Source organism: Diabrotica virgifera, chromosome 8 (assembly GCF_917563875.1).
Source record: "Diabrotica virgifera virgifera chromosome 8, PGI_DIABVI_V3a".
NCBI classification, from domain to species: Eukaryota; Metazoa; Arthropoda; class Insecta; order Coleoptera; family Chrysomelidae; genus Diabrotica; species Diabrotica virgifera.
In genome coordinates, this window is record NC_065450.1 from 159,898,181 (window position 1) to 160,042,359 (window position 144,179).

The 144,179-nt window shown below is 32.6% G+C and overlaps 2 protein-coding genes across 2 annotated transcripts; both read left to right on the forward strand.

The window, feature by feature from the left end:
• Positions 1 to 27,094: 27,094 nt before the first annotated feature.
• On the forward strand, positions 27,095 to 70,146 carry LOC114340388 (D-aspartate oxidase). Its single transcript, XM_028291128.2, has 4 exons — positions 27,095 to 27,369; positions 63,818 to 63,941; positions 64,030 to 64,335; positions 67,608 to 70,146. The coding sequence occupies exons 1-4, from the start codon at positions 27,173 to 27,175 to the stop codon at positions 67,998 to 68,000; spliced, it is 1,020 nt and encodes a 339-aa protein (XP_028146929.1). The 5' UTR covers positions 27,095 to 27,172; the 3' UTR covers positions 68,001 to 70,146.
• Positions 70,147 to 103,059: 32,913 nt separating this feature from the next.
• LOC126890300 (activity-regulated cytoskeleton associated protein 2-like) lies at positions 103,060 to 103,560 on the forward strand. The gene has a single exon (XM_050659158.1). It carries the CDS (start codon positions 103,060 to 103,062, stop codon positions 103,558 to 103,560), a length of 501 nt encoding a protein of 166 aa, XP_050515115.1.
• Positions 103,561 to 144,179: the final 40,619 nt, after the last annotated feature.

The following is a 144,179-nucleotide window of genomic DNA, read 5'->3' on the forward strand; positions in this document are numbered from 1 at the left end:
TTGGTAGGCTGGATCCAAGCCTATAGTTTACATAAATATTGTATAACAAGATGCCAGCCATATCGATTTACTATTTACATAGTTTAAGGGAAGAATTTTACAGTGAGCTTTAAAGTATTCGTGGACCTTTTCAATTCGCATTCAATAAATAACGTGTGGGAAGTGTGAAAAATCTCCAAGGTTTTCTAACACTCCTCTAAGTTTATTCTAGCTTATATTTCTTTAACAAGTGAACTTGTTCTTGTAAAAATACGAGTAGTATAAAGAAATACAACAAGAAAATACCCAAAACTGTTGTTTTCAATACTTTCACAAAGTTTTCAGTGATTTATTTTTATAGAACATTTTATATACGCCAGTCAATGGGAGCAAGAATAGGATATTACCTCCGAATTCTATCGTACTCCATGGATTTTAATGAAATTTTGGGCCTAGCTTCTACTTATCTCCTAATTCAAAGTCTACCCTATGCCGATGTGTATGATTTTTGTAGCATATAAACAAACAAAGAGACACTTGCCTTCATAAATCTTCTAGTTATAATACAAAAAGAGATATGGTAGGTGAAAATAGTTTGTTTTTTGGTACATTATCAAATTGGTGTATATAATTTGAAATAACAGAGAAATGGTCAACTTTAGGTGTATAATGTAGTGCTTAAAATGACCTTTAAAATGGGCTATACTAGAGGTCCATTACGTTAAAACTAAGCGAGATATGATGCAACCAAAATTGATAACTAATGTATTTTAAGAAAAAACGAGAACTAATTTTAACCCCCATCCACCAAAATGTAAATTCATCGTTTTTCTTCTAAAATACCTTTTACTATAGTGTTATTTCTATGTTCAAAAAGTTGGACGGGTTTAAAATGAATGGTTTTTGAAAAAATAAAGATTTAATTATAGAGCGCATTTATAAATTTTCTTAAAAATTTTTTCCTCCATATAATTTGAAAATGATGAGAGATACAGTAATGAAAAATAAATAGGAAATTTATATCTGAAAAAGCTCTAAATTTTTGTGTGAAATCTTTTTTCGTATCTCTTTTCTTTTTCGAGTTACATGGACGAAAAGAAAATTTTTAAGAAAATTCCACACCTGTAATTTTGAACCAATCAAAATACGTTATTTTGACAGATCACCATGGCAACGGAGGTATTTTATCGGAAATTTTTTGCTCGTGGGGTACCCAACAGCGAATTATAGTGGAAATTTTTTGATGTTTACAATAACAGGACATTTTTGACAGACTGGTTTTTATTTGTTTACATAATTTAGTTTTGATTCATTTTCTATCACTTGTAGTTACTCAAAACTTATGTAAAATTGAAGAATATACTATTTTCTATCTTGAAATGGTATTCCCATGCAATTACAATGAGTAGAAATTACGAATTTGAAAGCGTAAATAATTGCTGACAAAACTATGGCGCGCTATTAATCTGTTCATGCAGCTTTGGATTTTCAAATGCAAATTTGGTGTGGAATTTTCTTACCGAATACCACGCGAAGTCAAATTAATATCCGGAAATTTTTTTTTGATCATGAATATTTTTAGAAAATTTCCCTCGTCTGCGACTCGGGAAATTTTCAAAATATTCATGATCTCAAAAAAATTTCCGGAAATAATTTGACCTCTAGTGGTATTACTAGCGAAAATTTAAAAATGCGCTCTATAATTTAATCTTATTTTTTTCAAAAACCGTTCATTTTAATCCAGTCCAACTTCTTAACATAGAAATAACATTATAGTAAAAAGCAATGTAGAAGGAAAACGATGTATTTAGGTTCCGATTGATGAGGGGTTAAATATACTTCTTATTTCTTCTTAAAATACATTAGTCATCAATTTTTTGCAGAATATCTCGCTTAGTTTGAATGTGATCGACATTTAGTATTGCTTATTTTAAAGTGTTTTTTAAGCTCTAGAAAAGTTATTAGTATCATTATACACCTAAAATCCACAGTTTCTTTGTTATTTCAAGTTGAATAAACCGAATTGAGCATGCAGCAAAAAAACAAACTTTTCGTACCTACCATACCCCTCTTTATGTTTTAACTAGAAGATTTATGAAGGAACAAATCTCTTTGTTTTTTTATAACCTACAAAAATATTTTAGATAATTTTTCCTTAGATGCATTTTTTTAAGGTATTCGCAAAAACCGTTTGAAAAGGTGTAATTTTTCAATGAAAATGGCCGAAAATTTCTAACCACGAATAACTCAAAAAGTATTGAGTTTTTAAAAAATAATTATAGAACAGTTTTTGCTTAAAATTAGGTTCTCTAGCCTCTTCCGTGGCTATTTTAACCAATATATTTTTCACCCCTAAAAATGGGTGGGAACCACCCCCAAGATAAAAGCGCACATCAGCATAGGATAGACTTTGTTTCTTGAGCTAGTCCCTACTTACTGTGAAAATATGGAGTAAATCTATGTAGTAGGATGGAGTTCGGAGCCCAATACCCTCATTGACGGCCCTAATATTTAAATATAGTGAACTTGCATCAAGCAACGGTCGAATCAATTGCTTATAAAGAAATACAGTGGAACTGCGATAAGTCGGCCTCCGATAACCTGTAAGTCAGGCTCCGGACCGATTTTCATCAGACAAAACAAACATTTTTTCACTTTGATCAAGTTTTTTACCAAGAAATAAACAATGCTGTATACAACTGTACGTAATTTAGATGTACTGTTCATGTATAATGTTTCATGTTTTTGTAATTATAATGGAGTTTATATGACTAAAACTGCTGGTCCGTTGGAAACAATATTCCCATGAGATTTTTTTGCATAATCACATTCGTGAGACATACCAGAATAAGGTTCAAGAAGTCGCCAACGTGAAAAGTGGTTGATTTTTTTTTAATTTTTTTAAATTAAATTGCAAAAATCAATATTTTTGGCTCGGACAATCCTTTTCTAGGTTAATTGGACCATTCTGGACAAAAAAGGTCTCTTATAATTTTTCTATAAAGTTGATATTTTTCGAATTATATGCCATTTAATATTTGAAAAACGCGAAAATGACCCTTTTTAAGACTTAATAACTCAGTTAAAAATTATTATTATGAAAGTTAGAAACTGACTAAATCAAAACTTAAAGCCTCCACTACATGATCCTGAAGAAATCTGTGTTATAAATTTATTACTAAGCTGTTATTTTTAATTAATAACAATGGGCGGTTAGATCGTATTGACGCGGCTGTAAATGTGAGTGCAAGTAAGATGCACAATTGGACTGCCACAATGGCATATCTCTCTCGCACTCAACATTTACGGCCGCCTAACACGTGCATGGCGCTCATTATTATCACTTAAAAATAACAGCTTAGTAATAAAATAATGACAAAAATTTCTTCACAATCTTCCCCCACGTCGGGGGTATTAAACTTTGATTTAGTCATTTTCTGACTTTGATAATAATAGCTTTTAACCGAGTTATTAAGCCTTGAAAATGCCATTTTTCGTTTTTTCAATTTTAAATTGCTTATAACTCGAAAACGATCAACTTTAGAGAAAAATTATAGGAGAACTTTTTTATCCAGAATGCTCCAAAAAACCTACAAAAAAATTGTTCGTGCCAAAAATACTGATTTTTGCAATATGATTAAAAAAAATTTTTAAAAAAAATTTGGACCACTTTTCACGTGGGCGACTTCTTGAACCGTATTCTGGGATGTCTCCCGAATATGAATATGCAAAAAAATCCCATGGGAATATTTTTCCCAACGAACCCGCCGTTTTCGTCTTGTCTATTAAGTCTACCGTGTTTTATAAATTTTTACCATATTTAATGAATTGAAAATATTTTACCAATTGAAGCGTTTATTTGAAAAAAACACATGCTAATTTTTCGCAAATTCGACTTTATGTATTCTTCTCATAGAATAGTGGTTTTTTTTATCCATCTGACACATCCAGTTGTGTAAAAACCTCAGATGTCCGGAGTAAACTACATAGAACATTTGGATAGTTTTAGAAAAACAACAGATATCTGGGAAGTTTTTCTTGATTTTCCAAAATTTTAATTTTTGGACAAGTGTTGTTTTTCAAATAAACCCTTCAATTGACAACTTTGCTAACAGTTGCCGCTAGGGCATCCCTGCCATGTCGTTGCAATCCGTAACTGCACGCCGGGGTTTGTCCTGGTTGGGTCAGAGAGAGAGCAGCATATATGTGCCTCCTGATGAGAGACTAATAAGTTTCGAAACCGGTAGGGGTGCTTGCTGCACTCTCTGATTGAACTGGAATATAATGCGGCTGTAGTGTCGTGTTGCAACGAAATTGAAAATGGTTATTTATTTTTGATTTTACCATATTTTTCGGATAACCCCGATTTTCGATAACCCGGATCGGCCGCGGTCCCGATTAATCTGACTTATCCAAGTTCAACTGCACCATAATTTTATCATTCATTTAGAATATTTCTACAGTGATTTCCTATCATCGTTACTCCGTTTTAAGATGATATAGATAGATTTTTAGAACCAGCAGCAGTGTAGAAACAGAAAGGGATACTCTTAAAAGTTAAAGGTACTGAGTTCATTTGCAGTTTTTTTCTTCCAATATATTTATATCCTGATATACCAACGACTAAAATTTAAAAAATCATATACTGGTCATTTCTCCCTGGACTTTCTAACTAGAAAGAAAGCATCGATTATTAGAAGATTCTTCTTCTTGATGTGCCTATCCGTGACGAATGTTGGCGATCATTATGGCAATCTTCACTTTATCTGCAGCAATGCGGAAACGCTGCACAGATGTTGTGTTGAACCAAGTTCTGAGGTTCTTTAACCAGGATAGTTCTTCTCCTTCCTGGACCTAGCTTTCCAAATATTTTTTCTTGCAGGACGCCTTGTTGGAGAGCATATCTGGATTTACTTCGCATAATGTGTCCAATGTCCAAAGTATTCCAAATTTGGAGATTTGATGGTGGTTACTACCTCTCGGTAGAGCGAATTTTACCCCTGGGAGATCACACCTATTTCCTTTTAAATAAACCGCACACATGGTTATCAGATACCTAATGATTTTTTGTGAAGAAATAAAAAAGTAAATATTTTATGGTTTGCAGAGACTCTCTAATCACTACTGAATACATAAAAATAATTAAATCAATCATTTTATTTTCTGTCTCTCAATTGTAGTAACACAAAAAAATATTAAAAGTACCTAAAAATAATTAACAATAATAATTCAGAAATAATAATATAACTCAAAATAATTTAATTTAATTTAACAACAAAATGGTCTTTCTAACTAAAATATAACACCTTTTGATTATAAAACTCATATTCGTTCTTAGCCAGATATTTCAGTTTCACTCATTTTAGTGACTAGATTCATAATACGGGTCTAGGACGTTTCATCGCCGCCGTTTCGATGCCGCCAGTTCGATGCCGATGCCGGCCGATTCATCGCCAGTCAATTAATCGCTATCTGATATATTTCCGAATTTTTGACACTTACAATTATTATTTATTTTTAGTATTAATTAGGAATTCTAGGAAATGCGAGATATGACGGCGATGAAATGGAATGGCGATGAACCGGCGGCATCGAAACGGCGGCATCGAAATGGCGGCGATGAAACGTCCCATTCCGCATAATACAGTGTGGCTCTGTGCTCCATGCATTATGCTTTATAGCAAGCCGAGCATGCACGCTTTGCTTTTCCATCTTTGCCTTTGCACTAATAACACTTAGTTTGCTTTACTAAATTTGTGGGATGTTGTGTTATTAAATCTTGAACTTGAACACACACTTGATCTCAAATCTCATACATGGGTGCTAAATACCCTAGCCTGTATTCAATAAATTTCCTTGTTTGGAAATATTGCTCAAATGAGACCGCAACTACACACCCGTCCTTGGCAGACTAGATAATGAATTTACATAAAGCAGCATTACCATTGAAATGCAGCTGCGCAAGCTACATAAAGTTAAGTGTCGCGATGGGTATCTCACACACAAGTGTGAGATTCCAGGGTTAACAAGATGAGAAAAGTGCTCTGCATAAGGGATCTAAAGATAGGGCTAATAGTAAGGTTGGCTAGGTGCTACGTTTTCTCGACTCTGTTTTACGGAATGGAAGCTTGGACCTTGCATTCGGCATCAATGAAAAACTGGAATCATTTGAGTTGTGGGTATATAGAAGAATTTTGAAAATATCATGGACAGAACACGTCACCAACAAAGAGGTTCTGAGAAAGATGAATAAAGAAATGGAAGTCTTAAATACAATCAAAACCAGAAAATTGGAATATCTCGGACATATTACACTTGAAGAGAGATACAACTTGCTCCAATTGATTATACAGGGAAAGATTCAAGGAAAGAGAAGCATAGGAAGACGCAGAATATCGTGGCTGCAAAACCTGAGAGAATGGTACGGATGTACATCAAATGAAGTTTTCAGAGTAGCCGTCCCCAAAGTCCGAATAGCTGTGGTGATTGCCGACATCCGTCGCGGATATGGCACTTGCAAAAGAAGTATCTCTCGGTTCTTCCCCATTTTTCTAAGGACCTCCTCATTTGTAACCCGATCAGTCCATGGAATTTTTCTGAAATCTCCGATATAGCCACATCTGAAATGCTTAATTTATCAATACTTATCAATACTTTCACAAAATTTTCAGTGATTTGTTGTTATATAAATATAATGAACTAGCATCAAGTAACGGTCGAATCCATTCTTCTTCTTCAAATGCAAATCCACTAATGGATGTTGGCGATTACATTTTCCATTAACTCTCTGTTTTTTGCAATGTGTATCAGAGATGGTATGTCGTTAATCCCTGTCCATTGCCTTATGTTTCGGAGCCAGGACATTTTCTTGCGTCCTATTCCTCTCTTGCCTTCAATTTTTCGTTTCGCTGGTACAAGGAACTGGTATTTTTCGTTTCGCATGATGTGACCCAAATACGCCGTTCTTCTTTTCTTGATGTTTTCGAAAAGCTGACGTTCTTGGTTGATTCTTTTAAGGACATCCACATTTGTGACTTTCGCCGTCCATGGTATCTGTAGGACACGGCGATAAAGCCACATTTCGAAGGCTTCTAATCTTTTTATATCCTTCGTTTTGAGTGTCCATCCCTCTATGCCATATAGCAGCACCGACCACACGTAGCATTTAGTAAACCTTAGTCTCAGTGTAAGGTCGAACTCTGAGCAGTCGACTTCATTGCGCTTATAAAAAATATCATTTTATCATTCATTTAGAATATTTCAACAGTGATTTCCTATCGGCTTTATTCCGTTTTAGATGTTATAGACAGATTTTTAGAACCAGCAGCAGTGTAGAAACAGAAAATGATACTCTAAAAGCTTAAAACTACTGAGTTCAATTACAGTTTTTTTTCTTGAAATATATTTATTTCCTAAAATTTCAACGACTAAAATCTAAAAAATTCATGTATCGGTCATTTCTCCCTAGACTTTCTAACTAGAAAGAAAGAATCGAAGTTTAGAAGACTCCGAATTTTTCTTCTTGATGTGCCTATCCGTGACGAATGTTGGCGATCATCATGGCAATCTTCACTTTATCTGCAGCAACGAGGAAAAGCTGTACAGGTGTTGTGTTGAACCGGGTTCTGAGATTCTTTAACCAGGATGTTCTTCTTCTTCCTGGACCTCGCTTTCCAAATATTTTTTCCTGCGCGATGGCTTGTGGGAGGGCATATCTGGATTCACTTTGCATAATGTGTCCAAAGGATTCCAGATTTCGAGATTTGATGGTGGTTAGTACCTCTCGGTTCTTCTCCATTCTTCTAAGATCTTCCACATTTGTGACCCGATCAGTCCACGGGATTTTAAGAATTCTCCGATATAGCCACATATCAAATGCTTAATTATTTTAAAACAGCAACAAATAGGCACCTACGTATATAATTTTACCCTTAACCACTGACATGCGGTATACAATACCGCGAAGAAAATATATTTTGTTGTAAAACCTGTTTTATAAAAGATTCCTAGGACACCAGCTGTGTACCCTCAAATGGTGTGCAAAACATATTTATCATAAAACTTTCTGAACATATTGTATATGTCCAAAAATTATGAACTTAATTAACGTATTTGGTTGTTAATTATAGCAGTCCAATTCTATCCAGATTCTATTCTATTCTATTCCAGATCCAATTCTATAGTAGTCCAATCACTACCCCTTAAACCTGTTTTATAAAAGATTCCTAGGACACCAGCTGTGTACCCTCAAATGGTGTGCAAAACATATTTATCATAAAACTTTCTGAACATATTGTATATGTCCAAAAATTATGAACTTAATTAACGTATTTGGTTGTTAATTATTGTAGTCCAATTCTATCCAGATTGTATTCTATTCTATTCCAGATCCAATTCTATAGTAGTCCAATCACTACCCCTTAAAACCCTCGAAAATTAATTTGAATATCTGAACCGGTTTCAGAGCAATAAATTAATCGTCAGTTTGTAAGAAAAACTTATCTCCCCCTACCTCGGAAACAAAGCAACTGCGGACATACGTTTATAAAGCAAACCGTTATTATTTTTTCAAGCAGAATTAGTTCTTAAAGCTTTCCATATTTTTTTAGAAACATTCTGTATTGATGAAAAACAAGGCTGGTTATTAAAATACCTACCTTTTTTTTTATCTAACAAAGGCGAATGAATCAAAAACAAAATGTTAGGGAACCATGAGGCTATAGTTGAGTTTTAATTTCAGTATTTTATAAATGCTAGAATATTCCACATGGTGACGCGAACTTTGAGAACAAATTACACTTTGATTGGTACACCCAGTATACAATGACAATTTACCTGTCTAGCAACAATATTATTACAGCGATATTGTTAAAGAATAAGGCTATAACAATTTTAAAAAGCACATAAATCGGACAACAGATTTAGGAATAGGTGGTGCATTAATTTCTTTGAGAGGTGTAGTACATAATATTCTATAAAAATATCGTCATTTTTCAAATTTTTATCAAACTATCGCTAATGAAGGAAAAACCCTTCAAAAGCAACAATTTGCTTTGAAGTCGAAAGTACAGGAGGACATTAAAGCGTTTTGCCCATTATTCTAAATGAAAGGCTATTCAAGGATCCAGAAGAATTAACTTTACTACTTAAGGGGCATTTTAAGTTACGAGCATTCTGCTGTGTACGAGCATTCTACTTATCAGACAACTACATGTGCTTGATAAAACAATATTCTACAATAATTTTGGCTATTATTATATTATGCAACGTTATTAGATTTATACAGTATGATGTAAAATGTGGAATAAATTCATTGTTTCAGAATCAGGCGACTTTAAAAAAACGCGTCAATTGTACTTTTTGAATGAACCTCAATAATTGCTATACAGGTTGTTTTTACAAAGAGGTAACACCGTCTCTAAAACTGGTAAAAACTAAAAAATAATTGGGTTTTGTTTAGGAAAAAAAATTGGTTACGCCACCCATTTGCAAAATACACATAATTTTATCTTTATAATAAGTGTATATATATTTATATCATGTATATTACTATAACATCGCAAGGTTAAAGCAATCCTCTCGATATTTAGCGTTACGCTAAATATTAATTTGGACTCGTACAAAAACATCATACAGAGTAATAAGAAACATTCATGTAAAAAACTGATGTTGTTTATTACCTTTCTTGTAAGTGTTTCATTCCATCAACAATATTAGGTAGTTGTATCGAATTGCAAACTAAATATAATGAACCTCGTATGTAATTGTCGCTTTATTTATATTCATACTCAACTAACAACAAACGCTGAGTATGATCTCGATCAAACATAGACCTCTGATATACACAAAGTATCAACGACACACTTATTACTTTACTTTATTTCGTAGGATTTCTGTTCAATAGTTAGGATTGAAGGAACTATGTTACATCTTATAGCATCCCCTTTTAGGAGAAAGATCTTATATATCCCCAGAAACAAACTCTCCCCTTAACCGAAACAAAAATGCTAATATACATAAAATATTTACATTTTCTTCTAATCTAACCGAATATTTTCTAAAACTAAATCTAATTTATGAATTAGGTACCTTTTAATATATTTTTGCCACTAACTAATATTCACTGCTCGTATGAATATAACCTATTCTTATAAGCTTCGTTTACTTTTCCTGATTTTAGGTAAACTTTGCAGTTGACCTCACCTATCTCTTTTATTATTTAATTGACCGTTGTATAAGGAATCTAATATGTAGTTTTCTTCATTTTTAATGAAGGCTAAATCTGCTACTATGAATTTCTGAGGTGCCGCTACGAGTTGACTATCCCCTTGTCTGTTTCTTTTTTGTTGTATTAAAATTTTGCGGACTCTGGTATGCGCAAACTAAAGTTTATATTTAAGCTCGTTATAGTATGCGTCAATATTGTAGCAGGGTTGGATGTTAGTGTGGAACAATTGGGATATTTACCCTGAAGGGGGTTGGAGGCTAATTGATACTAAGAGATAAAGGAAGTCGATATGGGGCTTTATGGAAGGTGAAGCAAGCACCTAATATTACTTTGTGCGAGACGGACACCAGGCGGAGTCTTAACTACTGACACCAAAGAAATACAAGAGTACTTACAAAGATGTTCTTATTGAAAATAAAGAGAAATATCCTAACCTATTTAACATTGGACGCCGGATATTGCAAATTGCAACTGACGTCTGTCATCATATTGAAATATAATGTCGAAATATTATTTTCAAATTATAATCTGGGAAGATGAACTACAGATATATTATTTTTTTTATACAATTCAATTAAAATATCCAACAATTTAAATTCAAATTATATCGAGAAACTAAGGTAACAGAATTTATTTTGCAAGTTTTATAGGACACTTTATATTTTAACCAACTTCATGCCTATAAACAAAAATCTTTCATAACCTTCTATAGGAAACCATGAGTTTGGAACCTATAGTACAGATCACAAACCATACATACTCATAGACGTTTCACGTAAATTGTCAAGGTCAAGACAGCAAATTAGTTACCATTCCAATCCAGAGATGTCGCTGTCAGTCAATTCTCTTGTCATATTTAACAACTGACAGTTGACAATTAAATTAATTTGTTATTTACTTTTTATTTTACAGTTTGTGGCTTAATTATTCTATTATAGTGGTGTTACGTTTTTAATTAGATCTAATCACAATTTTAATCAATTGTATTAACCTCCTCTCCCTTTTTATGAGTAGAATTTTTAGTTTACATTGATCATCCCGTGTTGTGTTTCTCCACATTTAAAAAAACAATATAATAGATCCTGAAACAGTTTATTCCAATAGACAAGTGTGTTTCAACATTTCGGGCCTATATATTTTTGGAAGTTTGTAAAAGATTATAAGGTAATATTTATCTAAACAATCATCCTACAAGATTCTTTCAAAAATTTTCATTCAACTCAATATTACACATCAGTGCTTGTCAGTGCTTTCACGTGACACATGGCAGTAGTGTTTAGTATTTTAAAAACAAATGTGAATATTTGAAGTTTTCAGTAAAATATTGAAGAAAACATTGAATTTTCTTTCTGTTGTTTTAATTTCCTGCAAAATTTCATCAAAAATGCCGCAAAATTTATAATTTGAAATTCCCACGTAACTAAAATTTGTCAATTTAGTTCCCATTCCAATCAAGAGATGGCGTTAATTCGATCCGAAAAATTAACATGGTCGTGAAACGTCTATGAGTATGTATGGTTTGTGGTACAGATAGTTATCCCTGTTTCACTCGTAACTAAAGAAAAGCGTTTCTTAAAAAAATTTTTATATTATTTTATTAAATAATATTACCATAGTTGCGTGTTAAGATGGATGTTACTAACATGGCGATAATTTATAACGAGTAACGAGTAATGTCACAGGAAAAGAAAATATGTGTTGGAGGTACTCCAACAATATAATATTATTATTAGAAATATTTTTCCAATTTTTATTTGTATCTTTTTATTTTTCTTTCGACAAATAAAAAAATAATTATATTATGTAGATATTTTCGTGTCATGACTTCTGAAAACATATTATATTAGACCAGGGCACACCGGTAAAAATATTAGTACATTTGGATGTTGAGGGGTGACCCACATTTTTTGGCAAAAATTGCTTAAAAATAACTCAATTAATAATATTTGAGTTATTCTCCCACACAAAATGGTTCGGAACATTGTTTAAATAATCAAAATGTCAAAAAATTAAGGAAAAATTCGATTTTTTTCTTCGTGCTTTGATTATAACTTAAAAAGTTTTCATTTTCGAGTAAAGTTGCAAGGACATAAAAATTGCGTAATTCAATTTTCTACAATATAATATTGGTTAAAAAATTTAAAAATTGTCACCGTTGTTGCAAAATAGCAATAATCGCAAAAAAAAACATAAAAAACAAGTATTTGCATTTTATGTTTTTCAACCATTTATGCTACCCTAGAACCTTCATATTTTACCCAAATAAGCAACATAACATATTAAAACAATACTGTAAATTTCGTTAAGATCGGTTCAATAGATATTGCAAAATAAATTTTGCAATCCAGCTTTCGCAAAAAAAATTCATTTTTTCAAAATTTTGCAGGACTGACAATAAAGCAGGCAGTAAGTTGATTTTTTTTTATATAGAATATTACGGTACCTTTTATTCAATTTGCAAAATTAAAATCTGTTTACTACTACGGCGTCAGAATTTTTTTTAAGTTAACATTAATTTTTGATACTACGCGCAGGACAGCGGATATGTTTGCTCTGATTGGGCATTTCAATGACCTTTGATGTTGATTGATAAATTTTAATTTTTAGTAAATTTCGATACAAATAAATAAATTTGTTCATTGCAAAATAAAAACACATACTCTGTCCTTTGAAATAACACCTTTTTAGCAAAAATTTTCTTTGTTCATATATTTCAACTTACACAAAAAAAGTTTTTATTTTTTGTTAAGAAAAAGTCGCATCCACCTAATGGTTATTAGCAACGGAACAATACATACTAGGTTAAACAAAAATGTGGTACAATATAAGTACAGTAAAAAGGTAAGGTTACATGCATTATCTACAAAAACTTGTTAGATTTTATTCAATACACCAATTGTTTTTAAAAAGTCAATAAAATTTTTTGGTTCTTCATTATTGGCATCCAGAACTGACATATTTGACACGATATTAAAATCAATTCGTTCTTGTGTGTGTTTTGGCATTCAATGTTTGATAGTTAGTTGTGTGTTACACGATTCACAAATAGGTGGTTCAGATCTTGAGAACAAATATGAGTGAGTAAGCGTGGTAAGACCTAGTTGTAGGCGGTTGAAACTGCTTGCTCATAACAACTTTTATAAACTGTTTTGACTTTTTTTACTGTGTCTTTAATTTGCCTGAGATTTGAATATAAATTTTGCATTCATCGAGCCAGTCATTTAACACAGATTGTTTTATCAACACTTTCAAGTCATTATGGGCACATTTTAATATCGTTTCTGAATCCGCACTAGTCACTGCACTACACGCACCTGAGTCTGCATCTTCATTTCCACTAATGCCCACGTGGGAAGGAATCCGAATGAAGTTGACTATTCTACTATTTTTGAGATAAGTGAAACTCCAACTTGATCATTTCTTCAATTGGATGATTTGGATATATCTTTTGTACCGATTTTATCGCACTAGCGAATCAGAAAGAATCACTACTCTAGTTATGTTATTGCCGTTAGAAAATTCAAGCGCTCTGTAGAGAGCGAATAATTCCGCTGTGTGTATACTGCAATGCGGGAAAGTCGAAATAAGTGGTACTAAAATGGTACTAGTAAAAGTTTATGTTCTATGGATCTCTTTTGGCATGTAAAATGTTTTGGCGAATATGGGTTAGAAGATACAAGATTATTTTCCTGTAGACATATAATTTCGGGACAGTGTTCTGATTGAATGATATTGAGCATTGGTAAACGATGGAAAAGTCCATCAATATTCCACTGTAAAATTGAGTTGAATGTTATGTTTCAGTTGAAGAGAGATCACTCTCAGCAGTAGCTTCTTCACCGAGAAAACGTATCAGTAGGGTTTTTAGCCTTGTAAAACGATGTTTTGTGGCTCTGTCTGGAATATATTGATAAGAGACGGTAAGCAAATTTATGAGGCCAAAGAAATCAGATGTGAATTCTTTAACAATTTCGATAGGAGATTGCCTGCCTTGAATATTTTCAATAAGCATCATTAATTGATCATTAAAATGGACGGTGTTGATTGTTTACTTAGATATGATTCAAGCGATTATGGGATAAGTAAGGAGCGTTTGGGTTTTTTATTCTTTTGAGTTTTGGTTTTATGAGGCTCAGCAGGAAGAAAAAATGTTTGATTATCAACAATATTTTCGACAGGTGGAGATAATGTTTCCTCTATGGTTCGTTTGGTGGAGGGACAGGGTGATTCTTTCGTGATCGCTAGTGAAGTCTGTGAAATTATCTCTATATTTTCGGCTGTAGCAGAAGATTCCAGTGGAGTATTTTCGTTAGTTTTTAGATCTTGGGTTGCTCCAGAAACGGACTGTATAATTTCCACTGATGTAGAGTTAGAGGTGTTTGGTGTAGATACATGTGGAATTATTTCGGTATTTTTATTTTGATCATTATTAGAAGTTTGGTCTACTTGATTACCAGCATTGGTAGGAGAGTCAGAAGATTGAACAGTATGGGGGGCTAAGGGTCCTGAAGTCTGAGAAGAAGAATTTTTATTGCTTGAGCAGTTACTAGCAATGTGACCGATTTGTTTACAGATGTAGTATGTCATACTATCCTGGGAAATGAATATTCTATTATTAGTATTATCATAATTTAGAAGAACTGAATCTGGGATCGTCGTGTTATGCGGACTAATAAACACTTGCCTTCTAAAACTTTTTATATGGCTATATTCTGGAAAAGAGGCACTGATCTCTAAGAAAGTGATTGGAGAAACTAAGTTTAGGCCGAGATGTTTTAATTCTTGGACGATTACTTCGTGTGGGATACTTGGACAAACATTTGATAGCACTATTCTTTCTGCAGGCGTTATGAGCCTTCTGGCCCTGACTGTTTTCCATTTACCTCTATAGAACCATAGTTTGTCATAAAATCCTCAACAGCTTGCTTGCTACTTAAATACATGCATATTCGACTATTAGACAGGCGAGACGAGAATATGATATTTTTGGGATTTATTAAATTACCTAAAGAAATAAAGTAATCTTGCAGTGGTGTATTATTAATAGCACTAAAAAGTATTGCGTTTTCTTTTCCTGGGAAGAAATTTTGCTGTGAAGCTGCGGTAGAATAAGATTTATTCGCTTGGACATTCTGTATAGTAACATCTGATGCCATATTGATAATTTATTTACGGCATTACCGAAACTAATTACTTTCGTTTCCCGCAAAAAACAAACTGGTAAATTGTTTATAATCCAAAAACCTGTATCTATTTACAATAACTGCTCTAGTAGATAGGAATATAAGCTAACAAAACTGGTTCAAATACGCAAATATACGGTTAAATAATATATGTGGTATAAAACTTACAGTTTAAAGTTAGTTTGATCACTTTAACTATAATTAAAAACTAGTAGTTTCACTGGTAATAGACAAAATATCAAGAGCCGAGACACTACGTGTTTACAGCTCATTAACTTTTTCGGTACTCCAATAAAAGTTTATTATTTTAAACATATGAAATTGTTTAAACAATATTTCACAAACAATAATCAAATTAGTTTGATTGTTTTGGAACTAAAATATTAAAATACAACAAAATATAGAGTAAGAAAATAATATTTTAGATAAATGTTGGAAGAAATTTTGGTGGAAATCAACTTAAGTGAATCGAACATCGCTGCTCTCCTGCACGTAGCACAAAAAATTAATGTTTATTTAAAACAATTCCTGACGCCGTGATAGTTCATAGATCTTAATTTTGCAAATTGCAAATAAAAAGCACAGTATTCTTCTGTACGCAAAAAAATTTTAAACTTGCTACTTGCTTTGTTTTCAGTCCTGCAACATTTTGAAAAAATGAATTTTTTTGCGACAGCTGGAATGCAAATTTTATTTTGTAAAATCTATTACACCGATCTTAATGAAATTTACATTATTGGTTTAATATATCATAAATTTTTTGTGCCTAAAATATTATGAAGGTCCTAAGTTTAGCATAAATGGCTGAAAAACGTAAAATGCGAATACTTTGTTTTTATGGTTTATTCGCAATTATTACTATTTTGCAACAAGGATGACAATTTTTAAAAATTTTAACCAATCCTTTATTGTAGGAAATTTAATTACACAACTTTTATGTTAGCGTAACTTTTCTCGGAAGTAAACACTTTTAGTTATAATTAGAAGTTATAATCAAAAGCGAAGAAAGAAATCGAATTTTTCCTTCATTTTTTGACATTTTGATTATTTAAACAATTATTATTATGTGAGTTAATTCCAAGCAATTTCTGCAAAAAAATATGACACACCTCTCAACGGCCATCTCAAAACAGATGCGCCCTGGACTAATATGTATTTCTTTTAGAAAAGTAAACTACTAAGAAGCTCTATAAATATACCCCTGGAAAATATCGATACATTTTACCGCATTTCTACGAATTCTCCTCTCGCAGTATGCTACCTATGATCATCGTGCTGTACAAAATGATTTGCAATTTTCCGATAACGTCACTTGACGCGTCGAGACGCTGTCTACGATGCAAACCTGTGTAAAGTAAAATGTTGGAAGAGTAAGATGTATGAAAGTGTCAAGTAAGAAATTCTTCAACAAGCATCGAAGAGCTTTTATTTCCTTAACGTTTTTAAGCAGGCGAATGAAAAGAAAGGTTTTTTACAAAACTGTTTTTATTATCAAAAGCAGACTGGAAAATATTTACGGACAATTTGGTTTTATACTCTTTACCAAATATAGTTTTATTTTTATTTTTGGGTTTAAATTAAAGTATGTAAAATTGAAAAATTTGGCTGTATGTGGCAATACCTGTATATATTTAAGCAGTGCCGGTTTAACCTAACTTCGGGCCCTGGGCACTGGAGATTTAGGTTCCCCCTTTATTGCTATTCGTTGTCAATTTGTTTTAACAAAAAAAACACATGCATCAACCTACATTAACTCTATAAACGTTTATTGTAAAACCCATACATTTTTAAAAAAATTTAAAAAGATTTTTAAAACAAACGAGAAAAAGAGCAAACGTAAAAATATCCCAAAAAATACAGATATAAAAAATATAGAAAGTTCTACAGAACAACACATGACAAACAAAAAAACATATTCTAAAAAATATATAAGACAAAAATTAGCCCACTTTTTTTCTTGACTAGGCATTTTAGTAAACTGCCATATTAATACTATCAAAATTCAGTTGCTCCACTTCTTCATTGTTTATAATATCATAGTGATAATGCGTCTAGGTTTTCTTGACCCTTTGATCTTCAATATATGTATATTTATTTTTTTAAAGCCAAAAGCTACCTTTAAATTCTGGATACACCAAATTTTCAAATGTTTATTCAAATTTTGGCATAACGTTATAAAATGAATAATTTCATTATTCAAGTTTTCTTTGGTTTCATCAACATCGTTTTTATATTCCTCGCATAAAATATTAATTCGCTTTTTGATTTCTTCTTTATTTATGTAGCTTAAAAAACATCTAACAGCTGATGTAACATCTTTGTAGTATTATATTCTTCTCTTTAAAAGATCTTGGGAAATATTGTGGCATATAACATTAAATAAGTATTTCAATTCTGAATATCTCTTGCCCCTTTAAAATTGTTTCACTTTCAACTGCTTCATCGAAAAATGTTTTTTATTTGTTTTTTGAAGGTTAATTTTAAAGAATATGTTTGAGATTATGGCCTTCACAAAAAAATATTTTTGTCTTATAGTTCAATTTCGTTTAATTTATTTCTTACGTCTGCAACAAAGTTCAAATATCATTAATTCTACTCCAACTGACACGTTCAAGTCCACAGTTTCTAACGTGTTGTTTGTTGCATTCACTCGTTTTAAAATCCTTGCCCAAATCAGTGTCAATAGAGTATCCAAGTTAACCTGTCTCAAAGGTATCCATTTTATTATGCAGTGCCTTGGCTTCACTTCTAACTGCTGAATTTTTGTCTCTATTATTGCTTAACTGGAAAAATATGTTTGATGGATCCGTAGTTTTTAAGTAAAGCATTTACAGTGTCAAAAGTTTCTACATGTTTTGTTTTCATCGCTTCCAGGAATTCATTGCAACTTTGGTCAGAGAGGTAGCTAACTGAACCTTTTTCTTTATTCGCATTCCGCTGTAAATGCTGAGCTTAGAAGTTGTCAAAAGCAAAGTATACAAGACAACTTAAATAATTTCCCTTATGACGACTCGTTAAATTCTCATGGTATTAACGAAAAGCTAGTGCTTGAGAAGCAAGTAATTTAATGGTGACAACAACTCTTCTTAGGACCTTTACTCAATAGTCAGCTTCGCGTTCTACTTGCTCTTTCAAGCCAGCGTCTATAACTCCAATTTAACTGATGATCCATCTAACTCCAACTGATGATCTTGTTATTAATGTAACCATAGACTTCAGATGAAATTTACGTTCTTCGTGAGATTTGAGTAAACTATTCAAATATTTCCAGTGGGTAAAATATATCCAAACTCAGTTACAATATTTTTTTTTTTCAAAATATCACAAGGAAAATTTCTGTACTAGCTGTATACCATAAATCACAAAAAATAAAAAGCTTATTTTGTAAAAGGTATATGTATTTAAAATCCCTAAAAAGGGCTGTACTTATCACAAAACGTTTTCGGAATCAATATTCCATGATCAGTTTTATCACAGGTTTACATTCTTTAAGCCACCAAAATGTACGGGTAAAAACCCTTAAATTTATTTTAAACAGTTGGGTTTATATTATGTTATCTGATTTTGGAGGATGTTAAAATATTTCCATATTAACCCCTGGCATCACATGACATCAACCATATTGGTTAGAAAATTGTAGGTAGAACTTTACATGGCAGAGTTTAGGTGACAACTCAATTGAAAATAATTTTCACGGGTAAAAATAAACAGCTTTTAACACTTCTCTTTGCCTCCATTTGGTTTTACCCTATAAGAGTTGCTTTCGTTTTATCTTCTATAATAAGCTTTGTCTCCAGCTTCATACATTATTTACAATTTTCTAAGGAATCGCTCTTTGGTTTAAAAGTTTAAACATCTTTGTCACAGTTATTATTTATCAGTCTTAAAATCAGACCATATCGAAATCGCAGGTATTTCGTAGTCTTTTTCTCAATTTAAAAAAATATGGTCCTCGATTATTTAGCGGACTTTAATTTGTTACTAATAAAAGGAAGGGTCCTTACGGGCCTCTCCGGGGCGCGGGACCCTGGGCGCCCGCCCCAAGCGCCCAATGGATAAAACGGCACTGTATTTAAGGGCAATATATGTAAGCACGGAGACAATATATTTCCCACAGAAAGTGGGGTTGGATCGGTCACGTACTCCGAAGAAATAGTTCCAGTATTGCAAAGACTGCCCTAGAGTGGAATCTCCAAGGAAAAAGAAAAAGAGATCGCCCAGCACAAACTTGGAGAAAATCTATCATGGACGAGATAAGAGATCAAGGGAAGTCTTGGAATGAGGTGAAGGCCTTAGCACAAAATAGAACCTGATGGCGCGTTTTTACTGAAGCTCTATGTTCCACTTAAGAGTTCAAGAACGTTATAAATATATATTATGTGTTGACAGTTTTTTTAAATTACTAAAATTAATATTTGTACTTACTTTACTTAGTTCTAAGCATTTCTAGGAGTCAGGCCATGTAATTGGGATGTCTACATTGTAAAATGGCGTGCACCCTATTGGGACCGTGCAAGTTCGGCAAAGCGACCTCTATTTCTACGCTCTGTACTTTTATTCGCACTTTTAATTATATTGGCCAATTATATTAGTCCTGGTTGCTGGATAATTGTCAATGCCATAGTCCAAAAAAATAATAAGAAGAAAAAATAAGATGCAGGTTATGTTATGCAAACGTAAACAATTGTATGTAGTAAATAAAATAAGTTATTAAAATGCAGTACTGCAAGCAAAATACAATTAATTAAATTTACCTTTATATAATAATTGCATATTATAACAATATTGTGGAGCAATATATAATTTTTCTGCTTCAATGACAGAAGGTATGAAATATACGTCAATTTGACAATATGAATTATTTAAGATAGTTGCAATATTTCTCCGCGACTCGCGCACGGTCGTTTCTCGTTTCCCTTCCAAGTACTTGCACACCGCGAATATAGGCGAGAAATATACAGTATACAAATTCCAGAAAAAAATATTAAAATAGAATAGAGTTGTAGCGAGTTAAACGCAAAAACTGTGATATCATTTTTTTTTTCATTTTTAGGATATAATTCCGATTTTGACAAAGTTCCCCCACGTAAAATTTAAAATAAACCTCATTTTCGTTTTCAGCACCATCGAAAACATCCAGTATGACCAAAATTACCAATTCACCACACTGTGGTCAGTATCTCTAAAAAAAAAAAAGCATTTTTTGGAGTGTGCCGCTCGTTTATTTATTTATTAAGCGCAACAGGCCTTGTAGGCTTAGGGATAAAATGTTTACATTTCTGATTACATAAATAATAAATAACTTAATATAACTTATAAATTTTATTCAATTACACTTTAGTTTTTTATACACAACTTCACCACCTCCCTCCATCTCTTTTTGTCGAATGCTACTTCTTTACATCTCTCAATTTTACTTTTCTTCGGGTCTTCGTTCACACTGTCCTTCCATCTTTTCCTTGGCCTGCCTTTTCTTCTTTTTTGTATTGGTCTTCGTGAGAGTACCATTTTTGGCATTCTTCTACTTCCCATTCTCTCGATGTGCCCGAAATATCGTATTCGCTGTACTTTGATCGTCGTCGTGAGCGTTGGCTCTTTATATAGTTCTTCCAATTCTTTATTGATTCTTCTTCTCCACTGACTTTCTATTTTCACACCTTTATATATATTGCTCTTTGCACTTCTCTCCCATCTTTCTAACAGGTCTGTTTCTGACTTTTTGAGCACCCATGATTCGCATGCGTATGTTACTCTAGGTCTGAAAACAGTCTTAGAAATTCTTATGTTGTTTTTCCTGATACGTATTTGGATTTCATTAATGTACGCAATGCTCCATATTTTTTATTTCCTTTAGCTATTCTTGCTTTTCTCTCCCCTTTCTCATGACCATTTTCATCTATTTTGGTTCACAGGTAAATAATTTCTTTGGCTCTTTTGAACAAGTATGTTTTTTTTTCCATCTATTTGTACTAAGATGTTATTTTCTTTTTCTTTTTGGATCTCTCCCATTATCATATTATACTTTGTCTTTTCTTCATTTATTTTAAGTCTAAATTTTTTGGCTTCTGTTATTGTCTTTCAGTAGGTTTTCTAGTTATTTCTTGCTTGTTGCTAATAGTGTCATATCATCTGAAAATGCTATGCATTAGTGGCCAGTTTTAATTAAGTTTCTTGCATGTTTATTCTGCTTTTCCTGATTCTTCCTTCCAGTATTAGATCGAATGGAGTTGTTAATAGTGGACTTTAGTTTTGCGTTTTCTTTTCTTGATGTTATATTCTTCTGTCTTAGCTCTTTTATTTGTTCTCTATATTGTTTCTACGAATCTCGCTGAGTACTCTTGACTGTTCTTCGATCTTTAAACTTACTCCTGCCATCATTTCCATATTTTTTTAGATTCTCCTCCATTTTATCTTTTCTATAGGAGGAAAATCTACCTATTTTTTGACTTTTTTTAAAAACCCGTTGCAATTCTTCCTCTTCTTCTCTCTTCTTGTCGTTTTCTTCTGTCGCAGTACCGTCACTTTCTATTTCATGCCTTCACGTGCCACAGATTCGTGCAAATAATAGGTTTGTTCTAGCATCAGTTTCAAACGGTTTGAAACCATCAGCGAATAGTGGACCAGCGCGAGTAGAGGGGATAGCACTAGTGACTGTATTATGTGTTCTCACTGACCAACTGTTTGCTGACGGTTTTTGACTAGTTTGACTGTTTGCTAGAAAAAACCTAGTATAATAACTATGGTGCGTTTAACTATAGAAGCATATAATTTGGACCACATATACTACACATACACAGGTTTAAATTTAGATATGAAGCCGTCTCAGATTACGTCTATTACAAAAATGGCGGGCATTCAAAATGGCGACTATAGATATGTGACTAATATAGGCACGATAACTTTTGAACGAAAAGTCCGACTTCAACCAAATTTGGTATGCAGGTTATTTTTTTATGTATAAGACAGAGCTCTTGAACCGGAAAAATCAGCTGCACTATTTATGTTCTTTCGTATTTCGTCCGTCCACCATTCAGGTCTGTACTACGCATGTTGGTATTTGCTATTTTTGCCTACCCGTAAGTTTTCTTAGCTGCAACGATTATGCTGGATTTAAGATATTCCCATGTTTCTTCCATATTTGCCATATTTTTCTGCTCTACGTTTTAAAATATTATCTATCTTTTCTTGGAATTTCTTCTTATAAATATAGTCGGTTCGCTAAATTCAGACACAACAACTGGTTAGTGATTTTAGTACGTAATTTTGCCAATTTGGTAAAATTGGCAAAAACATAGTTACTGAATAGTTAATAATTACTAAATAGTTACTAATTTTGCCAATTTTGGTAAAATTGGCCAAAAACAAAAAATTACGTACTAAAATCACTAGCCAGTTGTGTCTGAGTTTAGCGAACAGACTATACAGGGTGTCCAGAAACTCTACCGACAAACGAAGACAGGAGATTCTTCAGATAATTTTAAGATTATTTAACCCAATTTATTTAGTCCGAAAATGCTTCCCAAGGGAGCTAGAGCTCTTTGAAAATGGCGTCTTGTAATTAGTTTTTCTTAAATACCTCCAGAACCCTTCTATTTAGAAAAACAAAAATTGGTACTCGTATTTATTTTCAAGATATAAATATAATCCACCCATTGCAAATTTCTAGTACCGATCATAGGTGTCCGTTTTGGGTAGGGTAACAGTTATTTTATCGCATAACTTTTTTATCTTTAACTTTTATCCATTTCTGACACTGGATTATTAAATTGTGAAGTATTCCAGTACTAAAAGGTACTCTTCTTTTAAATCGGTGGGACACACCGTTTTCTAGAAAAATCGATTTAAATATATTTTTCGCTTTTTGAATTAAAAAAAAAAAATAAAAAAAACTGTTTAGAAAGAAGAAAACTGGTACATTTATTTACATTCCAGAGATAAATCGATTTCATTAATTGCGAATTTCTAGTACTGGTCATAGGTGCCCGTTTTGGGTAGGTCAACAGTTATTTTATAACATAACTTTTTTGTCTTGAATTTTTGAGCATTTTTGACACTAGATTATTAAATTATGAGGTATTCGAGTATTAAAAGTTACTCTTACTTTATGTTGGTAAAATACTTCGTTTTTTGTTGAAAAGTTCTTTCAATTTTTTTTCAAATTCCAAAGACGAAAAACTTTCAAATCGATTTTTCTAGAAAACGGTGTATTCTACCGACTTAAAGCAAGAGTACCTTTTAGTACTAGAATACCTCACAATTTAATAATCCGGTGTCAAAAATGCATAAAAGTTAAGTACAAAAAAGTAATGCGATAAAATACCCGTTGCTCTACCCAAAACGGACGCCTATGACCGGTGCTAGAAATTTGCAATGAATGGAATCGATTCATCTCTGAAAGTAAATATACATACTAATTTTCGTTTTTCTAAATAGAAGCGTTCTGGAGGTATTTAAGAAAAACTAATTTCATGTCGCCATCTTCAAAGAGCTCTAGCTACCCTAAGAAGCATGTTCGGACTAGGTGAATTGGGTTAAATTGTCTTAAAATTATCTAAGGAATCTCCTGTCTTCATTTGTCGGTAGAGTTTCTGGACACCCTGTATTTATCTTTTCTCTTGTGATTTTATAACTTTTTATTTTTTCGTTTACCATCCTTTTGTTCTTTTCTTCTTTTTCCTATGTTGTTCTTATTCTCAGTATTACTAGATGATGGTCACTGCCAAACTCTGAGCCTCTTTTCACTTCCTTGTCTTGTACTCGTTTCCATTTGTTGCTGCTAACCAAAAAGTAATCTATATTAATTTTTCGTTTCGGCTGTGTTGTACTCTCTTGTATTTGTGTACATCTTTATGTTTAAATTTTGTATTTTGAATAACCAGTTTGTTCTTCATAAATATTTCCATTTTTTTTCACCACTTCTGTTGAGTATTTCGTCCCCTTCTTTTTCTATGACTACCCATTTTCATGTATAGATAGGTCAGGTTAAATAGCCCATACCCAAAAATCGAACACAATAAAAATAACTCAGACTAAAACTATTATAATGGATAGAAATAGAAATATAAATTTCTGAAAAAATCTATGCTCCCAACTATAAAATTTAAACAATTAACAGTGTGCAAAAGTGTATGAATAATAATTGGCTCGTATAATTTGAAACAGGTCTAGTTAGACTCAAAAATACGAGTGAGGCTACATTAATTATCATCAAGCTGAAAATTGGCAGGATTGTTCAAAATACCATCATAAATGAAATCTAAAAAGTCCTCATAAATCCGACCCGAGCTAAAAAATTTACGCGGGGTCAAAGGTCAGGAAATTGGTTTTTAGCAATCTTCAGCGAAACGGTAAGTTTCATCGTAAAATTAGTTCCTAAAAAAATGTAGACTAGATAATTATCTATAAAAAATGTCTTAATGCTTTTTTTCCTAAGAGCCACCGTTTTTGAGATACAACGATTCAAAGAGTTGATAAACTTCTAATCGTCATAATATAATATGTATTAGTACACCAGGTATATACATCACTGAAGCTGTAATACAAGTAAACATAATATTCTATCGGTCAACTTAACTTATTTACACATAATAACAAAAATTATAAATATGATAATGTTTCTACTATACAGCTTGCGGTCTACCGAGGTATGCAATGTATAAACTGTATTATATTCGAGTGCCAACAAAAAATTTTTACAAAGTGAATGTAACGTGACTATTTCACTAGACTGTTTTTAACTGATAAAACGTCATAGCAACGCATCGTTTCCTGCTGACAAAACTCCTTATCGACGTGATTTCTCAGCGACAAAATTATGACAGTTCCGTCACGAAAGTGTCTGGTAATAACAAATAAATTTATTTATTTATTTTTTTTATTTATTTATTTAATCAGCTAAGCCCATTCGTACCTTTCGGTGTTGGGCTGAACAAATAAATAAAGATTATATTTCGTTGATATGGTGCATTAATTTGTCTCGTGAAATAGTCTTGTCGAATATCATTCGAGAGAAAATTATTTACCGGCAAAATTTTCTCCTGGTTTCATTCAAGTTCGTTGCCTTTTGGTAATTTTCGCTTATGCAATTTTCACAAAATCACTCGACTGACGTCTCGTGATTTAAGTCAAAATTTAATTCGCGAAAATTGCCAGGCAACAAACTTTCATACCAGTCGAAAATATTGCCGGCAAAATTTTCTCTCTTGTGATATTATATACGAAAATAATAATAATTATTTGGATTTTACGGCTTAATCCCAACAAAAATAGTAACTTGATATGACAAAGTATTAACTTATAATAATTCTTTTTATTTATGATCCTTAATTCAATTTGTAAAGATGGGTTTTGTCGGAATAAACACGTTCGTTGGCTAATCTAATCACTCTACCTATTCTTTTCTCAGAAGGGTTTGAACATATTAATGAAAGACAACTTTCTAGGCAAAATGTTTATTGCTAAGTACTAATAAATATTTCAATATACAATAAACTTTATGCAAGTTTAGTTTGTTTACTATTATGCAAATTACACCATCATGTGTCATCAGGTAGGGTGTCATCAGGTAGATGACACCCTCGAGGTATTAATTAGTCTTGAGTACTACTCAGGAGTGAAAATACGTGTTAAACCTATATTTTTTAATCTATTTCGTGTTATTTTCATTGTTACAACAAAAATGTCAGAATATAGCTTTATTTGCGCTAAAACTTTAACTGAAGGTGAAATTGTTACCGTTGAACGTGGTATAAAAACATTAATCAATGCAAGTACTGAAAGAGCTGATGAATTTTTAGAATTTCTTAAAGAGCAGAAATCTGTGACCATACATGTGGAGTGTCGTAAAAGGTATACTTGAAAGTGTTCTATTTCTGCAGCTAATAAAAGACAATATGAAAAACAAGAAGCCAGTACATCGACCAAATATCCTCCTCTTACTAGAGCACGTGTAAGTGAACCAGCGTTTTTTTTTAAACAACAATGCTTAAGGCTTATTTTGCGGTCAGGAATGTAATGAAGAGCGTGAAAAAAGAAAGCTATTGTTAAAAAACCACGTTAAAAAAACGCGCTAAGTACACTACCTCAAAGGTGGTGTGGAAACCTGCGCGCATATTATGACGATTACCACTTTTTGAATCGTTATATCTCAAAAACGGTGGCTCTCAGGAAAAAAAGTAATAAGGCATTTTTTATAGACAATTATCTAATCTTAATATACTAATTATATATCTTAATAGACAATTCTTGACACTAATATATCTTAATAGACAATTATCTAATTTTTTGTTAGAACTAATTTTATGATAAAACTTACAGTTTCGCTGAAAATCGCTAAAAACTATATTTGTTGATCTTTGACCCCGCGTACATTTTTTAGCTCGGGTCGGATTTATGAGGACTTTTTAGATTTCATTTATGATGGTATTTTGAACAATCCTGCCAATTTTCAGCTTGATGGTAATTTTTGTAGCCTCGGATGTGTAAGTTGACCGGAGTATGTACTTTATTCGAAGCACCTATTATGTTATTTTTAGTGGATCTCTGTAATTACTTAATTGAAAAATATATTTTATTTTATTTAATAACTGATAAATAAATCCATATCTCACCGCACCGGTACAAATAAAATCGATTTGAACTTAATAACCTTCTCATGATTATTCAGCTTATCTATAATTTAAAACAATAACGGAATACCGACTGAGTTTTTAGTTTGTCAGTTTATTGCTGCAGCAGTGAGTGTTGAGTTGTGAAAGTGTGTTCGTGTGTTGGCATTAGCACGATGAGCGATTTAAAAATAGCTGTTGTCGGTTCTGGTATAATAGGCCTGACGACCGGAATTGAGTTATTGAAGAGTGTCAATAATGCAGAAATTACGATTGTAGCAGAGGGCTTCAATACTGATACATGCAGTTGGGCAGCGGCAGGAATATTTCGACCGGGTCACGGTTTCACAGGGCCCAATAGGGAAATTACTCAGTAAGTAAAAACTACAATTAGTACGTTCTCTGACGGTAACATAATATTGCAAAACCTATGAATTTTAAAGAACCGCTTAGATTAACATGAAATTTGGCATACACATAGGTAACATGTCAAAGCAAAAAAGTTATATTGTGCCGATGTGTGCTTTTACCATGGGAGTAAGTTTCGCCTCTTCTCGGGGGTGAAAAATATACGTTTAAAATGAGTCCGGAATTTGATAAACTTACTAATTCTAAGCAACTTTTATTTTAAAGAGTTTTTTTGCTTAGTTATTATTTTTCGAGTTATTTGCGAGTAGATATGTTCATTTTTCAACAAAAAACAAAATGTAGCTCATAAATTAGTGAAAAAAATGGTGTATGCATGGGATCCCTACACCTTATTTTTTTCTTTTTAGACCGAGGTGGAACGCTCTTAGCTGACTAGGGAAGATGTCCCTAGTACTGTTGGACTAGGACAGGAGAGGAGAACACGCGAGGGCACACAGACCAGAGTATGGTCCATGTGACCCGCGTGCCCTCATAACCAGCCTCCAACCAACTAAAACCACCCCCTCGTCCGACCTGGATTATCCCTGAACATGTTCAGGGAATGAAGGAAACATGGGGATATTCCGCGCAGTCTAAAAAGGATGTCTGAAGATATCTTCTTCGTCTTCTTCTTCTTCTTCTTCTTCTTCTTCTTCTTCAGCCTTCAGTAATCCAACTTTGGACGTAGGCCTCCCCCAATTCAATCCAGTGTTGTCTATTTTGCGCCAACTGTTTCCAGTTGTGTCCTCCAAACTTCTTTATGTCATCGGCCCATCTCATTTGTGGCCTTCCTTTACTTCTTCTTCCTAACCACGGTCTCCATTGTTGTATTTCGTGATTCCATCTTTTATCCTTCAGTCGAGCATTGTGTCTTGCGAAGCTCCATTTTAATTTGGAAGCATATTCTCTTGAATCTTTTACTTTGGTTTTGCTTCTAATCCGTGTATTTGTTTTTTGTCTATGTGCCTCACCCCGAGCATTGATCTCTCCATCGCTCTCTCTGCCTTTACTATTTTATCTATATTGGCCTTGGTGAGTGTCCACGTCTGTGAACCATACGTAAGTATAGGGAGGATACACTGATCGTAAACTCTGGTTCTCAAATATTGTTCTATTTTAGTGTTTTCAAGATCCAGCTCAGTTTTCCAAATCCTGCCCACGCTAACCTTATTCTTCTAGTAATTTCGGCAGTTTTATTTTCTTTGTTAACTTTCATTGTCTGTTCCAGGTAGATGTATTCGCTTACTATTTCTAACTCTTTGTCATTCAACGTTATTTTTGTAATGTTCGGTGTATTCGTCATTACTTTTGTTTTTTCCAAGTTCATCTTAAGACCTACTTTTTCCGAAGCTTAAAATAGTTGCATCATCATGGCCTGTAATTCTTCGAAATTTGTAGCGAATATTACAATGTCGTCAGCATATCTCAAATGACTAAGTTTCCTTAAATTAACATTTATTCCTTTATCTACTCAGCTAATGTCTTTGAACACGTCTTCAAGTACCAGTGTGAACAGCTTTGGTGAAATAACGTCTCCCTGGCGAACTTCTCTGTTGATTGGTATAGCTTTGGTTTTATCATCTATTTGTATTTTCATTGTAGCTTTCTTATAAATATTATATATGAGCATTCTGTATCCAGAATCTATCCTGCAGTTGTTCATAGCTCTCTCTATTGCCCAAAGTTCTATGGAGTCGAATGCCTTTTCATAATCAACGAAGCCAATGTCTAAGTTCAAGTGATATTTATTGGCTTTCTCTATTAGGGTTCTGACTGTAAGAAGATGATCCGCTGTACTGTAACCTTTTCGAAATCCTGCCTGCTCTACCGGTTGATAGCTATCAAGCTTCGACGATAGCCTATTGTTATTACTCTCATAAACAGTTTGTACATTTGGGACAACAGGGAAATTGGCCTATAGTTCTTCAGATCTCCCCTGTCTCCTTTTTTGAAGAGAATTATTGTCAAGCTTTCTTTCCAATCATCTGGGACTTCTCCTTTGTGAAGGCATTGGTTGAAAAGATTGTTCAATTCTTCGAGAATAATTTCACTCCCCTCCTTTAACATTTCGGCAAGTATTCCATCTGGGCTTGGAGCCTTATTATTCTTTAGTTGTGCCATAGCTTGTTTTATTTCGAAGAATTCTATATTAGGGAGTACTTCTGAGTTGACATTTATTAACTTTTTCTTAAAATTTTCCTTTGCAGTGTTATCTGGGTCTTTGTTTGAGGAATATAAATCACGGAAAAATGTTTGTGTAACTTTTAGGATTTTGTTCTTTTTTCTTGTTTCTTTTCCATCTTTACCTTTTAATGAGATTATTAGAGGCTTTCCTAGAAGATATTTTACGTGTTAAAAATCCTATTATGCTTGCCTAGAAGCGGCAGGCATAGAGCAGGAAGTCTCTATCTGAAGTTTGAATAACTGAACCCAAAGCACCTGCCTAAAAGTGGCAAACGCTTGTGGAATAGGTCCTGGCTCAAAAGGTACACCCGAGCAGCGGATAAACGTAGCTAGAAGTGTTAGGATCGTATCTATGGTCCTGGATCAGGGATTAGTCTCAAGAGGGAGAAAAAATTGTCTTTAGAAAAGAGAATTAAGGTGTTGGAAATCTGTATTGGACCACCAAAATAATTTTTTTTTTTTATATATATTTTTCTTTTTTTTTATATATTTTTACATTTTTATATTATGCCCTTTTGTAATGGCCTAGAGTGACCCACCTCAGCCATTTTGCTCCAGCCTTTCCATTAGAGACTTACGCTTTATTATTTTTGGTATAATATCAATAATGGTTTCGAAGTTTCTATTACTGCTAGTCGCTATTCGCAGAAAATTGTCAGGTCCAATGTCTCCTAGCCTATTTCACAGGATACCCTGCTCACGGGTGAAAATATTGCATCTAAAGATACAATGTTCCGCATCCTCTCTCACGTGGCAGGTTTGACACGTGTCATCGTTTGATTTCCCGATTGCGAAAGCGAATGATCTGAAGGACCCACGTCCTGTTAGAAATTGGATAAAATAATAATTGACACGCTTGAACTTGCATTCGTACCAAGTACCACATCTGGAATCAGTCTCTTAGTCCACTGGGCTTTCGTGTTCTCTGCCTCCCATTCCTTTTGCCAATCTTCTATGATCCGCTCGCGTGCGGTCGACCTTACTTCCGGTACGTGACCATTGCCGTTTTCGTATAATGATTGGCGTTCCTTGTCTAATAGGTGAATGGGGGGCGCGCCCGCTATCATCTGCAGGGCCTTGGTAGAAGTAATTTTATATACACTAGTGACTTTCAACAGAGGTTTACGCTGCGCTCTTGTTAACATATCCCTGTACTTTTGGTATCTTAGTACCCCGAATCAGACTGGGATTCCGTAGAGAAGGGTAGACTGAACGATATGTAGGTAGAGCCTTCTCCTGGAACTGCTCGGGCTTCCAATATTAGGTGTAATTTTTTGGAGGACCGTCGTCTGCACTTCCGCCTTCTTCACCACTGTTTCTAGGCGTTTAGTGAATCTCAGTCCTTTGTCGAGGTCTATACCCAGATATTTGTTGATGTTGACGTTGTTATTTCCTAAGCGGAACAACAATTCTGGCCCATTTCTCGGGGTTTTTAGGATGGCGACCTGTGTCTTGCCATCTGCAAGATCAAGGTCGTTATCGGTCATCCAACCATTCACTTTCTTGTAGCAATCCTCTACGGTCTCAACTAGCACCCAAAACATGTCACTAGTCGTGATAATGGCCAAGTCATCGGCGTAGGTCACGGCTACACTATCTCTGCCATATGGGATCTCTAGCACTCCATTATATAGAATATTCCATAAAGTTGGGCCGAGTCCCGAGCCTTAAACCTAGTAAAAAAAGGAGTAGTAACGAATGAAAAACAGTTTCGTACTCGCCAAATTCCAAATCGAATATTTTAATGTGAAATAACCAAAAAATTAAGCACTTTTTGGGGAAAACTCATGACAACTTTTTAAAGTGTTTAGAAAAAGCTTTATTCTTGTTTTTCAAAAAAAAGTTTCTAGAATTAAAAGTAAGGAAGTTACGCTGACAATAAAGTTGATGCCTTTTTTTGATAAAAAATCGTGAAAATCATCCCCTAATTAGCACCCAAATTAACTTAATCGTTACCACTTCACAAGTTGGTTTACACTTGTATGCCTTGTTTATATGATCTGTAAGATTCATCGTACTCACAATTAAAATCACGTTCCACAATAATATTGTGGAACGTGATTTTAATTGTGGAAGTTGTCATCTTACAAGTTTATGATTGTGAAAACTAGCAGGTCATTTCTAAGTTTATTCAATAGGAAACTTTATATAATACATTAAAAGAAGGTTTGTTCAATAAATAAATCGAAATTTCTGTCCGACAAAATACATGGGACGTTTTCATAGTCTGACGTTCGAAATCTGTAACCTGTTTCACAATTAAAACTTCCCCTGTTCCAGTGTTCCCGTACATCAAAGTTTGTCCGACTAGACGCCGTTAAGATATTGACAAATTTTCAGCTTGTTATTAATAAACTTTTTTTGGTACGCGGTATCCAGGCCTATAATAGTTATTTATACAGGGTGTCCCGAAAAGATTGGTCATAAATTATACCACACATTCTGGGGTCAAAAATAGTTCGATTGAACCTAACACACCTTAGTACAAATGTGCTCATAAAAAAAGTTACAGCCCTTTGGATTTACAAAATGAAAATCGATTTTTTTCAATATATCGAAAACTGTTAGAGATTTTCTATTGAAAATGGACATGTATCATTCTTATGGCAGCAACATCTTAAAACAAAATTATAGTGAAATTTGTCCACCCCATAAAAATTTATGGGGATTTTGTTCCATTAAACCCCCCCAAACTTTTGTGTACGTTCCAAGTAATTCATTATTGTGGTATCATTAGTTAAACACAACGTTTTTAAAACTTTTTTGCCTCTTATTATTTTTTCGATAAACCAGTTTTTTATTGAGATGTGGCTTCTTTTCAATATATTTACGTAAAAATTTTATGGGGGTTTTGTTCCTTTAAACCCCCTAAATATTTGTGTACGTTCCAATTAAACCATTCTTGTGGTACCATTAGTTAAACACAGTGTTTTTAAAACTTTGACTCTTAGTATTTTTTTCATAAGTCACCTTTTATTCAGATGTAGCTTCTCTTTAAAAATATACCATAAAATGTAAATTATAAATAAATTTTCAGATTATTAACAGGTCTCTATAATAGTACTTAACCACATGCAAACATGTGGTGGATTCGACAAATATTCAAAATATCTCGATAAAACTGGCTTATCGAAAAAGTACTGAGAGGCAAAAAAGTTTTAAAAGCAATGTGTTTAACTAATGGTGCCACAATAATAATTTAATTGGAACGTACACAAAAGTTTGGGGGGGTTTAAGGGAACAAAACCCCCATAAAATTTTTATAGGGTGCACAAATTTTACTTAAATTTTTTTTAAGATGTTGGTGCCATAAAAATGCCACATGTCCATTTTCAATAAAATATCTCTGAGAGTTTTCGATATATGAAAAAAAAATCGATTTTCATTTTGTAATTTCAAAGGGCTGTAACTTTTTTTCTGTGCACTATCGTATATAGGTAAGTGAGGTTCAATCAACTTATTTTTGATCCCAGAATCTGTGGTATAATTTATGACCAATCTTTTCGGAACACCCTGTATAATTTAGAGCAACAAGTGAAATATTATTGATCGGAAAGTGCAGGTAGATTATTTATAAATTTCACACCTCACCTCAGGTTTTGGGAAAATTAATCACAACTGTATAATTCGCAAACAAAGACAGATACACAAGGGATTCGTCATGAGCGTGCAAAAATATGTCTAGAAACATGTTTTGGTTAATTTCTGGTGAATATTTTTTATTTCGTTAATCTTTTCAGATGTAGATTTATAGTACAGTCGGTGAGAGTACTAGGCTCCAAATTCCATCCTACTGCATTTTCACTGTAAGTGGGGAATAGCTTAAGAAACAAAGTCTACCTACGTAGGTATATCCTATGGCGCTTTTATCATGGGGTTGGTCCACAATTTTTTTTAAATAACCACGGAAGTAGCTAGAAAACCTAATTCTAAGGAAAAAATCTTCCAACTTTTTTTTGAAAACTCAATATTTTTGAGTTATTCCTTGTTGAAATTGTTGTTTGCCATTTCATTTAGGTCTGAATCCTGCATAAGGAAGAAAAGTTGATTAATAGCAAACTGAAAATTGGTTAATAGCTTAACGGTGTCGGATCAAAAAAAACTTTATATATATTGGAACACTGGAACAGGGGAAGTTGAAATGGTGGAATAGATTAAAAATTTGGTATGTCAGAGTACGAAAACGTCAGATGTATTTTGTCGGACAGAATTTCCAATTGATTTGTTGCCCTTTTATTAAACTCTCCTGCATAAATCAGACTGGTGTTTATCACCAACTGGGCATTTTAATGAGTGGAACACGAAGAAAATGTCAAATGACAGGAATCATGTAGGTTAGTAATAGCAGTCTGATTTTTGCATGAGAGTTTAATGAAAGGGTAACAAATCAATTGGAAATTCTGTCCGACGAAATAACTCTGACGTTTTCGTAGTCTGACGTTCAAAATTTTTAACCTGTTCCACAATTAAAACTTCCCCTTTTCCAGTGTTCCCATATATCGAAGTTTGTCCGACTAAACACCCTTAAGCTATTAACAAATATTCAGCTTGCTATTAATCAACTTTTTTGGGTACCTAATTGAAAAATGACACCTTTCGGACGGTTTTTCGAATAACTTAAACATTATGCATCTAACAAAAAAACATATAATACATTTTTGTAGCTTATTAAAAATCAAAGAGATTAATTTCTTCATAATTCTTCTAATTATAATACAAAATAAAACTAGCATATCGATGGTTTACATGTAAAACCACCCGTGTTGAGCTGGCCCCCCCCACTTGCAAAAATTAAAAAACAAATAACCCTGATTTATGAGCTATTTATGAGCTCTCATATTCCGCAAACTAAAAATTTTGAGCTCGTTCCACTGAGCAGGAATTTAATACCCTAGTGGGGGGGGGGGGGGCTGTGTTTAAAAATAGGAATATTGAATCGGTTTTTGCGGCAGAATTACGAGCTATTTATGAGCTCTTGAAATTATATAGTTTAGATTTTTGAGCTCATCCCCTTCACCCCCAAACCACCCTTTAATTGATTTAACTTAAGAAAAAGATGCTGAGAAAACTTAAAATATATCGTATTGCGGATATAATTCATATAGCTTATATACTCTAAGAATAAACTATTAAATCAAGAGCATTTCGATTATTGAGCTACAACCCGTTCGCAAGAAAACCACCCTATCTTCCCGGCTTAAGAGAAAGTTGTACTTAAAATGCATTAAACTAATTATTTGGCGACTACATATCATTTAATAATTTATAAGCTTCCAAGTTACGCGCATTTAGATCAGTAGATTGCAATTTATTTTGTATAGTGCAGTCACTGAAGGTAAAAATCAACGATTACCTTCAATTTCGGTGAACCTTCATCGATTTTCACGAAAATTGGTCAGTAGTTAGAGGATACGTCAGGAAACAAAGGTGACATGGTACCACCTTGCGCCTTTACCCTGAGGGTGGATACCGCCCCTTCTCGGGGGTGAAAATTATTTTATAAAAAATAAATGCACAAATCAATAAAAGAACAAATTAAAAGCAAAATTTATTATATAAAGTTAATAAAATAAGTCAATACTTTTTAAGTTATTAAAGATCAAAGATTTTAATTATTTGTGAAAAAAATGCATGTTTTGAAAAGGTTTTTTGTAAATCACTGAAAAACTTTAAGTTTTTACAAAAAAGTTAATAGTAGTTTAATTCGTATAGCTTATATTCTAAGAATAAACTCTTAAATCACGCGTCTTTCGATTATAGAGCTACAACTCCTTCGCAAGAAAATGACCCCATATTCCCGGCTTAAGAGAGAGTTGTTCTTAAAATAATTTAAATTAATTATTTGGCGACTACATATCGTTTAATAATTTATGAGCTTGCAAAATATACGCATCTCAATTATTGAATTGCCATTTTCTTTCTATAGTGCAGTCACTGAAGGTAAAAATCAACTAGTACCTTCGATTTCGGTAAATCTCCATGTATTTTCACGAATTGACAATAACAACTTGGGGTTTTAGCCTGGGGTATATGTCACCCCTTCTCGGGAGTGAAAATTACTTTATTAAAAATAACCCCATAAATCGAGAGAGGGACAAATTGTAAGCAAAATTTGTTGTATAATGTGATTAAAATAAATCAATACTTTTTGAGTTATTAAAGATCAAATATTTTAATTTTTGGAAAGAAAATGCATGCTTTAGAGCGATTTTTCATAAATGACTCAAAAACTGTAAGTTTTTACAAAAAAGTTTTCATCACTAAAATTGAAGCTAATAAACAATATAATAAATTGCTTACTTGAAAAACCCTTTAATGTTAATTTAAAGTAAGTTATTGGTAATTAAATATATATTTTTTTCCGCGACTGTTAAAATCTAAGGGTTCAAGCTTAAATAACGGGAAAGAGATGCATTTTATAACACTTAGGTACTAAATACTTGTCAAGGTACTTAGAAATACCTATGAAAATAAGATGCAGAAAAAGTTGATAGTATCAAAATCCGCTCAACAATTTTCGTGAAAATGAATGGAGATTTACCGAAATCGAAGGTACTAGTTGATTTTTACCTTCAGTGACTGCACTATAGAAAGAAAATGGCAATTCAATAATTGAGATGCGTATATTTTGCAAGCTCATAAATTATTAAACGATATGTAGTCGCCAAATAATTAATTTAAATTATTTTAAGAACAACTCTCTCTTAAGCCGGGAATATGGGGTCGTTTTCTTGCGAAGGGGTTGTAGCTCTATAATCGAAAGACGCGTGATTTAAGAGTTTATTCTTAGAATATAAGCTATACGAATTAAAATACTATTAACTTTTTTGTAAAAACTTAAAGTTTTTCAGTGATTTACAAAAAACCTTTTCAAAACATGAATTTTTTTCACAAATAATTAAAATCTTTGATCTTTAATAACTTAAAAAGTATTGACTTATTTTATTAACTTTATGTAATAAATTTTGCTTTTAATTTGTTCTTTTATTGATTTGTGCATTTATTTTTTATAAAATAATTTTCACCCCCAAGAAGGGGCGGTATCCACCCTCAGGGTAAAGGCGCAAGGTGGTACCATGTCACCTTTGTTTCTTGACGTATCCTCTAACCACTGACCAATTTTCGTGAAAATCGATGAAGGTTCACCGAAATTGAAGGTAATCGTTGATTTTTACCTTCAGTGACTGCACAATACAAAATAAATTGCAATTTACTGATCTAAATGCGCGTAATTTGGAAGCTTATAAATTATTAAATGATATGTAGTCGCCAAATAATTAGTTTAACGCATTTTAAATACAACTTCCTCTTAAGCCGGGAAGATAGGGTGGTTTTCTGGCGAAGGGGTTGTAGCTCAATAATCGAAATGCTCTTGATTTAATAGTATATTCTTAGAATATATAAGCTATAGGAATTATATTCGCAATACGATATATTTTAAGTTTTCTCAGCATCTTTCTCTTAAGTTAAATCAATTAAAGGGTTGTTTGGGGGTGAAGGGGATGAGCTCAAAAATCGAAACTATATAATTTCAAGAGCTCATAAATAGCTCGTAATTCTGCCGCAAAAACCGATTCAATATTCCTATTTTTAAGTATTCCACTACGGTATTAAATTCCTGCTCTTTAGTCCTGCTTTAGTTTGCGGAATATGAGAGCTCATAAATAGCTCATAAATCAGGGCTATTTGTTTTTTAATTTTTGCAAGTGGGGGGGGGGGCAGCTCAACACGGGTTGTAAAACCTGGTATGTCTGATTAAGTAGATTTTTCAGGAGGCGATAAACTGTATTTAATTTAAAAAATTGCACTTTTTATAAACATGAATTGTTTTTTAAATACTTTAAGAGTATATTCAATAATACAAAAAGAATAAAAACATATTATCTCGTAAATTATTCAATTTAATTTAGTTTAATTTATTCAATAAACGGCAGAGCCAATTTACAAAAAATGTATAAAAAAAATGAAATATTATGGTAAACAGTAATGATAACCAATTTTAACCTAAAATAACAAATAACAAAAGATAATAAAAATGACAACAATGACAACAATAAAAACCAACAAAATTAAATTAGTAACAATAGTAAATAATTAATAAATTATAGGAACTTACTACTTTACTTCAGTTACTGAATTATGTATGCTTCTTTTAAATACACGAAGACTGTCCACAAATGGATCAAGACTGTTTTGATTATGATTAATTAGACGCAAGGTGCGTGACAATGGGGAGTAAAAGCAATAGTTCGTATTATGATAAGGTATGCGAAAAATTGGGGAAACCCGTCTTTGGACAGTATTGAGGCTTATAGCTTGTAAGATAGTTGGGCAATGATATAGACCATTTAATATTTTATAAATGATTGTTAAATCTGATTTAGCCCTTCTTACTTTCAAGCTATCCAATTTAAATGTTTGATTAACCAGATCATAATTAATGTTAAAACCCTGACAAATATTGGTATGAGCTCGAAATGCCAAAGAACGAAGAAATGTTTTCTGGACGGACTCAATATTTCTAATGTGACAATCATAGTAAGGTGACCATATAATTGACGCATATTCCAGCAATGAGCGCACAAAAGAAACATATAAACTTAAAAAACAATTCGGGGATAGTTGAGAACTATTACGTATTATAAATCCAAGATTTCGCATACTCCTATTAATCATGTCTGTAATATGTGGTATAAAAGTTAATTTTCTGTCAAACAAAACACCTAAGTCTTTAATACAGTCCACAGATTCAATAACAGTATTGTTCAATATATACGTTTTTACAATGGTATTGTTAGAGCGACTGAAGGTAATACTAAAGCATTTTTTAACATTTAATTCTAGACCATTATCAGTACACCATACACATAAGTTATTTAGATCCTTTTGTAGCAGTACATTGTCTAGTTAGGACTCAATAACCTTATAAAATTTGAAATCGTCCGCAAAGGCCAGAAGTGCAGAATGTAATATTATAGTACTCAGGTCTCTAATAAACAAGTTCAACAAGACAGGGCCTCAGTGAGACCCCTGTGGAACACCTGAAAGCACCTGAATCTCGCTAGATAAGTAATTGTTAATCCAAACGAACTGAGTACGCCCAGTTAACAAACTATAAGAAAATCTTACAAGGTTCTCACCCAAACCCATTGCACTTAGTTTGGCAACAATATGTTTATGACTAACTCTATCGAATGCCCTTGAGAAGTCCGTGTAAACACTGTCTACCTGTTTGGAGCTCTCAAAGGCATTCAACAGGTCAAACTGATACGTTAAAAGGTGGATCTACCTTGAGAAAATCCATGCTGCTCGTCATTTAATATTTTGCGACAGTGCCAGGATAGATGGGTGGAAAATAATTTATCAAGAAGCTTAGGAATAGCTGATAGTATGCTAATCCCTCGATAGTTACGAACGTCACTCTTATTTCCACTTTTATGGATAGGTGTAAGAAAGCTGACTTTCCAAAAGTCGGGAAAAATACCAGTGGAAATGGACAAGTTAAACACATGCAGCAAGGTTTGGCTCAACGTACAAACACATTTCTTCAGCAGCACAGAGGGAATACCATCTGGGCCATGTGAATACCTATTCCGCAAACTATTTATACCATCAAAGACCTCTGTTAAAGAAAATTGCACTGTATTAAGATCCAAACTATAATTAAAGTTATAGTCAGGAATCTCCCCATCATTGTTTTTATATGATAAAGCAAAATGTTTTGAGAATAAATTTACAATTTCTTGACCACTGTCGGCAGTCTCATTATCAAGAAACGTACTATTAGGGTATGCACTTGCTCTCCGTAAATTATTCACATGTTTATAGAACAGACTAGGGTTAACCGACAATTCTGTATTTATTCTCATTATGTAGTTGTTGTGATATTCATTGCGTAAAATTTTACATCTATCTCTACTTTGTGAAAATAATTGATAGTCCTCATAATTCCCAGTCTGCTTAAATTTACAATGTGCTTTTTTCTTATCAATGATTAGCCTCTGTAATTCCCTGCTAAACGAAGATGGAAAGTTAGATGACTTAAAATGTTTAATCGGGACAAAATAATCAATAGCAGAGTACAAAACATTATAAAAATATTCCACACATTTGTTAATGTCACCATGATCAAGTGCATGATCCCAGGATATGCTAGCTAAATAGTTGTTAATAGCATTAAAATCACAGTTCTTAAAGACGTAGTAAAAAACGTCATAATTTAAATCTAAATCACTTTTAAGAGGGATGATAAACTCATATGCTGGGTGATGCTCTGTTATGGTGGACAGGTTTTCAGAAGCATAATTAACTACAACACTACACATATTTGAAAAAATAAGATCTAGAAACACACCAAAACTATTTGATAAGGAATTCACCTGCTTAAGGTTAAGATAGTTGCAACAGGCACACAAAATATTAGCGGATGTTTTATTCTTCATATACATTCTGAAAATTCTTCATATACAGTCACCGGTGACCCTGGAGGGATATAAACTGCACCGAGAACAATATTTTTCCTGCCAGTTGAAATGTGAACAAAAATATTCTCTAGATTTGAGTTACTGGTATTATATGTACTAATTTTGATTTAATATTTCTCCTGACTGCAATTAATGTGCCACCACCTCTGCCCTTTCCCGTATTTAATTGGTTTCTATCCTGCCTAAATACATTAAAATTAACAAAGTCTAATTCTGCTAATAAGTAATTCTCGTTAAGCCAAGACTCCACAAAAATTATGACATCATACACACAGGCATTGACAGCGTTACGAAGTTCTGTTAATTTGGTTCTCAACCCCCCCGCATTATGATAGTAGACATTTAGTTTTTTGAGGTATTTCTGTTGTTTTCTTTAGTTTTTTGTTGAACAACACTAGGAATGCCTTTTATATACTGAATGTGAAGATCCTGCTCAACTTGAGAACGCTGAGCTAGTTCCTCGTGAGCTTTTTTTAGTTGATTATGCTGTAAAACTGTAAAGTCAGCTCTTTACGATAAAATTTACGATTTTTTAAGCAAATATGTGCCAAACCGCTATCCGAAAAACAATCTTTAGAGGTCTCACATTGTTTTGTCTCAGTTTACCAAGTCGGAAAGCTTTAAACTCAGAACAAGTGACCTTTAAAGTAGGAAGTAAATCTGAGACAAATTTTTTTGTCATGCTCAACCCGATTTTTGGAATTTTCATCTCTGCTTTCAGGAACAATGTAAAAAATAACGTTCTTTGATCGAATTGCCCTGTCATGCATTTCACCGTATATCTCGGTAGGAGTTTGATCCTGTATGGGGTTTGATTGATCGCTACTTACCCCCTGTGATTTGAGAGTATTGAGCTCATTTTTGAGCTCCTGCATTTCAGTTTTAAGCTCAGATAATTCATTACTCAGTTCTCCAGAGCGCAGGGTTTTTATTTCCTCCAAAACACATGTTAACTTCGTATTCTGATCGTTAATCGCATTAAAGATGTTTAAAATTATTAATACGATATCCGACATTTCAATGTTTTGTTTGTTGACAAGACGATCTTGAATTATTTCCCCTAACCTCGAAAAATCATCTGTCGGTAGTATTATTGTTACCATAAGACATACAAGTTTTAACACTTAAGCATAGGAGACATACAAGGATTTGCAATATTAAGAATAGTTATTTATGTATTAAGAGCGAAAAGTGATACATTATTGCTTTAGAGTAAGAGTCACTTTGCGCTTGTAATACATACAACATATTTTCTACAATCACTTAATATCATGAAACTACATATTTTTAAGTAATTAACTTTATTTAAACTATTTTATATCTGTCATTATAATGTCATAACATTAACTTTTATATCTTTCAGTTAGTCCAGAAAGCCACTGCGCATCCGCTAGGAAAAATATTCTAATTCGGATTTTTTGCACAATCTTACTCAAAAAGGATTCCTTTTAACAAATTTGCATGTTGCCAGGACCAAAAGGTGGTCAAAAATTTTTTAAACGTTTTTTTTTTGTTTTTTTCCTAAAATTATTTTTTTTGCATGGAAAACAGTTTTTTGGGTTTTTTTGGATCATTCCAAACAGAAAAGGTATTTAGTTACTTTTCTCTAAAAATTATAGTTTTTGACATATAAGCGATTAAAAATTGAAAAATTGCGAAATCGGCCATTTTTAACTCTCAAAAACTATGTGAAAAACTGAAGATTTTAATGTTGCCAAGGTAGGTAGATATTCTTTAAACATCGATTGATGAAATCTCGAAAAGTTTTTTGCAATACAATATTCAAAACTCCTTTGTTTTTTAGTTGCTAATCAAGCGTGCGCGACACTATTTTCCACCGAGAGTATGGTGCAAATGAAAGGAATAAATTCGTTATTTCGTAAACCGGCGACTTTAAGGAAAAATCCAGAAACAGGTCGATTTTTATTTTTAAGTTATGATATTGTGGCATATATGGTATACTAGTGACGTTATCCGTTTGGGCGTGATGACGTAATCGTTGTTTTTTTTTAATGAGAATAGGGGTCGTGTGGTAGCTCATTTGAAAGGTTCTTCAATTCTCTATTTAGTAATGTAAACATTTAGATAATTATTTATACAGGGTGTCGTTCTACTTCTTTTTTTGTAAAATAATTTAATTTAATAAAATTATTTTGGACATCCTGTATAAATAAGTATATAAATGTTTATATTACTGAATAGAGAATTGAAGAACCTTTCAAATGAGCTAGCACACGACCCCTATTCTCGTTTAAAAAATTCATCGATTACGTCATCACGTCCAGATGGATGACGTCATTAGTATACCATATATGCCACAATATCATAACTTAAAAATAAAAATCGACCTGTTTCGGGATTTTTCCTTAACGTCGCCGGTTTACGAAATATCGAATTTATTCCTTTCATTTGCACCATACTGTCGGTGGAAAATAGTGTCGCGCACGCTTGATTAGCAATTAAAAAACAAAGGAGTTTTGAATACTGTATTGCAAAAAACTCTTCGGGATTTCATCAATCGATGTTTAAAGAATATCTGCCTACCTCGGCAACATTAAAATTTTTAGTTTTTCACATAGTTTTTGAGGGTTAAAAATGGCCGATTTCGCAATTTTTCAATTTTTAATCGCTTATATGTCAAAAACTATCATTTTTAGAGAAAAGTTACTAAAGACCTTTTCTGTTTGGAATGATCCAAAAAACCTATAAAAACTTTTTTCCATGCAAAAAAAATAATTTTAGGAAAAGATAAAAAAAAAAAACGTTTAAAAAATTTTTGACCACCTTTTGGTCCTGGCAACATGCAAATTTGTTAAAAGGAGTCCTTTTCGAGTAAGATTGCGCAAAAAATCGGAATTAGAATATTTTTCCTAGCGGATGCGCAGTGGCTTTCTGGACTAAGTTTGAATGTTCAATGTGTTTGTATTGTATGGTTGTACGGTTGCTACGGACGACGAGCGTGAAATCAAACTTTAGGCGCTAGAGCGATAAAATGACGGTACTCAGTAAACGTCAACTTTTCGTGGCCATTTACAAGCGAAAAAGTGTTCTTTATCAAGTGATTGTAGAAAAAGTAATTTTTTTTATAAATAATAATTTCACATTTCACATAATGAATAAACATTTTCAATGGCAAATAACTCGAACAGTATTTATTTTTTTAATTCTAGTGAACCAAATTTGGTTAGAATTGCTCAGTTTATCCATTTCTTGACTTATTTTAAACACGAGTTTTTTACCCGCGAGAAGGGTTGACTGTCACCCCCCCCCCCCCCAAGTAAAAGTAACTAACAGCACAATTTCAACTTTGAAGTGGAGAGTAAGTAAAACCTAAATCCAAATTTTCCTGCAATTCGAAGTTGACGCTGAGTCCAAAACGATAATTGACTGGGCTAATAACAGTACACACTTAAGATAGCAACAGTATAAAATTTTAATAAATAAACACAATGTATTTTGTTATAGTATTTTTATAAAAAATTGCATTAAGGTACTATTAAAAAATTAATGTGTTATTAATTATTAAATTATTAATGTAAATGTAAATTAAAAAATTATTAATGTAATTAGAAGCTAACATAGTTAAATATTTAAAATATTATGTAGTTGTTTGTGAAAATTTAGTTTTTATGCACTCCTATATTCACGGGTATTATAGTTTTTATTGACTAATTTGTTGACCTTCCTCGTTCATCTTTGTAGTTTCACATAACATAATAATAATAATAATAATAATAAATATAGTGTTAACCTTCAATTGTATGAGATCTTTTATCACAAATTATATCAGTGTAAAGTTATTATTCATTCAAAAAGTGTTTTTAGAATGTTAATAAAATTATAACAAAAAGTTCATGAAAAACACTATTTTTTGAACAAAAACAGTATGTGTCTATTTGGAAACAATATGCCCAAAATTTGTGGTAAATAATAAAAAGTCTAATACGATTGCTTTTGGAGTGATATTATAGGGGTAAACATTGCATTTTTCACACTTATGTATCTCTTGATTTTCCTTTACATTTTTTATATTGGGTGTCTAAGGTAACATTTTTTATAAGATGCTTGTCCTGGGGTTGAACTTTTAGACCAACCTGTTTTTCGCCTTTGGGGGATACCAATATGAGTAGGTTGTTCTGTGAGGATTGTTTTGAAACTGGGTAGTGGTATAACATTATCACATTGTCCCAATTGAAGCTTTCTTAAAAAGCCAAGAATTGACCGATGTAAAATTTTTCTTATTTTTTTACTTATTAATAAATTATCTGACTAAATAGGTCTTAAACTTAAGGCCAAAAACAAAAAAAAAATCTCTTTTGTGAAAAAAATTGATACCATTTTTTCATGCATTGTACTTTTATTGATTATAACCCTATGACAGCCATATGTTTATTAAATTCTACTGCAACATTTGGATATTCCATTTTTTATCTAACCCTGTCTGTAACAAATATTCTATCCATTTTATGACATGTAATGGTTCAAATACAGAATAACCAAATAATAATACAAATTTGTTGTCAAATCACTAGAATACCTTCATGTTTGTTTTTTCATATTTTTTGTATGTTCGTACAAGACTTTGCAGGGAATTTATTTGTTTCTTTCGTCAACCCTTGTGATTCACAAGACGATCTGTGCAAATAGTTTCAAAATACTTTATCCCCTTTTTTTGCAATTATAACGCCAATAGAAGACTTAAGAAAATTTTGCCCCAATAATAGAGTTCATGTTTTTATTTATTAAAATTGAACGTAAAAATATAATTGTAATTTGTTGACGACTCCAAGGCTTACGATAACGTACAATTTGATAAAATGTGGCTTATAATTAGTGAAATAGGTGCGCAGGAATATCTCATTTATTTTTTAAAAGAAATGTACATAAACAGTTTCGACAATGTAAGAATTACTCAATTGTGTCGCGATAATCTACCTCAGATAATTGAAACACCCAAGGTGTGTGTTCGTCTTGTCCTAATCAAAAATATGAACGATGAATATCTGGATGAGAAGAAAACAAAACAGTATTGTAACTAATTATGTTTATGTTTCAAAAAATATATAATAAAACATGACTTATTAAATACAATAGCATGTACAGTCGGAAAAATGAAAGAATACCCATGAACGATCACATCAATCAGTTATTTTGTATTTGCTATCTTTTTCTATAACAAACGGTTGTTATTTAAATAAAAAGACAGCAAATACAAAATAAGTGATTGATGTGATCTTTCATGGGTATTCTTTCATTTTTCCGACTGTATGTATATTCAGATTCTTGCCAAAAACTAACAATTCATGGATTATACTTATGTGTGTGTGTCTTGTGGTATTTGACGGTAGATCTTCTTGTTCTCAGATGGTACAGCTGTTGACGACTTGTTATAGATCTGCGCAGATCTTGTGGCCTCAGGTTCTTGCAGCTACAGTTTTGTTGGATACTGCAGATGTAGAGATGCCTCCATTATGTTCTGCCTTTTAGTGGCATCACCAATGATAAAGGCTTATGCTCCCGAAGAGGAAAAGGTTTAATATATGAAAAGTACTTAAAAATCTAAACTTATTGGTAATAAATATATGTTGTGTAACCTTATTTTTTAAACTTAAAAAGTTGTGTAACGTTATAAACGTCACCTATTTGCTATTTTATTTTTGAATAATTATTTTATTCTATTTTTCACAATTTTATTAATAATTATCTACTGTATTTGTTTTACCTGTTTTCCCCGTCAACAACTTGTTTGGCGCCCTCTCCTGTTATAGAAAATTCTCTTTACATTCTGACATCTCATTGTATCAAAAACATTTATCTTTTATATTTTACGTTCTATGTTCATTACTTCACACTTACTTGGTCGTCATTTGAAATGTCGTTTCGATGACAGTGACAACCACATTCCCCTTTCGGTCACACAAACTTTAGTGGTGGTAAAATTAATTTATAAAAGCCAATGAAGCTTGAAAATAAATCATATTGTCAACAGACGATCTCTCTTAGGGTAAGTGAATATCAGTGTACAAATTTTTCTAAGACTATATCCGTATTTTTTTATAATCATTTTTTCGTATCTAGCCTCCATATCTAAAAAACACATGTCCAGTTTCAAATATTTTATTTCACCCATTAACTTGCACCTAGGAAATCATAGATAATTTAACTATTAGTAATAATCAATAATAATCAAATAAGAAGGGGTGTTCGGCAGGGATGTGCGCTTTCCCCTCTTTTATTTAACATTTATTCGGAAGCCATATTTCAAGAGTCTTTGGAAGATGCAGAGATGGGAATCAAAATGAATGGAGTATTGATCAACAACATACGATAATGCTGATGATGCTGTCTTAATTTGCGACAACATAGCAAATCTTCAACAACTTGTCACTATAATCGGAGAATAAAGTAAGCGAATGGGATTAGAGATTAATACCAAAAAGACCAAATTCATGATCATCTCCAGAAACTTGGATGCATTTGAAAACTCCACCATAACACTGAATACTAAGTCCATTGAGAGAGTGAGCAAATTCAAATACCTAGGAACGTGGCTTTTTGAAGACTGGGCATCGGACAGGGAAGTAAAATGTCACATTGAGCAAGCTCGACAAGCTTTCGTAAAATTCAGGAAGGTACTGACCTGCTCAGAGTTCGACCTTACACTGAGACTAAGGTTTACTAAATGCTACGTGTGGTCGGTGCTGCTATATGGCATAGAGGGCTGGACACTCAAAACGAGGGATATAAACAGATTAGAAGCCTTCGAAATGTGGCTTTATCGCCGTATCCTAAAGATACCATGGACGGCGAAAGTCAGAAATGTGGATGTCCTTAAAAGAATCAACCAAGAACGTCAGCTTTTCGAAAACATCAAGAAAAGAAAAACGGCGTATTTGGGTCACATCATGCGAAACGAAAAATACCAGTTCCTTCAACTTATAATCCAGTGTAAAATTGAAGGCAAGAGGTGAATAGGACGCAAGAAAATGTCCTGGCTCCGATGGACAGGGATTAACGACATACAATCTCTGATACACATTGCAAGAAACAGAGAGTTAATGGAAAATGTGATCGCCAACATCCATCAGTGGATTTGCATTTGAAGAAGAAGAGAATAATAATTCCATTTAATTTACCCCTTGCCACCTGCTAGTTTTTTTTTGAATAATTTTTATGGCAAGGTACTTTTTCTTCTTGATATCAAGCTGATACACGTTTTGTATTCTAGTTTTTTGGAAATAAACCAAACTTTTCCCTCTTCGGCAGCCAAAGCCTTCATCACCGGTGATGCCACTACAAGGCAGGACATAATGAATGCATCTTAACATCTACAACGACCAACACCACCAAAACTATAGCTGCAGGGACCTGAGGCCAGAACATCTGCCAAGGTCTACAACATGTCAACAGCTGTACCATCCGACATCAAGAAGGTCTACCGTGAAATACCACAATAGTACGTTCTTTAACGGTAAAATATTGCAAAACCTCTACATTTTAAAGAACCGCTTGAACTGACATGAAACTTGGTATACACATAGCTAACACGTCAGAGAAAAAAGTGATATTGTGCCGATGTGTGCTTTCACTCTGGGGGTGAGTGTCACCCCCTCTTGGGGGTGAAAAAATACATGTCCAAAATGAGTCCGGAAATGGATAAAATAACTAATTTTAAGCAACTTTTGTTCCATAGAGTTTTTTCGTCAAGTCAATACTTTTTGAGTTATTTGCGAGTGAATATGTTCATTTTTCAACAAAATAACCACATTTTTAGACGGTTTATCGCAAATAACTCAAAAAGTGATTATTTTGAAAAAAAAAAAAAAACATTCTTAGCTAAAATATAGCCTTTAACCTTTCGATGACCAACTTTTTTTGTTACACGGATGACCAAGGGGGGAAAATGACCCCAGGTCAAAAATGTCAAAAATGACAATTAACAAAAAAACGAAGTTTTTTTTGTTTTTTTTTTTAATTTTTTTTGGTATGGACTTTATGTCTTTCAGCCAGTCACAACATGAGTATTAGTGTCATGTGTAGTGTGTATGTTGAGTAAGTGTCTTGTTACTTTGCAAAGTCGACGTCATTAGCGTAAAATTACTTGGAATCACACATAATAGACGGTATTTTACTAAACATCAACTTCAGAATATATTTTTTATTCGTAAAATATAGGGAATTTTTTTTATTTCAAAATACGAGGATATCTAGAATGATATTAAAGTCAAATAAAAAAATAATGAGATAAAAATTGAAAATACTTTTGAATTTATTAAAGAAAAACCTACGCTGGGGTCACAATTTCCCCCGATTGGTCACCCGAAGGTTAAAAAATTGAAAAAAAAAAACAGTGTATATTTGATTGCTCTATACCTAGCAGAAGCAGAGTTTTAGCTAATCAAAAATAGGTTCATATTTGTCAAATTCGAAATCGAATATTTCAATGAGAAATAATCAAAAAATGAAGCACTTTTTGGAGAAAACTCATTTTAACTTTTTTAAGGTGTTTAAAAAATCAAAAATGAATAACCATTTTCAATTTCAAGTATGGCTTGCAAATTGTAGAAGCCTCGGAGGTGTAACCAGAGAAGGTTCCCATTGTTTTCGTTCTGGTGGGGTGTAGAATAGCATTATGTTGTTTTATATGCCATTAGGGTGAAATCTTTACTTTTGCTTTTTAAAAAAATTTCTAGTATCAAAAGTAAACAAGTTACGCTCAAAATAAAGTTGGTGCCCTTTGTTTTGATAAAAAAATCGGGAAAATTACCCCCTAATTAGCATATCTAATGAACTTAATCGTTACCACTTCACAAGTTTTTTTACTCGTATATGTATTGTTTATATGATCTGTAGGTCTCATCGGTTCAAAGTTTTTATTTTTGAAAGGGCTGTAGTTAAAAGGGTTTGAACGAGTCTCTAATCACGAGTGTATGCAGATTTAGAAACACCAAATCTTAACCAGTTTTTGTCTTACAGAAAAACAAAAAATACAAAATATTCATAAGAGCATATCCGACTTTTTTTCCTTAAGATTTTTGGTATCTCTGACAATTTTTAAGTTATTATCAAACAAAGCATGTTTTTCAACATTTAAATTTTTTTAATTATATTTTGAAACCAATTTTTTTTCAAAAATAAGCACTGAATTAATGAAACTTACAGATCATATAAATACAATATAAATAAAGTAAGTTGTGAAGCGGTAACGATTAGTTTCATTTAAGTTGCTAATTAGGGGGTGATCTTCCCGATTTTTTTTTTGCCAAAACAAAAGGGATCAACGTTATTTTGGGCGTAACTTATTTAATTTTGATGCTAGAAATTTTTTTTTTTAAATAAAAATAAAGATTTTTTAATTAAAAAAATTGTAATGAGTTTTCCGTGAAAAAATGTACTACAAGCCATACACACATAAGTATAATCCAAGAATTGTTTGTTTTTGGCTAGAATCTCAAAATACAGGGTGTCCCGAAAAGATTGGTAATAAATTATACCACATATTCTGGGGTCAAAAATAGTACCATTGAACCTAACTTACCTTAGTACAAATGTGCTCATAAAAAAAGTTACAGCCCTTTGAAATTACGAAATGAACATCGATTTTTTACAATATATCGAAAACTATTGGAGATATTTTATTGAAAATGGACATGTATCATTCTTATGGCAGGAACATCTTCAAACAAAATTATAGGGAAATTTGTCCACCCTATAAAAATGTTATGGGGGTTTTGTTCCCTTAAACCCCCCCCCCCAAACTTTTGTGTACGTTCCAATGAATTCATTATTGTGGTACCATTAGTTAAACACAACGTTTTCAAAACTTTTTTGCCTCTTAGTATTTTTTCGATAACTCAGATTTTATCGAGATGCACCTTCTTTTTTAATATGTTTACATAAAAATTTTATGGGGTTGTGTTTCTTTAAACCCCCCAAATGTTTGTGTACGTTCTAATTAAACTATTATTGCGGTACCATTAGTTAAACACAGTGTTTTAGAACGTTTTTGCATCTTAGTATTTTTTTGATAAGTCACCTTTTATCGAGATGTGGCTTCTTTTTCAAAATATACCTAAAAATATAAATTATAAATAAATTTTCAGATTATTAACAGGTTTCTATAATCGTACTTAAACATATACAAATATGTGGTAGATTCCACAATTATTCAAAATATCTCGATAAACACTGGCTTATCGAAAAAGTAAAAAGAGGAAAAAAACTTTTAAAAACATCGTGTTTAATTAATGGTACCACAATAATAATTTAATTCGAACGTACACAAAAGTTTGGGATTTAAAGGAACAAAACCCCATAAAACTTCACTTTAATTTTTTTCTTAAATTGCTGCCATAAGAATTCCACATATCCGTTTTCAATAAAAAATCTCTAAGACTTTTCGATATAGGAAAATAAAACGATTTTCATTTTGTAACTTCAAAGGGCTGTAACTTTTTTGTGTGCACTATTGTATATCTCTGATGTTTGGGAAAAAGGGCTTAAGTCATAAAATCAAAGTTTACAGGGGGAATACTTGAATGTTTCAAAAATTGTTATAAATCGCACATGTTACCTTTAACCAATTTAGTACAACAGTACCATTCAATTTACCATAATAAAATGATAATTATAGCCAGAAGACGATTTTCGTAGATTTTTAATATTTTAAATGCACTTAAGACATATAGATCTTACTATTTACTGACTTAAGACCTACTGACCGCGACTTTTCTATATCTATATTTTTGTGTATCTACCATTGAAAGTGATTAAAATGGATTGGTAATTAAAACCAAAACAGCATTAAATATTTTACTGACAAAATATTGACAAATATGTTTTTTAACAAATAATTATTAATAAAAATAAAAAAGTAATATAAAAGTAAACCAGATCTAGAAAATAAAAATGATTATTATACCAAAAGTCTTTCAGATCTCTGGATCTATTTCCTCGAGATCCGGATCAATTTCCGGTATATTTAGGGAAATTGGAAGATCCCTGTAAAATTGATGGAATACCGGAGGTATTAAATCAATTAGATCTAGTAGATCTTTCTTTTTTTCTTTTGTGATAGGAAGAGGACCCGTGTACGCAGAAGTGACATTAATTGTGTGACCGCGACCTCTCCTTCTTAACGACATACGTTTAAAAGGTGTATCAGATTTTAGTGATGTACTATAATCGAATTGACCGAATATCCGGCCATAAATCAACCATTGGCACTCACGCCATAAAAAACGCTCACCGCTGTTATTTTTGTGTTTTTGGACTAATGGACCCTTTAATAGTTCTGCGAAGTCCAAAAATTCGTTTTGTTCCATTTCTACTATTTTAAATTTATTACTGGTACATCTAATTAATGTAGACCAGTCGTGAGGATGGGCTATTAAAGTAGCACTCTTTTTTTTCTTTTTCTCTATTAAAGAATGATCTGCATCACATTCCATTCTGGTGTGGCCGGGTATTAGAAATTTGTGGTGAATTTCTTCTATTGTATTTTTCTGTTGTAATAGATAGGTAAACATAGCGGCTACGTGTGAGTTCTTGTTCTGTCCTCCACATGTGTCAGAGTATAGAACAATTTTTTTGACTGAATCTGGTAAATCCATTATTTCTTTATAGAGACACGATGCAATTTCGTTTGCGCCACGCTTGGCTAAAGTTTCGTGCCATAAATAACAAGATGCCTTGCCTGTAGCGCAATCGTGAATGGTCAAGTTATATGTCCAATACAACCTTTTGTAAAATGCCACAGAGGTTTCTAGATCTGGCGTTGGAAGACACTGCTGTAAATCAAAGGTGTAGCATTTAATGGATGGATCAATCTGAGCTCTTGCTTTGTCCTCTTTCTTTGTGTTATACGCTAAGTCTGCTGCCTCATGATGTGAATTGGTCTCTTCCACAATCATCTGTTTTTGTTCCTCATTATCACAAACTTCCAGTTTCATCTTGTATACATCACATTTGTGACACGTATCAGTTTTTCTTTCTTTAAATTTTAATTTCATTTTGTGAAATTGTTCCTCGTATAGGGTCCTAGAAACTGGCTCAGTTACTGCCTCGCGATAAAGTTCATACATTTTTTTCAAACTAAGATGATTGGGAAGATACTTGTTAATGTTGTCTCTGCGAGTATAGTGACTTTCGTATTGCGGGAATGAGTCAATATGATTTATAATTAACTCTCTCATATGTTCGGTTTTTTTGTTTCCAGGTGATTTTCTTCCTCGTTTATCTGCATCTGTAATACCTGATCTGTGGTTACCTTTGTTAGTTAATGCAATTCTTACAAATTTCTCCTTTTCATCTAAAATATCCATAAAACACGTTTTACATACAACACGACGTTCACCTTTGTACTCTAAATGGTATGTATATGTGACTTGTCTGGATTTGGCTGAGTCTTCATTTCTTTTTCTTGTTGTCATAGTATTTTTGCACGTAACTAAGCCACTAATGTACTGTGTCCGCCTATCGTGAGTCCCAAGTGACCAATATTCTTGAAATATTGTCTGCCTTACATCAAAGGTAAAGAAATCTGCACATTTCGATCTACATGGTTTCAATGTCTCTTTTACCATTCTTTGAGCTACATGCTTTCCTGTTACAGTAACATAACTGTCTCCACGATTTTTTTTATCTGTTCTTTCTTTTCGAACAACTCGAACCCAAGGTCCCACTCCTCTTTTTCGTTTTTTAATATTTGTACTTGTATCACGAGGTTCTGCTACATCTGTCTGGTCTACTAAATTATTAGTTACTAATTCATCTTCTGCTACATCTGTCCGGTCTACTAAATTATTAGTTACTAATTCATCTTCTGCTACATCTGTCCGGTCTACTAAATTATTAGTTACTAATTCATCTTCTGCTACATCTGTCTGGTCTAGTAAATTATTAGTTACTAATTCATCTTCTGCTACATCTGTCTGGTCTACTAAATTATTAGTTACTAATTCATCTTCTGCTACATCTGTCTGGTCTACTAAATTATTAGTTACTAATCCATCTTCTGCTACATCTGTCTGGTCTAGTAAATTATTAGTTACTAATTCATCTTCTGCTACATCTGTGTGGTCTACTAAATTATTAGTTACTAATTCATCTTCTGCTACATCTGTCCGGTCTACTAAATTGTTAGTTACTAATTCATCTTCTGCTACATCTGTCTGGTCTACTAAATTATTAGTTACTAATTCATCTTCTGCTACATCTGTCTGGTCTACTAAATTATTAGTTACTAATTCATCTTCTGCTACATCTGTCTGGTCTACTAAATTATTAGTTACTAATCCATCTTCTGCTACATCTGTCTGGTCTAGTAAATTATTAGTTACTAATTCATCTTCTGCTACATCTGTGTGGTCTACTAAATTATTAGTTACTAATTCATCTTCTGCTACATCTGTCCGGTCTACTAAATTGTTAGTTACTAATTCATCTTCTGCTACATCTGTCTGGTCTACTAAATTATTAGTTACTAATTCACCTTCAGGTAAAATATAAACGTCCAGACTAGCAATATCAATCACTTCTGTTATTTTTTCCTCAAGTTGTGAATACACAATGTTTCCTAAAATATTTAAAAATGCTGCAACAATTACTCCAAAGAATTTCTAAAATAATCATACCTTTTGAAATGTCAGTTTGGCAATTACTAGAAGATTCCTCAGCAGGAAGGGTACCCATGTCAACAAATATTATTCCTGTTGCTTCTAATTTCTCCACTTGTGGATTGACAATGTTTTCTAAAATATTTACATGATTAGTATTTGCAATTTTATACCTCGTATACGTTGTACAATAATAGTCATGCATACCTTTTGAGCTTTCAATGTGGTCGACAGAAGCAGTGATACATGCTAAATGTGCTCTATCAATATCAATAAGTACTTCAGTTGCTGTTGTTTCAAGTTGTGTCTCTATATTATTTTCTTCTAGAATATTAAAAAAATATTATTAGTATTTAAAATCGCCTCTTAATAGCCTAATAATACCTGTTGAAATAGCTGCATAGTTGGTCATCGAAATATTACATGGCTGAGAATCATCGTTATTTTCAGTAACGGCTTGATCTGAAAGGAATATTATTCTTATGTTATTTTACTGTCACAATAAAACTTACGAAGTAGATGCAAAACAATAATCTTTAGTTTATGCCAAACAAATTTTAAAGGAAATATTTCAATACTTACCCCTTAAACTACTATGATGTACGAGTGCCATTATCTTTTCAACTCTTTTCATTTTGATAGTAATTTTAAAAAATATATACTATTAATAAACTGAAACTGTCCTATTGTTCAAATAAACTATTTAGGCTGTTAAAAACAGGTTTAACAAAATAATACAAAATGCCAACTTAAACACTTACACAGCACACAGTCGACTGTAGTATAAATACTAAGGAATGTTTATGAGTAATTTGACACATAAGTATGCATCAGATACAAAATATTTGCGGATTTTGCCAATACAACTAAAATCAAAAAGTGCTGTGCTAGAAAATAGATAACTATTTTGTAAGGAATTAAAATATATCTAATGTCCCTATTATTATTTATTATTAGCCAAAACTTTTATTTTTAGGCTTTTTGTATACTTAATATTTTTTTAAAAACATTTACCTATTGATTAACTGACCGACAATAAATTTATGTTATGTTAAACAAGGCTTATGTCAAGACACATGCCTTCTAGATCATATGCCTTCTAGATCATTAAGATCAGCAAGGCTTATGTCAAGACATATGCCTTCTAGATCATATGCCTTCTAGATCATTAAGATCAGCAAGGCTTATGTCAAGACATATGCCTTTTAGATCATATGCCTTCTAGATCATTAAGATCAGCAAGGCTTATGTCAAGACATATGCCTTTTAGATCATATGCCTTCTAGATCATTAAGATCAGCAAGGCTTATGTCAAGACATATGCCTTTTAGATCATATGCCTTCTAGATCATTAAGATCAGCAAGGCTTATGTCAAGACATATGCCTTCTAGATCATAGCAGTTATTCGCCAATATATGGTACAAGAGACATAAATTGACTTAAGTCTTATTGCCATACCATATTGAACAATCATGTTTGTGACTTTTATATCACGGTGAATAACTTTGAATTATAATGTGGTAGACTTAAACCGTTTGTACCAATAAAAAGAGCTGATTTTTTTGGTCCAGAAGGCATCAAAAAAATTTTTTGGGAAATTCTGACTTAAGCCCTTTTTCCCAAACACCAGAGATATAGTTAAGTCAGTTTCAATCAACCTATTTTTGCCCCCAGAATCTGTGGTATAATTTATGACCAATCTTTTAGGGACACTCTGTATATTTTATTGCATTTAATAAGTCATATTTTATTATATCTTTATTGAAAAATAGACATGATTAGTTAAAATATTGTTTTATTTGCTGTCAATCCAGATCTTCATAGTTCATATTTTTGTTTAAGACAAGACGAATACACACCTTGGGAATTTGAGCTAGGCAGCGATAACTATTATTATTCTTCTTCTTCTACGGCACTACAGCCCAAATTGAGCCTTGGCCTCCTTTATTTTTTGCCTCCACCCTTGCCTGTCTGTGGCTGCTCTTCTCCATACACGGACTCCTAAAAGGGCTTGTGCGTCGCTGTTTACTGTGTCTTCCCAGCGCTTTCGTGGCTTCCTAACCGGTCTCTTTCCTGATAACTATTATGGTTGGTTGAAATATTATTTTTCAATGATATTTCAATTATCTGGGGTAGTTAATCGTGACAAACGTGCATTCAAAAAACTACAAATTGAAATCCGGAGATCGGAAGGAATCTATATTTTCCCCCATTCTATTCATTATGATACGGTGAACACATTACTCGTCGACTTTTTGGCAATGGCAATGTAGATCGAAAATAGATGGAAAAAAGTTACAAACCTGTGGTTATGTTGGCATATTCAGTATTAATGAATAAATTCGGTACGGTGAGTAGGGAATATGGTTTGGAAAAAAATATACAAAAACCAAAGTAATGAACATGGGTAGAAACAGAAACAACAAGATAGAGATAATAAACGTGGCAGGGTAAGAAGAGGTGAAAAATGTTTTGACCGGTAGTTGATTGATTATTATTTGAACGTTTTAGTGGGAGAGATATAAGCTGATTTTGTGCGTGATAAGTAATATGGAAAAACTATACGGGGATATGTTAAATTAGTTGTGTACATGACTTTCACCAAGTGCACCAAAATTTTGGAATAAGTAGGTCATGACGTAACTAAGTAAAATCTCTAGGGGCGGAACGCTGCGTGGCCGACAAAGGGGTGAATATAAAAAATATAAAGGGTTTTTTGCGACGTTCGTGATTGAGAGAGTGCACCAAAATTTGGGAACAAGTAGACCATGACATAATTAAGTAAAATCCTCAGAGCCGGATACCCGAGGCGGGGGACGAGGGTAGTTATAAGGGGTCAAATTAGCCGTTTTTTTTATTTTTTTTGACGCTCAAGATCGAGATAGTGCACCAAAATTTGGGAATAATTAGGTCATGAGGTAACTAAGTTCAATCTCCAGGGGTGGAACGCTGCGTGGCCGATAAAGGGGTGGGGGTAGGTGTGAATATAAAAAATATAAGGGGTTTTTTTGCGACGTGCTAGACAGAGATAGTGCACCAAACTTTGGGAATAAGTAGACCATGACTTAGCTAAGTAAAATCCCCAGAACCGGATACCAGAGTTGGGATGAGGGTAGTTTTAAGGGGTCATAGTCGCAGTGTGTATTATATTTTTTGTGACCCGGCACAACATTTTCCCCCACGCAGCGTTTCGTCCCTGGAGATTTTACTTAGTAATGTCATGATCTACCTATTCCTAAATTTTGGTACATTATCTCGATCACAAACGGCAAAAAAAACCCCATATATTTTTATACTCACCCCTGCCTACCACCACTTTGTTCCCCAAGCAGCGTTCCGCCCCTGAAGATTTTACTTAGTTACCTCATGATCTATTTACCCCCCAATTTTGGTGCACTGTCTCCATCATGAGCGCCACAAAAAAAAATAAAAACCGCGAATTTTACCCCTTATAACTATTCTCGTCCGCCACTCTGGTTTCTGCCTCTGGGGATATTACTTAGTTATGTCATGGTCTACTTATACCCAAACTTTGGTGCACTATCTCTATCACGAACGTCGCAAAAAAACCCCTTATATTTTTTGTATTCTCCCTTACCCCCACCCCTTTGTCGGTGACGCAGCATTGCGCCCCTAGAGATTTTACTTAGGTACGTCATGACCTACTTATTCCCAAATTTTGGTGCACTATCTCGATCATGAGCGTCATAAAAAAAATAATAAAAACCGCGAATTTGACCCCTTAAAACTACCCTCGGCCCCCACTCTGGTTTCCAGCCGTTGGTGAAAGTCATGTACACCACTAATTCAACATATCCCCATATAGTTTTTCCATATTACTTATCACGCACAAAATCCGCTCCCAGCTCTTATACTATTTTCTTTGTCTTCAATATTAGTTACTTGACTTATAATTTTCAAATGCATGGAAAAGTTCAATGTTTGCGTCGATATTATAATTTTTATTTTATTTTCTATATTTGAAAGCGTGTTTATATCCACTCATCAATCTTATCTTTCAACGATAAGATATAGGTAATGTAAACAAACAGATTGTTAAACTTTTCAGAATTCATCTTAAGTTATGTAAAATTATAATTACTTAACCAATCCCAAATATTTAAATTCACAAATGATTATCTATCATTCTTATGAAACGAGAAAATATCAGTAGTAATTACACGAGAGCTCTAAAATTATCGATTTGTATCGCGAGTGACACTTTTATAGTTTTAATTTCACGACCTGAAGGGGAATGAAATTATGTCAAAGTGTCACGAGGGCAAAACAAATCAATAATTTTTAAGGTTTCGAGTATAATTTGATAAGATTATTTCATGAATAAAACTTTTTTTTAAATCATTTTAACTATTTTATTGATATCTATGTCTGAATATTTGCTAAACCTATTCCCGGTATTCTCTTTGACAAGTTGTAAAACATGAATTGTCATTAATGTCGCTGAATGTTCATTTTTTCGTAGCAACGAAGGGCATTTGACGTAATAATTGACGACAGGAAATTATCAAAAATTATCGGGTATAATATCACAAGAGAGTGAGAATAAATTGAAAATAATACGACCGTTTTTTGAAAATTTGTTGTCTGGCAATAGCTATTGCTCAATGACAACAAATTTGAGTAAAAATGAAGCATTATTTTCTTTTTTATTCTTACTGTCGTGTGATATTCGTAAGATTATTTTTTAATACGTATATTATGGATATTTTCTTAAATGTGACAGTTGTCAAAACTAGGAAACTGGTTGCCATTGAACAGAAACAATCTACTTAAAAAAATTCTATGGGTAATTTTCTACAGTAGATAATTCTCAGTATAATTTTAATCTGATTGGACAGAATTAAACACGTGATCAAATATCTTACTATATGATTGGAAGTTAAAATCATCAAAAAATAATCGCTGTAATTGTTATTTCTCTAGCTTTCTATTGGTCAGAATGTCCATAAATGAAATAATCAGTAGTAATTGCACGAGAGCTCTAAAATTATCGATTTGCTTCCCGAGTGACACTTTGACAATTGACAGTTGACAGTTGACAGTAGAAATCATGTCAAAGTGTCACGAGGGCAACAAGTCGATAATAATTTTTGAGATCAAGTGTAATTCGCTGAGATTATTTCACGAATAAAACTGTCTTTTTAAATCTAGGAGATTAATATGTAGCTATATCTTGTTAAAATCAGTTAAAGCATAGGTAAGATTTATAGTTAACAGTAAACTGAGGAGTTTGGTGTCAAAGACGGACAACTCCATTTTTTTTTAAATTGAGTTAATGATACAGTCTTATAGGATTTTTCACGGAGAATTTAAATCTGAATTTATTTAGTTTCAAAAGCGGCTAGAACGTTCAAGAAATTGCGTTTCAAAACGAGCATAAGTTTCAGAAACGGAGAGCTCCAACTTGATTTTGCAGCAGAATCGGACTACTCCATTACAACCAATCGAAAGATAGTATTTCTGTCACGTTGCCATGCGCACTAGAACAAACCTACTGAGAGTGGCCATTGTGTTTCAATTTTGCAACAGTTTACGACGCTATTTCAACTGTTTTCGCGTTTTTATGAATATTATTTGCGTTATTTTTCCGAAAAATGCAAGCGAACGGAATTTAAGTACCTAAAAATAAAGCCAGGAAGAGATTGGTCAACAAAAAACGTCGACATTGGGTTCAAAAACGGACAGCTCCAGAACTTGGTTGCAATATCAGCCAAGTCCATTTTCTTTATTGATTTTAGGGAATAAAACATAAACATATTTACATTTTCGTTATTCAAAAGTATTAAGAGACGCTAGAGGTATATTCATAAAAAAATCACAATTGGAGGTAGAGAATATAACCCACTACAGTTTTTCAGCTCTCCTGAAAAAAAATACGAAATGGAGTAGTCCGTCTTTAATACTCAGCTCCTCAAGTATTCTATATGAAAAAAGTAAAACAAAACAGTATCATGTGCGTCAATTTAAAAAACAGTACCATATACCTTAGTTACTTATTATTATTATTATTGTAAAACAGTTTACATACCTGAAAGTATAGATAAATAGAGACAACCATGAGAAGGAGAGAATACGGAGAAGGATAATGCTAGCTAATAGAGCTAACCTCTTTGTCGCAGGTATTGAACTCCAAAGACATCCGTAGAGAAGTAATCTATCATACAACCAGTAGCCACATAATGCGCAGAATCTAGGAGCAGGATCAATTCAACAAATCCAACCACTAGTTATATCAAAATTACAAAGGACCCTCTATATCAAATTTAGGCGAAATCAAGGCGAAAACGGCGGGTTCGTTGGCAGAAATATTCCCATGAGATTTTTTTGCATAATCACATTCGTGAGACACCCCAGAATAAGGTTCAAGAAGTCGCCCACGCGAAAAGTGGTCCAATTTTTTTTTTTACAATTTTTTTTAATCAACTTGCAAATATTAATATTTTCGGCCCGGGCAATTTTTTAGATTTCTCGGACCATTCTGGACAGAAAAGGTCTCTTGTAATTTTTCTCTAAATTTGATCGTGTTCGAGCTATAAGCAATTTAAAATTTGAAAAACGCGAGAATGGTCATTTTTAAGACTAAATAACTCGGCTAAAGATTATTATTATGAAAGTCAGAAAGTGACTAAATCAAATTTAAAGCCCCCCCCCCTCTCCCCCCCCGTTCATGATCCTGAAGAAATTTGTGTCATTAATTTATTACTAAGCTGTTATTTTTATTTATTAAAATTGAGCGGTAAGATCGTATTGACGTGGCTGTAAATGTGAGTGCGAGTGAGATGGATGCGTCATTAGACTGCCTGAATGGCATCTCTTTCGCACTCATCATGGACGGCCGCCGAATACGTACATGGCGCTCATTATTTTTACTTAAAAATAGCAGCTTAGTAATCAAATAATGACAAAAATTTCTACAGGATCTTGTAGGGGGGCTTTAAACTTTGATATAGGCACTTTCTGACTTTCATAGTAATAACTTTTAACCGAGTTATTAAGACTTGAAAATCGCCATTTTTCTTTTTTTTCAATTTTAAAATGCTTTTACCTCGAAAACTATCAACATTAGAGAAAAATTGTGACAGACCTTTTTTATCCAGAATAGTCCAAAAAACCTAAAAAAAATTTGTTCAGTCCAAAAATATTGATTTTTGCAATTTGATTAAAAAAATTGTTAAAAAAATTTGGACCAGTTTTCGCGTGGGCGACTTCTTGAATCTTATTCTGGAATGTCTCACGAATGTAATTATGAATAACTGGAGGATGGCAGTCAAGGAAAATGTGCTTGGAAGTGGATACTTTGGGAGCCAGCACAATAATATATCAAATTTAAAAAATAAATCTATAAACATATTATATTAATTTTTAGGTTAAACGGTCTAAAGTTTAGCGGCACATATTAGTATTTAAGTTGCACTATGAAGGCCAGTGGCGGTTCTAGCAAGGGGCAGGGTGGGGCAGCCAGCCCCCAAGTTTGTACAGGACTTTTGTACTATAATATTTGTTAAAAAGGCACGTTATCTTGTTTATTCACCGGTTGTGTTCAATTTTCATTTCACAGTACATTTGGCAACACTAGCAACAACGCTTAGTACCTTCAATTAAAAATAATATCTCCTCTTCTTACTGTTTCCACAAAATTATATACCGTTAGTCGACTTCTATAATCACTTTTTAATAACGTTATGGCTTCGAAGAATTTGATGAAATCTCTGATGAAAGTTGAAGCTGCTATTGCTAAAGGATTCTTGCTGCAACTGAAACAGTGTGAAATTGTATTTGTTCTGCAATATTTAGGGAAATTTTGGAATATAAAAATAAAATGTCTGTAGCTTTACAGAAGTAAGACCTACTAGTGAGCAGCACTTAAAGTTAAAGTGAAAGTTATCGTTGGTTTGAAAAGTTTACTACAAAGTAAAATATCTGATAATTTCTTTGATGAATGCTGGAAATATTGCCCTCGAATGCTGGAAACATTGCCATGAATGCCCTCGACACCTATTGGTAAAAGAGGCAATCGATTATGTATGCATGTATGAATGCTGGAAACAATCTTGTTGTGTAGCTAAAAAAGCAGAAATAAAAATTACCGATAAAATTTGATGATTCAGTCATCATGACTTGCACAGGCATAATGATGAAATTCTGTTAAAACAAATGTTACTTGAAGTGCTAGACCATATTATGATAGGTGAGCTTGAACGCAGGTTCACAACCAATTAAGCTGCTTTTATTGCTTTTGAAGTTTTAAATCCATCAAGCGCTGAATTCCTTACAACTGACCCTGCATGCAGTTTTGCAGAGCAGTAACGGTATGTTCATTAACAAAAAAGATCTCAAGTATCAAATTGAAGTGACAAAAGAGGTTTTCCATTTAGTCCTGTCGCCAGGGGGGGTACAACGGCCTCGTTAATTCAGATGGACTTACTCAAGTTTTTTTTATGTATTTTGACCCGTAGAACACGAATTTTTTGGGTAACAGTTGATCCGGATGTCGATAAGATTGTTATAGACCAAGAACTTGAGGAATCAAATAACAGCGATTTTTGGCAAAACAAAACAATATTTTGTATTTTTTGGGCCACTTTAAGTAAAAAATATTTCTACAAGTTTTTTCGTAGGATGCACAGTTTTCGAGATAAACGCGGTTGAACTTTAAAAAAATCGAAAAATTGCAATTTTTGAACCCGAATAACTTTTGATTAAAAAATAAAATAGCAAGTCTGCTTACCGCATTTGAAAGTTTAAGTCAAATTATATCGGTTTTGATTATTTGCATTGGTAAAAATTTATTTTTTTATTGTTTAACAAAGCTATAAACACGTAGGGTTTCCCGTGCTTTTACATGCGTTTTAACGCATGTAACGTAGAAATAGTCTTGATTGCACTAGTACCTATTCTACCTACTCGTTCGATTTTAAATGAGAAATCATAGAAACATCACTCACGCACTAGTTGTTTGTAGCTTTGTTTAGCAATAACACAATAAATTTTTAGCAATGCAAATAATCAAAACCGACATAATTTGACTTGAACTTTCAAAGGCGCTAAGCAGAATTGCTATTTTATTTTTTAATCAAAAGTTATTCGGGTTTAAAAATTGCAGTTTTTCGATTTTTTGAAAGTTCAACCGCGTTTATCTCGAAAACTGTGCATCCTACTAAAAAACTTGTAGAAATATTTTTTGCTTAAAATGACCCAAAAAATACAAAATATTGTTTTGTTTTGCCAAAAATCGCTGTTATTTGATTCCTCAAGTTCTTGGTCTATAACAATCTTATCGACATCCGGATCAACTGTTACCCAAAAAATTCGTGTTCTACGGGTCAAAATACATAAAAAAAATTTGGGTAAGTCCATCTGAATTAACGAGGCCGTTGTACCCCCCCTGGCGACAGGACTAATTACTTCAAAGGAAAGACAATAGATTTTTATTTTGATCTACTTACACAAAAAATTTTGTAACCTGAGCTTCCACAATTCGCCTAGTTTTTATGTACATACATTACCTGTAATAAGTGCTGTAGCTGGAAGAAGTTTTTCCACAATGAAAAGAGTTAAAACTTAGCTGCGCTTTACCATGACAACAAATCGACTCATCTTTACAATAATATCGAGAGAAAGATAAGAAAGTGAAAGGTTGATGAACAATTCAGAACAAATTATGGACATTTTTAATAATGTTGGCCAGGGAAGGTATTAGTAGATAATGTTGTTACATTTTCTCATTTATTTATTTATTCTTTAATATAATTTTATTTAAAGATATGTTGAATTGATGTTTTTGGAGAAGGATTGATAGTTTTTATTAATCAATTAATCAATTTTATTTCATAATTGTGCTGAAATGGATGGAATTACGAAAATTCAATTAATAACTATCTGTTTGTAGAATTGATTTTTTGAATGTTTGCAAGTTTTTACCCCTCTCAATGATTGGGATATTTGAGAACTAAACGAAACCACCGGTCACTCAAAATACATTGTGACTTGTCCCCCCTCCCCCCAGTTTTTTTGGTCTGGAACCGCCACTGTTGAAGGCGTTTAGATTTTTTATATAATAATGTTTATTTCTATTCATCTACAAAATCCACATCTTTTTTTTTTCAGAAAGTGGATAGATGATTCATATTATTATTGGAAAAATATCAGAGACAGTGTGGAAGCTGCAGAAGCAGGTGTAACAGAAATTTCTGGGTATACATTTTCAAATAGAGAGAAAAGTATCGTCAGGGTAAGTCTGGCTTCTCTGTTCTTTTATGAAAAAAATGAAAGCTTACCATACGTTTTTTTTTATAAATTAATATAGTCTATTATTTTAGAATGCTTTCATTGAGAAGCTGGTACCCATTTACAGAAAAGCTACAGAAAAAGAATTAACAACTTTGTGCCCAGATTCTTACAAATATGGATCCTTTTATAAAACACTTGTTACAGATTCTACCGTTCATTTGCCATGGGCAACTAATAAGTTTAAATCTTTAGGTGGAAAAATATTAAAACGGCATGTTAATAATTTGGTATCTTTAGGAGATCAGTATGACATTGTGGTGAACTGTGCTGGTTTGGGGGCAAAAAAATTATGCAATGATCCACACCTTACTCCCATAAGGGGACAAGTTATCAAGGTAATTTATATTATTACTATATTTTTAGTGTTTTAAATACGCCTGCTTATAAAGCTGTAGTTTGAAAAGCTTGTAAAATACTCAGTTTAATCAGCCTAAGCTAAATACAGAAAAACAAAACCCTTAAAAAATGGCAGCCAAGAAACTAAAAGTAAAATAAATGGTAGGTAAATAGAGGAAGTTGATAAATTAACATATCTGGTATTAATCGTGAAAGAAAAGGGTAATAATGTATCATATGTAGAAAAAAGAACAGTAAAGGTACAGCCTTCATAAAACTCGTTAAAGAAAATATGGAACACATGCGATATATGAGAAATAAAAAATCAAAATGACGAAATATTGCCAAAGCGAGTCCACTGAAAAAAGGTCAATGCTCGCAATCTTTAGTTTTTGCTATTAGTAATCCATTTAAGCAACCGGTTTCGAGGCTTACAATATGTACCCTATCATCCGGCCACCAGTATAAAGTCTTTGTTTGACACAAGAAAAAAAACTAGGAGCTAAAACCAACATTAAACAAACAATAAACAACTAAACACAACAAAAGAACTTAAGTTAAAATGAAAATTAGCAAACAACTATAACAGTAATTAAGTGAAGTATGGACCAAATAAATATATAGTATTGAGACATTGGTCCCATTAGGATATAACCGATCTGATGAAAACTACTCTATCATACACTCAGTCACCGATTGATACCGTTAGATATGATTGATATAGTAGAGATAACAGAGGTAGCTGTAATATCAGTTACAAGAAATGCTCTGCTGCCATAGATGATCATGTGTATCATGATCTCATTCAAAGGACCCATTTGCTCAGGTGCAGGGGATTTTCTGGGTGTATGTTGGATTGAAAAACTATTGTATACATTATAAAGTGATGTGTATTTTATGATATGATATAAAACTATATGTTCACCCTCTCTTGTTGACCAGGTTTTTCCAAAATTCTCACTCTCCTTGTCTCAGAGTAGAAACAAAACCTAGCTTCATCTGTGAATGACAGAACCTTATTCGTGTAAGCACTGATAAACATGTAGTTACCATGTTAACCTGTCCACGATTTCTATTACGTAACATTGGAACCCTCAATGAACGTCTGGCGTGAAAACCAGATTTATTTAATTTATTCCTCAAAGTTTGTAACATACACAGGCCCTACGCAGTTCATGTGTAGCTATATGCACACCCTACCACATAACGATCCTGTCGGTATTTCCACGTTGACGACCTCCTTTTTCTCCAGGGACATTACCAAATTGTTCGCATGCGAAAGACCAACCTCAATCATATTCACAGCATGTGTTTAAAATGCTGACGCAACATGACTATTATTGTTGCGTATATTTGTCTTCTTTTAACCCGGCACCTGCCACGTGGGGTGCTACCAGCACCCCATAACACATTTTTATCAAATATTTGGTATTTCAAGTTTGATAACCAGGCTGTGCGTCATAGTAGCTTTCTATAATTATTATATAGCATAGATGTGTTAGTGTTTGAAGTGGTTATTTAGTGTCAAAATTACATTTCAAACAGGTCAAATTTACATTTTTTTATTGCAATAACTGATTTAAATTATTAATATAGACTCTTTACTCACTAAATCTTCATTTTTTTAGATATTTTACTTGACTTCATTTATTATGGCTTGGTACTTGCTAATTTGCTTATAACACCTTATCCATTTTATTTTTTAACTTTTATAACATATTAATGACTAATAAGTTAATAAAACATGTTTTTCTATATTCTTGTGTTACTCAACACATTATTTTGTTTTTTAAACAAGTAGATCACAGAAAATTTTTAAGGGGTGCTGTGAGCACCCCACGTGGCAGTTGGCGCCTTGCAAAGCCACGTGGCAGGTGCCGGGTTAATAAAGTTTTAAAGTAAAATTCGTCGATCGGACAGCCAAGTTGGCTGAGGCGCAGTCGATCGAAAAGTTTAGTGGATTTGCGATCGTGGTTCGAGCCCCAGCCCGGTCGTTTGAAATTAATAAAAAGGCCAACGTCGTAGTATAAAATTCGATAGAATCTACGACTTGGTCTGGAATAAACTGGCGTCTGATCGGCCTATGTAGGAGCGGTACGGCAAGGGATAAGGGCTTGCGGCACGGTTAAGATACAAATTTGAGGCGGTATCACTTCTGCCCAGAGCACAAATCGGGGTCCAGAAGAGACCCCAGCAAGTGTTATTTCTAGATAACTTTCACACAATTTTTTAAGGATGACTTTTTTAATGATATGTGTCATTTTACCTTTTTAAATATTAATAATTGTATAAAACTTTTCAAAAATATTTGTTTTATATTTATTTTATTCAACAAAAAATTTGCGCTGGAGCCTTATTTGGGCCTCGCTTGGCGTTTAATGTTAGATATAAATTTAGTGCTCTATCGACTTCAAATCTTTTGTCTTTTGTTTTTTTTTTTCAACTTCCCCTTTAGAATTTTCCGAAGTCAAAAATGGTGTAAGCCAAGTTCTCCCTTAAAATGTCTTAGTTAGGAGATGTAACACCAAATAATACACCAACGACTAATAGTTTATTGTGCTTCTTATATTCAGAATAAAACTTCATATTATATGAATAAAAATATTGTGATGTGATGAGTTTCTACTCACCGTACATAAGAGTAGATACTACCACTTGGAGTATTTAGTCCAAAATTTTGAGTATAAACTACATTCTCATTTTTATTCAAACGAGCCATTATCTCATTTCAAACATTTATTGACTTACACCGATTGGCTTCTGAGGCATCCATTTATGGCTCGAGTCGAGGTATAGTATAGTCAAAACGTAAGTCCGTCAGAATGCGCAACGAGGTGTCGATATGAATGTTTGGTATATGAAATTCGATATATTTAAGAAATTACAGAAGCCGCTTAAAGATAAGATATTAACCCCATTAATCATTGTAAATTAGTCGATGGATATTAGTACAGTTAAAATAATGAATTATAAAGATTACAGTAACAAAAAATATACAAAAACAAAAAAAAGTCAATAAACAAACTGGAGTCCTTTTGGGACCCCGCTTGGTAAACAACGTCCCTTGGTGCCAGAGGGTTAATAAAACATTGCAATTGACAGATTAATTTTCATGGCAGACTTTGACCCAAAGAGATCAAGTTTTCAAATTAAATGTTTGGTATGCATTACCAAAAAGTTAAAAAAAGTGAAATAATAATGGTGTTCCTTAAACATTTTTGATGTCTGTATTTACTATCTAAAATGGCATGTAATACTTTTATCATTTTAGGTCAACGCACCATGGGTAAAAATGTTCTTCTACGCTGAAAGCGATACTTACATAATTCCAGGCTTTAACCACGTTACTCTTGGTGGAACGCGCCAGTACGATTCTTATAATTCGGAAGTAGATAAATACGATGGAATGTCAATAAGGGAGAGATGCGAAAGACTAGTACCGAGTTTAAAACCAGCCACAGAAGTTCGACAGGTTGTAGGTTTGCGGCCACATCGAACGATTGTGAGGGTGGAAAAAGAAATTTTACTAACTGCAGGTGGTAAAAAGGTGAAGGTTGTACATAATTATGGTCATGGTGGTTACGGAGTAACTACTGCTCCAGGAACATCGCTATATGCTTGTGACTTAGTAAAAGAGATATGGGCTGGAACCAGTAAGCTATAAGTTAAATTTTCCTATACTCATTGGAATATATTATAGGAGCATCCCTGTGAAACATGGCTGAGGAACTAAAAAAACTTAATCCTTGTCAAAGATTAAAAGGTGGTTTGATGTTTTCCTTAATGAAATATATTCCTTCACTTCTTCTTTCTCCTTTTAGCCCATTTCTATCCAACTTTGGACATAGGCCTTCCCCAAATCTTTCCATTTCCGTCTGTCCTTGGCTGCGCTTTTCCAGTTAGTTCCTGCTGCTTTTAAAATATCGTCTTTCCATCGCATCTGAGGTCTTCCTCTTCGTCTTCTTCCTGTCCATGGTCTCCAGTTTTGTATTTCAGCATTCCATCTTCTATCTTCCTGTCTCGCATTGTGGCCTGCAAATTTTCATTTTAACGCTGTTATATGTTCAGTTACATTTTTTACTTTTGTTTTCTCTCTTATCCATTTGTTTGAATTTCTCTCTTGTAGTTTTATTCCCAACATGGATCTTTCCACTTTTCTCTGAGTTATTTGAATTTTGTTTATGTTGGCCTTCGTTAATGTCCATGTTTCTGAGCCATAGGTTAGAAAAGGAAGGATGCACTGGTCAAATACACGGGTTTTTAGGTACTGTTGTATCTTTCTGCTTTTTAGTATCCATCTTAACTTTCCAAATGCTGCCAACGCCAATCGTATTCTTCTCTGTACTTAAATTGTTTGGTTCTCTTTATTAGCTTTGATTATTTGACCCAGGTATATACATATATTCGTCAACAACCTCAATATTGACATTATTTATATTTACGTTTATTCTGTCGTTTGTATTTGTGATGATTTTGGTTTTACTCATGTTCAATTTTAACCCTATCTTCTCCGATGCGTGTGCTAGTTGAGTCAGCATTGTCGCTAGTTCTTCTTGGTTGGTTGTAATATGGACAACATCATCGCAATATCAGAGGTGATTTAGATTCTTCCCGTTTGTATTGATACCCATGTCTTCCCATTCCAGTTCTTTAAAGACGTCTTCCAGAGCTAAGGTGAAGAGTTTTGGGGATATTACATCTCCTTGTCTTACACCTCTACGTATTTCTATGGAATTGGTTTTGTTTGTTTTATTTTCCCATTCGACTGTCATAGTTGCTGTTTTATAGATGTTATGTAAGAGTTGCCTGTACCTGGAGTCTGTTCTGCTGTTATTTAGAGCTTTTTCAATCGCCCATATCTCGACACTATCGAACGCTTTTTCATAGTCTACAAGGGCTAAACATAAATCTAGGTTGTATTCGTTTGCCTTCTCTATCAATATTTTCATAGCGAGGAGATGATCTATGGTACTAAACCCTTTTCTGAAACCTGCTTGTTCAACTGGCTGATAACTGTCCATTTATTTGTTAGTCTATTGGTTATAATTCTAATAAAGAGTTTGTACATTTGTGAGAGTAGTGAGATAGGTCTGTAGTTTTTTAGGTTTCTTTTGTCTCCTTTATTGAATAGCAGTATTGTAGTACTCTCATTATGAGGTATTTCTCCCTTGTGTAGACCTAGATTAAACAGGAATTTTAGCTCCTCTATAATAGCTTGGTTACCTTCCTTAAAAATTTCAGCAAGGATATCATCTGGACCGACAGCTTTGTTATTTTTCATTTGAGATAGGGCGGTTTCGATTTCGTGGACGTCTATATCGGGTAGAATTTCAGAGTTGGCATTTTTAATTCTTCTTTTTAGATTTTCTTTTGAGTTATTATCAGGCTCATGTTTTGTGTCATATAATTCGCTATAGAACGATTCCACTATATTTGTTATTTTCCTTAAGTCACTTTGCTCCTCTCCATTTTTTTTTAAGTGATATTATGACGTTTTTTCCTAGTGATGGGTTTATTTGGGGACATTTTACTCCGCGATACCTTTATATTACTTTCTCTACATCTGTTTCATTATATTTTCTGATGTCTTCCGTTTTCTTCCTTTTAATGATTTTGTTTAATTCTTTATATTATGTGCTGTATCTACTGTTTGTTGCTAGAAGTTGTTGTCTCTTTTCCATAAGTTTTCTCGTTTCTCTGCTTATTTTGTAGTCTGTTTTGTTTTCTTAGCAACCTTTATTCCTGCTTGTGTAAGGTAATATACACTTGTACAAATATTAATTAGGCAAAATAAAGTATTTTATATTTTTGTTTTTTATTTAACTTTATAAAGATATGACGTTTCAACCGACATAATAGGCTATTGATTATAAATGTGGAATGGATTGCACATGCGAGTTCACTTTGAATGAAGTAAAAGACACACGTAATCGCAATCGTTTGTTGTTAACTTCCGACGACCGGTTTCGCTCTCATATCTTCAATAACATGGATTATTGCTCAAATTTTGCTAATGGGGATTTGATTTAATAGAAGGAAAATGTTGCATAGGTTAACAAGTATATGGGCAAGTTCTTGAGGGTAGGGAGAAAAGTGATGAGAGACAGACAACAAATCAGTGTGTGCTATTTTGTTTGTGAAATGGAATAAAACATTGATGTTATACATTTAACTTTTTAATATGTAACGGTTACAATGTTTTATTTATATTTATTAAGTGATTTCTATTTATTTATGTGTTGATGAGTGTAAGACTGACAACGTTTGGATCAAAAAGAGTTAATATCTGAAATTTGTGTTAACTCTGATTACGCAATTGTAACCTAGTTGGTAAGGTCATTGCTCCTAGGTGTTCCTATGTCAGGAGCAGTGGTCGTACACAGGAAGAAACAGTCATAAAAGCAACTAAATTATTGTATCAGCAGTCATATAATATATGATTTAGTTTACATCAATGTAGGTACCTGAAACTGAAAATCACAGCATAAAAAAAAGAAACCAAAAGGTTTAGTTGTGGAGTTGGGTAAAAAAATATAAGTGAACATAATAGACTCAGTTGAAGGTTAATTGAAAGTAAAAAGAGGGAAATTGCTTTATTAATTGAAACAGGGAAGAAGTTTTAATAAACTGTTGAAATAAGTAAAAATAAAAAGAAATGGGGTTAACTACATTGAATTCTGATCATTAATAAAAATAAAAATCAACATTAAAAACAAACAGCACATATTAGTTAGATTTTACGCAAATTATCTTATAGAATACTTTGTTTAACACGGTTTGACTTAAATGAAATATAATATTATTTGATATTACCTTTAGCTATTAGGTATATAAAATAAATAATATGTTTAAGAGGAAAATTTGGGTATAGTTTGATGAGAGGAATTATTAATATCTAAGTAACGTTGAAAAGTTTTGCAGAAATATATTGCTTTCGTATTTACTACTTTATCAGTAGGTACCTACTTAATTAAATCTTTAATTCATATTTCATAATTGTTAATTTAATTTACATGCAAGATTTTAATTATTTTGAAAATGTAATTTTTAATTATTTTTAAAGCTTGTTGATTCTAAAATTGTGAAAAAATTAGGCGGAGTAATTGTAGATGGCAATTGATTTAATCAACCGTTGCATGAAGACGGGTAAAATTACTAGTTTTGTACAGGGTGTCCCAAAAAGATTAGTCATAAATTATACCACATATTCTGGGGTAAAAGCTTTGGATGGTGCATTGGATTTTTTTTCCTTTGCTATCTTATAGACAAAGAAGTCTTATAGACTCTCTCAATGAATTTCGTCTTGGTAAATTATTTCGAGGATCAGAAAGTGTGCATTATTTTCTTCATTGTCATTAAAGTCATTTTCAAATGAAATTTCGCACGGTTAGTTCAAAATGCCTCTTGGCAAATGATTTATGTCACCAGATTCTTGGTCGTACCCATCGCTGTATTTCTCAGTTTCGACCAAATTTTCACCAGAAGGCTGAATATAAATATCTACACCATATTTATCAGTATAACCCACTTCTATCCACTCCAACAACTGATACAATGATAATTGAAAATAATGCGATGGTTGACTTCTGTGCATATAGTCCTTTTAAACGGATTTTTTCAAAAATGCTTTGCCACAAAAAAGGTAATTATTTATGAAAAACAATAATGCATAAATTGTGTCAATGACACTCTGAAGTAACGAAAATTACAAAAAAAACACCAAATATTGTCTATCAAAATTGCATATTTGGCCACCATTTTTCATGGAGTACAAAGCAGCATCCATAATCATCGATAGTTTTCAGTATAGCGAATAAACGTACACTTTAACGCCTCCAACGCTTGAGACGCACTGCCAAGAGTATTTGTAGATGTCCGCAGGGTCTCTTAGACCCACATCTTTAATATAGTGGGGTTTAAAATGCAAATCCTTTTAAACGGACTATATTATGCACTAATGGGTTAACTATTTTTAGGGGAAATAAGCCACAATTTTACTAAAAAATAGTTATTTATGCAGCAGTTCGTGAAGTATGCTTTTTGCGAATGCACGAGATTTTTAGAGCACGAGCGACAACGGAGCGAGTGCTATGAATCGCGTAAGTTCGCAAAAAGTACTTCACGCACAGTTTCAAACAATATTTTATCTACGATAAACAAATAAAAAAAGCTGTAACTCTTCGTCACTGGAATTCATTTCAATTCTACAAATTTTAGAACTTTGACATTTAAAAATTCTAAATACTTTCAAACCACAAAACTGTCAAAACTTTTGTTGTAATTCATTGCTCATATTGCCATCACCATGACAACGCGACAGTTAAGGATTGTCACAATGACAACTCGAAAGTTACAAACAGTGCGAAAAAGTAAATCCTATTTAAAATACATTGTTACTTCACGCACACTTTAAATCTTTCACTCACTGCTATCTATAATGACGGTTTTCACAAACTAAAAACTTATACATAATATGACATAGAGTAGATAAAGATTTTATTAACGTATCGACGTCCAAATCGGATACCGTTGTCAAAATACAAAAAGTATTAATGAATTAAACAAAAATGTTGTTACTTAGTAAAAAAATCTAATAACTAATTTAATCTGACTTATTCTTATCGGCAATTTAGACATATATATTATACATATACATTTTAAAGTAGAAGACTTCAAAATGATATGGCCAATATTTATGAGTTGCGTTCCTGGAACGACTTTACTGAAAGATATTTCATTTGATTACATGAAATCAACCCCGACTTAAGAATATCCGTCACAAAAAAATATGGCATGTGATAAGACAACCACATGCAACGGTGACAGTAAAATTCTCGCGTTAGAAATTCCATAGTAAATCACCAGGGAAAACCAGGAAAAAACCTCGTGATACTATCCCGACATCGTAAGTATTAGGTCTTACTTTAGTTTACTCTCAAAACTAATAACAAATTCTGACCAAAATATGTATACCTATGTTATGTTTTTTTAAATTATAATACTTATTAAGGTACCATGGGTGTTATAAGGATAATAACGTTTGATGTCAATGGTGTATATTCCGAGGGCCTTTGGCCCGAGGGATATACATTGACCGAAAGCCTTATTATCTATAATACCCGTGGTGCCTTCAACGTTTAATATCCGACTACATTATTATTTATATGCAAAAAATTTAAATGAATTTTGAATTATTTAATTTTCAAAGAAGTACATTTACAAGAAATAGTCGTACCTAACTTAATTGTGGTAACCATAGTTTTACTTAGTTTTTTATTTGTCAACTTGACAGTTTTTAACTCGTTATTTAAATTTAATGGTCTTGGGCGTTATTTTTTAAAATACCGCCCTAGGGCATTATATCATAGTTAACTGACTTCGAAATCATGTCATTATTTGTCAAATAATATACCAGTCGGACATTAACAATATTAATAATACATAGATATATAAATAATACTAAAATATAAAATATTTACTAACTCGATCTCTTATTGAGTTACTATTCGTGGTATTTTCTTTCTATTGACTTCCTCTTTTATTATGGGTAACCACATCCTACTGCATTCTACCGAGAAATTTGCGACACAATTGGTTTCATTTAGCATTATTAGAGCTCTTTGATTTTTCGCTTTTTACTATCTGTTTCTTTTAGGACTATACTTGAATCTCTCCACTGAACTCCACGCATTATCCCATGTTGACATATTTGGGACCTATTAAATTCTCTATTTTTAATATAAGACTTATGTACATTTATTCTAATGTTTAATGCTCTTGAGGTTTCACCTAAATAAAATTCCAAAAAAAAAAATTTAGAATTTTATATATTTACCAAAATTTGGTAAACTTATATGCGAAATATATTCAAGCAATATGCGTTTTGCAAAAAACCCGCTCCCTACTAATCATAATGATATATGTATAAAAAAAATAAAGGTTTTTTGAAAAATTACTTTTTAAATACCTATTGGACTAATTCTCTTTTTGCATGAAACGAAGCGGTCTACGATCCTGCGTAGACGCCGTATTTGTACTGAGACAAATCACAGAAAAGGCTATTGAGTACAAAAAACCAGCATATCTATGTTTTATAGACCTGACAAGGCCTTCGATCGCATCCAAGTCGAAGACGTCTTACATTTACTGTATAGAAGAAACATACCAATCAATATTATGCAAACCATCGAAAACATCTATTTTCATAATCGAATACAAGCAAAGATAAATGGAAAACTAACGCAGTTCATACCAGTACAAACTGGAGTCAGATAAGGTGACTCGTTTAGCCCAATGCGCTTTAATATAGCAATGTACAAAATAATAGAAACAGTACGTAAAAGTCATGGTTACAGAATGGGGAACAAAGAAATCCAAATAATGGATTGTTAGGGCGGTGCCACATTATGCGTTTTGACCGGATGCGTTTCCACCGCATCCAGTCAAAACGTATAGTGTGACAGGTCGGTCCGGTTGCGTTGGAAACGGATGCGTTTTGAGACATCGTTACGCGCTTACAAACTGCATCAGACAATGCATAGTGTGACAGGTCGGTCCGGTTGCGTTGGAAACGGATGCGTTTCCACCGCATCCTGTCAAAACGCATAATGTGGCATCGCACTTATGCAGACGACGCCGCAATAATCGCCAAGACAGAAGACGATCTCCAAAGATTAACACGCACCTTCAATACAACAGCCAAGAAGTACAATATGATAATATCAGCAGAAAAAACCAAATGTATGACAACATCTAAATACCCACTACGATGTAAAATCGAAATCGATGGGAAAATAATAAAGCAGGAAGCAAGGTATTATCTGGAAATAGATATAACCATTTACGGAGATGTTGAAGAGGAAGTACGACAGCAAAGCTTAAAAGCAAGTTAAGCGGCGGGATACGTTAATGACACAATCTGGAAGAACAAACACCTAAGACAAGACACAAAAGCAAGAATCTATAAAGCAGCAATTATATCTATATTGACATACACATCGGAGACAAGACTTGACACATCTAAAACGAGACGACTACTAAAAACAAAAGAGATGAAAATACTCTTACGAGTATCAAAGTAAAGTGTTGGATAGGGAGAGAAGCGAAAACATAAGAAGATCATTCAATGGGGAAGACATAAATGGATGGGTGACAAAACGGAAACAGGAGTGGAACGAACACATTAGTAGAATGGCAGAGGATAGGATATTAAGAATAGCACGAGATAAGTCACCAAATTGACGAAGAAGTATTGGCAGACCAAGAAAAATTTGGTGCGATAACTTAAATAATTTTTTATATGGGAAATAAGCCACAATTAAAATGAAAAAAGTAATTTTATTAACGTTTCGACGCCCAAATCGGGTGCCGTTGTCAAAATACAAAATACTACTAATGGAAACAAAAATGTTGTTGCTTAGTAAAAAAATTCTTCTAATAATTTATTTAATTTGACTCATTTATATCGGCAATTCAGATACATATGATACATTTTAAAGTAGAAGACTTTAAAATGATATTGCCAATATTTATGAGTTGCAAAAAATGCCACAAGGAAATAGCTTCAGAACAACATTAAATAATTTTGGGAGACTAATATTGAAGAAGAAACAGTCTTTAAAACCTACATACAAGAAGGTAGAAGAAGAAGCATGAAACGAAAAAAAAACCGAAATAAAACCATTTATGTTTTTGTTTCAAAAGTATATTAACTACAAAAAACCGGTAATTTTTAAAATATAGTCTTATGGAACAAAATCAAATTCATTATCTGACCCAGGAGTTACGAACAGGTAATATTCTTTTGAAATTCTCTTTTGAACTTACTTGATGTTTGCAAGTTTTTTCGGGGTTAATGACTACATAATTATTTGTATAAGCTAATGATGTTGGTAGCAATACGGGACGTTTGGTTTTGGAAAGATTAAACGTATGAATAGCGATACCGTCAATAAAATCGTGAGTCAACACTGGATCTTTTGAATGCTTATTTTGTTTAAAAGACATCAACGACGATGGAGATAATGTTATTCTTTTTTGCTTTGGTACCTTTGAACCTAGGCTTTGGAGTGGTAGTTTAGCTTGTACTATGTTGGTCACCAATTACGATAATCAACAATGTGCCCCAGCTCAAACCCTAAGGAAGTAATATGGTTCTGACACATAAATTTTGTCCTGCTTCTTAATTTTTGATTTTAGCAGCCCAAAATTTCGATCAAAAATAATAATTATTATGTATATAAATTCACTACAAAAACTGCATACGTTCTGGACTCGTGCTGTTCCTGCAAAAACCTTCAATTTTGGTTTCAGAGTGTTTCGACATTATTCTGTACAGACTGGTGTCGTTTTCGCACACAACGTGAGTGAGTTTAGCTTAGAGAAGTCGACTTCGCTCAAAAGGTGAGTTTTTGAAAATTGTTGAGTTCTGCACATTTTGAAATGGCATTCAATTTATATCCAACTAAAAATGTAAAACATATCCAGTAGGTTCATTTTTTTTTAGTTTTACTTTAAATTTCCTGAACTATTAATTTTGTACGTCTTATTTTTGGTAAATTATAAAATTTATTGTAGCATACCGATAAAAATGAAATTATTTGCGCCAAAACGGAAGAACTAAAAAAACATCCACTAATTATCTTTTCATTAGTGCTCAACCGAAAAGTAATTCTAAAAGCTTACTGGAGAAGCTTAAAATGATTTTGAAAATGTTGGAAGTTCTTCATAATCTACGAAGCGAACTTTAATGAGATTTTGATATTTACTACAGTCCTTTAGATACGCTTAGGTTAAACTTTTGGGATAGTAGGTAAGAGTCCTTGAAAATTATTTTAAACTACACCGCAATCACGTAATTTGATATTCGATTTAAGTGAATTAGTCCAGTCTAGAAAAAAACTGCGAATATAAAATAGTATATTCGTAACATAAAAGAAAACTTCTGTTGGAGAATCTGTACAGGATATGAGAATTATAAAATAAACTCCAACAGAAGTAGAAATCGAAAAAAATAACTCTTGTAGCTAATAGGACAAAAATTAAAATACCTTCTGGTTGGAGAAGCCGATGTAACAAAAAAGTGCTTGAGAGTAGTTTTTGTATATGGAAATGAAATTATGATGAGGGTAGTTAAACTACAAACAGAGGTATGAATAGACAGATGCAAACTAAATGTAGTTAGGCTAGTAGGATATGCAAGAGAACGACAACTTGACACTCAATGATGGATACGGCCAATTTGCATGCCTTTCCAAGACAGTAGATCAAAGTAAATTGTGCTGATGGCTAAGAAATCAAATATTAAAATAGGAATAATGTACTGAAAATAGATAAAAAAGAATGTAAAGACTGAAATAGTTCTGTATACACTTATGACTACAGGTAAATAGGGAGAAGTGTATTTTTGAAATGTGTAAATTAAATGATTACTAGCTGAGCGCTTTCGGCTTACAAAGCCATCTTCAGAGCTATGGTCAAATGTTTCAAAATACCACTATGACGAGAGATGGATCCCATGTACGATATAAAAATACTTCTATTTCTTATGCAGTTTTTTAATTGATGAAAAAAACCTTGTCTGACCTTGAGCTTGTTGTTGAAAAAATGCTGAAAAAAAAATAGTTGGGTCAGTGTGTAGCCCCATTGTTCTTAGATATGGCCACATATTGTCCTTCCATCGCATTTGTGGGCGTCCTAAGGGATATCTTCCTGTGGTGGCTTCCTCCCAGATCAGTTTGGTAAGACGGTTATTAGGGAGTCTATGGACATTAGGGTGGTGCGAAAAAAGTCAAATTGATAATCCAGTATCGCTATAGTGCGGAAAAGTTGCGATTGGTAATTACAAGGAAAACAAAACAAAAATTATTAAAATCGGACTTTATCTTCCGATCCCGCAACGGGCCTAAAAATTATGAAAAAAATGAAATTTTACCTTTTCTTCGGAAATTTTTATTTATCCTCCATGTACGTCTTATTTATCGCTATAATAAAATTTATTTACAAATTGCATGGTTAAGTAATAAAAACAACAGCTTTACGCATCTAACGAATATCTTCAGATCCCGCAAAATCTATCAAAATCTATAAATATTTGAAATTTTCGATGATTTTGATAAATTAGAAAACATTTATTTATCTCATTTTTCTCCTACATTGTAAAGTTTTTCGCTTGTTTATATATTGTATGACAATACTTAAACAACCCAGAACTCACAACGAGCAGGTGGTTGCACTTCTAGCTCCACACACACCCTTCTCTCCAACCAACCAATGAGTGTGATTTTTACATTATTTACATATTAAATTTCTTTTCCATGCTTGTATCCAGCTTTTAAACGTCAACTTTGTATTGTGATTTGGTGGTAGAATCTGGCAGCATAGACCATGATTTAAGTGTTGCCCTTATGAATCCATCTCTTGATTGTGGCCCACATACATTAGACCAGGGGTGACCAACTTAATCGGACTCGAGATCTACTGTCTGCCTTTCTAATTCTCTAGGATCTACTGACTAGGAATTTTTGTAATATTTAGGAAATAGATAGGTAGGTAGATAATTTTTCTTGCCATCGATCGACTGACCTAGGGGTCGCGATCGACGGGTTGGCCTCCCCTGCATTAGACGATGCTTCCGTGATCAACTTTAGGTACCTCTCATCAGCTTGCGTATGTCAGGGATAGTTTTGTACATTCTAGTCTGGTATGTCACCCGATGTACTGCAAGAACTTATATCTTCATTTGACACTTCGAAGAAGTGGTGGATAAAATGGTTTTGCAACAGTCTGCAATAGTTTTGCAACATTATATTCCAGTCTATTATTTCAGTTTAGTCCCGTGCTTCAAAATTTCAAGTAGTAGGGAGAAAGGAAACACATTATAGAGCTAGGGCTAAGGAGAGTGTTAAAAGCCGGATAGACTAAAGCCAAGGGCAAACGTATGAGAAATTTCATCTCTCCAACTTTAAATTTTGAAGCACAGGACTAAACTGAAATATTAGATTGGAATGTTGCAAAACTATCTTCTCCACCAGTTCTTCAAAGCGTTTCAAATGAAGATATAAGTTCCTACATTATATCAAGCAACACGCCAGACTGGAATGTACAAAACCATCCTTGTCATACGCAAGCTGTCTAGCGGTACGTAGAGTTGGTCACGGAAGTATCGTCTAATGTATGTGGGACCCAATCAAGAGATAGATTCATCAAGGCAACACTTAAATCAAGGTCCATGCTGCCAGATTTTACCACCAAATCAAAATTCAAAGTTGACGTTTAAAAGCTGGATACAAACAAATGAAAAAGAAATGTACTATATAAATAATGTAAAAACCACACACTCATTGGTGTGAAAGCCAATAAATTTATTTGTTGTGTGAATAGTTCGAAATCAGGTCCCTTTTTTTACCCTTGTCGACGCCCGTGGTTCCTCGCTTGCATATTTTTGAATGCCCATCTGGGCCGCGGGCAAAAGGACCTGATCACGTAAAAACCAGGAATTCTGTTCTCCCTTCGACACCGATGAGAAGCATTGAGACGGCCAACGCGTAATCACGTAAAATGGTGACTTCGTAGATGATGTCCGATCGTAAGTACATACCTAGTATTTTCACCTTATATTTTGTTATTACTTATATCCTGTTATCGTTTTTGTGCTATTTGACCACCAACAATTGATTTAAATGTGCGTATTAAGTTTATATGCGCCTATGAGAATTTCCATTTAATCTCTACCAATAGTAGCTATTCGAAGAGACATAGTAATTGGCAGGTAATTTGTATTGTTTATTGCTTGTGTTGATTTTATTAAATTGTTTTCGTTCAATACCTGCTAATAACCTACAAACAATTTCAAATTTTTATAGATTTTGATTGACCTTGCGGGATCGGAAGAGATTCGTAAAGTGCGTAAAACTATTGTTTTTATTACTCAACCATGCAAACTGTAAATAAATTTTACTAGAGCGATAAATAAAATGTACATGGAGAATAAATGAAAATTTATGAAAAAAGGTAAAATTTCATTTTTTCATAATCTTTAGGCACGTTGCGGGATCGGAAGATAAATTCCGATTTGAATAGTTTTTGTTTTGTTTTTCTTGTAATTACCAATCGCAACTTTTCCGCACTATAGCGATACTGGATTATCAACTTGAATTTTTTCGCACCACCCTAATGGACATGGCATCTTAGACGCTGAGATTTAATTTCTTGGACTATGTCACTCGCCCTATACATCTGCTTGACCTCAGCATTTGTTCTCATTCGGTACTGGTTGCTATTAGGGTCGTTATAAGGTCCAAAGATTCTTCTGAGAATTTTTCTCTCTAAACATCTAAGTGTTCTTTCAATTGCTTTGGTCAGAGTCCACGTCTCACACCCATACATGAGCACCGGTCTAATCGCTGTTTTATATATTCTGATCTTTGATGGGTATATGGGAAAACTATATTCAGGAGCTCTTTCATGACGAAAGACCCATGAGTGAAGTTTATACAGACGACCAGCTGACTGGCCCTTCAATTACTAAAGAGGAAATAGAAAAGGCAATATTATATTCAAAAAACAATAAGGCACCTGGACCTGATGAAATCCCTTCAGAAATACTCAAACTACTAGATGAAAGGGGAATTTCAGCACTACATAAAATATTTAATTTTATTTATGAAACTGGTTGCTATCCTCAGCAGTGGTTGCTCTCTACATTTATTCCCCTACCCAAAAAAGTCAATGCAAAAAGATGTGAGGATCACAGGCTCATTAGCCTGATGAGTCACACTTTAAAAATATTCTTAAAAATACTACATCAAAGATTATACAAAAAATGTGAATGGGACATCAGTGATTCTCAGTTTGGGTTTAGGCAAGGTTTGGGAACAAGAGAAGCAATAGTAGCAACACAGGTGTTGGTCCAAAATTGTTACGATCAGAGGCAGGACGTATTCCTGTGCTTTCTAGACTACGAGGAAGCGTTTGATCGTGTCCAACATCACAAGTTAATGCAGATCCTCAAGAAGCTTGATATAGACCAAAAAGACATAAGATGCATTGAAAACTTGTACTGGTATCAGGCAGCACAATTAAAAATAGAATATTCTATATCCAAATCCATACATATAAGAAGGGGTGTTCGGCAGGGATGTGTGCTTCCCCCTCTTTTATTTAACATTTATTCGGAAGCCATATTTCAAGAGTCTTTGGAAGATGCAGAGATGGGAATCAAAGTGAATGGAGTATTAATCAACAACATACGATATGCTGATGATGCTGTCTTAATTTGCGACAACATAGCAGATCTTCAACAACTTGTCACTATAATCGGAGAATACAGTAAGCGAATGGGATTAGAGATTAATACCAAAAAGACCAAATTCATGATCATCTCCAGAAACTTGGATGCATTTGAAAACTCCACCATAACACTGAATACCAAGTCCATTGAGAGAGTGAGCAAATTCAAATACCTAGGAATGTGGCTTTTTGAAGACTGGGCATCGGACAGGGAAGTAAAATGTCGCATTGAGCAAGCTCGACAAGCTTTTGTAAAATTCAGGAAGGTACTGAGCTGCTCAGAGTTCGATCTTACACTGAGACTAAGGTTTACTAAATGCTACGTGTGGTCGGTGCTGCTATATCGCATAGAGGGCTGGACACTCAAAACGAGGGATATAAACAGATTAGAAGCCTTCGAAATGTGGCTTTATCGCCGTATCCTAAAGATACCATGGACGGCGAAAGTCACAAATGTGGATGTCCTTAAAAGAATCAACCAAGAACGTCAGCTTTTCGAAAACATCAAGAAAAGAAAAACGGCGTAGTTAGGTCACATCATGCGAAACGAAAAATACCAGTTCCTTCAACTTATAATCCAGGGTAAAATTGAAGGCAAGAGAGGAATAGGACGCAAGAAAATGTCCTGGCTCCGAAACATAAGGCAATGGACCGGGATTACCGACATACAATCACTGATACACATTGCAAGAAACAGAGAGTTAATGGAAAATGTGATCGCCAACATCTATTAGTGGATTTGCATTTGAAGAAGAAGAAGATCTTTGATGCTCGTGTTAGGCTCTTAGATTTAATAGTATTATGGAGGCTATACATACATCTGTTTAGTGCCTGAATTCGCCCTTGAGTCTCTTCCGTGATGTCGTTATCTGCAGTTATTGTTGCTCTGAAGTATTTAAAACTCTCCACTCTTTCAAAGTTTTATGGGTCTATCGTAACATTTGTCCTATTCTATCTCGTGCCTTTTGTCTGTTGATGCACATGTATTTGGTTTTCTCTTCATTTACCCTTAAACCAGTTTCCTTCTCCTCTACCTCCAATTTATTGAAAGTTTCCTTCATATTGGTGACTGTGTTTCCCACAATGTCAATATCATCCGCCTATGCTAGTAGTAATTTTGGTCCATTTACTGTCAGTAATTCTGTTTTATTGTAGTAAAGAAAAGAGAGGCGTTCTTACAAACAATTTATTTTACCACTAACGACCGGTTTCGCTGTTTACAATTTATACAGCATCATCAGGTCCGGTTAAAGTAAAATCAAATGCTACAAACAACAAAAAACCAAGTTAGTTAGGTGGTCTGGTTTAAATAAAATTTAATGATACAGCCAATATCAAAGTACATATGTTCATGCATGTACATGAATACTCACATGCATGTGCGCATGGTGTACAATCCTCATACTCACAAACATGCACGCATTCATGTGCAGTGGCAAGCAAAAGTATGTCAAGTATATGATATATACTTACTTTCCGGTATAAGGGAAGAATGTAGTAGTATTCAATATCATACTTTTCTGTGCACTTTGCTAGAGGGATGGTTGGTGAAGGGAAAGGTTTCAATGTAATATATTAACTAAACATCGGTGGGGTCTTGAGGGGTTTAGTAGGGAAATACGACATTAAACCGATAGTCTAATTTGTTAGTTATATATAGTGATGTTATTTTAATTTAATTATATATGGTGATGTTATTTTAATTATTAATGTAGATTTTAATTATATATGATAGTTAGATGTTGTGCTGGGTGTGCGACTTTTAGAACAGATTGGTCGTTTATGTAATAGATGTGATCTGTTTGTGAATATTTATTTGCTATTTTTAAAAATTGAAAATTAAGAAGAAATTGAACAATAGTAATTTGTTAAAACTTTTTCATATAAAAATATTAAAAATTTTCAAAAAATTTAGTCAAATTGTAAAATCATTCATAACTGACTCAGAGTTAAAGCTAAGTGTTAAGGCAATGTAGTAAGTAAATTAAACTTATTGTAATGTGAAGTTATAATTATCTATATTACAATGAAAAACTATGGAATATCACTAAGAAGTTTAAAAAAGTTAAAGTGTAGAAAAAATTTTTTATAATGATAAATGAAAAATGAAAAAAGCTTTGTAAAAACTTTTTATTTCTATTGCATAGTAATATTTGTTGAGTTTAATAAATAGTCGTGTAGACCAAAGTTAACTTTAATTTAAAAATTTTTGGTGAAACATTACCTGTATTGTTGCATTTATAGTTTCTTTTAATGATAAAAAACTCTTTTGTTGTTTAAGTTGATAAATAAATAAATAAATAAATTCTGTTTTAATTCATTTGTGCTGTTCTTACTACTTTCTCCAGGATTATATTAATAAGGAGAGGTGACAGCGCATCTCCTTATTTCAGGCTAATACCTATTTTGAATAATTCTGAGAGTTTGTTACCTATAGGTACTCTGGATCTACAGCTCTTTACGCATATCTTAACAAGCTGGATAAGTTTTATTGGAACTGAAAGATCCATTGCATTCCACATCTGATCACGTTTAATGCTATCGTACGATTGTCGGAAATCTATGAAGAGATTATGGATAGTTCTACTGAATTCCCATCATTTTTCAAGCAGCTATCTTAGAGTAAAAATCTGTTATTCCCCTATGAAATTTTCTACAAACGGTGTTAGCCTACTTAATAGGATGTTCGATAAGTTTTTCTACGCCGTATAAGTAAGGAGATGCCTCTAGAATTGGAGTATTTGGTTTTGTCTCCTTTTTATGGATGAATAACTTTCGTGCTATTTTGTTGGTATTTTCTCCTCTTTCCATATAAGTGTTATTAGTTTGTGTATTTTTCTATGTAAAATTTCTCCTCCGTACTTAAGGAACTCAGACTGTATGTTATCGGAGCCTGGAGCTTTTGCGTTTTTTAATTTGTTAATTGCTTGCACTCTTTCGTCTATTTTTGAGTCTTCTACCAGTAGGTCCACTACAAAATATATATCTTCTCCATGTTCTTCCTCTTGGTGTATGTTTAGTAAATTGTTGAAATAGTCTTGCCATGTTTGGAGCATTTCCTCTTCGTTGATTATTAATTCATTATAGTTTCTGACCACAGACACGTATCTAGGTCTGAAACCTTTCTTTTCGGTTGACACTGATTTGTAAATTGCTAGACTATTTGACTGTTGTCTATTCCTTTCCATTTCTTCATATTGCTGTTGTTCGTATTTCCTTTTTTTCTCTCTGATTAATTTTCTTGTTTCTCGGCGTGAAGTTATATAATTTTCTTTACTTTCTCTTGTTTCCTGTTGAAGCATAATGTTTCGCATTATGCTTCATACATATTATACACAATATAACAACAGTCACGTTATATGCTATACAATTTAAATACCTCTGACTGATATAGAGGGTACAACTCACATGAGAATAAACCCTTACCAAATCATTATAGAACACTTGCTACGTACAGCTACGTTAAATATCGAAAGATATGACTAGAGAGCGGAATATATGCAAAGTGCATATAAAAGCATATATTGAATATTTTCAGACAACAAACACAACATTGCATATTTACGCTAAACACGATTTATTTTGCATATTTTAAAAATAAATTATATAAAAGTTTAAAATTTTCCTCTCTTAGTTGGAATTTTATAACTTCGATATGAACGAGCTCGTTATTTATCTAAATATCGCTCATTATTATCTATCTGGACTTTCCCATTACTACCTGAATTTAACAATTATGGGTGTTCCCACAAAAATATTATTTTATTAGCGTAGCAAGTCGTAGGTATGTACCTACCTGCTTTTAAGGGTCTAATATTTATTTTGTCAGTTTCCGGCCAACATTTGTTTAAAGTAAACGTTGTACCGTATTTAGTGTTTTTGAAGTGATTGGTATATATTAAATTTAAGTATGTCTACCATTCAAAAAAGTGCTTGGAGAAAGTTTTTTTCCCGAGTTAAATCTAAGTGGAGACAAAGTATTTTGCAAGGCCTGTTCCAAAATCGTTAGTTACATTAATTTTCACATTTCAGTTTTTAAATGAGGAACTGACAAACAAAAGCATCATGTCCCACAAAAGAAATTTTTCTGGAAAGAGTGTTTTTATTCGACAAATTTGCTTTTACTTCTATAAAGACGGACATAGAGAGAAGCATCAAAATACAAAAATCCAAAATACAAAAATCCAAAATACAAAAATATAAAAGTTAATCTTAGTTTTTTACCAGATCTAATAAAGTCATTAGAACAAAGGAATTTACAATTAAGTGATTCGGTTAATCTTGCTAACACTTTTTCTGCTCATTGTCAAAAAATTCCCGGAAATACAGGGATTACAATTAGAAATAATTTAAAAAATGTTTTAGAAAAAAATGAGGGCTTCGATTGTTTGAGGAAAGTTTTACGTATTTTTGAAGGCAACTTTTCTGAAGATCTTACGACTTGGCAAATTAGTTTACTGCCTAAATTAAAATATTGTCCTATAACATCAGTAGATGTAGAACGAACTTTTTCTGTGTCCAAACACGTTTTTAGTGATAGAAGGCAAAAGTTGCTAGTTGAAAATTTTGAAAAATATTTGATTATAAATTCATACTATAATTTAGATTCTTAATTTAATTATAATATCAGTTTTTGTGTGTCATTCCATTTGTTTTTATGTGAAAAATAAATATGTATTAAACATAAATGTAGGTTGAATTTTTTAAACGTAAATGTTTATATTTAATATATTGTTTTATTTTTGAGTTTTTTTAATATGCATTTGCATATTTAGACAAATTTAGAAATATACCTGCATATTTGTAGTAAAAGTAATGCATATATATGCGCATATTTTTGGTAATGTTTTGCATATATTCCGCTCTCTAGATATGACTAATACTCTAAATTGTGAAGGCACAAGCCTGACTAAGGAAAATATGAAAAAAGTATGAATTAAGTAAAGTTAACTTAAATAAATTAAAGTGAAGAAATATAATATATAAACGACTTAAATTGACCGAACAAATTGTGACGATAATATAATTTTATCATCTAGAGTACGCCAATGGTTTAAGCAAAACTTGTTTTTATACCGTCTCGGACGATATAAATGGCGGAACGAAAAGCCTAGTTGGATTATTATTCTTGGAGTGTTGACCGAAGAATAATAAACAACAACGAGGTATAAGAGGTGAGTTTAAGTATATCCCGACCATTTTCCGCAATCCTGCAACCCTCGTCGTTTTGGTGCACTGAACGAATTTCGACGGTTTTCATTTTACCTATCCTTATACGAGCGGTGATCGTAACTCCTTACATGTCTTTCCCCCTGGCGAGTTGAGCGAGATGTCCTCTCCTTATACGTATATTTCATATTAATAAAGGTAATTTCTAATCCACGCGATCGTCGATATTATTCATTCGTGTACCAAATATCGTCACATCGACTTGACCTGATTATGTAGATCAGTGATTCTTAACCGGTGTTCCGCGAATGTGTTGCAAGTGTTCCGCGAAAAATATACGTTAATCTCGCAGACCGACGTGTATTTATTGTCGCGGTTACCCGGTTACCTGTTTTCTGGTGTACCTGGCAACACTGCTGGTGTCGGTCTTCGGTAGTGGTGCGAACTCCAAGCTTAAGATTGCTCATTTGTTTTGCTTGAATACGCCCTATTTGTCACGTGCACGCAACCGTTTCTCGCCGAAAATGACGCACTATTTTTATTGAGTTTTAAGTTCCAGTTGATAGGTAAGTAATTTAGGTTAGTTTATTTAAGATTTAACAGCAAGTTCAAATAAAAATAAGGTTACTTAGAGCTAACAACATCGATGAATATTGTTAATTTACTTTTTTAACAAATCACCTCTTAGAATAAAATTTGTTTCGCATTGCAGCAATGGACAAATTCTTTATTAAAATAAAACGTAGTTCTGACGATGCACAAGATATAACCTATGGAGCAGGTACCAGTACCTCTGTGAAGGGACAGCTTCCCATTTCCCAACTAACCAAAAAAGTTAATCGCCAGTATTCGGAAGAATATTTGAGTTATGGCTTTACATGGAAAGGTAATGAAGATTGTCCCATGCTAAATTGTCTTGTGTGTGGTGAAAATTTATCAAATTCGGCAATGGTCCCGGCTAAACTAAAACGCCAGTTTTCAACGAAACATGCCAATCTTATTTCTAAAAGCAAAGCATATTTTCAAAGATTGTTGAACATGCAAGAAAAGCAGGTAAGAAGTTTTGAATAAATTGTTAAAATTTCTGACAAAGCACAACTAGCTTCTTATAAAATGGCTGAATTAATATCTATAAGGTTGGAACCGCATACTATTGCTGAATCTTTGGTATTACCAGCATGTGCAGAAATGGTGAAAATTATGTTTGGTGAGGATGCAAAAAAGAAATTATGAAAATTCTCCACTCCAACGATACAATAAAAAATAGAATTAAAAATATGTCAGACGATATTGAAAGTACAGTTTTTGGTATTATGACACGAGAAAATTTTACATTGCAAGTTCACGAATCTACTGGCTTTAGTGGCAAAGCCTACTTAATAGGATGCATTCCTTTTATTTCTGAAAATAAAATAGTAAATCAGTTTTTATGTTTTAAGGAACTTACTGAACATACAACAGGTTAAAATATTTTTAAGTGCATTACATCATATTTTGAAGAAAATAATTTATCATGGAATGTGTTCTGCAATGGAAGCACAACACGAAGTTTTGCTTTTGCATACTGAAGTTAGGTGGTTAAGCAGAGGAAAAGTCTTGAATCGAGTTTTAGAGCTTAAATGCGAATTGTTAGCATTTTTTTCAAAGAGAAGGTACAGCAACAGATAAATTTGCAATATATTTAGAAAATAATATTTGGCTTGCCAAATTAGGATATTTGACTGACATTTTTAAATACCTCAATAACATTAACACGAGTGTCCAAGGAAAATCTGAAAATATTTTGTCTTGTACTGACAAATTATCAGGGTTTCAAAAGAAAGTATCTCTTTGGAAAAATCGCATATTAGAAAAAGTTACATTGGATATGTTTCCCAGTATTAGCGCAAATATTGAAGAGATGAAATCCGTTATCATTGAACATTTGACGATATTAGAAGAAAAAAATGATCACTACTTTCCTTCCCTAAATACAGATAATTACGATTGGATTCGGAATCCTTTTATCTCGATTAATATGTCAAAATAACAGCTATCATTATATATATATAACAGCGCTAACAGGCCTTATAGGCCTACGGCTTCTAAATTCTGGATAATATTTCTCCATTCTGTTCGGTCCTCTGCACTCTTTCTCCAGTCCTTCACCCCGATTTCTTCCAAATCCCTCTCTGCAGCCTCTAACCATCTCTTCCTTGGTCGACCTCGTCTCCTTTTTCCCAATGCTCTGTCATTCAATATTCGTTTGACGTTTCTAGTTTCTGGCATTCGAGTAATATGTCCCAGCCATCTAACTCTTTGGGCTCGTATTTTTGTCGTTATTTTTGGTCTCCCATACATCCTCATTACTTCTTCATTTGTTCGTCTCCTCCAGGTTTTCTCCGCTATCTGTATACCTCCAAAAATTTTTCTCAGGATCTTCCTTTCCCATATCTGTATCTTCTTCTCCTCTTGTTGATTCATTACCCACGTTTCGCTCGCATACAACACTGTGGGCCGTATTATCGTTTCATATATTCTGATTTTCGCGTTTATTGATACATTTTTTGCTTTTAATATCGTGTTTAAGGCACCCACAACTCGACTTCCCTTCAATAATCTTTTATCTATTTCTTTTTCTTCCCTTCCAGTACTGGTTACAGTCACTCCCAGGTATTCGAATTCTGCTACTTCCTTAAATTTATATTCATCTCCTTCTCCTTTCATTTTTATATAGTTATCCTCTTTATTTATATCTCCTTTCATTACCATGTATTGTGTTTTTCCTTGGTTGATTCTTAATCCATACCTTTTTGCTTCCGCTTCGAACTTTTGGAATATTTTTTGGAGATGTTCCTTTGTTCTTGTTAGGATGACTAGATCATCAGCGTAAGCTATAAACTGCTGTCTGTTGTTAAATATGGTACCGCTTGTATTAATTTTTATCCTTCTTACTATGTGTTCTAGTACCAAGTTAAATAAGTCTGTAGATAGAGGGTCACCCTGTTTCAGTCCTTTATTCACTGTGAATTGTTTTGAAAAATTTCCTTCCAGTGTTATCCTGTTTTTTGTATTGTTGAGCGTCATTCTCACTAATTTAACCAGCTTTCCTGAAATACCCAAGGATCTCATTGCTTCATATAGCATATCTCGGTCCACTGAGTCGTAAGCCTGTTTAAAGTCAATGAACAACATGTGTAGTCCCAAATTTTGTTCGTAGCTGTTGTTCTGTATTAGTTTTAATAAACATATTTGATCTGTTGTTGATCTTCCTGGTCTAAAACCTCCTTGGTATTCTCCAATGATCTTATTTACCTCCTTTTGCAATCTATTTCGGATGATTTTTGCAAGTATTTTATAGGCCACTTCTAATAGCGATATTCCTCTATAATTTTCGCAACTTGTTTCATCACCTTTTTTGTAGATTGGACAGATGAGTGCATTGTTCCATTGTTGCGGCATTTCCTCTTTTTGCCAGACTGTTAATATTAGTCGGAAAATTTTTTCTTGCAGCTTTTCTCCTCCTACTTTAAAAATCTCTGCCGGAATTCCGCTTTCTCCTGCGCTTTTGTTATTTTTTTGCTTCAATATTGCTTCTTTTACTTCTTGTAGTGTAGGTTCTTCTTCACGTTGTTGTTCTGTGTTATCCTGTTCATGTTGTTTTATTTCCTGGGGTTCTGCTTGTTTATTTTCATTTAATAGTTCTTCAAAATACTCCGCCCATCTGTTCAATTTTTCTGTTGTTTCTCCTAAAAGCACACCGTCTTTACCTCTACAATAACTTGTTTTACTCTTTGCAGTTCCTCGAGATTTTTTTACTTCTTGGTAGAAATTTCTTATTTCCTTGTTTACGTATGATTCCTCTATTGTTTTCAACTGTTTGTCAAGATGTTCTCTTTTCTTTTTTCTGCAGATTTGTTTTACTTCTCTTCTTGCCATTTTATATTTTTCTGTAGTATCCTGTGTATTATTTTTGTCTTTTTCTATTTTTGCTTTATTTCTACGTATCAATGCTATTTTACAATCCTCGTCAAACCAGTCTCTTCGTTTCTCTGCTTGTACTTTTCCTAGACATAGTTCCGTTGCTTCTGTCATCGCTATCTGTATATTCCTCCATTCTTCATCAATATCTTCTGCGGTGGGGAAACGAAGTCTTTTATTTATCTCTGCCACAAATTTGTTTGCCGTTTTTTCTTCTTTAAGTAATTCTATCCTGTATGTTAATCTTTCTTTTGCTGTTCTTGGGTTTCTTGGCAGCTCTTGTTTAAGTTTGGCTATCGTTAGAATATGATCGCTATTGGTATCTGCCCCTCTGTAGCTTCTGGAATCGGTAATTGCTCTGATATGTTTACTTTCTATTAATACGTGGTCTATCTGGTTTTTTGTCCTTCCATCTGGAGATATCCAAGTTATCTTATGAATATCCTTTTAGCTATCATTACAAGAGGAAAAAGAGTTAATAGGCTTGTCAACGGATCGCACTCTGAAACTAAAATTTTCTGAAATGTCACTTGAAGAATTTTGGATTTCTGTGCAAGCTAAACACCCACTTCTTTCTACAAGAGCATTAAAGGTATTACTACAGTTTGCAACTTCATACTTATGTGAATTAGGTTTTTCAACCTTCACAAACATAAAAACAAAGAAACGTGAAAGACTTGGGAATATTGATGAAGAAATGAAGGTAGCGCTATCGCATATTAGACCGGACATTGCTAAAATTTGCAAAAGTCATCAGGCTCAAATGTCGCACTAAATTTGTGTAATTTTTATGTTATTATGTTAGTTATGCCCATACATCTAATTGTAAAATAAAATGTAATAAAATGTATTTACTAATCTACAAATTTTTTGTTAATTTCTATTTTTAGAATATATTTTTATTCTTATATTTTTTTTGCATGTATTTGCAGTTAAAGAACGTGTTTTATTTACATTTGTATTTACATTTGTACCCCTTATTTAGTGTTTCCTATAAAATAACACAATGGTGTTCCGCGACTTTTTCAAAATTTGTCAAGTGTTCCCCAGCTTTGAAAAGGTTAAGAACCACTGATGTAGATTATAAATATATTTTATTAACGAAATTAACGAGTAATTAACGCTAGTTATCTTATGTTTTGTGTTTTGATTCTAAATAAAAATGTCGTAAAAAGCGGACCTTTGTATTCGACTGTATTTTGTTACCCTAAGCCTCAAATAGAACAACAACGTTACAAAATGAAATGAAGCAAATTAGCAATAAAATAAATGGGAAACAAGCAATTAATATTACAAAGTAAAGGATCCCGCAGAAACCTTATGGGAAATGGCTCTTTGTCAAATGCTCTGAAACTGTGGGTTCTAGTAGTCATTGATGTATGGAACAAAAGACTCAATGGGCACGTAGCTCCAAAAAATCATGGTTTTAAGATATAAGCTTCTGAAGTTATAGGTACAGTGAGGACGTTTGAGTTGGAATTAATTCATTTTTTCGAGAATGGGCGACCCTGGAGATAAATTACGAATCAGGTCGATTTTTAGTTTTAGATTATAATTTTTTGGCATATACACCATACTAGTGACGTCATCCATCTGGGCGTAATGAGGAGTAATGACGCGATCGATATTTTTTTTAAATAAGAATAGGGGTCGTGTGATAGCTCATTTGAACAGCTATTCAATTCTCTATTTACTAATATAAACATTAACCAAAAATTATTTATACAGGGTGCCCAAAAATTTTTTTTTAAATAAATTAATTGAGACAAAATGAAGAATGAATATAATTTATTTAATTCGAAATACATTTTACTGTAGTTGTCCGAAAACAGGAAAAATGTTTAGTTAATTAAAACAGTTAATTAATTTAAATGTTTAGTTAATAAATCATAATAAGTCTCGATGAAAGCAGGCAAATTGTCAGTTAGTTTTTTAGAAACTTGAATTAAGACCTCAAAATTTTCTAGAGGTACTTATTTTTTGATATATTTGTAATTTTGTTGTTTACAATATCTTAAGCTTGGAGAGTCACATATTGTACAAAAAAATCTATGATGGGAAAGTTTTTGGTCCAATAGGGCTTTTGTAGTCGTTTTATTAATTTAATAATAATATTAGCTTAATTTGAGATTGAACGAGATGAAACAACTCCTGTTGCCAACCAATTCAGTAAATCCAAGAAGATATTCAAAATATTAATAACTAAAATAAGTTAACACTGCTAGTAGTCCATTCTTTCACGGTTTTTGCTCTAAATTTTAAAGAACCGCTTGGATTGACATGAAATTTGGCATACGTATAGCTTACATGTCAAAGAAAAATAGTGATATGTGCCGATGTGTGCTTTTGCCCTGGGGGTGACTTTCACCACCTGTTGGGGGTGACAAAATATATGTCCAAAATAAGTCCGGAAATGGGTAAACTGACTAATTTTAAGTAACTTTTGTTCTATAGAGCTTTTTCGCCAAGTCAACACTTTTCGAGTTATTTGTGAGTGAATATGTTCATTTTTCAACAAAATAACCACATTTTTAGACGCTTTTTCGCAAATAACTCAAAAAGTAAATATTTTGTCGAAAAAAACGTTCTTAGCAAAAATATAGCTTATAAAGAATTAAAAAAAATGGTGTACGCTTTAGGTCTCTGGATCTCGTAGAACCGGAGTTATAGCCAATGAAAAATAGATTCATATTCACCAAATTTCAAATAGAATATTTCGACGTGAAATATCCAAAAAATTAAGCACTTTTTGGGGAAAACCCATTATAACTTTTTTATAGTGTTTAAAAAAAGCTTTATTTTTGTTTTTACAAAAAGTTTCTAGAATTAAAGTTAAGCAAGTTACGCTCAAAATAATGTTGGCCCCCTTTGTTTTTTTCAAAAAAAAATCGGAAAGACCACCCTCTAATTAGCAACTTAAATGAAATTAATCGTTACCGCTCCACAAATTATTTTACTTATGTTGTGTTTATATGATCTGTAAGTTTCATCGATTCAAAGTGCTTATTTTTGAAAAAATTTGGTTTCAAAATTAAAAATTTAAATTTTGAAAAATTTGCTTTTTTTCAAAATAACTTAAAAATTGTTAGAGATACCAAAAATCTCGAAAAACAAAAAAAGTCAGATTTGCTTTTCTGAATATCCTGTATTTTTTTGTTTTTCTGTTAGACAAAAATTGATTAAGATTTGGTGTTTCTAAATTTGCATACATTCGTGATCAGTGACTCGTTCAACCCCTTTTAGCTACAGCCCTTTCAATAATAAGGACTTTGAACCGATGAAACTTACAGATCGTATAAACAATATATACACGAGTCAAGAAACTTGTGAAGTCTTAACGATTAAGTTCATTTAAGATACTAATTAGGGGGTGATTTTCTCGATTTTTTTACCAAAACCAAAAGGGACTAACTTTATTTTGAGCGTAACTTGTTTAATTTTGATGCTAGAATTTTTTTTTATAAAACAAAAATAAAGGTTTTTTTAAACACTTTAAACAAGTTGTAATGAGTTTTCCCCGAAATGTGCTTCATTTTTGGTTATTTCACGTTAAAATATTCCATTTGGAATTTGACGAATATGAACCTATTTTTATTAGCTATAACTCTGCTTCTACTAGGTGTAGAGACGTGATATATATACCATTTTTTAAAAAATTTTACAGGCTATATTTTTGCTAAGAATATTTTTTCGACAAAATACTTACTATTTGAGTTATTTGCGAAAAACCGTCTAAAAGCGTGGTTACTTTTGTTGAAAAAATGAACATATTCGCTGCCAAATAACTCAAAAAGTATTGACTTAGTGAAAAACTCTATAGAACAAAAGTTACTTAAAATTAGCCAGTTTATTCATTTCCTGACTTTCTTTGGACGAATATTTTTTCACCCCCAAGAGGGGGTGAAAACCACCCCAGGGCAAAAGCACATATCGGCACAATATCACTTTTTTTCTTTGACTTGTTAACTATGTGTATGCCAAATTTCATGTCAATCCAAGCGGTTCTTTAAAATATAGAGATTTTGCAATATTTTACCATTAAAGAACGGACTATAGGCTTTTCACCAATCTTCTTCTTCTTCTTTTGCCCTTTAATTCATCCCATTCTGAACATAGGCTTCCCCCAGTTTCCTCCATTCGCTTCTGTTTAGTGCTTTCTGTTTCCAGTGCGTTCCTCCTATCTTTTTAATGTCGTCTCCCCATCTCATCTGGGGTCGTCCTCTTGCTCTCTTTCCTGTCCATGGTCTCCATTGTTGTATCGTGCTATTGCACCTATTGTCCGTTTGTCTAGCGTTATGACCTACGAAGCTCCATTTTAGCCTGGTTATATGTTGACCTGCGTCTTTGACTTTTGTTCTATTTCTGACCCAGTTGTTTTGCTTTTTGTCTGTCAATTTTACTCCTAACATTGCTCTCTCCATGGCTCTTTGTGTCTTTATTATTTTATCCATGTTTGCCTTGGTCAAGATCCATGTTTGGCATGCGTATGTGAGAATTGGGAGTATGCACTGGTCAAACACTTTTGTTTTTAAGTATTGTTGTATTTTTTTATTCTTTAGGACCCATTTTAATTTTCCAAATCCTGCCCAGGCTAATCTGACCCTTCTTTTTACCTCCGCTGTTTGGTTTTCCTTATTTATTTTTATAATCTGTCCCAAATATATATAATCATTAACCGCTTCTATTGTGGTGTTGTTTAGTATTACGTTTCTATTGTCTTGTGTGTTTGTCATTGTTTTTGTTTTGGCAAAATTCATTTTTAGACCTATTTGTTCGGATTCATTTTCTAGTTCGGTTAGCATGGTTTGTAGTTCTTCAAAACTTGATGCTATGACTACTACATCGTCTGCATATCTTAGGTGGTTTAGTTTCTTTCTATTTATGTTTATTCCCATGTTTGTCCATTCCATTGTTTTGAAAACATCTTCCAGTGCTAATGTAAATAGTTTATGAGAAATAGTGCTAATGAGAAATAGCATCTCCCTGTCACACTCCTCTGTTAATTGGTATGGGTTTTGTGGTTTCTTCCAATTGTACTGTCATTGTTGCTTTCTTATATATATATTATGTATTAGCATTCTGTATCTGGAATCTATTCGACAGTTGTTCACCAACACTTAAATCGAATAATTAATTATTTATATTGGCATTTTTTATGAATATGTATGGCGTGATACCACATATTTAGTTAGTAATTATATAGGGAGCGGATTTTATGCTAAATGCATATTGCATGCATATTTCGCATATTTGAGAACTTTACTAAATTTTGCATATTTTAAAGAAACATGCATATTTTGTGCCTATAAAAAACAGTCCAAAAAAAATTTTAAATTTTTTAATTCGACACAAAATTAGTATTTCCCAGCACAGGATGTTCTATTAATTCGAGAACTACCTGAAGAGGGACGGCTCATTCACTGCCTTTTTCTTAGAAAATATCCGATCTTTGCACAAAGTACTTATAGTACGCCGTTATCCCTCTTTATACTGTGCCGTTATAAAATGATTGTAGGATGTTAAAATGATGAATGATGGTTTACCGGGAAATCCGAATTTTATTTACTTTTATTAATTGTACAATTTTATTGTATTATTTATGGTATTATTTAGTACAATTTGTATCCCGATTTAGTAGGTACCTATAATTGAATCGTTTATTTCAGAAAGGGGTCAAGTGACTAATTTTGACAAAATGAGTTTTTGGTGGAATTTTTTAATTTAAACGTAAATACAGCTTTTCTTGCAGAAAGGAATCAATTGCTGCCATAGTGTTGCCTTGGCAGCGCAGAGAAATTAGCGTTTAGTGCAGAAAGGGGCCAAACAACGCATGATTCCTTGCTTAAAAATTGTGTAACCACCAACTTTATTTCAGAAAGGGGCCAAGTGCAAAAAATTATTTATTTTTTTCTTAAACAAATTAACAAGATAAATTTTTGAAAAATACAATACTTTTTGACAAACACTACAGGTTATTAGTGAGAATTTTATTTTATATAAATAAAAATTTTGTTGAATGTAAACACTTTTTTTTTTTTTGTTTTTCTCAAAAGCAGGTTTTTGTGACTTGACCCCTTTCTGAAATAAACGATTCAATTTTGGTGATTATTTTAAATCCCCTATTAAGAGAGTTTGTTTGAGAACATTGTTTTACGATTTTCTAACGGAAATTGAAATAATCATGCTTTAGATCAGATCCCGCCTTTAAACGGCTTTAAAACTTTTTAGGACATATGCGAAATTTTTAATGGAAATTTTGAAATTGATTTTGGTCCAGAATTTTCGGCTTTAACAAGTTATTTTAAATACGCCTCGATTACTTCTGTTGGTGTTGAAAGGCGTTTTCCAAGTTATAAAAATATTTTATCTGATTCTATCTGAAAATGTTTCCTCTTAAAAAATTTGGAAAAACACATTGTAGTGAATTATAATCGAAGATATAATATAGTAATATTGTTGTTTTATTTTAAATAGGTAACTGTTGGTATCAGTTTTTGTAAAAAATGTGAATAAATTGCATATATAAAAAATAATGATTTTATTTGAATGATAATAATTAAATATGTTTGCCGCCCCCCTATAAAAGAACCCCCTAGAATACAATAGAACAGAAAATTTGTGGTTTCTCGAAATGCGCATTTTTTAAATTTTTGTGCATATCTTGCGCATATTTCGTAATTTTTTACTGCATATATATATGCGCATATTTCATCAAAATTGATGGCATATAAATCCGCTCCCTAGTAATTAATATCTCAGCTCCAATAATTTTGCATAATATTTGTTTTTATCCGAATTGAAAACCACTTAAACGGATGATTTTTTCCTGCGACCGATACGGCGCCAATTAGCAAACAAAAGCAATTAACAAAATCGGAAAGTTGTCAAAATAAACTGGAACGCGAGAACGATAGAGATGAAGCGTGCGAGAATCGTTAAGTGACGTATTGAGCGACACTTTCACCGGAAACTTCAGCCATTAATTTTTTAATTGCTCTTCAAATCGTGATCAATATCAATTAGAGCTGTAATAATCTTGTTGCATCATTAGCGTCACCCAAGGTGTGAATAAACGAGTTTAAAATCCATGTAATATAATTTAAATGATTAATTTACTAGATAATATAGAGCCAGTGTTTCAGTGGAAACAGTCGCTATCTTAACCTACGAGTGAGTCGCTATCTTAACCTACGCGAATTTTACATTCAATTCTACATCCTGACCCACTACTTTGTGCCGTGTAATTTGGGTTGCCTATATGAACTTGAATCGGCGAAGTGGGCATATAAATAAAAAAGTTTTGCTGTATTAACCACTTTAAAAATTCACATTTACCCCAGGCTGTGGGTGAAAAAAGTGATATAATTCAGGAATTTTTGAAACCTATCAGGTGTTGTAAAGGACGATGCCAGGAATAATTTCTACTAAAATGTGACCAAAAATATTGTGAGCTTTTTTTGTTATTGCGATTTTCATTTGTTCAATTTGCAATTTTTAAAGATTTTTAATTTTGCAGCTTAAGATATTGATTTTAGAGAAAAACTTTTTAAGAGAAAGTTGTAGTAAATTAAAAAATCCACAATTTGAGCTATGGTAAGTTTAATTTCGTTTATTCGTTATTGCAAAACAGCATGCGAAAGGTCCAAAATGGCCCTTATTTACAATTGCGTTATTTATTGTACAAATAATTTTTTTTTAGATTTTTAAAGCTTGAAACTGAAGATATTTCAATTCCAAACATAAAACAATTGTAAGGCCGGATTAACGAATTTGTTGCTTAGATATTATAAATTGTTTATCCCAAGAGGTCAAATGTCCAAGGCTATAACTTTAAAAAAAATCGTAGAGAGTTGTTGTGACATCCAATCTCCTTCTAAAGGGTTATATGTTTATATTCTGATGTAAATAAATGCGTAAAACATTTTTTAACCTCTACTTTTTGGGTTTGAAAATAAGTGGGCAAATTTCGTTATAAACATTTAGAGCTGAAGCGGCCCTGTACATCCTATGAGTTTCTAACTTACAGATTATTGTTGCTAAAGATAAAACGAAGATAAATAAAAAATAAAAAAATTTACAACCAACTGAAACTGAGATAATTGTTTATTTTTTCTTAAATTGTAGTGCCTTTATTTATAACAATTAAGAAATTATTTTACAGTCATTGACTAAAGAAAGACTTATATTATCTTAAAATAAAAATTTTTATAAACTATAATTATATTTAATTATTAAAAATTATTTTTAAAGTCGGTGCTTTTGCGAGAAGCCGAATTTTGCAAATCGCCCGGCTCGCTTCAAATCCGCGCGCCCGGAAAATTTTTACGTAACTTGCATTAAATTTTGACCGAAAACAATTTAATAATATTACCATTATAATATACAGTGTATGGGCCATTCCACGAACATACGCCTGTTTTCGATTACTTCGACAACGAATATTTTACTGTGCAACGTAAGAAGTACGAAAGTAAATGGCGCTAATAATTATTCCAATAAACAACCATGTAATTTGAAATTTAGTTTCGTTCTTCTTATTTTCCACAGTAAAATATTCGTTGTCGAAATAATCCAAAACAGGCGTATGTTCGTGGAATAGGGTATATTTACCACTGTATTTGTTTTTCTTGATAAGCTTTTATATGTGAAATCTCATTTCTGAAGAAATAATATTACAAAAATGATACATATAACTATATTTTTAATTTTTGCGTTGTTATATAAATATAATATTAATAATGTTACTTCTTATTATACAATATAAAATTTTTCTTCTTGTAGTGACTATCCGTTTTGGATGTTGGCGACCATCATGGCAATTTGGCAAACCCCATTTGGAAACTGAGAACCAGGAAGGCGAAGGATTACCTTGCTAGAAAATTTACGTACGTCGTTCAACACAACAACTACAAATCTTTTTAGAACAGCAGTACCGATTTAGTGTGCAAGTACAGATTGCCATGATGGTCGCCAACATCCAAAACGGATAGTCACTATAAGAAGAAAAAGTTTTATATTGTATAATAAGAAGTAACATTATTATTATTATATTTATATAACAATGAAAAAATTAAAAATATAGTTATATATTTCATATTTTATATGTATCATTTTTGTAATATTATTTCTTCAGAAATGAGATTTCACATATAAAAGTTGTTCCACAAATACAGTGGTAAATAGACTGTATATTATCATGGTAATATTATTAAATTGTTTTCGGTCAAAATTTAATACAAGTTACGTAAAAATTTTCCGAGCGCGCGGATTTGAAGCGAGCCGGGCGATTTGCAAAATTCGGACGCTCGCAAAAGCACCGATTTTAAAAATAATTTTTAATAATTAAATGTAACTCTATTTTATAATTATTTTTAATTTAAGATAATATAAGTCTTGATTTAGTCAATGACTGTAAAATAATTTCTTAATTGTTGTAAATAAAGGCACTACGATTTAAGAAAAAAGAAACAATTATCTCGGCTCCAGTTGGTTGTAAAAATTTTTTATTTTTTTATAAATCTTCGTTTTGTGTTCAGCAACAATAATCTGTAAGTTAGAAACTCATAGGCTGTACAGGGCCGCTTCAGATCTAAATGTTTATAACGAAAATTGCCCCCTTATTTTCAAGCCCAACATTTAGCTCGGCTTCAGTTGGTCGTAGAAATTTTTTATTTTTTTTATAAATCTTCGTTTCATTTTTAGCAACAATAATCTGTAAGTTAAAAACTCATAGGATGTACAGGGCCGCTTCAGCTCTAAATGTTTATAACGAAATTTGCCCCCTTATTTTCAAACCCAAAAATTAGAAGTTTAAAAATGTTTTACGCATTTATTTACATCAGAATATGAAAACATAACTATTTAGAAGGAGATTGGATGTTTCACTAACTCTCTGCGATTTTTTTTTTCAAAAAGTTATTGCCTTCGACATTTTTGACCTCTTGGGATAAACAATTTATAATATCTAAGCAACAAATTCGTTAATCCCGCCTTACAATTTTTTTTATGTTTGAAATTAAACGATCTTCATTTTAAAGCTTTAAAAAATAAAAAAATTATTTGTACAATAAATAACGCAATTGTAAAAAACGGCCATTTTGGACATTTCGCAGGCTGTGTTGCAATAATCAATAAATGAAATTAAACTTACCATAGCTCAAATTGTAGGTTTTTAATTTACTATAACTTTCTATTAAAAAGTTTTTCCCTATAATCAATATTCTAAGCTGCAAAATTAAAAATCTTTAAAAGTTGCAAATTGAACAAATGAAAATCGCAATAACAAAAAAAGCTCACAATATTTTTGGTCACATTTTAGTAGAAGTTATTTCTGGCATCTTCCTTTACAACACCTGATAGGTTTCAAAAATTCCTGAATTATATCCTGAAATCGACCTATTTTTCACCCACAACCTGGAGTATTTGTAAGGCATGAATGAATCAAACATGTAGTACCTTTTTGTAGATGTATTTAAAAAGGCAACTAAAAAGTTATTACTATAAAAGGTGATCTGTAGGTACCTATAACTGTGGCTATGCTTGACTTAAATAAAACAATTATTAGATATAAAAAATCACGAATTTTAGTAAATTTGGGAAAGTATCATAAATATATCGATGTTGAAACGTATTCAAATACCAACTATTTAATTAAATACTAAAAATGTACCCAAGTTTTTGGGTAAATTTTTATTTTAACCATTCAGGATTTTTGTACATTTTTCATGTTTATTTTAACTTGGTATCGGAGCTAATGGGCCGTATTTCAAAACTTAAATACTTATTTGCAGGTATTTAAATACGTACCTACTTAAGACTTTAGAGCATTTAAATACCGCACGTACTTATTTATGATTATAGAGTATTTAAATACCTACTTGGCATTTAAATAGTTACTCTAAAGTCCAAAGTTTTAAATACGTACTTACAAGTTTTGAAATACTGCCCATCAGATCTGATACCAAGTTAAAAATATAAAATATGCAAAAAGAGTGGATGATTAAGAAAAAAATTACCCAAAAACTTTCCCAAATTTAATAAAATTTGTGATTTTTTTTTATAAGAAGTAATAACTTTTGTAGCAAACCGAGCCGGCCCTGTCTTTCCACACCACGGCATGATCGACTGGTGTCGATTGTACCCGACCCCACTACCACATGGACTCGAGGTGGTGGTAGGTACTCGGAGAGAGGCCAGGGCATTTTCAGGCATTCGACAATTCAACATTCGAATCCAAGACGTTGAAAAGTGAAGACGTGTAATAAAGACTTTAACTCACCGTTTCTTTAAATTTCGATAACTTAATGTTTTTTTTTGTATTAAGATTTTAGACTCAATAAAGTTTTAATCATAAAATTACAACTGGCGTCCAACGTAAAGCCTTTTTAAAATTAATATCGTCGTGTTAAGAAATAAGAATTGCAACGATTCCGCTTAACATTGAACACGTGCAGATTTACGGCAAAACATTCGCAAAGCAGGCTTTGTTTAGTTCACTTATCCGCATTGAAAAAAAATCCAATTGAAGACACCCGACAAAACATTCGCTTTATGGAGCTTTGTTTAGTAGTTGTTTTCATAGGAAATAATTAGCAAATTCTAAAATAAAGGTAATTGAAGACACCCGACAAAACATTCGCTTTATGGAGCTTTGTTTAGTAGTTGTTTTCATAGGAAATAATTAGCAAATTCTAAAATAAAGGTAATTGAAGACACCCGACAAAACATTCGCTATCTACGGCTTTGTTTAGTAGTTGTTTTCAACAATAATAACAAAATAATATTCAAACTTGTAACTGAATAGTAAATTCAATTGAAGACACCCGACAAACATTCGCCTTTGTGGCTTTGTTAGTAGCTGTTTTTGGAAATTTTGAAATAATTTAATAAACGTGTTGAAGGCGACCAACAGAACATTCGCACTTGTGGCTTTGTTTAGTAGCGTTTTCAATACAAAAACGAACATTTCTACATATTACCTATTAACAAATATTTTAAACGTGTTGAAGACATCAGACGAAACATTCGCCTTTCGTGGCTTTGTTTAGTAGCTGTTCTCAACACACATTATATTATATTCACATTTTACTTTGGCTTGCAGATTGTGCAATAAAACATTCGCTAGCTTTTCATTGTTTTGTCAGTTCTGTACGTTTCAAACAAGCGTCGACAAGAATTCGCTTTGCGACGATTTGTATAATTGTGATAGCCCGTAAGGGACGACTACACCAAACGTGGCCGATCCAAATCAAAACGCGACACTTAGAAGAAGTCCAAGATTTGCTGAAAATATGACTACTATAACTATGTCTGCGGATCAATTTAATGAATTACTTAGAACAGTCGCAGCCAGTCCAGGCACCAACAATTCCAGCGGTAGTTTTAGTAAATGCACCGCCCGTTTTAGCGGTAAACGATGTCATAATACAGTTGAAACATTCATAACAACGGTGTCAATTTATAAAGAAATTGAAAAGATTTCAGAAGCAGACGCACTGAAAGGGTTACCTTTACTCCTTACTGACAATGCAGCTATATGGTGGCAAGGCGTCCAGAACGAAGCCAAAACCTGGAACGACGCTACCCAATTACTTAGAACAGCATTCTCACCATCTAAACCTGCACACCAAGTTTATGTTGATATATTTAACAATAAGCAACAATCCAACGAAACCATTGATGAATTCGTTACGCAGAAGAGGGCGTTACTCGCTCAACTGCCCCTCAACAGACACGACGAACAGACCCAATTGGACTTAATATGGATTGCTGAGTCTCCACATACGGAAAGAAGTACCCCGAGATAAAATAACCACGTTCAGTGAGCTTTTAGATAAAGGCCGACAATGTGAGGAGATTCGCAAAGAAGCTATCCCAGATAAAGGAATAGACGAGAAACAAGGCACTTCAACAAAACGCAAGCCGGCACGATGTGGATTTTGCCACTTCAAAGGCCACACAACTGATGTGTGTAGAAAGCGGCAGACTAAAGAAAATGAAAAGCATCCCGGTACCGACAAAGCACCTGATACGCAGAATTCAATGAAAGAATTGCCCCAAACCAATAATGGTATCATATGCTATGGATGTGGCTTACATTTTGTTTGGGAATCAAACAGTCCTTGATTCCCATGTATCACGCCGAAGCTAATCCCGTTGAAAGAAAGAACCGAAACTTAAAGGTTCAACTTGGAATATTGGTTGAAAGAGAACACACAACATGGTGTGAACACATACCCGCCATACGTTTTGCCTTAAATACAGCAAACTGCCAGAGCACAGGTTATACTGCCGCCTACCTAACTTTTGGACGCGAGCTCCGAACTGTGCAAGAAGTAACTAATGACTTAAGTGTCATAGTACAAAACGAAAACTTCGTTGCAGAGATTACCCCCAGGTTGCAGCAATTAGCAACCTCACTTAAGCTTGCACAGAGTATTACTGAAGAGCGTCAAGATCGTAATCAAGCATATGAAAATGCAAAACGACGGCCTGACCCAAAGTATAAACAAGGTGATAAGGTGTTACTACGCTGCCACTTCCTCAGCAATACGCAGCAGGGGTATTCTGCTAAACTTGCCCCTAGAAGGGACGGACCGTCTGAAATCTTAAAGCAGCATGGGCCTACAAGTTATACAATCGTAGACCCCAGGGACAAGAGCACCCCACTAGGTGTATACCACTCTAGCGCCCTTGCTCCATTTCAGGAGGGCGACACTATTACGGCTGAGCCCGTAAGGACACTCCGTAAGCGAGGACGGCCCAAGAAACAGGGACCAGCTACCCATACTCCTACAGAGTCTTCTCGAGCTACTCCAACTACTGGCGACTCGTCGAGACGCCTTCCTCGCCAGAGGGGGAGACTGTAGCAAACCGAGCCGGCCCTGTCTTTCCACACCACGGCATGATCGACTGGTGTCGATTGTACCCGACCCCACTACCACATGGACTCGAGGTGGTGGTAGGTACTCGGAGAGAGGCCAGGGCATTTTCAGGCATTCGACAATTCAACATTCGAATCCAAGACGTTGAAAAGTGAAGACGTGTAATAAAGACTTTAACTCAACGTTTCTTTAAATTTCGATAACTTAATGTTTTTTTTGTATTAAGATTTTAGACTCAATAAAGTTTTAATCATAAAATTACACTTTTCATTTTCATTTTTAAATACATCTACAAAAAAAGGTACTACATATTTGATTCATTCATGCCTTACAATGTGAATTCTTAAAGGGGTTAATACAGCAAAACTGTATTATTTATATGCCCATTTCGAAGATTTAAGTTCATATATGCAACCCAAATTACACGGCACAAAGTAGTGGGTCAGGATTTAGAGATAATTTTTCTGAAATTGTGAGGTTCAATATGTTCCTAAACTGACAATATATCGGGTGTATGGACAACATTTTCCTAGAAAATGAATCCTGACATTAAAGAGCCTCAGATTATAGTAGACTACAATTCAACCGAAGGTTAAGTCGTGAGTCGATACTGTAGACATGATATGTGTGCAGCTTACAGTGCAGGTAATAACCAGAATAATTACGATACATTAGAATAACTATGATTTTTGTATAAAAAGGCACTATGCCTATCTAATCTACTTTACATAATTGAAATTAGACTACTTAGGCGGTCTCAGGAATATTTTAAAATTATAAACAATTTTTTGGCTTATAAACAAATAAAATATCTCGGCAAATATTAGACTAAATTAAATTATGAAAACGGTATTGGAAAAAACGCAACAGAACGCTTCTTGTAACCTTCGGATGACCAAGAGGAGTAAATTTTGACCCCAATATATATTTTTAATTAATAAATTCAGAAATATTTTTAATTTTAAACTGATCATTTTCTTATTTAACTTTGATATCATTCTAGATATCCTCATATTTTGTAATTAAAAAATTCCCTACATTTTAGGAAAATAAATTTTTTTCTGAATTTGGGGTCCAAGACCAACTCCCTTGGCCTTCAATGTTCCGATTTTATATTAAGTAAATACCGTCTATTATTTGGAATTGTTTATAAGAAACATTCCAATGTTGAAAAAAAGTTGTTTGTTAAACCTGTGGAGACGTAAATTAGTGTATATTTCAAAATTTCTTTAGTTCTATGTTCAGAATGATGATTCCTATTTTGGTTCAGTTGTGATTGAAATATGTTTTACTAATGTTATCATTTATTGATACAATACTAATATTAAAATTACGAATACCTACTTTATTTTATTTCTTAAAACAACTCATTTCTTTTGACAATTGTCATTTTTGACTTGGGGTCATTTTTTACCCCCGTTGGTCATCTGTGTAACAAAAAAAGGTTGGTCATCGGAAGGTTAAAAAAAATCATTTAATTGACCCAAGAAGCAATTGGACGTAATATTACGACGTCTTAACGTTGGATTAAATGCCCCAACGTTAATACGCGACGTTGCGACGACGGTCAGAAAACCGCTATTTGCACCTAAGTGGGGAACAGAAATACGGGTTGCCTCGACGTCCCCCTCTCGACTTCTCAGCTCGAGATATTTTATCGTCAAATTACGTTAGTTTTTAGGACTTGGGTCTTGTAAAGTAATAGTATAAAATTCTCTACCACAGAAGTATGGCCGACACACTTCATTTTTACCAAATAGATTAATAATCTTGGAGGATATTAAATCATCAGAAACTAAGATGCATGACGGCCTGTTGATACTTATTTGTAGGTTCCTGCTCTATTCAGAATATAACCTAAGTGACTGGTATAATTATTTTATTAATCATCTGTCTCATTGCATAATGCGGTCGAAAATTTAAAATTTACAAACGCAGGGAAGTGTACTGTTAAACTAGGTATAAAAATTGCTAAAAACTGAAAGCGTCTCAGAAATTTACAGGTTAAATCGAACAAAACGGTAAAAATAAAAATAACCATCGTAATTAAAAAAACATATTATTATGTCTAGACCCATACAAAATTATCCTTGATTTATATATAAACAAACTTCGTTAATTAAAATCAAATATTCATTAAAATCTAGCAAAAAAATTGCCAAACATTATGTTTCAAAAAATGGCTGAACCATGGCGATCTTTCATTAATGGCGGATTTGACTCGCGACCTAAATTGCACTACATTTTAACTGATTTGGACAAGGACACCCGCTGCCGACCTTTAGTATAACCTATTTTTACCTTGCATACCTCGAATTTACCTATTGGTATACCTAATACGTCCTAAAGTAAGCGCAAACAACCTGGTCTTGACGACAGACTCCCGACGACCGGTCGTCGTCGTGAACACGTCATAATCTGGTGGGCCTTAATCGGCCTTAATCCCGACGTCTCCTGAACGTTGGATTCGATACTAATAAATACTCTGTAATCCCCGACGTTGAGCAGTCGTTAAATGTCTTCCAGTAAATTACATTGTAGTATAGAGTTTATACCTATTTATAATTATATTTATAGTTATATTTAACGTTAAACCTTAACCTAATAATTAACGTTGGTATTCTCAACGTTGGATTGTCGTTGTCGTCTTCCCGAAAAATACGTCTACCATGCTCGATAAAACACCAACGTCCTCTGAACGTTGGTATCTATCCTAACAAATACGTTGTAATTCCCGACGTTGAGTAGTCGTTGATGTATGCCACTTAATTGCACTTATACTACAGATAGGTTAAGACCGACGTCAGCTTAACATCAAACCTTATCCTAATAATTGACGTCGTTATTCCCGATGTCGGTTGGTCATCAGATTATGTTACTTATTAGCAGCAACGTTGGTCCATAGGAAAAACAGACGTTGTCCTTGGTTAAGGCTTATTATGAAACAATTTTGTCCTTACATTTAACGTCCCATTAGGACAAAATTGGTTGCAGGTCGTAAAATTGCTACTTGGGGGGATGAGTGGTTCCTGAGATACCACAGGTCAAAGTTGACCGGTTTGTACGGCGAAGATATAAACAATAGGATGGTAATTTTCGAACCATATATTTCTATTTTGCACTATATTTTGCGCACCTTTTTATTTTGGTCCTCTATCTCCACACAAATTTCCATATCCATAAAAGGCTCATAACCTAATTTTATTATAATAATAAAAACTATCGGTATTGCGAGTGAAAAATAACAAAAATTCCAAAATTCTAATCAAAAATCAGGTTGGAGAAAATGGAGTCTCAAAGTTCAAAATCGGTATACGTTAAAAAAAGCATTTTCTCGGCTTGCCATGGAGCAATTTTCTTCATTTTTCTTTGTTCTCAAGTAACTCGAGTAGAGCCATCTACCATCTAACTAACGCATCGTTAAATGTCAAAGTTACTTCTGTTTGTTAAAATACAATAATTTATTTATAAGAAAATAAAACTACATATTTTTTTTAGTTGTAGACTTTTTTTAGATAAATTTACCACAAGTATACCTTTTAACCTTTGTTTAAAAAACTTAAAAATTATTGTTATGATTAATAAATTAATTTATTATAAGAAAACAAAAGCAACTTTGACATTTAATAATGCGTTAGTTACGTGGCTCTACTCGAGTTACTTGGGAACAAAAAACAAGTTAAGAAAATTGCTTAATGGGAAGCCTAGAAAATGCATTTTTAACGTATACCGATTTTGAACTTTGAGATTCTATTTTCTCCAACCTAAATTTTGATTGAAATTTTGGTATTTTTGGTATTTCTCACTCGTATTACCGGTGGTTTTTTTGTTATAGTATTATATGTTATAAGTCTTCTAAAGATATGAAAATTTGTTTGGAGCAAGAGGACGGAAATAAAAAGGTGATGGTTAAAAAATTACCATTCTATTATTTATATCTTCGCCGTACATGTCGAACGACCAGCAAATAGTTAGTTAATAGTAAAACCCAAGAAAAAGACACAGAAAAATGTTATCAAGTGGAGACGATAAACTGAAAAAGAAAATAGGCCGTACTCTAATAAAAAAAAATAGATCAAAGCAAATTGCGAAAACTGGGAAAACATGGCAAACTATTTGTTTTAATAAATATTTTTTGTTAAATTACTGTTTAGTATTTTTTTCGTATATAATATCACAAGAGAGAAAATTTTGCCGGCAATATTTTCGACTGGTATGAAAGTTTGTTGCCTGGCAATTTTCGCGAATTAAATTTTGACTTAAATCACGAGACGTCAGTCGAGTGATTTTGTCAAAATTTCATAAGCGAAAATTACCAAAAGGCAACGAACTTGAATGAAACCAGGAGAAAATTTTGCCGGAAATAATTTTCTCTCGAATGATATTCGACAAGACTATTTCACGAGACAATTAATGCACCATATCAACGAAATATAATCTTTTTTCTTTATATTTATTTATTTATCTTTATTTATTATCTGTCATAATTTTGTCGCTGAGATTTCACGTCATTAAGGAGTTTTGTCAGTAGGAAACGAAGCGTTGCTATGCCGTTTTATCAGTTAAAAACAGTCTAGTGAAATAGTCACATTAATTTAGTTTCATTTTTGAAGCGCTATAAATTAAACAATTTATGTATCGTAGACTATCGTTTAAAAATTTGAATCTATTTTCGAATCTCAAGTATACATAATTATTATCGAATAACAAGTAAAGACACACACACAAAAATAATAAATCCCTGTTCCAAGGGACATGACATCCTCAATGTTAAACGGTTTCAAGTCCAAAGATATAAACTCAACTTCAGTAAGACTCTCAGTGCATGTAAACAACAATTTTAGTTGTTAAAGATGTTCAAAATGTATCTACTCGTTCCATAGTAACAGTATATTAGAATCACTTTATCACTATTTCTCTTCTCTCGATTATAAGTTTTTATTGTAAAGTACATAATTTATTGTAGTAATCACTGAATACATAGATAGTGAATAAATAATCCTATTAATTAAATTAGTTAAAAATTTACGCAATTATACAAGTAACTGTCATTCAAAAATATTTAAAAACTGAACCAAATAGCCGTGATGTTCGTGCTGATGAAGACATCAATGTCAACTAATGTTGATATACAGTGAATAGCTTATGAAAATAAACTCATCATCATCACGTAGCGCTACAACCCTGGGTGGGTCCTGGCTGACTGTACAACTTTGTTCCAATTTGCTCGGTCTTCCATCAACCTAGGGTCAATTGGAATGTTCATTTTCCGGAGATCTGCTTGGATGTTATCTCTCCATCGCATTCTGGGACGTCCGAGTGGTCTTTTGCCTGTAGAAATCTCCTCCCATACCAGTTTTACAAGTCTCTCGTTATGAAGTCTGTGCACGTGGCCTGCCCATTTTAGTCGCTGTGATTTAATTTCTTGGACAATATTGGTGTCATTGTAGAGTTCTTTTAATTCAAAGTTGGTTCTGATCCTATACTGGTTTGTGTTAATGTCGTGGTGGGGTCCGAAAATTTTTCTAAGTATTTTTCGTTCAAAACGTCTGAGCTTTTCTTCGTTTGATTTCGTCCTGGTCCACGTTTCGCAACCAAATATTAGTCAGGTCTGACGATGGATTTATATATTTTGATCTTGGAACTTCTTGTAAGATTTTTTGATTTTATAAGCTTATCCAGTGAGAATAGACAGCGATTTGCTGATTGGATTCTGTCTTTTATTTCTTCAGTAACACCGCTGTCATCTGAGATTACGGCCCCCAGATACTTAAAACGTTGTACTCTTTCGAAATTGAAGGTGTTGACCGTCACATTTTGTCCTACCCTGTCTCTTCGTGTCGTTCTATTTATACATAAACATATATTATGTCTTCTCTTCATTAATCCTCAGCCTACTTCGCTTGTTGCTCCTTCCACCTTGTTGAGAATGGCTTTTGTGGATAGGATGGAGTCTCCAACGAGATCAATGTCATCTGCGTATGCTAGTAATAACTTGGGACCTTGAACCGATAGCAGTTCTGTTTTTATTTCGGCCGACCTCATGGCTTTCTCTAATACAAGGTTAAAAAGTAGTGGAGATAACGCATCACTCTGTTTGAGTCCACTGTTGATTTCGAAGCTGTCAGACAGTTTATTATTTACACGTACTTTTGATATTCCACCCTCCATACAGACTTTAGTCATTCGAATGAGTTTCTTTGGTATTGAGAACTCCGCCATGGCATTCCATACTTGGCTTCTTTCTACGCTATCATATGCCTGTCGAAAGTCTATGAAGAGATTGTGTACGGGTCCGTTATACTTCCATACCTTTTCTAGAAGCTGTCTCAGCGTGAATAGTTGATCTATTGTGGATCTGTTTGCCCTAAAACCGGCTGGATCAGTTGACCATCCGGAGGATCTAGCCACCAAGCTCGTTCCTAACGGTGCTGGGCCTTAATGTTCAGGAGTCACGCGATTGCTCCACTTGGGCTATTCTTTTTGATGTGGTTATCGATGACGAATATTAATGGACATCATCGCAATCTTTATCTTGTCTACACCATCAGGATTGGCTCAATGAAAAATTTTTTGGTAATAAATTAAAATTGCATATATTAGAACAGTAGCAATTGCATAATAATCTCAGTAGTTCCAACAGCTTTAACACGCAACATATTAAAACGAATGTACAAGGATAAACCAGCAGAACCTGTGCTACTACGCATCTGAGTTGCTAGTCAAACCTTCAAGTTGAAACCATGCAGAAGCGCAGTGAGCTATGCGACTTTTCGCCGCAATCTGTCTGCACGGAAAAAAAATGTGACTTTATCAAGGTCACAGAGTGTCATTTGTAGTATAATGACAATTTATATTCATCTAGAATCTAAACCATCAGTAAAGTACGTATTGTTATGGTAGTCGCTTATATCCGAAATAGATATGTAGATACTAAAGGAAAAGCAGATTTTACCACGTGTTCCTAGTAATAATATCACGCTTCATAACATAATTTGTAAAAAAACATCCTGCCTTGTTCATTTTAGACCATAATGTAAAACATAGGTTCTTTTATTAAACTGTCTAATATCCAAATTCACACCCTCTATTTGCATAGGCTATAGTAGCTTGGGTTTGTCGATGGCTCTTCATTATCCTCATAATAGATTCAAAAGAAAATCAATTAGGAATGCAACACGAAATAACAACTGAAAACACGTACAAAAATTAGATCCCGTTTGATAAATAACATAGAATAAAAAAAAAGGGTCCTTTAAAAACCCAGTTGGATACGTTTCGATCGCAAGCGTCAGGCACAGCAGACGAGGCAGAAGAGAGTTCAGCAAACAATCTGTGACAATCGACCAATTTTCTCGTTTTCTGTTTAAACTGTCATTAATTAATCACCGAGCAGAACGCCAACTCACTTTACTCTTCGGATACCATCAGGCCTATTGGCGATTTTTTTATTGTTTCGACAAAAAACCGGGCGATAATTAATACCTTGATGACTTTTTCTATAGAATCTGTTATTTATCACAGGCAAATAACTTTTCGACCGTGTTTAGATTGGCGGTGTTTACTTGGAAAAATGTCTAACTGTATTTGTCACCAATATGCAGATAAAGAAATGAGAGAGAAATTAAAAAAAGAGCAAAGGTATTTAAAAATAAGAAAAACGTTAAAGATAAATAACGTAATAATGATGATAATAGTTATTTATGATATAAGTGTTAAAAGTACAATTTTAAGGCAAGCATGTGAAAGTTTGCATGAGAGAAGCGAATTCTGCAATTCACATGAGTGCCTTAAAAATGTACTTTTTAACACGTATATCATACAATATTTTTTCTGCAAAAGTTATAAATTTATAAAATACAATATTTTTGTTAATTCCTGAAACCATGAAACCTATGACCCGTAAAAGGTAGAACTGGTTGTCTACACTCGAGGGGATTATCTAAAAATTCTTAGGGAAAATATTATACCGTTACATAAACTTGTTTCTTCTATAAACGTGTTAAAAATGCAATAATACAGTTTAAATTAAAATTTAAAAAACATTTTAAACCACCTTTTTCAAATTGCGCAAGTTGTGCTATTAATATTAATGTTAATAATGCCTGGTTGCACCAACAGATCTTAAGCTCCAGCTTAGCCAAGCTCTACTTCTAGATATGGCCTCCTTGAATATCACTTACGTTACACCATCATTTTAAATTCTTACCTTATTATCTATTACATTAATTATTATATTATGGTATTCTTATTTCAATATATTATAATTATATTATATTAATTCTTATGATATTCTCGACTTAAGCTTAAGATCTGTTGGTGCGACCTGGCATAAATGAATTATAAATATTTTGGCATTTCACAATTTGACAATTCACTTTTAACTGCAGTGCCTTAAATTTTTTAAAGAATTCGTGCTTTAAAGTAGCATTTTTAACGCTCCTATGGAGTGCTAAAAATTGCATTTTTAACACGGTTGTAGAAAATATTAATTATATTAGGTAAAAAATCCTTGTAGATTTTAGAGGAATGATTTTGTTAGAGTGATACAAAGTATATACCTATTCGGCAGTTATTATGGAATTTCATTTTGTATGATTTAGGTATCATTATTTTTATTTATTTTCGGTACAGCTGTTAATTTTCATTAATCTTTGGCCTTCATGTCTTTTTGGCTCAGTAATTTTTCCTTGTTTTTTCACTTATTTTTCACTAACACCTGTCGTACTAGAAGACATAATCACTACATTATTACCCATTGTTAAATGTTGTTACTGAAGAAGTGACTCACGAACATTTAACACAGTTATTTGTTCCCTCAGAGAATACGTGCCGATTTTAAGTTTAGCAGCAACAAATTGAAACAATGATGCTACTTTAATGCATGGACTGAACTGGTACTTGATTTACACGGACGGACGGTATCAAATTAATCACAATCTTCCATTACTCATTCGGCAAGTAGGCATGTATAATCTAGGCGCCAGCTGGGTCACCGTGGTCTTTTCTATTCTGATGGGCAAACTCAAGGATTTTTTACGTATTTTTGGTTGCTGATTACGAATTTTCAGGGTGGATTTGTTGGTGGACAAACAATTGTTATAAACAATTTAATTGTTTATAAATTATCTGTAAGGCTTTATGTATTGTTTACATGATCTGTAAATTTCAAAACATTACACTTTACAGTTACATTTCAAAAAAAATTTAAAATTTGAAAAAATACTTTTTTTTTTAACTTTAAAATTATTAGTAATACTAAAAATCTCAAATAGTAAAAAATATAGGTTTTGATTTTCTGAATATTTTTATTTTTTGTGTTTTTTCTGTAAGTTAAAAATTGGTTTAGTTCTGTTTAAAAACTGTTTAAAAAAGATAGTTCTGTTCAAAATTTGCATACGCTCGAAATTAGTGACTAGCTCAAGACCTTTCAACTAGAGCTCTTTCAAAAATAAGCATTTTGAACCAGTGAATCCTATAGATCATGCATATATGCAATGCATAAGTAAAGTAGCTTGCCAAGCACTACATACTAATTTTATTTTTGATGCTAATTAGGGCGTAGTTTTCCCTATTTTTTGCCAAAAAAAAGTGACTATACTACAATCAAAATAAAGATCCACTAGAAATAAACAAACTAAGGCATGCTTAATATTACGAGGAGCACATCTAAATAATTGTATACAATGTATATACATTGTAAATCCCAAATCATGACTTACAAAGTTTATACATTGTAGATCATGATTCTAGAGTACTCCTTGTAACATTCAACGGGAATTGGTTTGTTTATTTCTAATGCATCTTTATTGTGATTTTAGTATAAGTTTATTTTGAGCGTAACTTGCTTACTTTTGATACCAGAGACATTTCTAAAAACCAAAAGTAAAGCTAATTTTATTAACTTTAAAAAAGTTGTTACAAGTTTTTCTCGATTTTCCTGATAGACCATTTATCAGCGGTAAGAAACTGTTAAACCGTGGAACTTTGAGAATCAAAACCGATTTTAATGAAAAGTTGAATTTAAACTCGGTTGACCCTCTTCTTCAAAACCTATCCTATGCCGAACCGGGCTTTTGACCAGGGATAAAAACAACCCCATCTAGGGGATAAAATTTTTTTCAATCAAAGTGACTATGGAAATCGATAGACTGACCAATTCTGAACAATTTTGTTCCATAAAGTTATTAGCCTCAATATGAATATGTCAAAGACAGAGTATCTTAAAATAGGGGATGATGAAGAAGATCCAGAGTTAGAAATTAGAACCACAAAAAGATGTAATGAATATAAATATCTCGGATCTATAATATCTAAAGAAGGCACTACCAAAAGAGACATCGAAAAGACAACGCATCAGGGCAAAAAAGTGGTAAACATTCTAAGCTCTCTACTGTGATCTAAAGATATAAGACAAAAAACGAAATTGACAATCTATCGTACCTTGGTAGAGCCTAGTATGACTTATGGGGCAGAAGTTTGGTAGATGACAAAAAAAAATAGAAAAAGAATAGAAGTGGTAGAAATGGATTATCTAAGGAGAGCGTGTGGTATATCTAAAAAAGATCACATCAGGAATGAAGATATTAGAAGGGGGACACATACTGTATATTCCAGTGTTGATAGAATTGAAACTAGACAACTAGTGTGGTATGAACACGTGAAACGAATGAATGAAGAGAGATGGCCAAAGAAAGCTTTGAATTACGTACCACACCAAAGAAGAAGACCTTCAGTTGCCTGGGAAGAAAACGTACGGCACATCATGAAAGATCGAGCCATCAAAGAAGAGAATGGATGGACAGAAAACGATGGCGGTCGAAATGCGAGAAGCGGCAGAGGCTGTAGGAACCTCGCTTATAGATAGATAGATAAAGTTATTGGCGATTGAAACTATGCATTTTTCATTAGAAAAATCACGTTTTATAACCATTTTTCGTAAATAACTTAAAAACTTTTAATTTTATAGAAAAAATTGTTAACAACAAAATTGTAGCGAATAAGAAAAAAAAAGAGTCGGTAAGACCTGTGTAAACCCAATAACGACCGAGTTATTGCTCTTTAACCCCTAAACGCCCAAGGGTGGGTAAAAAATGTCCACCTAATGCGTATTCCCTTGTAACATATTTATTACGTGTTTAAATTTTTTTTTAAATTATTTATTGTTAAAAAGACAGCCCATTATCGAATGTTAATTTGGTCCTACCAATATTTTTGAAAATAAAAGCAGCATCTTGAGTTAAATATGGATGGGCATAAAAAGTACACCCTTGGCAAAACTTGTTACTAAAGGTTTCTATATAATTTCTCGTTGGTAGGAAGATAATCCATATAATTATCGATGTATAATTACATAATCTAGATAATTATCCGCCAATGAGGAGGCTGAAAGAAAGAATATGGAGAAAATCGACAAATCTGAATTACTGGTATGTTAATTTTGATGTACTTATATTGTAATTTTTTTGTAAGGTTTGTAAATTGTTTATATTAATATTTTAGAAGATGCTGTGTTTATTAAGCATAAGATTCTTAAGTCTAATCCATTTTCAACAACTCTCAATAAATTAATGTATTAGCTATTTTCGAGGTGGACATTTTTTACCCACCCTTGGGCGTACATGGAACCTAAAAAAGGTTGGGCGTTTAAGGGTTAAGGGATGGTTATTTTCGAAGAATTTCGAAATGGAGAACATTCAATCTTCAGAGGAAACAGTAGCGATCAACAGGTAGCGAAAACGCGTTCCAAGATTGCGGCTGTAATTTTGAATATTTTTTCGAGATATTTGGCACACGTATTCGTAATATAATAAAGAATGGCGGTACAGAGCCTAATTTGAAAAATATATTAATATGTGGAAATTACTCTGTAATTAAATACAATATTAAAAAAACGAGCCTATACCGCCATTAAGAAGAACAAAAAAATACACTTTCTTCAAATAAACTTTTTTATCCGATGCCTAGATTTTGTGTCATTTTGGAACTACTAATGAAATAAAAATTTTTAGTAGTTCCAAAATGACACAAAATCTAGGCATCGGATAAAAAAGTTTATTTGAAGAAAGTGTATTTTTTTGTTCTTCTTAATGGCGGTATAGGCTCGTTTTTTTAATATTGTGTTTAATTACAGAGTAATTTCCACATATTAATATATTTTTCAAATTGGGCTCTTTACCGCCATTCTTTATTATATTACGAATACGTGTGCCAAATATCTCGAAAAAATATTCAAAATTACAGCCGCAATCTTGGAACGCGTTTTCGCTACCTGTTGATCGCGACTGTATCACCTTAAATAACTCGAATGTGGTGCAATTTTTTGGGAAAATTTAACATAAATCTTTTAAATTTAGTTAAAAACCTTTCAACTATGCTCTGTTAAAAGTTTTTTGCATAAGAACTCACTGACTTATATGATTGAAAATATAGTCGCTCTCTGCTTTTTTTTTAAATGTAAAAATTAAACCCTCCGCATTACAATCTTAATAAAAATTAAAAGCTTCCTACTTGAAATTAACTTTACTTAGGTATATTTGATACGATCCATGTGACTTGATCGGTTTAAAATGCCTAGTTTAGAAAAAATAGTTGATTAAATCGAAAATAACATTTTTATAACTTAAAAAAAGTGCAATTTTCCTAAATAAACCTAAAAGTGTTCATGATATACAAAAACAAAAAATATCAATTTTTAATAAAAAAATCTCACATCTAGTATTTGAAACATCTTTTCATATTATGATACTTTTAGATTTATTTAAGATAAAAAAAACTTTTTTTAATAAAAATGGCATTTTCGATTTAATTCACTATTTTTTCTAAACTAAGCTTTCCAAACCGGTCAAATCACATGGATCGTATCAATTATACCTAAATAAAATTAATTTCAAGTGGGAAGCTATTCATTTTTTTTGGATTGTAATGACGAGGGACTTTCATTGACGACATTTCAAAAAAAAAGCAGGGAGCGACTTTATTTTCGTCATTCGTCATAACAAAGTCAGTTTTTATGCCAAAAACTGTTATCAGAGCTCATTTGAAAGGTTTTTGAATGAACTTTAAAAGAACTTTAAAATATGTCTGTTAGGATTTCCCCAAAAATTGCACTACTTTTGAGATGATTTGAGATTGAAGGTTCTCCATTTCGAGGTTCTTTGAAAATAACCACCCTTTAAAGAGCAATAACTCAGTCGTTGTTGGATGTACGTAGGTATTTTTGATGCGAATTTCATTGTTTTTTATTAGCTATAATTTTTTCCTTATGATTTTTTCTATAAAATTAAATTTTTTTAAGTTATTCATAAAAATGGTTATAAAATATTAGTTTTTTCAATGAAAAGCATAGTTTCAATCGCTAATAATTTGCAAAGTAAAAACTATGCAAAAAAATTTATAGAACAAAATTTACTCAGAATTGGTGAATCTGTCGACTTCCATATTTATTTGATTTAAAAAAATTTCATCCCCTAGATAGGGTTGTTTTCACCCACAGGGCAAAATCCCGCTTCGACATAGGGTAAATGCTACCTAAATCCAAATTTTCAAGAAAATCGACCTTGATTCTCAAAATTTTACGAGAAAATGGAGTTTGATTGGACTATGAAAAGCTCTCCATTTTTTTATTATTTCACAAATATAACATTCAATTTGGAATTTGACGCGTGAGAATCTACTTTTCATTACCTACTGCTCTGCCTCTATTGGGTCTGAAGATTTCACTACACCCCTTTTCATTTTTTTGTAAGCTATATTTTTTTTACAGTATTTTTTTGATGGAATTTTCGAGTACTATTTTTGAGTAATAATACTATTAACATTTGAGTAACCGTCTAAATAAGCGTTTTTTTTTTGTTTAAAAATGAATATAATATGTTATATTATCCATAAAATATTATATTACCCATCTGACTGAAATCCATCATAAATGAAAATTACAGCGATTATTTCATTCATAGGAGATTCTAACCAATAGAAAGCTACAGAAATCTAAATTAAATTGATAATTTTTGATAATTTCCCGTCGTCAAGTATATTACGCCAGATGCCCTTCGTTGCTACGGAAAAATACAGTCAGTCACATTAATGACAATTAATGTTTTAAAAGTTATAAAAGTGATGACTTTCAACCGTAAAATATTTATAACAACTGTGTGTTTAATTGTACTAATTTGTACTTACATAAATAAATTACAATAAAATTTTGGTTTTGAACAGTTTATTCATGAAATAATCGCAACAAATTGCACTCGATCTCTAAAATTAATATATAATTTTTACCCTCATGACACTTCTGACATAATTTCACGAGCCGAAGGCGAGTGATTCTTAAAGTGTCACTCGGGAAAAATTCAATAATTTTAGAGCTCTTGTGCAATTACCACTGATTATTTTATTTATAGGAGATTCTGACCAATAGAAAGCTACAGAAATAAAAACTAAAGTGATAATTTTTGATAATAATATCCCGTCGTCAAGCATTACGTCAGATGCCCTTCGTTACTATGCAAAAATGAACATTCAGTGACATTAACCCGCGAGTAGTCGCGCGGTGAGATAGAATCTCAATTTTTATCCATTTTTGCGATAACTTAATGAAAAATTTTGCAATTTTGAAAAAATTTCGTAAGTGCCTCGAGGAAGGGTGTAGTAAAGTAATGCGTAGGACTCGTTTTTTTCTTCTTCTTCTTTTTGTGGAATTTATGGCTTTGGGGAGAGCCAATTAGCTTTCATCTCACATTTAGAATTAAAATCTCACATTTCATCCTTTTTCGTAATACAGTAAAACCTGTCAGTAACGGCCACTAAAAATGAAAGAACTATTGGCCGATATAGAAAGGTGCCCGCTATTGCCAGTTTTTGTAGTCTACATATAATTGGGAAATTTTTAAACTGGCCGTTAGGACAGGTGGCCGATGTTGGCAGGTGGCCGTTAGCACAGGTTTTACTGTACAGTAAAATTTGTCAGTAACGGCCACTAAAAATGAAAGAACTATTGGCCGATATAGAAAGGTGGACGGTATTGCCAGATTTTGTAGTCTACATATAATTGGTTTGGAAAATTTTTACACTGGCCGTTAGGACAGGTGGCCGATAACACAGGTTTTTTTAATAAAATTGTTAGAAATATATATTTTCAATATAAAAAGTAGATAAAAATAGAACAAAATAAAAATTTGTTTTAAATTCGTATTTTGAGATAGAATCTCACACGCGACTATCGACGTTACAGAAGTGAGCGCGACTACTCCCGGGTTAATGACAGTTAATGTTTAAAACTTGTCATAGAGAACACCAAGAAACAGGTATAGCAAATATTCAGGTTAATATGTCAATAAAATATTAGTTAAAATTATTTAAAAACAGTTTTATTCATGAAATAATCTTACCGAATTAATCTTAGGCTCTTAAAAATTATCTACTTGTTTTGCTGAGACTTTGACATAATTTCACTTCCCTTCGGGTCGTGAATTTAAAACTGTCAAAGTGTCACTCTTGATAGAAATTGATCGTTTTAGAACTTTCTTGTAATTACTACTGAAAATAACTCGAAAAGTATTGACATAATGAAAAACCTCTATTGAACAAATTTGCTGAGATTTAGTCAGTTTATCCAATTCCGGACTTATTTTAAACGTATATTTTTTCGTCTCCTGCTCACTTCCAGGACAAAGCACATATCGATCCAATATCACTTTTTTCTTTGATAGGTTAGCTATGTGTATGCTAAATTTCATGTCAATCAAAGCGTTTCTTTAAATTTCGTATCAAAAACCGTGAGTAAATGGACTACATAGGTTGGCGTAGTTGCAGTACTAAATTCGAAACGTGATTTTTTTAAAAAGTTTCTGTTGCAGATATAAAAAAAAATGGCAACCAAAAGCCATTATTCAAAGTGCCAAACAGCTGAAATCCGCGCTGGAGTATGAAAAACCCGATAGCGATTTTCACAATCCTGAAAAGTATAGAGTCATTTTCATAATTGGCATGCACCGTTGATAGCAGACATATTGTAAGATTTAAATGAAAATATCCAATCAAATCAATGTGCTTTATTACAAAATTTTGCAACAAAAGAGAAATTTTGCCGCATATCCAGAAAGCCATAGGAAATGGTAAAATTTCCGGATTTTATAGAGCTGAAGTTTATATGAAGCGGAAAATGGCCAGATTAAGCTCGCCCAGATAAAATCTAGCGATTGAAAAATTTTAAATCATCCGTTTACGGGGTGATGTGAATACAAACTGGTTATTTATGATGCAGTTTTATGCCGAAAATATGTGTCACGGATACAGAAGAACAATAAAAACGAAAAATGCATTTTTATCTTATTGTTTTCATAGGATGTATGTGGTAAATAATAAATATTATGTGGTAACGCAAGCCTGACAGATAATAATAAACTATAATTTCAGCTTGCTATAAACTTTATGATTATTAGACTTAGGCAAATATGCAAATTTCATATTATGCATAAAAATGCAAAAATGTAAAATTTTGCATTTTAATATAAAAGTGTGCATAAAGTACATACTTTTATAATTTAAAATTTTCAGTATTAATTACACAAGAGCTCTAAAATGATCGATTTGTATTCTGAGTGACAGTGTGACAGTTTTAATTTCACGACCTCAAGGGGAGTGAAATTATTTCAAAGTGTCTCGAGGGCAAAACAAACCGATAATTTTTAAGAGCTCGAGAGTAATTCTGTAAGATTATTTCATGAAAACTGTCTTTTTAAATCATTTTAACTAATATTTTATTGATATCATCGCCTGAATATTTGCTAAACCTGTTTCTTGGTGTTCTCTGTGACAAGTTTTAAAACATTAATAAATTGTCATTAATGTCACTGAATTTATTTTTGCGTATCAACGAAGGGCATCTGACGTAATACTTGACGACGGGAAATTACCGAAAAATATTATCAGCAGTAATTATACGAGAGTTCTAAAATTATCGACTTGTATTCCGAGTGACACTTTGACAGTTTTAATTTACGACCCGAAGGGGAGCGAAATTATGTCAAACTGTCACGAGGGTAAAACAAATTGAAAATTCGAGCTCGAGAGTAATTCGGTAAGATTATTTCATTAATAAAATTGTCATTTTAAGTAACTTTAACTAATATTTTATTGATATCTTCGCCTGAATATTTGCTAAACCTGTTTCTTGTTGTTCTGTGTGACAAATTGTAAAACAGTATTTGTCAATATTGTTACTGAATGTATTTTTGCATAGCAACGAAGGACATCTGACGTAAAATACTTGACGACAGGAAATTATCAAAAATTATCGGGTATAATATCACAAGAGAGTGAGAATCTCTGAGAGTGAGAATATCAAAAATTATCGATTTAATTCCGATTTCTGTAGCTTTTTATTGGTCAGAATTTCCTATGAATGAAATAATCAGTAGTAATTGCACAAGAGCTCTGAAATTATTGAATTTTTCCCGAGTGACACTTTGACAGTTTTAATTTCACGAGCCGAAGGCGAGTGAAATTATATCAAAGTGTCACGAGAGCAAAAATTCTATATTAATTTCAGAGGTCGAGTACAATTTGTTGCGATTATTTCATGAATAAAACTGTTCAAAACCAAAATTGTATTGTAATTTATTTATGTAAGTACCATTAAACACATAGTTTTTATAAATATTTGACGATTGAAAGTTATCACTTTTATAATTTTTAAAACATTAATTGTCATTAATGTCACTGAACGTATTTTTTCGTAGCAACGAAGGGCCTCTGACGTAATATACTTAACGACGGGAGATTATCAAAAATTATTGATTTAATTCAGATTTCTGTAGGTTTCTATTGGTCAGAATCTCCTATGAACGAAATAATCGCTGTAATTTTTATCTCTGTAGCTTTCTTATTGGTCAGAATCTCTATGAATGAAATAATCGTTGTACCTAACTACAGATATATTATAATATGTAATAAACCAAAAAATTGCTTGGAAATCCCAATGTTTAATTTTGTTTCAATATCTCTAGTTATATTATGGGCCATTCCACGAACATACGCCTGTTTTGAATTACTTCGACAACGAACATTTTACTGTGCAACATAAAAAGTACGAAAGTAAATGGCGCTAATAATTATTCCAATAAACAACAATGTAATTTGCAATTTACTTTCGTTCTTCTTATTTTGCACAGTAAAATATTCGTTGTCGAAATAATCCAAACCAGGCGTATATTCGTGGAATAGGGTATATCCCAATTTTTGGTATCGTAATGTGATCAAATAACTAATAAAAGAGGAGCGGCTTATAATTTTTTCTAGAACTAAATATCTTGTTCTATGTCATGATGAATTAGTATCTTCTAACATACCACTTTCAAAATTATAAAAACTTTAGTTCTTTAAAAAAATATATTGCAAACTCAATCTTTCCAATGAAAGGACTCTAAAGAGAAATAATATTAATTTGTTATACTCCTCAGTTTTCCCAACACTTCTTTCTTTAAACTCTAACATCGAAGTAAAATAACTTCTAATAAGTAGTAGGTATAATTTAATAAGATGCAAAAAATCCCAATGGATTGCTTAAAAATGTTCAGAACGAACGTATTTCCGACCTATCAATCCATCATTAGTGAACCTAAAATAGAACTAGTAGTCCCACTAATAGTGCGTTCCTTTAAGGTATGGAGAGAATATACAATTTGGAACAAAAAAGTCCTATACCATTTTTTTCTAAAGTTAACCGTTTCCAAAAAAAGTTAACATTGTTTTCCATATACCTGTATTTTAATGTTTGGAAATTTTAATAAACTGGCAACATCGTACGCAGTACAGAATAATAACATAATAAGAACTCGTTTGTGATTGTGATTAACAGTATTTAAAATAATCCAACCTAATAGTAGGTAATACTTATGTATTTACTATTTGTTTACCAAAATTATTTTCTTTTGAAATGCATTGAAATACCTATTGCATAATTTTAAACGAATTACACATCTTTTAACATAAAAACACATCTTTTAACTGAACGAGTATTATGTATTTAGTAAGGTTTAAATGGGTTGAATGCTGAGTATTGCTGAGGGCTTTAACTGAATTACATAGTTTTAATAGTTTACAGTGGAACTTAAATACACCAGATAATGTCTCAGTAATTTGTTTACTTGTGAACTGAAATAACTAAGTGGTACTTACTTGAAAATAATTATTATACCCAATAGATGTTTCAAGTAACCTTTCACAAACACCATTCATAGGTAATAATATAATAGGTAATACACTCACTAATCGAAAACATTTTCGGCATTGACACTAAACAGGATTCTTTAAAACTGTCTGTTTACTATCTATCTTCTATCTATTTATTTACATGGGACTGTCTATGCTTAAATTTGCGTACCGCACATAGTTGTCAGATTTAAATTTGCCTACCAAAATACATTTTAATTTTTTGGTCAAACGGTTGCATTTAGAAAAAAATGTTATAAGAGTTTTTTGTTCTACATGGTGCCTTCTACCTATACCTTTAAGGAACGCACTATTTTCCGGGACACCCTGTATGTATGTGGTTATGATTACTTACTCGTATACTTGCTAACTAGCCCCAGAACCAAACAATGGTTATAATTTTAATTCAATCGACATTATAAAATAGTAAAATTGAAATGGCTTAACGCTGATGTAAGTAGATAACCTCCGAGAACATGACGAAACCCTAAAGAAAACTTTACACAACCATCTTGGGCCACAAATGTCTGCCAAGTGTCAAAAGTTTATAAGAAAGTACTTAAAATGTTGATGACAATGACAGTGCAAAAGAAGGTAGTCGATTTTAATAAATCTATTGTAATTAAAAGAAAAAGACAAATTTTGTTGTATATAAATTTAAAATTTTAATTAAATGTTGACTATAAATTGACAATAAAATTAAACTGATCAAATTAGTTAAAAAGCAACAAAAGTGAACGAATTGGCAATATTGATGAACATGAAGATACATGAGATGGTTGTGATTTATTTATCCCCATATTCATCAATATTGCTAACTAGTTTACTTTTATTCTTTTTCTAATTTGATAAGTTTAATTTTATAGTCAATTTAGAGTCAACAGTAGTTATTTAAAATTTTAAATTTAAATTTGTGTAGAACAAAATTTGTCTTTTTCTTTTAATTACAATATATCTAAACGATAGACAATTGTAGATATAAAACAAATTTTATCATATCAGTATTGCAATCATAATCATTTTGTTAAAAACTTCTTAAATCGACTACTTTCTTCCTGTACTCTCATTGTGACCGACACTTCAATTACTTCCTTATGAACCTTTGACATTTGGCAGCCATTTGTGGCCCAAGATGGTTGTGTAAAGTTTCCCTTTAGGGTTTCATCATGTTCCTAGAGTTTATCTACTAAAATCGGCTAGAGATTTTTAATTAATTCGCGTACATTTACATTTACTTCCAATCCCAACATTTTTCCCAATCGCGCCTAAAGGAGTATAACTTCAAAAACTAAAACAAGAAATCTTGTATTAGCGACAGCATGTCCTAATGAAGCAGAAGGGTAGGTAATTAATCTGTTTCATTGGTCCTTACTTAAATAAAACTGTATTTTGTTTCTGATAACATCATATTTACAATTTGCAATCGGTGACTAACCCATACAAATTGTTTACAATAATATCTAAGACCTATACCAATAATGTTACGCCATGATCGCGTCTAATAACAAAATACGAATCCCCGTGTTTTTGCAATTCTCTGTATTTATACCCATCGACCTATATTTCAATATGCCCTATACGACCAACACCAACACGTATATTTCAATGTCGTGTTTACATATTGCTTTGATTTACTTGGTAAGGATAATTAGTGCGGAAGATTCGTGCAAATATTATAAGAATTGTGCATTTAATAGTAGAAACATATAATTTGGACCACATACATTACACATATAAAGGTTCAAAATTAGATAGGAGGCCATCTCAGATTTTGCCTTTTACAAAAATGGCGGGGATTCAAAATGGCGACTATACATATGTGACTAATAGCACGATAGCTTTTGAACGAGACTTCAGATTTCAACCAATTTTGGTATATAGGTTCTTTTTTTGATGTATAAGATCGAGGTCTTGAACCAAAAGAGTCGGTTTACCAGAAGTTGTGTTTTTCCTGGTTTTTATGTAAAAATATGTTGTTATTTCTTCAATTATTTCACCCTGTATGTACTAATTTTTCAAATAGTTAATACAGCCATTAAAAAGAGCGTAAAAATATTTTTTAGGATATATTTTTAACTTTTTAGTTATGTTAATTCCCATTTATTAAGTGCAAAACGTATCTTCACATGTACCTATATGCGGCAGATTCGTGCAAATATTATAAGAATTATTGTACATTTAATGGTAGAAGCATATAATTTGTACCACATATACCACACATATAGATGTTCAAATTTAGATACGAGGCCATCTCAGGTTTTGTTCCTTTTACAAAAATGGCGGGCATTCAAAATGGCGACTATACCTATGTGACTAATAGCACGGTAACTTTTGAAAGAGATGTCAGATTTCAACCAAATTTGGTATATAGGTTCTTTTTTTGATGAATAATGTCGAGGTTTTCAACCGGAAGAATTGGTTTAGCAGAATTTGTGATTTTACTGGTTCTTTTATGTAAGAATATGTTGTTTCTTTTTTAATTCATTCACCCTGTATATATTAATTTTTCAAAAAGGTGATACCGGCGTGAAAAGAGCGTAAAAATATTTTTTAGGAAATATTTTAAACTCTTTATTTATATTAATTACCATTTAATACATGCATAACGTATCTTCACATGTAGGTAGGTGCGGCAGATTCGTACAAATAATAATACTTACTTACTTACTTACTTACTTAAGCCGTCCTCTTCTACCTTACGGTGTCGAGGTAAGTGGAGAAATCAGACGTCTCCATGCCTTTCGGTCAGTAGCTAGTCTTTCTGCTCCTCTCCACCCAATATTCCTTTTTACGCAAGCCTTTCCAATATCTGCGTTCCACGTTCTTGCTGGCCTGCCTATTCTTCGGCCCATAGGTACATGTGGATATACGTTATGCATTTTTTAAATGGTAATTAACACAACCGAATAGTTCAAAATATTTCCTAAAAAATATATTTACACTCTTTTCAATGGCGTCATTGCCTGTTTAAAAAATTTATATATACAGGGTGAAAGAATTGAAAAAAAAAAAACAACATATTATTACATAAAAAACAGTAAAAATACAAATTTTGGTAAACCGATTCTTCCTGTTCAAGACCTCGATATTATTTAGCAAAACAAAGAACCTATATACCAAATTTGTTTGACATCTGACGTTTTGTTCAAAAGTTATCGTGCTATTAGTCAGATATGTATAGTCGCCATTTTTGTAAAGGGAACAAAACTGAGATGGCCTTGTAACTAAATTTGAACCTTTATATGTGTAGTATATGTGGTCCAAATTATATGCTTCTACCATTAAATGCACAATAATTCTTATAATATTTGCACGAATCTGCCGCATATAGGTACATGTGAAGATAGGTTTTGCATTTATTAAATGGTAATTAACATAACTTAAAAGTTTAAAATATTTGCCAAAAAATATTTTTACGCTCTTTTCAATGATGGTATGAACTTTTTGAAAAATTAATACATACAGGCTGAAAGAATTGATAAAAAACAGCATATTTTTACATAAAAACCAGGAAAAACACAACTTCTGGTAAACCGATTCTTCCGGTTCAAGATCTCGATTTAAACATAAAAAAACTATATACCAAATTTGTTTGAAATCTGAAGTCTCTTTCAAAAGTTATCGTGCTATTAGTCACATATATATAGTGAAACACGCTGAAAGTCCTCCGTTTAAATATTTGAAATTTCGACCCAGTTTACAGTTGTACACTTTCGCTACACCCTGTATATTGAGTCGGAGAAGCGCAGTTTCAAATCGCTTTTCCGCATTGGTGTGAGTTTGTTATTTTGTTCGTTCCCACAACATTACGAATTTTATTTCTTTATCCGTTCCTTGAAATAATACGCATTTAAGAAACGGAATATTTTTCAATAAACCCTTGAATTGTTGTAGTTTGCAAGGTAAAGAGATTGCACGTTAAGTAGAGACTCAGGGTATAAAGGTTTTTATGATATTTACAGTTTTGGTTTGTCGGTTATATGTTTCGTCGGTATATCCAAATAGCTAGAGGAAGGACCCCTGCTATGCTGTTAGGCTGTTGCAGTCTAGAAGATGAAAGATTTTTATGACTTTCTCAGACACAAATTTATTGAGGGTGTATTGCAACCGGAAGGCTCAACCTAAAGTAAGCCGATGTCTTTAGTAATATTGGTTCTAAAAACTAACTGTAATATTGTATGAGTCATCGCATTTCGTGTAAACTCGAGGGATTTTGTTATTGCGAAGTTTGTTGAAGGTAAAACCATCATGGCGTTCGAGGGATGTCTTGAGAGTTTTTCTGACCATTTGATTGGTAGAGAAATATCTGGTATGATTCCTATTGGTCTAAGTAGGAAGTCACCTTTTTTTGGGAGAGGAACCCAAGTTTGAGAAGGATCGAGTTAGCGGTCCTAGAAATCAGTTCCGTATAGGCTATCATCATGTTCAGTTGAGTTCCGTATAAGCTATCATCATGTTCAGTTGAGTTCCGTAGAAGTCACCATCAAGTGAAGTTGAGTGATCAGTTCCACCAGGGCCACCATCGAGTTGAGTTTTGGTTCCCTTAGGGCCATCGTCATGGAGTTGAGTTCCATTGGGCTGATTCTAGCCCGGTGAATGTGATGGTGTATCGTGAACCCCGGCGATTTTCCCGCTGTTTCTAAGCAAATCGTCGTTATCATTTTATACCAATTTTGGTATCCACTAATTTCATTTAAGCAGTCAGAACCAGAAGTAGGAGAGAAGAGTTTCAATTTTCTCATTGTTATGTTTAACAGTGCAGTTAAAACATGTAGTATGCTCACATATTTTATTTTGGTCAAAGTTAATGAACTTTCAATAATCATGTTTGAGTCTAACTAAATAATTTTATTCGAGTAAAAGTAAATTTGATCCAGTTTAACGAACTTTTAAACTATTTATCTTCAAGTGAAAGCTGAATTTTTCTATAATAATGTTTGTTTATAAACAATGTACTGTTTGCTGTTTGCTGTAATTAACGACAGTGAAGTAAGTGTTTCGCGAGTGCAATAGCGCCTTGGACTTTCCAATCAAGCTACGAGGAAGAAGCCAGGACACTAATTGTTAAGGTATAATTTTTATATTTGTAAAACTGTTCGTTTCATCTTTGATTAATTGGTAATCTGGTCTCTAATTATAACAGAGAGATCAGATATTAATTTTTTTGTTTTTAATAAATAATGTTTGATTTTCAACATATAATTTATTTTCTTCCCTTCTCTCTTGAATCGTAAGAACATTAAAAATTGACTGATTATAGAATTCTGAATAAATAAGGTAAGTTACGTTATAATATTTTGTATATTATGTATATTTTTTTATTAGACTATTTTCTGTTTTATTTTGATTTAATACCATTTTTCTTTTAATATTTGTTTTTTTTTTGTGTAAATTCTGGTTCCTTAGGTAACCAGTGGCGCCCAATATGACTTCCATTCTTTGTCGTGTTTCATCAAATGGCTTCCATGCGTGGGGCTGTTTCATAAAATTAATTGTGCTATAATAGTCGCCATTTTGAAACCCCGCCATTTTTGTAAAAGGCAAAATCTGAGATGGCCTCATATCTAAAATTTGAACCTTTATATGTGCAGTATAAATATGTGGTCCAAAGTGTACACTTCTATCATTAAATTAATCACTTTGACATTTATGTCAAATTTCCACCGAACGTTCACTGATTTGTCACTACTGGCGCTCGCGAAATTTTAAATACCCCCTCTACTTACGAGCTCACAGCGTATACGCTCTGAGCTTCGCTGGTGTCGCTCCTAGCGGTTACTAATTCAACTTTCACTTGTAATTTTTAAATTTATTATTTAATTGTTATCGCTTAACATTTATAACGCAAAAATGTAATTAAATTGTAATCGATTTTTTTAAGATTTTGCTAATCATTTTGACGTTCTATTGATAAAATATGAATTTCTTACTTCGGATACTTTCACAATTATCGTGTAGATGGCGCTAAGATTAATTTATAATTACATCTTACGGAACATTAAAAAAACTTAAATTCAGTATTTAAAACGTAAGTATATTTAAGGTAAAAATATATACCACAGCTTTGACCAACTAATATTTTTTATAATTAATGTTTTTAATTTTAATTTTAAATTAATAACTTTGACATTTATGTCAAATTTCCGGTAAACGTTTACAGACTTGTCACCACTGGCGCTCGCGAATTTGTAAATCGACGGTGTTATGCAATAATTTCCTAACCCACACCTCGTACAAAATTGAGATTTTTAGTGAAACAGGTTCCATATGAGGTGTACTGCAGTAAGCAAAAATGTTTTAAGCTGATTGGCGCTCTCATAGACATCTAGGGGAAGATATAGTAACCCACAAATGCTATATGTGGCGAATGTATAAATAAGCAAAAGTGTTCTAACCATCAGTAGGGATAGAGATCATTACTGAAAATGAATTAGTATGAATTATTTGACATACAAAAAACTCTTCCCAAACTACCCACTGGTACCGTTTACTACAAGAGGCAATTGAACTTCTATAATTTGGGAATTGCTATAGGAAGCACAGGAAAAGGGACGTTTAATGTATGGTTAGAGCATGAAGCTGGCCGAGGAACCCAGGAGGTTGAGTCTTGTCTCCGTAAGTATATAATTGAAAATGTTAAACCTCCAGTTACTACATTAAATTTGTGGTCAGATTCGCGCGGCGGCCAAAACAAGTATAAAATTGGTACTTAATGCACGTTTTGCAAAATCATCCCTCATTGGAAGTTATTCAATTAAAATTTTTATTGTCGGGTCATTCCTTTTTACCCAATGATTCCCATTTCGGAGACGTTGAATGTGCATTAAAAACCAACGAAAGAATATACACAGATCAAGACTATATCAACGTTATGAAAGGCTGTAGAAATAGAAATTTTATTGTTAATAAAATGACAAAAGAGGATATGGTATCAGCGGTAAACTTAATAAACGCAATTACAAACAGAAAGGTTGATATCAATAAACAAAATATTAGTTGGTTAAAAACACATGAAATTCTACTAAGAAAAGATCAACCAAAGACCTTGTTCATGAAATATAATATTAAAGCGGAAGAGTATATTGAAGTTAATATTGAAAAACATGGAAAATGCCGCAAATTTAATATACGGGAATTACACCTACCGTTGTTGTGGCCAAGCGGTAAACCTTTATCTAAAGAAAAAATAAAAGACTTAAAAGATATTTTAAAAGTAATTCCTCAAGATGCCAAAGCATTTTACAACTTTTTAAGATTAACCCCAAGTTCTACAGGATATAGAAGGGCTCGGAAGCGAGTTAGATTTTGACATTGACGAAAGTTTTCTTGAGGACTAGATCAAAAAACATATTTAAATTAAATGATTATTAACAAAGTTTAGTGTTTAGATCAGTTTTGCTTGTTTTTATTAGGGTATAATTGCAGTTTTTCAAAAATGTCCTAACCCGCTTTTGACACTGATTTCTGTCAAATTTGACACTTTATCTGTATAATCTTAGAATGTAGTATTTTTTCGTTGTCGATCTTATAATTTAAAAAATAAATAAAATTATAAATATCAATAGTCTATTTCTTATTTGAGTTTAAGTTTTAAATCAATTTATCTCCGAAACAACTGTTTGTGGGTTAGTACATTATTGCATAACACCAGCCAAATATCCCTTCTACGTACGAGCTTACAGCGTATACAGGTCTATAATCTCCTGATCTACTAGAAGTCGATACGAAATATATTTGTCAGTTAGAAACTCTTAACCTATATCTGTCACTTTCACTTCAAAATAATAGAAAGGATACCTTCTTTATCTATACCTTTCATTCATTTAAAGTGAGGTTTTAGTTCCATAAACCCATTTATATCGGCTTATGGAATTAAAGCGGATCTTAAATCGAATCTTGAGTAGTTGGCAGTTGTTGGTTTCTTTATGTTCAGTATTTCACCAATATTTAGTGTAGTTTCGATAATTTCTGATAAACGACATATCTACATATCCGATATATCGACATAAACTAACCTCCAATTCACGTTTACTTTAAACGTTATTAGTCGTATATTATATGTAGAATTTTTTAACTAATTTATTTTAATAATAATTATTTTTATTTAACTATCCTTGTCATATGCTATGTTCTTTCTGAAAATTTGTTTTTCCTATACTATAATTTCTTACAAGTAAATGTTTAAAATTTATGTATATAATGATATTATGACACTGTATAATTAATGTAAAATATGTTCTACGCCTAATTATGAATAACCTTATTATTGTTTTAACTCGTATTAGTGCAGCCGATATGTGAAACAATTGTGCATTTAAAACATTGAAATTAAAAACAATAATATAGGGGAGTGCGATTAGAACGAAAAGATACAATGTTTCGGAAAAAATCAAACAAGGTTATATTTTTCTAAAACTTTTTTTGTTAGTTTATAAATATGTTAGTAAAAAGTAAAAAGTTCTACTCACAAATTTCGCCGCTAATTGCTTATTAATTGTTTAAACAATAACAATTGTTTTGTATACTTAAATAATGTTAAGAATATGGGTGAATTCAACATTTTATTTTGATAAAAAATGTTTTTATTTTAGTTTTGATTATGCTGAAAATGAATCTGATATTACAATTTGCAAATTCAAAATGGCGGATTTACAATGGCGGATTTTTCGCTAAAAATCCTTAAAAAGTAGTTGTAAAATCCAGATTTTTTTTTATAAAACCTGTTTGTTTACATATATGCGGATATTTTTTAGAGGTTGCTGAACCTCAATCAAATTTTGATAATTTAAGTTATAAAATGGCAGATCCAAAATGGCGGATAACTTAAAAAATAGTTGTAAAATCATAATTTCTTTGCAAAATGTATATATTTCTACATATATTTATTTTTGAGATCTTTGATAAACCTATATATATATATATATATATATATATATATATATATATATATATATATATATATACGAATTTCTCTATTTTTGGGTATAGAAGTCAAACTGGGGCCTTAAAGTACACTATTATCCAATATTCAAGCTTTCGGAAATGTTTATTTCCTTTCTCAAGAATTTCTACAATGCAATAAGATAAAATTTAGAACATATGTATGAAAGAATAAAAAATATTAATGAGTAACTTACCAGAATTTAGATTATAAAAGAATGTTGATTACAATACATAATTAAAAATACTATTACTAAAACGGCTGTTTAACATTTCAAAAAACATAGAAACAATAAAAATTCTTCAGAAAACATTTTAGAAAAGATTAAAAAATTGATTAATTTTGAAGTTTTGATCTAATTTTGATTGACTTTTTAAAATTTATTTATAAATTCTAAATACATGGCTGACAAAGACTAAATGTAACTATGGTCATAGCATATCGGTGTCTACATCTACAAGGAATTGAAAACATTTTTTGATAATAAAAATAAGGAAATGTTTAAAAGCAAAAAAAAAATTAATTTTAAATATTGGTGATATTAATTAATTTTGTTAACATTTAATGCCAAATTATAAAGTGTGGATTATAAAAAAAATAAAAAAAAATTATGATTTGATATAACTATGATTATTTTTCAAAAGAAAGGATGTAATTATAAATTTTGCTAAGATTGTCAATTTCAGATTTTTTGTTCATTGTGTTCGAACCTTTGCTGATCTGAACCATCTCAAGAAAAGTACGTTTATGTTTATTGTTTTCAATATCTAATATTTTTGGATCATGAAAATTCATAATGTGGTTATTTTGAATAACGTGCTCTGCTAAGGCACATGAAGGTTTAAGAATTTTACAATCACTTTTATGAGATGTTATGCGACTAGATAAATTTCTACCGGTTTGACCAATATAAACTAAATCACAGTTTGTACAAGATATGGAGTAGATAACATTGCATTTTTCTAGTTTAAATTTTATCTTATTGCATTGTAGAAATTCTTGAGAAAGGAAATAAACATTTCCGAAAGCTTGAATATTGGATAATAGTGTACTTTAAGGCCCCAGTTTGACTTCTATACCCAAAAATAGAGAAATTCGTATTTCCTAATAAGTCAATTAAGATACTATTTGTATATATATATATATATATATATATATATATATATATATATATATATATATATATATATATATATATATATATATATATATATATATATATATATATATATATATATCCAAAAACGACCGCTTTAAAACGTTAACAAATTGTTAACTTAATAATTTTTCTATTGATGAACAAAATATGTATTTTTTTGCTCTTAATATGAATCGTTTCGTTCGCTCCTAATTAAATTCGGCCTTACTCGTAATGATGTGAAAATTGTGCTTCTACCTTTTCAAAAAATTATTGCCATGGGTTCATAAATAAAAAAATTATTCTTAGTAAAAACCTCTGCATATTCTAAAACTTTAAATGCAATCATAAAATATAAATTTTTATCAATTTTGTACAATATGTCAATAAATAAAAATTTCAGTTAGGAGTAAAATACCTATATTTTTAATAATACTGAAAATTGTTATTATGGAAAGTTGTTCACAATAAAAACGATGTGTCAATATGCAATTACACTCTTCTAATCAAAATATTGTGAACTATAAAGGTACATTATATATTGCGCGAAATATAATTTTTTTACATACCTCGTATAATATTGATAAAATATAATAGTTTATATATGCATATTAAGTGTTAGACCATGCACAGCTATTTATGACGGATAAATTTCTTCATAAAATTACTAATAACACAGTTATCATAAATAATAAGTGAAAATTTAATGATGTTGGGTATAATTAATTTGAAACAATATAAAAAAACAAATTTTCAATTAGAAGGATACACTTACATATTGGAACATAGTTTTTAATTCCAAACAACTTTTCTTTATAGAAATTTTCGATATTGTGAAATATAAAGGTACTTTACTCTTAAGTGAAATTCATATTTTTTGACATACCTCGTACAAAATTAACAAAATTTTATATTTGGTAGTTGCATCTTATGTTATATACGATGCAGAGTATTTTACAAGGAATAACTTTTTTTCGTAAAACTGATACTAAAAAAATTATCAATAGGTTACAAGTTACGCAGACATACTGTATGAGCTAAAAAAATTTCTTTGTTGAACATTTATTATTGTTGAAGCTTATTATTAAATGTATTTTAGGTAAGTTTTACAGAAAAAAGTTTTGATCACTAGGTGTATACATTTTTTCAGCTGGTAATTTTCGGTTTTTGTATTACATTTTTGTTATCTTTCTAAAGAAAACCTTTCAAGAAATAGAAAACGAATCCAAACTAAGAGAACTGGAAATGAATGAAAATAAAACAAAATACATGAATGTAAGTAAAAAAAAGAAGACGCAACTGACAGAAATGACAATAGACGCACACAGCTTCGAAAAGGTTGAAACATTCAAATATTTGGGAGTATTAGTCAACAGAAGAAATGAAAGTGTAGATATGAAAAGAAGAATTCAAGCAGGAAACAAAGCATTCTACAGAAATAAAAAAATTTTCAAAGACAAGAAGATAAGCCGAAATACAAAAATGAAAATCTACAAAACGACCATAAGACCAATAGTGCTATATGCTTTGGAGACATTCACATTAACAGCAAGAGAAGAAGAGCAGCTGAAAGTTTTTGAGAGAAAAATTATGAGAAAAATTCTGGGACCAAAGAGGGAAAACGAAGAGGATGCAAGGCAATGGATGAACCACGAAATACAAGAATGGATGGGTCAAGAGAACATAGTAAGAGCAACAAAAGCACAGAGAATTAGATGGTATGGACACATAATGAGAAGAGAGAAGAACAATCCGTTAAGAGTTATAACCGAATGGATACCACCAGGTACAAGAACCAGAGGCAGGCCTAAACTCAGATGGAGACAACAAGTGGAAGAAGACTTAAGAAGTATGGAAATTAGAAATATAGGAAGCAAAATCAGAGAGAGAGAAGAATGGAGAAAGGTAGTGGAAACAGCGAAGTCACACCAGCAATTGTAAAACCAAAGTCAGAATGGGATGATCCCCCACAAAAAGGATCTTCAAGTGAAAACAGCTTCAGCTTCCTCGGGAGCGTACAGCTTGTATATATATATATATATATATATCTTTCTTAGTTTTCTCAAAAAGAAATTGTTTATTTCATTTCTAAACTAAAATAATCAGTGTTTTTTAAAGATTACATCCTAAGCTTTAAAAAAATATCAAAAAAAATGTATTAGATTTATTCAACCTTGAGTAATACCGTCTTAAAATGGTGGGCATTCTGTAAAACTACGAAGTTTTCAAAAATTTAATTTTTTGAGACATCGTATTATTTGAACTAAATTTTTGAGATTTTTTTGAATGAAACATCGTTTAGTTAGATGATTGAGAGTTAAGTTGTGAAAATTTAAGAGCTTTATAAGTAAAATTGTATTAGTTACACATTTTTAAATCATTTTTAAACAAAATTCATGTAAGGCTCACTTTCCGCCCACACCGTACTTATGTCCATACATTTTATTTCTTTTTATTGCAACCATCTTCTTCTTCGGGTGCTATGTCATAACTTTATTCGCAGCAGATCTGAAGAGCGATTCCGAAGTGTGACCAAATCATTGCCTCAAATTTCCTAACCAAGATGTTCGATTTGGCTTGAGCAATTCTGCAACGTATTTCGGTGGATGGTTCCCAATTATCAGTGATTACAATCATAAGATAGCTTATTTCATCTTCTTTCATGTCCAATTTGTAAAATTTCTTTTGATCCATTGGTTAAAGAATTACATTAAAAAAACTCAACCGTGCACTTCTTCCAATGCCAGTTTACAGTGCGCCAATGTGTGTGAGAAGGGTGACTTTAGCGTTATAAATAAAAAATTACAGAAGCTAGAGATTTAATTTTAGAAAAATCTATATGTAAGTTTTTTTTGTAAAATTTTATGAATTTTTCAATGGTCAAGTCAGTTTTTTTCTAAAGATTATATTTTCGGAATTATTTAATAAAACATCTAACTTCGCTGTTCATTTGTTTAATAAAAAATGAAGCACCAACTTCTCGAGTAGAACTTTTTGATATATTGTTTATTATACATTTCTTGATGAAATTACAAAAAGGTTTATCTTGTTTGATTTTTTCCGAAGTGAAAATCTAAATGCACTCCCGTAATAGGAAAAAATATTAGTTGGTCAAAGCTGTGGTGTATATTTTGACCTTAAATATACTTACGTTTAAAATACTCAATTTGAGTTTTTTAATATACCGTAATATGTAATTATAAATTAATCTAAGCGCCATCTACACGATAATTGTGAAAGCATCCGAAGTAAAAAATTAATATTTCATTAATAGAACGTTTAAATGATTGGCAAAATCTTAAAAAAATCGATTACAATTTAATTAGTTTTTGCGTTGTAAATATTAAGCGATAAAAATTAACCCGCCATTACACGCGCTATGAGGGAATCCCTCACCATATTTGTTTATAACCAATGAAATTGTGTAAACTAATACGATAACCTTAAGCACCCAGGAATGCCTTTAGCATGGTTCATGAGAGGGTATGAAAAAGTTATAAAATATTTCAGGCGGTCAGTGTGCTGTGTAATAGTTGAAAGAAGAGACATCCCTCTTCAAGTGAGGGAATTCCTCACTGGCTGCGCGTGCAATCACGGTGAAATCACGTTTCTGTTATCTCAAAGAAACTTTTAGGTGTTTATTTAATATTTAGGTAGGTTTAATTAAAATATTATTGTTTGGATTAGGTTAGGAACAGTGGCACACCGAGCGGGGGGTTTGGGGGTTAAAATCCCACCCAGAGCATATAGAAATATATATAAAAGAAAGTAGGAAAATGTAACTTGTCTTTCACAAATAATACAAAAAACTTTCGGTGCCCAAGCAAGACCCCCCCCGAGGAAAATTCTAGGTGCGCCACTGGTTAAGAACCCATTTTTAAATTTACCTATTCTAATTGGGAAATAAGCCACAATTTAACTTGAAAAATTGATTTAATTGACGTTTCGAATTCCACCTCCGACGTCGTTATCAAAATAGAAAATATTAATAGTTAATTACATAAATGCCACAAAGAAATAGCTTCAGAACAGTTGTTAATTTTAATTTGTATTTTCAGTAAAATGAATTCGCGTAAAGAACGTTAATTTCTTCAGTGGCTTGCTGAAATTGAAAATTAAGAAAACTTGCTTTTGATCTATGTATATTATTTTTACTTTTGTTTTGTTAAATTAATAAAAAAATTGGTTTACGAGACTTGTGAGTACAACCCATTTTATATTTCTACATGTTGACATTCATTCTTCCTCGAAATAAGTCGAATTTATGTAGGTGAGGGCGACGCTCATACGCGTGCAACCACGTCACAGTAGAAGATGCGTGTAACGGCGGGTTTTAAATAATAAATTTAAAAATTACCGGTGAAAGCTGCATTAGTAATCCGCTAGTAGCCACACCAGCGAAGCTCAGAGCGTATATATAAATGTCTATAGAGTAAATACGGAGTGTGAATATGGACAATAAACTAAGAGTAAATGGGAATAGAATCGAAAGAAATGAAAATTGAGATAGAAGAATAAAGATTTATGTAGTCAATAGAAGGTTGAGCGCCAACTATTTTTGGAATAAAAATAGTAACACAAAACAGAACAGAAAAATTGGAGTGAAATAATTATTTTAGGAAAAATATCAAATATATGACGTTTAAAACGTTACATGCTCATTGCTATTGTAGCAAATTGATAGGCTTTATTTTGATCATCACAAATAGAGAATTCAGGCAACTGAAGTGGAGACGAGCTTAAATGGGAACCAAAATGTTAAAGGTATAATGCCTACCTTAAGAAACTCTAATTTAATAATCAGCTGAAATGTTCTAGCGTTTAACGTACCTTATCTTTTTCGGCAATTTTTTTTTCGATGTAGAAATATTTCGAATTCTTTTTTGAGCCGTACCTTAGCAGGAACTTCAATATCAACATCTTCCATTTTAATTAATTATAATATAAAATAGTATTTATTACCATAAAAAATTGTATTAAATTTAAGGGCACCCGAAGTCCCATTTAACGACAATGTTAACATTATGTCACATCAAAGCATCACTACAGCTCTGTAGCCAAAGCACTTAAAGGCCTAATTTTTGTTTTATTTTGAAACTAGATGCATTGTTTAGTTTCGAGTAGACTTTTGTAAACTTAGAGTGAAAGAAACACTTATTTTATTTTTTTTAAGTTAGTCTTACAAAAAAAACCCAAAAATGTTAAGATTTTTTTTATTTTACTTGTTTTTGTACATTTTTCAATAAAACTTTACACGGGACTTAATATTATCTATCTACATCTATTTTAAAAAGTTGACATCAAAATTCAATTTTCGGACTTTCGCTGCCCTTAATAGTAACTAGTGTTTTTAACTACTACAAAAATAACTGAAAACGCTAACCTTATCTCATTCCCCATGATCGCTACGAGCTGTTCTAATTGGCCAAAGTGATGATTGTCGACTTAGAATCTAAACGGTTTACAGAGATTGCCATGTTTAATTCTTAGCTCAACTTATCATGTTAGTTTCTAAGCGTATAATACCGCTTTTGATTCTCACATTCGCTAATTTCGCACAAAGCGTAACGAAATGAACAATTTGACGTATATAATTACATTTATTCAAAAAGTGTAGAGTGCCGCTTTTGATACAAAGCCCTTCATATACAAATTACTATAATTGTCAAGAAGACTTATTGATCTATCAAAGGATCGATCAAAGGAATTTATTGAATGAAGATTTACGTGAAATAATTTTGAATAACAATATTTTATTGTCTATTAAGGCGCTTAGAGGTATCAAAATAGTTTTGGTTATAAAATTATGTGCATTGAATTTTAAATCAAATATTGTGTTCCTTTGAGCTCAGACAAGATACAAGCACAAACATAAAAACTATGTTTATTAAATAGATAATTATGAATAAAAAACCCTTAACCCGCCAGTGGTCGCTATATGAGATGTTCTCACACGGTTTCAGAAGGTTTCTCACAACTTTTTTTCTGGGAAATTATACCCGCTGTAGTTCCTTCTAGTCTCCTAACTATCCTCCCTCAACAATTTAATAGACTCGTCCGCTCAGATAGTGACTCAGTTTACTTAGTATCACCATATTGTTGAGTCAGTGCGCTTCATGTGAGACATTCTCTCATCAAGCGACCACCGGCGTCAATAACTGTGTATAAAAATTAATTTTATTTTCCCCCTTAAAACCTAAAATAATATCCTTTTATGATGTAATAAAAGGCGCCGTGGATGTGGTCGATGATATGAAAATCCTATATTCTGTTTCACGGGTTATTTGTAGATGGTCACTTACCATATATTTTTTAATGTTAAATATTGGCGGCATCAATAGTCACATTTTATATAAAGATAATAATAATAAAACAGAAAAACGTCATGTCTTTTTAAAGCAAATGGCTTTATCGTTGATGAAACATCATCTTTTTTGTAAAATTTTGTAAAGAAATGCAAAAGGTGGATATGTGAGAGAAAATCTCACGCGCGACCACTCGCGTAACAGCCTACCTAGCGACCAATGCCGGGTTAAAGGTTTAACACTAGAAGCACCAGAGCGGTAATTTTGACTGCTTTCTATTTTTGACCCTCTGTATTACTTATTCATATTTGTTTTAGAAAGTAAATAATTTAGGACTTTTCCTAGATCTGTTTGAAGATTATAATTCCTCCTTTATAGGTACTTACTGTAATTACTTTTTGAGATGTGTTAATCTATACCTAGAAGCACCAGAGCGGTCATGTTGACTGCTCTCTATTTTTGACCCTCTGTATTACTTATTCATAGTTATTTTAGGAACTTCATAATTTAGGACTTTCCTACATCTGTTTAAGGATTACCGTTTCTCTTTTACAGGCAGGTACTTAGTGTAATTACTTTTTGAATATAATGATGTCTGCCTAGAAAAAATGCGGTCCTTATTACGGAGAAGTACCAGATCTGAGGGATTATTAACAGATAAATTTGCACTTGCGTCGGCAATATGGAATCCATCTATAGATAATTGTATATTAAAAATAAAATAAAAATTTTATTTATTTTTTTTTAATTCAGCTGCAATGCGAAGGCAAAACAATCTTACTTTTCAATTAGAATAGAATAGAATAGAAATATGCTTTATTGTCATGAAAAATTTAACAATTTTATAGACAAAGCTTACAAGAATCATAAATAAGAACAATAACAAATAACAAATACAATTTACTAAAATGATATAAATCGTCTACATAAATAAAAATAATGAAGATAAACAAAAAAAACAGTAACAATCTATTGCAAAATTAAAAAAAAATGCAAATTGCATAATCTACCTTAAGAAATTTAATAAGTTAAGTTAAGCTGCTGCATATGACACTCAAATATAGATTAAGATTATACTTATAAATAAGAATCCTGTACTTTCTTAGTTATTGGTTAAAAAACTCTGCTGTTGAATAATATGGTCTTTCAGATAAATAGGCTTTAGTCATTTTACGGAACTTGGGGAAAGATGTTGCAGATTTAAGTTGTAGAGGGAGATGGTTGTAAAGTTTTTTTGCAGAATATAATATAGATTTCTTTACTAACTCACTGGACGGGATCGGTAAATAGATGTCAAAGGTAGAATTTCTGGTGGAATAGTCATGTCTAGGTCTTGCTGGAAAGACATGTAGATGTTTACGAATTAAGCAAACAGTTTCTAAAATATATAAAGAAGGTAGTGTTAGAATCCTGTGATCTTTGAAGTAGCTTCTGCAATGTGTTGTTCTTCTGAGGCCAAACAGATATCTTATTGCTCTTCTTTGTAATTTAAAAATAACATCAGATTGGGCAGCCGTACCAGAACCCCAAAAAGGAGACCATATCGAAGATGTGACTCGAACAAAGAAAAATATGTTATTTTGGAAGAGGCTAAATTCATTTCCTTTGAAACAGATCTTATTGCAAAGCAAGCTAAGGATAGTTTCTTGCTTAACACATCAATATGAAGGGACCATTTCAGATTGCTATCTAAAAAAATACCAAGAAACTTTACAGAATCAACGATACTGATCTGGCTGTTATGAAGAGGTAAGGGTTGAAGAGCTCCTTTATAGGACAATGCTACTGCTTTATCGACATTAAAAGAGAGTAAACTTGAATCGGACCAAGATTTTATTGTAAGTAGATCAGCAGTTATAGTAGCATGGAGAGTTGCGATATTTGAGTTGCTCCAAGTGATACTGGTATCATCAGCAAAAAGAAAAACTTTTCCATCGATTTTTAAGCTAGTGATGTCATTAATAAAGATAAGGAAAAGTAGAGGACCCAATACTGAACCTTGTGGTACCCCAAATAAAACATTTTTGAGACTAGAGTCTGTATCATTTGCTCTAACCATTTGTTTCCTATTATCCAAGTAAGATTGAAACCAGTTCGAAGAAATACCTCGAATTCCGTAGAAATCTAGTTTTTTTATCAAAATGTCGTGATTCACACAATCAAAAGCTTTGGCATAATCACAAAAAACAGTGGCAGTGTGCAGATTTTTGTTTAATGCTTGATAAACCTCATGTAGTACAGAAAACATGGCATCTGTGGTACCTTTATTATTTAAAAAGCCGAACTGATTTTGTGATAAAATATTGTTATCAACGAGAAAGGACATAAGTCGGGCTTTTATGAGTCTCTCAATAATTTTGGAGAGTACCGGTAGTAATGCAATAAATAGGTCTATAATTGCAGGCATTTGATTTTTCACCACCCTTATGAAGAGAAAGGATTTTTCACCACCACTCTGGAAATTTACCTTTCTCAAAAGAATCATTAATTAGAGAGATGAGGATTCCCAACACACTGTCTGGGAGATTTGAGAAAATTTTTATGGATAGTCCATCAGTACAACAGGAAGATTTGCTTTTGATATTATTGATTGTCTGAATCAGTTCAGATTTATCAACCGGTCTTATAAAGAATGAATTCGAGACCTTTCCTGAATTAGGGAGATAGAAAATGGGATCTTGTTGTGACACAATAGTTCATGTTATATTTTTACTCACATTAACAAAGTATTCATTTAGATTTTCTGGGTCTGGAAGGGAAAATGTTTGAGCTGTGTGAGTTTTATTACGAAGATCGTTTATTATGGACCAAGTTTCTTTTGCAACACTTTTAGAGCTTCTCAGACGATTTTGATAGTACAATTTTTTAGCTGATTTTATAAGTTTTAAGTAGATTGCCCTGTACTTGGTGATATATTCAGTAACAGAGACGTTGGTAGTAAATTTCTTGATGTACAGTATTGAACGCATATTTTTGGCTGATATGCGGACACCTTTGGTAGTCCAGGGTTTGTGATGTTTTGGCTTAATTGTGATTAAAGGAAATGCTTTATTGAAGATACAGACAAGCTTATTCAAAAAGTCACTGAAATTATTATCGACGTTCATAGAAGGAAAGGGCCACTCAGAGGTTAAGCATAAATTTTGGAATTTACGCAAATTCCGAGCGGAAAAAATCCTGCCTAAACGTCGAGTTTTCGAAGAGTGCTTGCTAAAGATGTTAAACTTCGTATAAACCGCTTCATGATCAGATAGTCCCGCATTAACAGTTGTAGAGCAGACATCACGGGGTGAGAAATCTGAGACAATATAATCAATTATGGTAGATGAAGTTCTTGTTATCCTTGTAGGAGAATCAATGTGCATTGTTAGACCATACGATTCAAATATGTTGACCAGGGATATTTGTGTAGCACAAGCAGCAGCATAATTAATGTTAAAGCCCCCGCATAAAATTTTTCTGCTTTTATGGGGCAGGTCATCTAACAAATTAAGCAGGTTCTGAAAAAATAGTTCCACGGAAGAGTCAGGTGATCTATAAATGCAAATAATATAAAGATTAAAGTTCTTACTGTAAACTAAGGGAAACTCAAAGAATGCTTCGCTTAATAGAAAATCATATTTTGTTACCAGAGAAAAATCATTACTTGTAGAAAGAATCAGGGTGCCTCCATGCGCTGAACTTTGACGATCGTACCTAGCAATAGTGGAATATTTTTCTACAAAAAAAGGCTCGTTGACTTCAAGCCAGTGCTCAGTAACCGCAACTATCGGAGGAAACCCTAATTCCTCTAGAAATAGAAATAATTCATCAGTTTTATATCTTATAGAACGAATATTAATCAGAACCATGCTAAAGTTGTTATCACTAAAATAATTTCAGAATTCTAGTCCCTCAGAACACGTCGTGATGTTTAAAAATTTCGTTTAGAAGACACAGCGGAATA

Bases quoted from the DNA above. Each gene is read 5' to 3' on its own strand.
- LOC114340388 (XM_028291128.2), top strand. From the start codon at position 27,173: ATGAGCGATTTAAAAATAGCTGTTGTCGGTTCTGGTATAATAGGCCTG. The intron at 27,370-63,817 runs GTAAGTAAAAAC...TTTTTTTTTCAG, and splicing joins CCCAATAGGGAAATTACTCA to AAAGTGGATAGATGATTCAT. The intron at 64,336-67,607 runs GTAATTTATATT...TTATCATTTTAG, and splicing joins TAAGGGGACAAGTTATCAAG to GTCAACGCACCATGGGTAAA.
- LOC126890300 (XM_050659158.1), top strand. From the start codon at position 103,060: ATGTCTGCGGATCAATTTAATGAATTACTTAGAACAGTCGCAGCCAGT.